General features: G+C 39.5%; 3 protein-coding genes and 2 non-coding genes across 6 annotated transcripts; 1 reads left to right on the plus strand and 4 right to left on the minus strand.

Annotated features, from left to right (window-relative positions):
- Positions 1–5,208: 5,208 nt before the first annotated feature.
- On the plus strand, positions 5,209–10,076 carry LOC137959487 (pentatricopeptide repeat-containing protein At3g07290, mitochondrial-like). The gene is made up of 2 exons (XM_068806851.1): positions 5,209–5,849; positions 9,797–10,076. Exons 1-2 carry the CDS (start codon positions 5,209–5,211, stop codon positions 10,074–10,076), a joined length of 921 nt encoding a protein of 306 aa, XP_068662952.1.
- A 23,434-nt stretch (positions 10,077–33,510) lies between these two features.
- On the minus strand, positions 33,511–87,607 carry LOC137959857 (preprotein translocase subunit SCY2, chloroplastic). 2 transcript variants are annotated; one of them, XM_068807256.1, is made up of 14 exons: positions 87,457–87,607; positions 85,371–85,856; positions 83,363–83,451; positions 65,674–65,753; positions 65,462–65,551; positions 39,696–39,787; positions 38,216–38,299; positions 37,990–38,131; positions 37,737–37,853; positions 37,195–37,324; positions 36,443–36,566; positions 36,222–36,328; positions 34,177–34,287; positions 33,511–33,995 (listed from the first exon to the last, which is right to left on the minus strand). In XM_068807256.1, exons 1-13 carry the CDS (start codon positions 87,524–87,526, stop codon positions 34,198–34,200), a joined length of 1,701 nt encoding a protein of 566 aa, XP_068663357.1. In that variant the 5' UTR covers positions 87,527–87,607; the 3' UTR covers positions 33,511–33,995; positions 34,177–34,197. The 2 variants fall into 2 exon arrangements, with proteins under 2 accessions (XP_068663357.1, XP_068663356.1); XM_068807255.1 differs by having other exon boundaries at positions 33,511–34,011.
- LOC137960700 (small nucleolar RNA R71) lies at positions 41,665–41,771 on the minus strand. The gene has a single exon (XR_011114250.1). It is a non-coding gene; the product is annotated as a small nucleolar RNA R71 (small nucleolar RNA).
- Positions 50,672–50,778, minus strand: LOC137960677 (small nucleolar RNA R71). Its single transcript, XR_011114228.1, has one exon. It is a non-coding gene; the product is annotated as a small nucleolar RNA R71 (small nucleolar RNA).
- A 134-nt stretch (positions 87,608–87,741) lies between the features above and the next one.
- Positions 87,742–89,137, minus strand: LOC137959488 (pentatricopeptide repeat-containing protein At1g62670, mitochondrial-like). The gene is made up of 3 exons (XM_068806852.1): positions 88,765–89,137; positions 88,340–88,662; positions 87,742–87,750 (listed from the first exon to the last, which is right to left on the minus strand). Exons 1-3 carry the CDS (start codon positions 89,135–89,137, stop codon positions 87,742–87,744), a joined length of 705 nt encoding a protein of 234 aa, XP_068662953.1.
- Between the last annotated feature and the right edge of the window lie 55,042 nt (positions 89,138–144,179).

Genomic DNA, 144,179 nt, shown 5'->3' on the forward strand with positions numbered 1-144,179 from the left:
AATACCAGCAAGAACCTGGAGAAGCATCAATAACGGGATGTAATAACAACAATACAAGATGAAATCAAATAATCTTCCGTTGTAGCTCAGATTATGTGAGCTGTTTGGGAAGATCACGAACCTTGGTTGTCTGGTTCACTATTTTCTCAGCGGACACCTGGAACCAGTAAGATCACACCATATCAACGATCAAACAGGATAGTACCAATGAGATATTTCCAGAAATAACAAAGATACCAATTGGAGTGCTAGTTGTTGATTCTAGAAATAAGATCTCAATCTCGGTTGAGTTTCTTCTGTCAGTGTGCAGGATAACAGTAGTACCAACGAAAAGAATTCCAGAAATGATGTAGATAACATCCAAAACAAAAGTATTTTATTGGATTGTTGGCTGATGAGTAACTTTCCAAAAAAATTGGATGACAGGTTTGTGGCTTTATCCTTCGGTAGATTGAATACGCCTTACTAGATTCTTCAGTAAACCAGCCAAGGAAGATACATGCCATGTTGGAATATTTGTTTGTATCGATCGGGCCAGTCCTTGTATAAGATCCGTGCGATTGCTTTCCTAACAGGTTCTTGTTTGTATCGATCGGGCCAATCCTTGTATAAGATCCGTGGGGTTGCTTTCCTAATAGGTTTGAGCCTTTTAGTGCAATGGTTTCAACAAGGTATCAGAGCAGATTGGTCCCGTGTTCGAGTCCCGCACCCACCGAATTTTGTCCCAGTTATTTCTGGTGAATTTTTCCCGGGTTTTTTCGGTGAGTTTGTCCACGGGTTTTCACCATGCGGGGGAGTGTTGGAATATTTGTATGTATCGATCGGGCCAGTCCTTGTATAAGATCCATGCGGTTGTTTTCCTAACAGGTTCGAGCCTTTTAGCGCAATGGTTTCAATATGCCACGCCAGACTACGGAAGATAGATCTGATCCCTCAGACGATGCCAAAAACCAGAGGAAGATAATTGAGAAGAAGACATTGCTGCTACAGACAGAGATGATACTGCTGCTGATCTTCAATCAGCAACGTGCCATAGATGCGTAATCTCTACTGAATATGGCTGCTTCTATAATAGATGTATGAGAGAAGAGATTACTGAACCAAGAGAGTTCTGACCCGAGCTTAATCTAGCTTGTAACATTTGACTTACAGCGAGCAGCAACAGGGATTAAAACGACAAGTTTCTAATCAACAAGTATGGAAAGTTTTTGTAAATGCATTTCTCAAAAAAAAATAATAGGGATAAAGAAAGAAACCAAAAATATGTAATAAGATTAGAAAGGGTAGCATTTAATGATTGAAGCAGCTAATAGAATAATCAAACTCGTCTTCTGATAAATCAAAGGAACTCAAATCGAAATCCTTAATCTGCTACTACCCATCGGTGGCAGCAAATACTTCTTAAAACAGAGAAGAGAACGAGCTCTAAGGCTTAAAATATCTTCTTCATATAAACGTCTGAATACACGCAGCTTCTTATTTCTTGATTCATGAAGGGACAGAGGATCCTTCAAGACATATGCAACAAAACCATGATCATCTGTAGATCGATCATCAACTGAGCAGAATCTGATTATGTTTTACAAACTCATTCACCGAGCAGCAGTAAACAAATAGAGAAGAGGATCCTTAGAATAAGACTCACGTCTTCATGATTCATAATCTGAGCAGGGAAAAATAATTTAAATCCTAAAAATCACATCTCTGATATCATGTTGATTTTCAGCAATGGATAGAAGAAAGAAGGAGAAGTAAAAGGAAAAAGAAAAGAGACGAAAGGGAGGGAGAGAGAGCACATTTATAAAAAAAAGGAGGAATAATTAGGGTAGTTGATATCACACCCTCCTCCATAAGATATATTTATAGATTCCAAAACTACCAATATTATAAGTATACCCTTCACCCTAATAAGAGTGAAGAAGAGACAAGAAACTTAAACTAATTACATTAGTGCCACCTTAATTACATCATATCTTCCAACAGCTATCATGTGGAAGGTATAAAAGACATCAAAGTGAAGATATGTAAGGAATTCAAAATAAAAGCCTTAGACTTCTGAAATATTTTTTGGGTATTGATGTCTTCCAGTCAAAACACGGGACTATCTTATCTCAGAGGAAGTATGTTCTTGATTTTTGGAAGATAGGGCCCAAGCCCACACCACCAAGGAAGGCCCACATATCCAAGTGTGTTGGAAGATGGGCCCAAACCCATAAGATCAAGGAAGACAAGAGATATAGAAGACACAGATCAAGGAGAAGGTCCATAGGCCCATAGATTAAGGAGAAGGCCCATAGGCCCACATGCAATGATGGCAGAATGGTGTTAGGTTCTTCCCGAGCCATGGACCTGGACCTCAGAGGGAGAATCCGACCTAGACATCTGAGGGAGAATCTGACTTGTTTAATTCTAATTTCTCAATACTTGCTTTCCCTTCACCTTGACGTCCCCTAAATAGGGTTGAGGACGGAATTACAAAGTATACCCATGGGTCAAGTGGTTCACGCCACATTACATCTAAACCAAACCAAACCAAACCAAATGAAATTATATTAAAAGTAAATTAACATAATTTAATTCCTATGCCTGTGGATAACTCGTGATACTATGGAGTCCATAACATCACCCCCCTCCTGGAGAAAGAGCTTGTCCTCAAACTCAAAGTAGGGGTAGAGGTGTGGAATGCAGCTAATGGCTCCCATGTCTTGTTACTGGGATCAACATCAGCCCATTGCACTAGGATCTCTCAATCACCCTGAATGCGGCAAGCCTGTAAGACTTGTGCTAGAGTAGAAAGTACACATCCCTCATATAGTTGGGGCAGAGGTGTGTGCAGCAAGGGAGAGTCACCTTGGAAGGCCTTCAATTGGGAGACATGAAACACATTGTGAATCCTGGCCTCTGGCGGAAGCTGCAAGCGGTAGGCAATTGTACCAATACGGTTCATAACCTGAAAGGGACCATAATACTTCGGAGAGAGCTTGTGGCATTTGGAGGCTGTCAGTGACAGCTGCCTGTAGTGTTGGAGACACAACCATACATAATCTCCTGGAGAAAAGAAGACTTCCCGGTGCTTCTTGTCATAATAAAACTTCATAGTGTGTTGTGCCTCTTGGAGATGAGTGTGCACCTCATTGAGCAAGGTGTCTCTTTCTGCTAATGCTTGGTCCAAAGTGGTGACCTTGGAGGCTCCCAGTTCATATGATAAAAGGCTGGGCGGATCTCTACCATATACTACCTTGAATGGGGTTGTTCCGAGTGCACTGTGGTCGGAGGTGTTGTAACAAAATTCAGCCCAAGCGAGCCACTTAACCCATCGTTTAGGTGAGTGTTATGGACTCATTAGGGGCTTATTTTCAATTTCTATTCATTAGGGGTTTATTTGTAATTTCTATTCATTAGGGTTTTATTTTTAATTTGTTGAACATTAGGAGTTTATTTGTAATTTGTAGAACTTATGGCCTTTGGCATGTTTTCCCTAACTCCCTATATAGGGACGTGAGATGAATGAAGAAAGTAAGTATTGAGAAAATTTGATTAAACAGGTCAGATTCTCCCTCAGAGGTCTAGGTCGGATTCTCCCTTTGAGGTCCAAGGTCGAGCCTCCTTCAAGGCTCAATCCCTTCCTCCCCACGCTGGAAGAATTCGTCCGGTGGTTGATCCGAAATGGGTTGTAACAGCTTGGTATCAGAGATGTATCTTCGTTGTTTTGTGGAGGATTTGCATCGACATTTGGTGGAACAACGTCCAGTTATGGAGATACAGCATCAGGCCATGGAGGAAATCAAGACGGACATGTACGCCATGAAGGACATGTTACAGCGGATCAAACGGCTACTGGATGAGGAAATGGGTCGTGGTCAGACCCCGCCAGGCAGTTCCACTCTTCTGGCCGAGCACCACCACCATTTCCCCCCCATCCCAACCCCACGACTTCTGCGCCATCAAACCCCGCCCCCACCTAGAGCTCCTCTGCGTCCAGCACAACATCCAACCCCACCACTTCTGTGCCATCAAACCCCGCCCCCACCTAGGGCTCCTCTGTGCCCAGCACAACCTCCACCACTTCTGCGCCATCATACCCCGCCCCCACCTAGGGCTCCTCTGCACCTAGCACAACCTCCACCACTTATGCGCCATCATGCCCCGCCCCCACCTAGGGCTCCTCTGCGCCCAACACAACCTTCATCGGCCAAAATGACCATTCGGGAGCTTTGGGTCACGAAAAAGCTCCCCCAAATTTTGACACCAGACGACGGCGACCCTAAATCATGCACACCGGAGGGGTTTTTCCCCACCCCCGTCTCTCGGGAAACCATAACTCTTCCTGCACAACGGACGCTTCCAGTCCAATGGATTGCAGACTCAGAAATGCTTCCCTAACTCCCGAAATCAAAAGGCGGGGACCCAGATTTTGAGAAATTAGAAGATATTTCTGCCCAAATCCCGTAGATACAGGCTGATTTGGGTTCAACGTCCCAAATCCCCTTCTCACGGATGGCAACACCTCTTCCCGCACAGCAGACAGAAGTATTCCCTTCTGCCTCAGTTATGGCGAATCAATTCGACCCTCCCTCCTCTGTCTCCGCCAATCTACCAGCACCGGCAGCCACAAGAGTCCACCGGAAAATGAGGAAGCGTCGTCAGAAACTTGTCCGGTGGGAGGTGACTTCCGACCATCACCTCCCACTCACAATTCCCCTCTCGATAGCACCGAGGGAACCCAATTTCCAAATCGAGTGGGCATGGCTCAGCAAAAATTTTCGGGGGGAATTGGATTCAGGCCAGCTATCAGTTCCCATCTCCTTCTCGGCAATCCAGTGGGGCAACCTCATCCACGCAATCGCGAGGCATTGTCAAACTGGCACCTTCGATTCGGCTTCTCTGGTTTTTGATAGAAGGGTCAAGGCAGGTACTCAGCCCAACTCTGTTACTTATTTGTGTTTGATTCATGGTCTTTGCAATGTTGGGACAATTGATGAAGCACTAAATATCATCAAGGAAATGGTGGAGAAGGGCCTTGGTCTAACGGCTTCTACCTATACACTTCCTCTCACATCTCTCTATGAGGCTGGTCGTCTCAAGGAAGCATGTGATTGCAAATTGGGAAATCTGAACAATGTAATGAGATTGCTGAATTTCATGCAAGAGAATGGATGTGCACTGGATGAGTGGACATTTACATAACTGATTTGTGGATTCTTCAAAATGGGTACGTTGCATGTGGCTTTAGATATGTTCAATAAAATGGCAGCATGTGGATTAAATCCAAATAAGGTCAGTTATACTGCCTTAATACATGGATGTCGCAAGAGGGAGGCGATAGGCCTAGCACTATCGTTATTGGACAAGATCAAGGAGATTAGTTGTAGACCTAATGTGCATACATATAATGTGATATTTAATGGATTTTGCACACAGAATAGGTTACCAGAAGCAGAAAAGCTCTGTAAAAAAATTGCAGCACAGGGGTTGTTCCCCACTGTTGTAACCTATACAACTTTGATTGACGGGTTGTGTAAGAGTGGGGCCACCAGTTTTGCATTTAAAGTGGTTGATGAGATGATGAAGCACAATTGCCTACCAAACCATCACACTTACAACACAGTCATCTATGGATTATGTCAAGAAGTCAACGCCATGGAGGCCGAGCTTCTATTTAAAGAAATGCAAAGGAAAGGGTTGATTCCAGAACGAGTGACTTCTACTTCAGTAATAGACGGACCCTATGGTGTTTTGCTGAATGGCTTGCAGAAGGATCAACACGTTCTTGAAGAAGACCACATTGATGGCTATCTTTCCATAGGAAAGGCGAGAGGTTCTACCACTGTTTCTGGTCTCTTAGACAGGTTGTTGGAGAATGGTTGTGGGCCATATTTATATGTTACGTTACTAGTGGGTTTTTGGAGAAAGGGGTCAAGGCATTTGTCTCATACCTGCACGCTTATAAAGAGCCTCATTGCACCTTCGTATTCAGATGGAAGGACTTGCTGGTCAGACAAAGTATACTGCAGAACAACTCGGAATTGGTACTGCCTTGCAACAACAGCAGTCGCAAGTGCAGCTCTAGAGTATGGACAAAACACAACATCCGGCGCATAGTTGCTGTCCGAGATGTCGCTGAAGCTCTTCTCCTTATCTATGCAAGATCAGATACATCTAGGAGATCCATATGTGGCCCCCATGCAATATGAACACATGATTTAGTTGACAAGTTACCGGGCATGTTTCACAGTATAAATATCCTCAAATTTTTGTCAAGGGTGACGATGATATTTGTCTGAGCTCTGAGTGGGTTATGAGTTCAGGAAAACAAAAATTGCTTCTCTACTAGGTTGCTCTATTTTTGTACGAATAGGCAATTCTACATTGAGCTTGAGGACAAGCTCGTTCACAAAACAACGAAGATACATCTCAATTGTCTTGTTGACGACCTTTTGTCTGACCATCTGTCTGCGGATGGTAGGCTGAAGAGAATGCTAACGTTGTGTCCTGCAGCTTGAATAGTTCTTTCCAGAATGTACTGGTAAAGATGGCATCCCTATCACTTGTAATGGAATTAGGCATCCCATGTAAGTGGACAATATTATCCATAAAGAGCTGAGCTACATGAGCTGCAGTGTAAGGATGCACCAGAGGTATGAAATGGCCATACTTTGAGAAATGATCTACCACTACAAAGATAACGGATTTGTCGGACGATGAGGGAAGTCCATCTATGAATTCCATGGAAATATCAGACCAAACCTGTGACGGCAACTGAAGTAGTTGGAGCAACCCCGCTGGACTTAATGATTCAACTTATTCCATTGACAAATCCGACAAGCCGCCACATAATCGGCTATACTGCGCTTCATACCCCTCCAATAAAATTCCCGACTTATCCGAAAATATGTCTTTTGTCGGCCCTCATGTGTATTGTCATGGAAGGAGGCTAAAATGTTGTGAATCAGAGGTGACGTGTGGTGTAGAAAGATCCTTTTTTTGAAGAGGACCAAATTATCCTAAACCATCCAATGGTTTGTCGTTGTTCCCTGTTGGATCTCATGATATAAAGCAATAATTTTTGAGTATTGTTGTGTCTCTTCCCGTATAGAATCCAACAAGAGAGCTCTGGGCTGACTTATGGCATGTAAGTGCTGCTCTGGAATGTCCCGGCGAGATAAAGCATCAGCCCCCACATTCAAACTTTCAGGTTTATACTCCACAGTAAAGTCAAACCCCATAAGTTTACTTAACCAATGTTGTTGCGGTGAGGTAGTGAGGCGTTGCTCAAGCAGATACTTGAGGCTGCAATGATCAGTGCAAATCAGAAATGGGCACCCCAGAGATAAGGCCGCCAATGTTGTATGGCTTTCGCTAATCCGATCAGTTCCCTCTCATAAGCTACTAACTTGTGGTGGTGCTGGCCAAGTTGGCAGCTAAAATAAGAAATCGGGTGTCCCTGTTGGTGTAACACTGCACCAATACCGCCTCCCGAAGCATCACATTCCACCACAAATGACTCATCAAAGTCCGGTAGCTGCAAAACTGGGGCGGATGATAAGGCCTCTTTCAACTGCTGAAAGGAATGAGCCACTGTCTTAGACCAGGCAAAGGCATTTTTCTTTAGTAGGTAGTTGAGCGGTGCTACAATTTGGCCATAGCTGCGAATAAATTTCCTGTAATACCCAGCGAGTCCCAAAAATCCCCTTAATGCTGTAATGGATGTGGGAAGAGGCCAATCTGTGACGGCCTATATCTTACTCTGGTCGACCTTCACCCCAACTACTGAAATAACGTGGCCCAAGTAGGCCACTTCTGAGATTCCCATAGAATATTTGGACTGATTTAAAACCAAATGATGTGAGCGGATAAGAGTAAATACCTGGTGAAGGTGCTGAAGATGCTCTTCCCAACTATTGCTATATACCAAAATATCATAAAAAAATACCAAAACATATTTCCTCAAGAGAGAGGAAAATACTTAATTCATGAGGGCCTGGAATGTGGAAGGCGCATTAGAGAGGCCAAATGGCATTACGAGGAACTCGAAATGCCCGTGGTCCGTGCGGAACGTTGTTTTCTCCACATCTGATGGATGAACTCGGATATGATGACAGCCAGATTTCAAATCGAGCTTGGTAAAAATAGTAGCACCATGTAACTCATCTAGCAACTCGTCCACCACTAGGATGGGAAATTTATCTTTAATGGTATGCGCATTGAGTTGCCTGTAATCCACACAAAACCTCCACGACTTATCATGCTTGCGGACCAGTAATACCGGTGAGGAAAAAGGAGACCTGCTGGGCTGAATAATCCCCTAGGCTAGCATCTTTTGGCATTGCCTTTCAATTTCATACTTCTATAAGTGGGGGTAACGATAAGGACGCACCACTACAGATTCAGTGCCCGTTTTCAAATGGATACGGTGATCACAATGCCTAATTGACAGTAGAGCAGTAGGTTCCTAAAAGATATCCTCAAAGTCTGTAAGTAATTGAGATAACTTACTGTTGTCCATGCTTTGGACCTGAACAACCTGAAGTGCGTAGAGGGCACTGGTGCTTGTGTGCCATGCAATGTAATCTGACGGTGGTCTTCTGTAAAGGACATGGTCAGAGCCTGAAAATCCCATAATATTGGCCCCAACAGTTGTAGCCATTTAATTCCCAGTACCAAATCAAAGCCGGACAGTGGAATCACAAGGAAATCTGTAATAAATGCATGTCACTCTATATCAAAGTGTGTGGCTGGAGAGATGCCCACACTGGTAATTTTAGCCCCATTGGCTACTGATACAGAAAGGTCAGTCTGTTGCTGGACTACTAACCCAAGTTGTTCTACCACTGGTTGACTGATGAAATTATGTGTACTGCTAGAGTCAACTAAAGCAAGTAACTTTAGATGATGTAACTGGGATTTAACCTGCATGGTACTAGAACTGCACAGACCAGTCATGAGATGAAGGGAAATCTCTAGACCCTCTTGGTCTGTTTCAACAATCTCCTCCTCTCCTCTAGTAGTATGTCTTCACCATCCTCTCACAGACATATACTGAATAATCTTTTGCATTGGTGACCTTGTACATACTGTTCATCATAGTTAAAAATAAAGCCCTTGGCCTTTCTCTGATCCATCTCCTGTCTGTTCAGTTTTTTGAAGTAAGGAGCAGGTGGAGTCTAGTTAGAGCTGTCTAGGCGTGGTGCTGCATTGGCTCCAGAACGTGGAGGTCCATAATAAGGGGTTGGCACAGTGGCACTGTGCCTTCCTGGCCAAGCTGGTTTTCTGACCAGTGAATCCTTTAGCACACGCTGCTTATGCTCAATTGACCTGGCTAAATTCATAGCGTGGTCCAAATATGTAGGACCATGTAATTCAACTTCCAGTCGTAGAGCTTCTGTCAACCCAGCAGTAAAAATATGAACATACTGTGTGTGATTGAAAAACTTATTAGCGCGGGCCAACCGTTCCTGGAAGGTATTTTGATATACCTCTAGTGATCCAGTATGCTTATAATTGATTAATTCGCCCAATGGATTGCTACTAGCTGGAGGACCAAACCTCATCATGCATGATTGTCTAAAAGTAGCCCAATCCTTAACCAATTGGTCATTTCGGAATTGGTGTTACCATAGAAGCACTTCATCGAGCATGTGGTAGGCAGCCAAATAAACTTTCTCATCCGTAGGTGTTTTTTGATGATAAAAGAATTGATCAGACTTGGTTAACCAAATCAAGGGGTCCTTAGACCCATCATATGTAGGAAAGTCTAGTTTTAAATAGTTGGGAACCGTATTTGGTCCCTGAGCAGTAGGCCCCCATATGGGGATTGTGATGACACATTGGTGGTGGTGGAGGAGGTGGTGGGTGGTATTGATGGTGGTCGGCCAATGGAGAGTAGGCTGCCGGCGGTTGTGCTCGAGTACCACTATCATCTTGTCGCCGAAGAAGAGCTTGGATGGCGGCATCCAGGGATTCAGCCTGAAGGTCTGTCCTCTGGCTTATCTTCCACTAATTGCCCCAAATCCTCAGGGAAAGAGGAATCCCCAAGGGTGGACCTGTCTGATACTAAGTTGTTAGGTTCTTCCTGAGCCATGGATTGAGTCACCGTTCTTTCCACTCTTCCTTCCATATTGGTTCTTGACGCTGGAAGAGGATTCTTGTTCCTTGAACGTGGAATGATGGAAATAGGAATGGAATAATTGAGCTTTGAAGGAAGCTTGACCTAGACCTCTGAGGGAGAATCCGACCTAGACCTCTGAGGGAGAATCTAACTTGTTTAATTCTAATTTCTCAATACTTGCTTTCCCTTCACCTTGACGTCCCCCTAAATAGGGTTGAGGACGGAATTACAAAGTAGACCCATGGATCAAGTGGTTCACGCCATGTTACATCTAAACCAAACCAAACCAAATGAAATTACAGTAAAAGTAAATTAACATAATTTAATTCCTATGCCCGTGGATAACTCGTGATGCTATGGAGTCCATAACAGATGGTAAATAAATGGTCGTCTCATAGAGATGGCATTGATGTAATTAGATTAAAGTTCCAGGGTTAAAACCCTAAACCCTAAGTTCAAGGGTATTATTAATACAATAGTTTCATTAATCTATAAATAGAGCTTTAGGGGGAGGGTTAGGACATCAAGTCCATAACCTCTTCTTGTTGTTGTTTTCTCCCAATGGGTCTCTCTCCCTTTTTCTCCAACTACATCCATGGAGTCCTGAAAATCAACATAGTATCAGAGCATTGATTTTCAGGATTCCCATCTATGGTTTTTAGAATCAAAGAAACCCATTATTTTTTTCTTTGCTCATATTGTTGTTAGTTTTTTTTTTGTCATATTATTGTTATTGTTTTTTTTCTCTGCTTCATTAAGTCTGGTTTTATCTGCCATCCTACTATTCGGTCTTCCCGCCGTTTCTTGCAGCCAACTAAATAACCCATACTGCTTCATGGTGTGAATATTCTAAATTTTCTATGTTAACAATGTTGTTGTTGTTGAGATTTCTTCCCTTACGAAGAAATATAATCTTACCTTCTCAGTACATATTCTGTAATCTCTGTAATTATGTGATTTTCATTAATCACTCAAAACTCTCTATGTATAGTTTGTAAAAAGGCTATTTAAGCCGACGATGTTAATGAGAAAATATGAAAGAAATTGAAGTCGTATTCTGTAGTTGGTATCAGAGCAGGAGGATCCTTCTCCTTCTCCTTCTCGTCGCCGAATAACAAAGCAAAATCTCTGTCCCGTAGTCTCTCCCATAGTCGAAGAAGAGAGTTGCAACACTGTCGCCAAAAAAAAAAAAAAGAGCAGGTCTGCTACGTGAATGAAGATGACATTGTTTGTGTTTCTCTTCGGCCATCGCTGTTACACCAAACCGCCGCAACCCGAACTCCCAAAATTCACCGATGAATAGCCGCCAAACCACCTTCCAGCGATCGGCACCAGCGTCATCGACGCAGAAGACGAAGAGTAGCACCAACGTCTCGAGCACGATTTATCTCCGTCGTTGCCCCCACTCCAGAGGACCGTTCGGACGACACCGATGACTGAAGTGGAGCCATCGCTCGACCTTTTAGTGTACCGCCAGTCTGAACATCACCGGCGAAGAAGAAGCCGCATCGTCAATGAAGAAGATGAAGGTACAAAAAAAAAATTGCTTCCATTAACTTAGGTCCCACATTTTATTTTTCTGGCGAGTCGCGACAACTTCTTGAACCGGACCAAAAAAAGATACCCAACCCGAGTCAACCTATTGGCAGACCGAACCAGACCAGTTCTTGGACCAGATCAGACCGGAATAAAATTATTCAGAAAACGAACTGGACCAGTTCTCTGCCCGGACCAAAATCAGAAATCCAAACCGGGTCAACCTAGCGAACAGAAAGCGGGCCAGACCAGTATTTTTTGGGTGATCATTACCGATCCACTGATCTTCTTGCATCATGTCGAAGGAATCAAAATCTGAGCGTATTTGTAGTCACTATGGTGAGACTGGGCATACAAAGTCAAGATGTTATGAACTTATTGGGTATCTAGAATGGTGGGATCCTACTAAAGCTCCTCGCAAACGGAACACTAAACCAAATAATCATGCTTCCGTTACAGTAGCAGAACACTCCACCTCTACTACATCGGGTAAGGTTCTTAATACTTCCACTCCTAGTAGAAATAGTAAATGGATAATTGATTTTGGTGCTACTGATCATATGACCTTTGACAATCAACATGTTGAAATTATGAAACCATCTGAACAACATATTGTATCTATAGTAAATGGTACTCCCTCTCACGTTATTGGAGAAGGTTCCATCACCCTCACTGAAAATATGAGTCTTGATTCTCTATTAGTTGTTCCAACCCTCAATCATAATTTATTATTAGTGGATCAAATAACTCACACTTTGCATTGTAATGTGATTTTTTGGCTTAACCATTGTGTGTTTAAGGATATTCGAACTCGGAAGCCAATTGGTTATGGTACTAGAAGGGGAAAACTCTATTACCTTGATCTGAAGCCAGAGAGTTCTCATCAATTAGCTCAAGCATTCTCCGTGAATAAATCTGCAGAAAATGAGATTTGGTTATGGCATAAAAGGTTGGGTCACTCATCTTTTGGTTATTTAAAGAAACTGTTTCCAAAACTATTTATTAGATTATCTGTTTCAGATTTTAAGTGTGAGGTATGTCAATTGGCTAAAAGCCATCGTGTTCCATTTCCCATAAGCATGAATAGGAGTCCAACACCCTTTATGATTATCCACACAGATGTATGGGGTCTAGAAAATATAGCCTCTTTGACTGACAAATAGTGGTTTGTTTCCTTTATTGATGATCACACCCGGATGACTTGGATTGGCTTAATGAGCTCACAAAGTGAAGTTAGTTCATTGTTTAAACAATTTCACAAAATGATAGTCACTCAGTACCATTCCACAATATAAACTCTCCGTAGTGACAATGGTGGAGAATTAGTTAATCAAGGTTTGAAAGAATATCTAGATGATCATGGTATTAGTCATCAAACTACTTGTCCATACACCCCTTAGCAAAATGGGGTTGCAAAGTGAAAGAACCGCCACCTTCTTGAGGTTCTTCGTGCTTCCTTGTTTGAAGCTCATATGTCGGCTAGTTATTGGGGTGAAGCCATCACAACTGTAGCTTATCTTATCAACCGAATACCCTCGAGTGCGTTACAATTCAAGACTCCCTTGAGTGTTCTTCATGAAACTATAAGTTCACCTGTTGTGCCGAATCTGCCACCTAGAGTTTTTGGGTGTGTAGCCTTTGTTCATCTCCATAAGCCATTGAGAAATAAATTGGAACCCCGAGCTCTCAGGTGTGTCTTTGTTGGTTATGCTCAACATTAGAAAGGTTATCGTTGTTATCATCCTCCCTCTTGCAAATTGTATGTCACTCTTGATGTGGTATTTCATGAAGATCACTTGTATTATTCTACTCCCGAATCTTCAATTCAGGGGGAGAACAAGATTGAATTGTAGACCCTTAATCATCATTTGGATATCTTGGATACTACAAGTGGTAAGTATTCATATTACAGTAGTGAACATCAAAATGATACAAATGAGCATGATTCACAGGATGGAGATAAACAAGACCAGATGGAAGGGATGCAACTAGAGTCTCAACCGACGTCTTCACAGGATGGAGACAGACAAGACCAGATGGAAGTGATGCAACTAGAGTCTCAGCCAGCATCTTCCCCCCTTCATAATGTACCAATGGATCAATTGCCTTCTGAGTCCAAGTCCATGTCTGAGCCTCAGGTAAGTTCCGAAACTCAACTAAGAGTGATACCTCATAAAACCATAAGAGGAAAACCTAGAGTCAATTATGAACCCCTTTTCACCTCTAAATCTCAGTATCCCATGCATAATTTTGTGTCTTATCATAGATTATCAAAGGCAAATGAAGTATTTGTGAATCAATTATCTGCTTGATCTATTCCTAATAGTGTACAGGAAGCCTTTAAAGATCCTAAGTGGAAAGAAGCTATGAATGAAGAAATGAGGTCCCTCCAAAAGAATTCAACATGGGAAGTGGTTGGCCTACCTGTAGGAAAGACACTAGTCTGATGTAAGTGGGTATTTACCATTAAATTATAAAGCCGATGGCACCATTGAAAGGTTCAAAGCAAGGCTTGTTTCCAAAAGATATATTCATACCTATGGGATTGATTATATGGAGACATTCACACCAGTGGCCAAAATCAATACTGTTCGGATTCTACTATCTCTGGCTATGAATCTTAACTGGCCCTTATATCAGTTTGATGTTTAAAATGCATTGTTGCACGGAGATCTCCAAGAAGAAGTATATATGGAATTACCTCCTGGATGTATTATGCAAAACAAAGGATGCAAAAATGTATGTAAATTGAGGAAATCCCTATATGGTTTGAAGTAGTCCCCGAAGGCGTGGTTTTGAAGGTTCACAAATTTTATGAAATATATCGGATACAAGCAAAGCAACTTAGATCATACTCTCTTCCTAAAATATAACAAGGAGGCCATCACAACTCTTATTGTGTATGTTGATGATATGATAGTAACTGGGAATGATCCAAAAAAAAAGAAAGCATTGCAAAGTCATCTTGCTAGAGAGTTTGAAATGAAAGATCTTGGCTACTTAAAATATTTTCTTGGTATTGAAGTATCAAGATCCAATGAGGTAATTTTTCTATCTCAACGAAAATATGCTTTGGATTTATTGAAGGAAACTGGTATGACAACATGTAGTCCAGTCAGTACTCCTATGGAAGAAAATTTGAAATTGGGAACACATTCAGATCAAGTCCCTGCTAACAAAACGTTATCAGAGACTAGTTGGGAGGTTAATGTATCTTGCACATACTAGACCAGATTTAGCTTATGTACTAAGCGTGATTAATCAGTTTATGCACTCTCCAAGTGAAGAACATATGAATGTCGTCAACCGTATCTTGCGCTATTTGAAATCATCTCTAGGAAAAGGAATTTTGTTTAAAAAAGGAGATGACTAGAAAATTGAAGGTTATACCAATGCTAATTGGGTTGGGTCAATAGAGGATCGACAATTTACATCTGGATATTTCACATTTGTAGGTAGAAATTTGATTACTTGAAGAAGTAAGAAATAAGAGGTTGTGTCTAGATCGTCAGCTGAAGCCGAATACCAGAGAATGGCCAAGGCAATATGTGAATTATTAGGGATAAAAAATCTCCTACAAGAACTACACATTGAGCAAACAAGTCCTATGAAATTATACTGTGATAGTAAGGCAGCGTGTGATAGTGCCTACAACCCAGTCCAACATGATAGAACTAAACACGTTGAAGTTGATAGATACTTTATTAAGGAAAAACTAGAAGTCCCTCATGTTGGGTCTCAAGATCAGCTTGCCGATGTGCTGACTAAGGCAGTGTCTTACCGAGCTTTTTACAATTATCTCGACAAGTTGGGCATGAGTGATATCTATGACCAACTTGAGGGGGACTGTTGAGATTTCTTACCTTACGAAGAAATATAATCTTACTTTCTCAGTACATATTATGTAATCTCTATAATTAAGTGATTTCCGTTAATCACTCAAAACTCTCCATGAATAGTTTGTAAAACAGCTATTTAAGCCAACAATGTGAATGAGAAAATATGAAAAAAATTGAAGTCGTATTCTTTAGTGTTGCAACTCCAATTGCTATGAATCCTATGACTTGTTCATTCTCAGTTGCAAGAAAATTTAAGTAGTCGCTGCTCCATTTTTGAATTCATGGTTTGGGCATGTTGTGGAGCCGTGAATTGATGTACTCATTTGAAATTTCTGGATCTGGTTCTGCACAATCAAGGTCACATCTATCCTTCGTTGGCGTGAATATTTTCTGTTGATCCAATGCTAACTATGCTCGCTGTTTGGTGCCGCTGCCGAAGAAGAAGAAGAAGATTGTTTGTTGCCATTGCCAAAGAAGAAGAAGACGACTGTAGAGAGCTGTTTGTGCGTTACTGTTCCTCTCTATTCGGTTGATGGGGAAGACGACCCACCATCGCTGGAGAAGACGACTCTGCTCCCGAGACTCCCAGAAAATCCCATTGTTGTTGTCCATCCCATCAACCGTAATATCGTTCCAGAAATCAACAATCACCATCAAGAATTATTTGCTGCTGCTTATTATCTTCCAGCCAGCACACTCTCTGCTGGAAATATCAATTTCGGAAAGTCCTTCGCTAATTCCTCTCCTTGCACCAGCTCCGTTGCAGTTGTTGGTCATTAATAGATGAATTGAAATTTTTTTGGAAAGCAACCAGAGGTACCTTCCGTCTTTCCTCTCAAAAAACATGCTGCTAATTTTTTGGTTTTGTTTCATCACCACTGGGTTGCCGTTTTGGGAGGACAAAGACACTAACTAGATTAATTTTTCCATTTCTATTTCTGGATAGTATCTTCGCTGCTGCTATCCATCGGGAGTCTCTGGTTTTCGCCGGAGAAGAAGGTGTTGCCAAATTTCATGTTTCCTAAGTTAGGAAACTAATTAAATCTGGGCCGGATTATTCTGCCGCAACCTGGATCATGTGAGTTTACCCAGCGAACCCACCAAGATTTTAATCTTCTACTTGAGCCGCACCAACCAGTATTCCGAGTTAACTTGGACCAACTCGGATAGAGTCAACCCGGTCCAGGTCAACTTAGTAACTCAACTTAGACATGGCTCACTTATTTTCTGCCTCAGTATACGTGTCCAAGTTTTATACATATTTCGGCGCAACTCGGTATTTTTTCTCTGGCTGAATTATTATTTTGAAGAATTGACAGATTATTCCTTGGTCAACATATTATTTGGTACAAATATTTGCATTAGATTATTTCATTGGTCAATTTTACAAGGATTATTTTGGTTCGTGTTATAGGGGCCCAAGCCCATTTCAGTAATTGTTATTGTGTCTCTTTTGATGAGACATTATTATTGAAGAAGAGGTGGTCTCATACCATCATTTATTTGTCCCCGTCAAAAATATCAAATGTCAATGGTTAGGATTCCATGACGGAGGAACTTAATACCCCCATAAAAATATCAAATGCCAATGGTTGGGATTTCATGACGGAGGAACTTAATACCCCCGTAAAAAATATCAAATGTCAATAGTTGGGATTCCATGACGGAGGAACTTAATACCCCGTCAAAAATATCAAATGTCAAACGTTGGGACACCATGATGGAGGAACTTATTATTACATCTATGTTACTCCCCCCCCCCACATTAATGTCATATTACTCTACCACTTGAGAGTCGTTGTCCTGTAAAAGGACATGGTGGTGGAGGTGGACATTTCAGAGTAATGGTGATAGATACATTACCTATCGAAGAGGGAGTGTGCCCTACATCCAGCATGAGTTAAGACTGGAGTATGGAGCAATGTCTTATCAGTTATGAGTGATTTACTCTCACTTATATTATGCCAGTTAGACCTCATGAACGAGAGCACCAGCGTGAGGTCCGTATTGGAAGATGAAGGCATATTGGAAGATGTACTATTTTATACAAAAACGATTTTATATGTTATTTGCAGCAAGTTGGGAGTTCATGTTGTTCTCTCACCCCCAACTTGAGGGGGAGTGTTGGAAGATAGGGCTCAAGCATACATGACCAAGGAAGGCTCACATATCCAAGTGTGTTGGAAGATGGGTCCAACCCCAAAAGACCAAGGAATACCCATGCATCCAAGAGATATAGAAGACGGGCTCAAGGCCCAAAGATCAAGGAGAAGGCCCATAGTGATGAGGACATCAAGCCTGCACGGAATACTCATGAACCAAGTCAAGTTCCAATTGGTCCAATGATGAGGGCACGAGCTAAAAGATTCAAAGAAATGCTGAATAACTTAATCCGGAGAGTTCTACAACAAGAAGAGAGTGTGGTTACTACGGAAGGGAAACGAAGGCTGGTTTCACTTATCAAAGTTGATCCGGAAGAAAGTCCAATTGCCATACACGTGCATTGAGGAAGCGCATGTGGTTAGAAGATCTTGTGGGACCCACGAGGATATAAACGAGTTGGAAATTCATCCTAGAAGGGCATGTGGTTAGAAGATCTCATGGAATCCACAAGGATATCCATGAATTGGCAATTAATCTTGGAAGATCACGTGGGAATATATTAAGTTTCTATTTACGCTAAGTTACCTTAATTTTTCCTTTAATTGAATTTAATTAGGGAAGGGATTTATTTACATGATTTTGACGTCCTCCATTATAAATAGAGGGCTTGTAAACGAAATGGGGACTTTTGATCATTATTGATATTGAGAGATTATTCTTCTTGAGTTCTTGAAGGAAGTTTTTGAACTTATCAGGGTTTTTCCTGTGGCGTTCAAAACGACTTATCAAACGGATTGTCCATCCCCGTTTGTAGAATCTTCACTATACCAAGGTTCTTGCTTTGCTAAGCAACGAGTCATGGTTTCCATCCAAACTTGAAAGGTCTTGGGGACGATTACCTGAGGTTTTGTGTTATGGACTCCATAGCATCTAGAGTAGCAGGTAGTCGTAGAGGATAATTTATGTAATTTTTTGAATGTTCTCTTAGGTGGCATTTATGTAGTTTCTTTTAGAACTTGGGTTTTTACGTTGGTTGTGTAAGGGGGCATTCCTATTATTTATAGGGGCGTCATTTGAATGGAAAGGGAAGCTTGGAGTCATAGGTAAATGAGATTGGGTTCTCTCTCTCGCAAGGCCTGAGATCGGATTCTCTCTCCCAACGAGGTCCAAGGTGCAAGCTTCCTTCAAAAGCTTGGTTATCCCTTACGGCCGTTCATCTCCCCCTTCTCCTCCTCCATTCTGAGCTCCTCTATTTTCATCACTTCCATCTAATCTTCTGAACTATTTTTGTCTTCGATTACCTTCCTCCACAACCTCTCTTACCCCACCAACAGACACATCTTCTTCCCTTCCCTGTCGAGTTCCAGCAGCCTGACGGTTCATCTCCTTGTTGGAACTCACCGTGACTTGTCACCTTCCATGCGAACTTCTCTGTCGCCATTGGGCGTTCCAAGCATCCTAAACACAGATCTTCACCATCTCTAAACCTAGAAGACCGAGAAGAGCGTAGGGTGACTCGATCCATGGCTAGAGATCTTAACATTTCATCACGGATTGACGTGGTTCGTATCAATTGGTATCAGAGCTTTGGTTTATCAGGTTTGTCTATCCTTTTGTTTTGTTATTCCTGTCTATTTTTTTTCGTCCTTGTCAAAGTTGCTCGTTTCTTTTGGTTTAGGTATTTCGGCCATTAAAAAATAATATATATATATATATATATTTGGCCATATTGTTATTCTCGACGTTCTTGATTTCTATCCTATTCTCGTCTTTCTTGATTTCTAGCCTTTCCTCGGTATTAGGTTTGAGTCCACTTTGTTTAAGAACCCTAGAAACGTGAATTTAGGGTTCTAATGTTTCAAAAAAAGAAAAAAAAGGTTTCCAAATTCTCCTTTGTCTTGTTCTTTGATAATCGTTTAATATCCTTTGTCTTGATACTCGTTTAATATACTGTGTTTCATTCCTTGATACACATTACTATGATATATCCGAAAAGAAAAGAAAAGAAAAGAAAAGAAAAGGAAGGAAGAAAAAGAAGCGGATCCGAAAAAAAAAAAATTGCTCTTAAAATTCTTTGTTCTAATCTTGTTTCTTATGTTCTACAACCCCTTTTTCCAAAACCCCATGCTTGAGTGTCAAAAATCATCACATTTCAGGCACAAAATTTGATTTGTTTGGTCTGTTCTCGTTTTGATTCACTGCTGGAATTCCTTATTCTTGTTTGATTAGTTTCAAAAGAACTTAAAGAAGAATACAAGTGGATTGGTGAGGGAGTGTGGTGAAGTTCCTTTTTCTTTGCATAATTTTTTGTGTGTGTGTCTAACCTTATTTGCAGAGCTCGAAATCATGTCGTACAATCAAGAGAAAAATACAAACGAAGAGAGTCCATCGCCCTTTGTTCCGAAGCTAAAAATGCAAGCATTATTGGGGGAGATGAGACAGATGATGAGGGAAGAGTTGGAAGAAATACATGGGAGGTTGGAAAGGGTAGAAGAGGGAACACAGAGGGTGTAGTCTCTACTTGTTCCAAACACCTCAATGAGGAACAGGCTGCATCGAAGGGAAATTGAAGATATGGGCGAATTTGAAGGTGACAATTTAGAAGAGTCTGATAGGATGTCAGTGGGCAGCCATAGCAGATATGGCCCGAATAGAGAAGCTCGGAACCAGGTAGACAACAACTTGGGAAATATCAAGCTGAAAATTCCTGCTTTTCAAGGAAAGAGTGATCCTGAAGCCTACCTCGAGTGGGAAAAAAAGATGGAATTTGTTTTTGATTGTCACAATTACTCCGACTTAAAAAAGTTAAAACTAGCTGCCATTGAATTTACAGATTATGCTATTTTATGGTGGGACCAGTTGTGCATCAATAGGAGACTAAATGGAGAACGTCCTATTGAAAATTGGGATGAAATGAAGAGGGTGATGAGACAACAGTTTGTACCCAATCATTACTACCGGGATCTATACCTCAAGCTGCAAGGTCTCTATCAAGGTAACCGAAGCGTTGATGAATATTATAAAGAGATGGAGATGGGAATGATTAGAGCTAATGTGGAGAAGGATCGAGAGGAGACAATGGCCAGATTTTTAAATGGGTTAAATCGGGAGATTGCTAACACAATTGAAATACACCATTATGTGGAATTGGAATATTTGGTGCATATGGCTATCAAAGTTGAGAGGCAACTCAAGAGGGGTGGTATACGGCCAAAAGCAGCTCCACAGAGTTCAAATACAACACCTTGGAGATCAAACTACCCAAAGAAGGAAGGCACTTCATCCACCTTCAAGGCCAAACCAGAGCCCAAAGCAGCCACCACTACCATGGCTTCTCAAAGTAAATCAGTCCCTCTTTCGACTCGTTCTAGTGAGATTAGATGTTTTAAATATCAAGGGAGAGGACACATAGCTAGTCAATGCCTGAATAAGCAAATTATGGTGATCCTTGAAAATGGTAAGATTGAGTCCGAAGACGAAGATGATCTAGTTGACATGCCACCATTTGAGGACGCTCCCATGATGAGGAGTTCGGGGTAGATCATGGTGAGATGCTTTCATTAGCCGCATGACGAGCCTTAAACTTGCAAGCTCAAGAAGAGAAAGAAGAAGTACAAAGTGAGAACATCTTTCACACTCGTTGTCATTTGAAAGACAAGGTATGTGGTGTTATTATCGATGACTGTAGTTGCACTAATGTTGTTAGTACTTCCATGGTTGAAAAGTTAGGGCTCATGACACTTAACCACCCTCATCCATACAAGTTGCAATGGTTGAATGATAGTGGTGAAATAAGGGTCATAAAGCAGGTCGTGGTACCATTTCGAATTGGTAAATATGAGGATGAATTATTGTGTGATGTGGTACCAATGCAAGTTGGACATCTACTCTTAGGAAGACCGTGGCAATTTGACCGACGTGTGCAGCATGACAGCTTTACCAAAAAGTACTCATTCACGCACAATCAGCGGACAATCACTCTAGTTCGGTTGACCCCAAAAAAAATCTATGATGATCAAGTGAGGTTGCAACAATCGAGTGATAAAAAAAATCGAGGGATCAAAATAATTTGAGAGAGCAAAAGAATGAGAGTACAAAAAAAAGTGAGGTTGTGCATAGTGAGAGTGAGAGAAAAATAGAGAGACAAGAAAATGACACAGACAAGAAAGAGACTAGGCCAAAGAGGGAAAAATAGAGAGAACAGAAAGAGACACGGCCAGAGAGGGGAAAATAGAGAGAAAAGAAAGAAAATTCAATGAAAAAATGAGTGAGGTGAAGCGAACGATGATTTCAAAATGACCGATGATTGTACTCATGTACAAGGAGGCTCTTTTAAACACTAACCAACTTGACGTTGCGCTGCCTAGTGTTGTTGTTTCTCTCTTGCAAGAGTTCGAGGAGTTGTTACCCGAGGAGGTGCCACATGGGTTACCACCTCTTCGAGGGATAGAACACCAAATTGATTTCATTCCCAGTGCATCCATTCCAAACCGACCAGCATATAGGAGCAACCCAGAGGAAACAAAAGGGCTTCAAAGGCAAGTTGAAGAATTGATGGAGAAAGGGCACGTGAGAGAAAGCATGAGTCCTTGTGCAGTGCCAGTGATTCTAGTGCCTAAAAGGATGGCAAATGGAGGATGTGTGTTATTTGTAGGGCCATCAACAACATAACGGTAAAATATCGACATCCTATCCCTCGTTTAGATGATATGTTAGATGAGCTGCATGGTTCTTGTGTGTTTTCAAAAATAGATCTTAAGAGTGGGTATCATCAAATATAAATGAATGAAGGAGATGAATGGAAGACAACATTTAAAACTAAATATGGATTGTATGAATGGCTAGTCATGTCGTTTGGATTAAGTAATGCACCTAGTACTTTCATGTGCTTAATGAATCATGTTTTGCGTGCTTTCATTGGTAAATTTGTTGTTGTTTATTTTGATCATATTATCATTTATAGCAAGAATATGCAAGATCATGTCTCACATTTGCATTCCGTTCTGGAGGTGCTTAGAAAGGAGAAGTTATGCGCTAACCTCAAAAAGTGTACTTTCTGCACCGATAAGATTGTTTTTCTAGGTTTCGTTGTGAGTGCTAAAAGTATTGAGGTTGATGAAGAGAAGATCAAAGCCATCCAAGAGTGGCTGACCCCCTCCAATGTAGGTAATGTTCAAAGTTTTCTTGGACTTGCTAGTTTTTACAGGAGATTCGTGAAAGATTTTAGCACCATTGTGGCACCACCTACCGAAGTTATCAAGAAGAATGTTGCGTTCAAATGGGGTGAAGAACAAGAGAAGGCGTTTCAGCTTTGTAAACATAAGCTTACTCACGCTCCTTTTACTTTTTTTACTTAATTTTTCTCTAACATTTGAAATTGAATGTGATGCTTCTGGTGTAGGAATAGGTGTTGTGCTGATACAGGAAGGAAGACCATTTGCGTACTTTAGCGAGAAGCTCAGCGAGGCTGCACTTAACTACCCCACTTATGACAAAGAGTTGTATGCCTTGATTCGCACATTAGAGACATGGCAGCACTATTTATGGCCAAAAGAGTTTGTGATTCGTACAGATCATGAATCTTTGAAACATTTGAAAGGTCAACACAAGCTAAACAAGAGACGTGCTCAAAGTGTTGAGGTCATTGAAACTTTTCCATTTGTCATTCGGTATAAGCAGGGTAAGGAAAATGTGGTTACGGATGCACTGTCACGTAGGTATACCTTAATCTCTACTCTTGATGCTAAATTTCTTGGTTTTGAGCACATTAAGGAACTTTATCAAGATGACCATGTTTTTTGGGGAAATTTATGGTGCTTGTGAAAAATCTGTAGAAGGTAAGTTCTATAGGCATGAAGGCTTCTTGTTTCGAGAGAATAAATTGTGTGTGCCTAATTGTTCAATGAGAGACTTGTTAGTTCAAGAATCCCCATAGTGGGGGTTTAATGCACTGTCACGTAGGTATACCTTTAATGCTAAGACTCTCGCTATTTTGCAGGAGCACTTCTATTGGCCACACATGAAATTGGATGTTGAGAGAATTTGTGGTAGATGTGTCAATTGTTGGCAAGCAAAATCGAGGGTTCAGCCAAATGCTCTTTACACCCCCCTATGTATTCCCATTTCTCCTTGGATTGATATTTCGATGGACTTTGTTTTGGGTTTACCTAGGAGTCGAAGTGGGAGGGACTCAATCTTTGTGGTTGTAGATCGGTTTTCTAAGATGGCACATTTTATTCCTTGTCATAAGATTGATGATGCTTCTCATGTTGCAGATTTGTTCTTTAGGGAGATTGTCAGGTTACATGGCATGCCTCGAACAATCGTGTCAGATCGGGTTGCTAAGTTCTTGAGTTACTTTTGGAAGACTTTATGAGAAAAACTAGGAACAAAACTTCTGTTTTCTACTACTTGTCACCCTCAAACCGATGGTCAAATAGAAGTAGTTAATAAGACTTTATCCACTTTGTTGAGGGTTGTCATTGGTAAGAACATTAAGACGTGGGAGGATTGTTTACCACATGTTGAGTTTGCTTATAATCGTACCATCCATTCTGCTACTCAGTGCTCACCGTTTGAAATTATTTATGGTTTTAATCCTTTAACTCCTTTAGATTTATCACCTTTACCTGTTTCGGTGCATGTGAACTTAGATAGCAACTCCATGAGAGGGTTCGGGTCAACATAGAGAGGAGGACCGAACAATACATCAATCAAGCTAACAAGGGACATCACAAGCTTGTTTTTTAGGCCTGTGATTGGCTGTGGTTACATATGAGGAAAGAAAGATTTCTAGCACAAAGACGTTCTAAGTTGTTACCCCGAGAAGACAGACCATTTTAAGTGCTAGAAATGATCAATGACAATGCTTATAGACTTGACTTACCTGGTGAGTACAATGCTAGTGCTACATTCAATGATACTAATTTAAGTCCTTTTGATGTAGGTGACGATTTGAGGACAAATCCTTCTCAAGAAGAGGGGAATGATGAGGACATCAAGCATGTATGGAATACTCATGAACCAACTCAAGTTCCAATTGGTCCAGTGACAAGGGCACGAGCTAAAATATTCAAAGAAATGCTGTGTAACTTAGTCCAAAGAGTTATACAACAAGAAGAGAGTGTGGTCACTACGGAAGGGAACAAAGTCTTGTTTCACTTATCAAAGTTGATCCGGAAGAAAGTCCAATAGCCATACACGTGCATTGAGGAAGCGCATGTGGTTAGAAGATCTCGTGGGACCCACGAGGATATCAACGAGTCGGCAATTCATCCTAGAAGGGCATGTGGTTAGAAGATCTCGTGGAATCCACAAGGATATCCACGAATTGGCAATTAATCTTGGAAGATCATGTGGGAATATATTAGGTGTCTATTTACGCTAAGTCACCTTAAGTTTTTCCTTTAATTGAATGTAATTAGGGAAGGGATTTATTTACATGATTTCAATGTCCTCCATTATTGTAAACGGTGTGGGGACTTTTGATCATTATTGATATTGAGAGATTATTCTTCTTGAGTTCTTGAAGGAACTTTTTGAACCTATCAGGGTTTTTCCTGTGGTGTTAAAAATGATTAATCAAACGGATTGTCCATCCACATTTGTGGCGTCTTCACTATACCAAGGTTCTTGCTTTGCTAAGCAACGGGTCGCAGTTTCCATCCAAACTTGAAAGGTCTTGGGGACAATTACCAGATTCGGTATTGGGTTTCGTCATGGGTTGACATGGTCCGTATCACATAGGCCTACATACAATGATGGCAAGATGGTAAATAAAGGGTCATCTCATAGAGATGGCATTGATGTAATTAGATTAAAGTTCCAGGGTTAAAACCCTAAACCCTATGTTCAGGGGTATTATTGTAATACATTAGTTTCATTAATCTAAATAGAGTTTCAGGGGGAGGGTTAGGACATCAAGTCCATAACCTCTTCTTCCTTCTGTTTTCTCCCAATGGGTCTCTCTCCCTTTTTATCCATGAGCTAAATCAACGGAATCCTGAAAATCAACATTGATCTACTAGAAGACACATGGATGATGGGATGTCGACAGACACATACACCTACGAATGCTAACACAAAGTTTTATGCAAGCTCTGGTGAAAATGTAGATGTGGGAAAATATCAGTGACTAGTGAGGAAACTTGTTTATCTTACAGTGACCAGATCAAATATAGCATATGTTATAAGTGCAGTTAGTAAGTACATGCTTAAACCACAAGGTATTCACTAGAAAGCTCTAGAGAGGATCCTCCGATATTTAAAATGAGCTCCATGCAAGGACTTCTATATAAATATCATGGTCACCTCAACATTGAAGGATTTGCAGATGTAGATTAGGTTGGATCACCTGATGATAGGAAGTCTACTTTTGGGCATTGCACTTTAGTTGGAGGGAACTTGGTTAGATGGAAGAGTAAAAAGCAGAGTATAGTTGCAAGATCTAGTACTAAAGCAAAATATAGGGCCATGGCCCATGCAGTCAATGAGCTTCTATAGATCCAGTCCCTCCTTACTGAATTAGTGTTCTTCAAAAAGATTCCTATGGAACTCTATTATGACAACCAGGCAGCCGTCCACATTACTTCATATCCAATCTTCCAAGAGAGAACAAAACATATTGAAGTAGATTGTTGTTTCGTACGAGAAAAATTTTAAGTTGGCATTATATCTCTCAAACATGTTTCATCTCAAGGACAAGTAGTAGATATACTCACAAAGTAGGTCACATGGAAGATACGAACCACTATATTGAGCAAGTTGGGTATTTATGAAAGATGTAACCTGAGTATAGTGTCAATGATGTAAAATATCTTTATTTCTTGTCCATTTTCTCCCTTCTTAAGGTAAAAGGGCATTGATGTAAATTTGAAAGATATAGTATATTATAAATACATGTTGAGGGGGAGGATTAGGAATCACTTAACCTAATCCTCCTTCCCTCCTCTCTCACTCTCTCATGGCCGGCCTGTCTTGTTTTCTCTTTATCCTTCTCCTTCCTCTCATGCATCTCTTCTTTCTATCTCTCTTGTTATTCTCTTCTCTCTTAATCTAGTTTGTTTACAAGAAACTACATGGGATCCTAAACCTAACACTTGTAATGTATGATCTATCATGCTTGAGATGATTGATCAATCCCCCTTTGATTGATCAATAACCATCATAACAGAGGATTTTTTAAGTCATCCATGCTTCATTTCTATCATTTGAAATCATTCCCAATCATAGTCCTAAAACCCTAAAAATCATCCTCACCCTCCCATAGCCAAAATTTGTGGTTCTTGGTGGGTTTCATGGTGGATTTTGTCCTCCAAATCACTGCAAACGCTACTACGAGCCCAAATGCCCTTCTCTACCATCTTTCAATGTGCATAAACTCCTACCTTGGGTTTATCCTTCCTCTATACAATTTTCCAACCTTCAATTGACCATGGTGTGAACCAAGCAGACAACATGACTTGAAATATGGAGTGTCCCTTCCAAACATCCCGATTGGAAGGATATTTTTGAACAAAGATCACAAGAAGCCAATACATAGAATTGTTTGTTGAGTGTGCGTGGTGATGCCTTCAACATTGGACTTGAGATTTTTTTGGAGGGAGTTCCCTCAATTTGACAAGATTTTTGATCCATATGAGCGCATTCTCAGCATGGAGGAGAATTTTTTTCGAAATTTGGCAGAAGTTTTATTCTCCACCCTCAAACTTGTGGAAGAAGAAGGAAAGGAGTTGGCATTCACCTCCTATGTCAAGAGGGTTGAGATCTCTATGACAGTGAGTGAGCTCAACTCTGTCCTTGGTACATCGACCGATGGGGCAAGCCTGAACATAAGTCGATGAACCTTGATGTTGTCATCCTCATAACATTCAAGATACAATTTACAAGCTCTATGGACAACAAGTTGGAAGCTAATATAACATTCACATTAAGGACTCTTTCCATTGAGGATGTGTGTTGAATCTAGGACCCCTTTACTGAAATCTCGAGCAAGTTGAGAGAGGGAGAAAGAAAAAGAAAGAGAGAGAGAGCTCTCGGGTAGAGAGGAGAGAAGAGAAGAAGAAAAAAGAAAAAGAGTTTAAGCTAGAGAGGAAGTATTCACAAGAGAGAAGTGGAGAACTACTTCATTTTCTTATTATTAATTCGAGTAAAAACACCTCTATTTATAGTAGAGGAAACTAGTAGAGTCTAAGTACAATTAAACTATCATTCTCCTAATTACATCCAAACTATAGCTCTTAATGGTAAGTCTATCGTAATAAAATAACTCAACATAATTAAAAGACTAACATAACTCAAATTAAAACTCTTCTATGAGAACGTGATCATATGATAAAGATGCCAACTCGTGGTTATCATTGTGGATCCAACTTGATCATCCAACTCTTGTGATAAGGATACCAACTTGTGGTTATCTTTGTGGGTCCCACTTGATCTTCAAATCTTCCAACTCATTCCAGCTCATGCTTCACATCTTCCAACTCATGCAAGCTCATGTGATGACTCATCATGTCCTCTCATGTTCTCATGGTGGGTCCCACCAGCTCGTGCAACCATGGTGGGTCCCACCAGCTCGTGCAACCATGGTGGGTCCCACATTGTAACACTCCCCCTCAAGCTGGGGGTGAGAAAACATTGTAAATGCCCAACTTGTTACAGATGGTGGACAAGATCTTATGAGTGACTAGTTTGGTGAGAATGTCTGCAACTTGGCTTTGTGAAAATATATGTTTGAGGGAGAATATGCTGGTTTGGAATTTTTCTCGTATGAAATGGCAATCTACTTCAATGTGCTTTGTTATCCCATGGAAGACCAGATTTGATGTGATATGTATTGCTGCTTGATTTTCACAAAATGGATCCATAGAAGCTTCTTTATAGAATCCCAATTCAGTGAGAAGGGATTTGGTCGATATAAGCTCACTAACTGTGTGTGTCATGGCTCTGTATTCTGCTTCTGCACTAGACCTTGCAACTACATTCTACTTCTTGCTTCTCCTTGTAACCAAGTTCCCTCCAACCATTTTACAATATCCCAAAGTAGATTTTCTATCATCCGGGGATCCAACCCAGTGAGCATCTAAGAATCCTTCTATGTTGAAGTAACCATGGTTCTTATAGAGAAGCCCTCTTCCTAGAGTTCCTTCCAAATATCGCAATATCCTTTCTAGTGTTTGCCAGTGACTGAGTTGTGGCTTGTGCATGTATTGACTCACCACACTTACTGCATATGATATATCCGGCCTAATTACACAAAGATAAATGAGTTTTTCCACAACTCTTTGATATTTTCCAATATCCACATCGTCTCCAGTACCTGTAGATAATTTTTTATTTTAGTCCATAGGGGTTTCTGCTGATCTACACCCCATCATTCTTGTCTCCTCTAGTAGATCAAGGACATACTTTCTTTGAGATAGTACAATCCCATGTCTGCACTTTAGTACTTCAATACCGAGAAAATATTTAAGTAGTCCAAGATCTTTTATCTTGAATTCTGTACATATCTTTTCCTTGGTTTCCTGAATGCCCTAGGGATCACTACCGGTTAAGACAATATCATCAACATATACTGCCAAAATCCCCTTCCCTTTAGGTATGTCTTTAATAAATACAGAGTGATCTACAGAACATCTGTGAAATCCTGCCCGTATGAGTGTTTGGCTAAATTTATCAAACCATGCACGAGGAGACTATTTCAGACCATAAAGAGATTTCTTCAATCTACATACTGACTCTCCCTCAACCACAAATCCAGGTGGTTGTTGCATATAAATTTCTTCCTTGATATCCCCATTAAGAAAAGCATTTTTTACATCAAGTTGATATACCTGCCAGGAAGAATTAGAAACCAGAGATAATAAAATACATATCGAGTTCATTTTGGCCACCGGAGAGAATGTTTCCTCGTAATCAATTCCATAACATTGTGTATAGCCTTTAGCAACGAGGTGAACCTAAAGGCAAGCAACAAACCCATCTGGATTGTGTTTCACAATAAACACCCACTTAAAACCGACAGGTTTCTTATCTGATGGAAGAGGAACAAGAGACCATGTCTGATTTTCATAGAGTGCCTACATTTCTTCGTCTAATGCCATCTTCCACCTTGGATGTTTGAGAGCCTCCTAATAGGACTATGGGACTGATATGGATGAGATAGATGAAATAAATTGACAACGTAAATGAGATAAACGATGGTGAGACACAAAATTGGATATGTGGTGAGAAGTAAAGGGCCTAGTGCAAGTTCTGGGTTCTTTTCGCAAGGCAATGGGATGAGTATCATATTATTGTCCAAAAACAACAGGAGAAGATGGACTTAACTCGGTGGGATCTGTAAACTCAACAAGCGTGGTGTCAGCCAATATGTCTGGGGGTTGTACAAATTTCGTAGTTTGGGGCACAACCGGTCGAGGATAAGCTGGTACTGAAGATAGACCTGGAGGAGCATTGTTAGAGTAATATAAAGAGTCTTCAAAAAAAGTTACATCCCTAGACACAAGTAACCTTTGGAGAGTGGCATTATAGCAAATATAACCCTTCTGTGTGTGAGAGTATCCTAAGAAGATACACTTGACAGATTTGGGATCAAGTTTACAGTGTTGTAGGGATGTAATATGAACAAAACATTGACAACCGAAGAATTTCAAGGGAGGTGAAAAAGGATCATCATCAGGCAACAATAAGGAGTATGGGGATTTATGACCGAGAACGAAAGAGGGTAGCCTATATATAAGAAAGCATGCAATAAGGATGGCATGTAACCAATAAAAGTATGGGACTTTCATGGTATACAATAAACCGTGAGCTACCTCAAGAAGATGACAGTTCTTCTGTTCTGCTACACCATTTTGTGGAGGGGTGTAGGCACACAATGTCTGATGGATAATGTCATTGTCTTGACAAAAGAAGTCAAGGTTTCTAGAAGTATATTCTTTGGCATTATCAAACTGAAGTACTTTTATTTTCTGACCAAACTGAGTGAGTACCATAGCATGAAAGGATTTACATATGGATGGTTTTTCAGAAAGTTCTTTAAAGAGAAATAACCATGTGGTACGAGTAAAATCATCAATAAATGTAATAAATTACTTGACTCACGAAGTATTTGAGACGCTCAAGGGTCCCTATACATCTGTATGAATTAAGGAAAAGCAGCAACACTTTTAAGTTCTGGATGAGGTGAGTATGTAGTCCTCTGGTGTTTGCTCAGTTGACAGACTTCACAATTTAACTCTGACCTTTCTTCAAGAGTGGGAAAAAGACTTAATTTTCCTATTTTTTCACTCTAGTCAAGATTTTACCAACTTGAGTATATTTCCTTTATTAAAATTTTCCTTTCTAGGATATCACATTGCATTAGTTTCCTTAAGAGAAGTCTTTCCCTAAATTAGTTTAGTTTCCTTTTTTACATATTCTGAAAATTTTTAATTAGAAAGTCTTGTTTCCTCATTACAAATTCCAAATATTAGTATCTTAAATATGCCTTGTTCCAAAATTTTCTTTTAAATATTTTCTTTCTAAATTGGTCAAGTTGTGCTAAAAAGTAATTGCTTTATATGAGAAGTCTATTTTTAGAATGTTTTCATTATTATTTTCTATCTCAAAACTTTCTTATTGGAGGGTTTTTTATGTTTCCTTGATCATCATGTTCATAGAGAATTATTCTTTGAGGTCATATTTGGTCAAACTTGTTTGTAGTTTTTACAATTCTACGATTATAGTCTCCTTCTAATTTTATTACTATGGTCTTTATTTTCTCTTCCTTTCATCCCCTCATAACCCTTTTACTTGGTTACCTTTCTCTTACCATCTCTTTTTTTACTCTCATTTACCCTTTTAGGCCAACCCCTTGTCAAGGTGCTTAGGCTGGTTCCTTTATATTTATATATATATATAAGGGTGTTTTTAAATTCATTGAAATTTTTTACTGGTAGTCCTTAGTAGTTTTTTATTGTTGTATTTTGAGTGATAGGCATTACCCTGTTTAGTGATTGTTTTCACTTGTTCAAAATCCTTTGAAATTGGTTTCTACTCTTAAATCACCTATATTTTTTACTTATTGAGATTTTGTGTTTGATTGAGTACTTAGCCTTAAGACACCTTGATGAAGGAGATAATTACTACAACTATTTTTTGTTTCAAATTGGGATAAGTGTCATTATCTCCCAGATTGAGGGGGAAAATAGAAGGAAAAGGAAAAGTATGAAGGATGATGTAGGTGACAGAATCTATCATGATGGTTTCTACAAGCCGAATCAAGTCAGTTTAAATTCATTACTCTATTGATTTGATGTGCATCCTCTTCTTATTTTCTTTACGTGTAAGAATTCAAATTGGAAGTTGAGTATTGTAGTGGTTATGGCTTCTTCCCAAATTCCACATTTGTCTAATCAAATTTTATGTGACTAGAATATCCAAGGGGGAGAACAATATGAAAACAAGATGAAGATTACAAGAACAAGATCAAGCAAGGAAATCAAATTTATTTTTCAAACTTCACAAGATTAGAATTTATTTTTAAGAATGCAAGTTTATTGACTAAGATTATTTGCAAAGTGGAGTTACACCAACTTCAGGGGGAGTGTTTTTAAGACAACACCCACATGTGTAGAAGTGGCATGGCTAGTAAATAAGGAGAACTTCTATAGAGAGGGCATAAAATTATAATTATGCAAACTAGTGTATGTCCTCTTATGTTTTTCTCCTTTTGAATTATGTAGCCCTAGAGCATTTTAGTCATTGTAAATACCTTTTCACAAATATAAATACAACCTCAAGGCATGGGTAAAGCATTCAAGCTTCTTCCTCTTGACTCAAATTCATTTTGTCTCAACCATTCATCTGAAATTAGTGATGGAAAGGAATGAGATACATCAAATTTTCATGATTAAACCACACCTAGCTGGTGTAATTGTGGTATCCATTACTGGGTGATGTTGCGCCTTCATTCTGCTACATTTTGGATGCATAATTAGAGCAGCAACATCTCTTATTGTGAATAGCTGCAATAATGAAAATAAGTGGTAGGGCCCTCTATTTTTATAACTGAAACTATTTGTTGATAATTTTTTTGCACATATCTGCAAACTAATGTATTTCTCTCTCTCATCTCTTTCTTTCCATCCATCTTCCTATGTATTTATGTATCTGTTTGTTTGTTATTTTTTCTGTCTGACTGCAACTCTATCTGTCTAAAATTGTGTGCATATATTGAGCTACTACCCTTTTGTAGGGATTGATATTAATTTTGCCTTCTTATGCTTGGAGAAGATTGAAGAGAATGGAAAATTTTCAGTTTCTTTCACTGTCAATAGAAAACTAGATTTTGGCAATCTCCTGGATGTCCAAGATGGTTTGTCTCCATGCTTCAGTTGATGGAAGGAATGGCATGAATAGCTTTAACTTAAAAGTGGATTCAAGTCTTAATGATCTTATATCAAATTCATACCCTCCAGATGTGCCGATTTCTATTACCAATTCAGCCAAAAAAAAAAACCTGCAGACAGTGGATTTGAATTGTCGCAGTCAGGATTGGACAATAATTTGATCAACAGTGGATTTATCAAATTCATACATAAATGAGATGAAATATTGCAAACTCCATGCATCATTTACTCTTTAATCCTTTTGCTAATAAAATCCTTACTATAAACATGTTTTCCAATCTTGAATGATGCTCGTTTAGTTATGTGATCCACAGAAACATTTAGCAGCTGTTGTTTCTTAATGTGTAGAATTGTAAATAGTTGTGTGAAACATTGCTAGGCAGTTGTTCTTTTCAATTTTCTATTGATAGATCTGATACTTTTTCTGTCTTTTGGTTCCTCATCAATGACACTAAGATGGAAAAGGTTTTAAATACTCTTAGATGTGTGTGTTTCTGGAACCATGTGGTATTGAATCAAGTTAAGAATGTAGTGGGTGGCTAATTATTCATCTTGAATAAAACAGAAAACCAGTTTAAAATTGCCCACCCCAAACATATAGGAAAAAATTGAAATATACTACAAAGCCGCCATTGAGAGTAATGTGCAATTTCCACATAGACCAGCTCAAACATGTTTGGTTTTCCGCTGCAAAAGACATTACAATGCATTGATCCCAGTCATTTGCAACCTAAAAACTGCTAACTAAGGCGCTATATCAACATGCTTCCTTTTATACACTTCAGGTACTGGATGTATCCACATTATCTGAGACCACTTTAAGTCTTTAAGTCTCCAATATGACCAACTCCAGCGGCCCAAGCATCATGCTGATCTCCATCATTCACTAGGAAGTTACACCACAAATAGTCCAACTACAACATGGACAAGGCTCTGTTGATATCCATGATGATGTCCATGATGGCTTCTGATTTTTTTTCAAACTCGGATAAAAATATCTTGTCAAACTGCCTCATCCTGAAACAGTGAAAGTCTACACAGGAATATTTATATCTGAATAAAAAATTGTAGGTAAAACAGGAATATTTATATCTGACCTTGCAATATAAATTAAATATCTTTAAATTTTGAGCAAGAATCTCAAGAACAATTACATCACAATAAGAAAAAGCAGGCAATGAGGTAAGTTCTCTGGTACCTAAATGCACATAGCCCAGACTTATACACCGTACTGTCTTAAGACTTTAGTCAAGGTTGGCATCACATTATATGCTTGATACGATCTTCTCAGTTCAACAATTGAGCCCACCTGCAACGTTAATACTCATGAACCTGTAGTGGATAAACTGCTTCACAAAGTAATCTAAGATCTTTTTCTATGGAATAATCCAAGAGCATATAGGAGGAATAGACATAATGCAGCTGGACAACAAGAACATCACAAACATTTCAGCTAATTGCAACAAAGCCTGGTATCTATTAGAAGTGACATGCTGCATGAAGGGAAAGTTAATAGAATCCTGCTCAAAAAGTATTCTATCAAGATTCTGAAGAAACATGCTATCAAGGGTGAAAACCAAGGCCTCTTGTGTATCTCCTTATTGTCTGGCTTGTGTTAGATAGCACATATAATACTAACATGGACCTTTCGTCCTTTCCAACCAAAAAGAGAACTTCCATGGAAAGTGTGGAGACGCTAAAACAAAATAGTAGTTTTTGTAGATCATCCTATTGTCCTTTCCAATCTCGAATAGTAGTGTTACTATTGTCCTTTCCAATCTCCTCTCCCAATTTCTTCCTCTACCTCCTCCCCTGTCCAATGTCTGATGAACAAAAAATAGAGGCCATTGAAAGGAACTTTCTATGGAGAGCTGCCTTGGACACTGCTATATCATTTGGTGAACTGGCAGGAGGTTTATTTGCTAAAGAAAGACAAGAGGGCTGGGAATCTGAAAGATTAAAACCATGATTGATGCTTTTCTGATGAAGTGGGTGTGGCGCTTTGGAGCTGCTCTTGCATGTTTGTGGCGTCAACTTGTATGAAAAATATCAGCTGCAGGAAACTCCCCTTCTACTCTCGGTCAAAGGAAACAGGCAGGCATCTACCATTTGAAAGGCAATTTGCCCCCACATTGGAAAGTTTTTTGCAGAATGTGAGACTGGGCATCAGATCTGGCTCTAGCTTTTTGGGAAGATACATGGATTTGTCAGCAAAGCCTTGCTACTGAATTTCAATGTTAGCCAATTGTATGATCCTTCTGATGGTGGGTGATGGAATTTAATTCTTAGACGGCCTTTATTGGACCATGAGATGGATCAAATGTAGTTTCCAATCAACAACATGTATAGGGTGTACGTAAGAGGATCAGGGGTTGACCACATAATTTGGACGGCTGCCACTTCTGGGGTATTCTCTGTATCCTCTAGCTATTATCTGCTCAGCAGCTCTTTGAATGACGATCTGCCTGCCCAACAATTGCTTGGAAGGTCACGGCTTCCCATCAGGTCAAGTTCTTCACCTGGTGCCTTTTAACGAGGAAAATTCTCACCTGTGAGCAACTGCAGAGAAGAGGTATGTCCATTAATAATTTGTTGCAATGGTGAGCCAGAAACTACGAATCACCTGCTCCTCTGCCCATTTGCTCGTGAAATCTGGTCCTCCTAGAAACACTTCGGATTATCTCCCTGCATCCCGAACTCCACATCTGATTTTATATATAGCTCCTTCCCCATTCCGCCAAGAGTGGGAAGTTTCTGTGGAGAATGACAAAGAGTGCAATCTCATGGGCCAAAAGGGACTGTTCATGTAGCAGGAGATTTGACCAAGTGCTCACTCAGATCGAGGACCTGTCCTCTGGCATGAGCATTACCTAGTCCCACATTCTGAGAGGCGCCAACTTTGTTGCAGATCAGCTTGCCAGTTTGGGGCACTAGCAATCCGGGCTTTTGATTGTCCTTTAATGATCTTTGTATTTTCTTTTTTCTGTTTGCTGCTAGCTGTGTGTTGTTCTCCTTTTTTTCTGGTTAATAAAATTTTGCCCATTTAAAAAAAAAAAATATTACTATTATCGTAGATGGAAACTTTCTTTGATGGAGGCAAATGTAGGCCATGGGCACATTATTTTAGTGAAAAGAAGTACCCTACAATCACCAAACTATGGTAAACATGATATGACTAATATCATAATTAAGTGCACAGACCAGGAGGCCACAAAAACTGCCAATAAGAGTGCAAAGACATACGATAATTAGGATTGATGTGAATCCAATTGAGAGCCCTTCATTGGCACGTCGCAAATAGTGATCAAGTATGGTAGATGATGTAGCCAAAATGCTTAATAATAACCCGCCTGCATTATTATACACAATCAAAGTGTGACATCACCGGTTATTCCAAATAAATGTTGCACAGATTAAAGGAAGTCAATATGTTCTTTAGTGAAATTCTTTAATAAAAAAAGTACCCCAGAAACGAGTTGAAGCCTGAATCTTTGTCAGGTACTCCACTGTTGTTCGCCCAGGCTTTATGTTTGGTATTCTGGCACCCATTTTGGTCATGTAATCAGCTATTTCCTTGGGTAAGTTGGCCTGCACAGAAGGCATCGTTGTTACAGAAATAACATATACCATTACCATTATGAAGTATCTGTTTTGAACGAAGTGTTGCTACAAGTACAGGTACTGAATTTTCATGTGGCCTTTTTCTACCAAAAACTTGCACATACCCCTCATTTGCAGTCAATCTATTCATCTTTGTTTATCAGTAAAATTATCCCAATAAAAAAATGTAAACTACACATCTGCCTGGCCTAGGTGTAATTTTCACTAAAAAAAAGAAGAATCCAGTACAAGCATCATCCGGTCAGAACCCTTCATATAATAGATGATGCAAAGTCCAGTAGATCAAAGGGTGTTCAAAATATTACTGCACTTATATGTCACACATGGTACGTGGGAGGCTATTTTCTGATATATCATGTTTTAGCAAGTCCATTTAGATGGGACTAATCATGAAACAACCTAATCTAGGTTAAACTTGTTATTTTTCATTGAATGAAGGGATAGAATTTATGTGAATGAAGACTAAAGTGTTGTTAAAAGCATGAAAGAGAGAATAACTTCAAAGGAGGTAGATTCTACACTAGTAAAAGGAGGAATATCTAACCGAAAAAAGGAACATGCTTTGCAATGGGTACAGAGTAAAGAAGACACTTACAATGTCAAAAATGTTGAACATAAAGACAAAAAATGCATATATGGAGTAGAAAACCCATGGCTGTGCACCAATGGAACTATCTGGGTTTAGTATCTCCCTCATGTGTTCCCAAAATGAAGAACCAAAAAGACTGCCAACAGAGATTCCATATTAGAATTTGAAAAAGTAAAAGCTATAAAAGGAAAAAGACCATTATATTGGGGTGTATTCTCACATTGTTGTGGATCAAAATGCATGTAGCAGTTAATGGAACTAAATGATAGGTCTCCAGTAGTAAATTCAATTGATTAATTAACAGATAGTGAGAGGAGAAAGGGGTACAGGGAGGGGGTTTGGATAAGATTGGACTACCCTTTTTTGTCTACCTCTCAAAATCTGGAGACTTAAAATGCGCCATCATCTCCCCACCTCCCCCCCCCTCCCCCCAAAATCAGCCCACACCCCAAGATCAAATAATCCCTCTGAATAGTAAATTCAAGTAAGCAGTGGTGCATCCTCATGTCAGCTCACCCAAAATGTCTGGTAAAGTAAACAGTTACAACCTTGCCATGATGCTAGGAAATGCCAAGAGATAGGTAGTGGTGAGTACAGGCTGCATTCCTGCTGGATTAATGTTGAAAGGTATATAAGGTTCCACCTCAGTAATTGGAGAATCAGATCTATCCCAAAAAAAGAAAAAAGAAGTGAGAGATTATAAACAATTACAGCATAATTAGATCTAATGAAGCATGTTTATGCAAGTCAAAGTCAAAAGACTTGTGCTAGAAGATGTCAACCACTCATTCCAGATCTGACCTTGCAGCAGAAGCAAGCTTAAATCCATAGTATTGCAGCTTGATCTTCCTGCAACCTTCAGTAACAAGCACTGTCCACATGGTAACTACAGTGAAAATGCCCAGTACTGCAGTCATAAATGGCCAAAAACTGACAGTACTTCCTGCAAGAAGGTGACATAGTGTTATAATCACTTACCACCAAATTTATGATAAGAAACTGTTGAAAGACAGACCTCATCACCTACCTGAGAGCTGAGAGAACATTTTGTACAGAGTATCTGTATAACCAGTCAGTATTCCAGCACATATAATGAGAGATGAACCTTGACCTGAAAAGGCATCACATATTAGAGAAAGTAACAGATTCCACACCTTTTAAAAGTAGCTAGAGAACATATCTATGAAACAGCTAGTTGGCAATGTCTCAGTCCAACTATTAAAGTCCTTATTACGCTAAAGATTACATTACTACTTTTCTTAGATTAGCAAAGTTGTATCACCATGATATTATTACCACTAAAACAAGGAAACTGCGCAGGTTGTATTGACAAAAATATTGAGTTATAAATAAAGGAAAAATCGAGAAATCGAGATCAACAATCCTCATCTCAAAATTGTCTTTCCACAACCTCCCTCTCCTCTTATACTCTTCTCCTTCTTATAAGTTTCTCACCAGCTTGCCTAGAGATATGGGACTTTAAGATTAACAGGTGTCTTTACCAGGAAAAAAGAAGAATTTATCATTAGTTGTAAAATTGCAAAAAATAGCCATCATTCAAAAATTGCAAAAAATGAAAATTAAAGATAGGCAAGTTAGACCATCCTGTCAAAAAAAATTAAAAAGCACATTTTTTTTAAACTTACACAAATCCACATTTTACTAGCACAACACTTGAAAATTCAATCCCCCTCAAGCCAACACCACAAGTATTTTTCTCTTGGGCACCACAAGAAGATGCTCCTCAAACTAGTTAACAACAAAAATAACAACTGCAGCACAGCAGAATGATTTTCAGGGACAGAGCACAAACCAGTCCTCCACCCAATGCTAGACTTAAAAGTGCTCTAGAATCATTTAATGCATCTAAATCGGTATCTAAGAGATCATTCACATTTTGCAATATGTAACAAATTGAATCAAGTTTTGCTTATCTTGTGCTGAAATATAATCAGCCAATACAAGGAAACATAAAAATAGGCACAAATATTAAGTAACCAATTAATTAGTTGACTAAGTGCATAGGCTGCCTACTGTCACCATAACATAATAAGCATTTTATTTTTATTTAAAGGCTGCACAAACGATCTCGGAGGTGAAAGTATCATTGATGCTCAGATTATATGGTTTCAAGGTTTGCAACCAGAAATGTGGTCCACAAACAATAACAGTATGATCCGTCCTGAAGAAAACTGGATTTTGATACAACCTAAACACGTTATAAAAGAGAGTTTCTCCGACAAAGTGCAAAGCTCTAAATTCATAAACTAAAGTTCCATTCAAACAGTCCATCATAATTAGACTAGAAGTGTGGCATTTCTTTTATATTCTCAGGAAAAAAAAATTGCTCCACTACTACAGAATATTAGAACATGAAAGATCTAAAGAGAGTGAATAAACTAGGACGAAACATTTTCATTAGAATATCTCTAATAGCATCCCAAGGAGAAAGATACTTTTTTTAATGAAAGGAGAAAGATACTTATTAAACAGTTTCCAAGTATTACCAAATCCAGCTTCTGATATTTTGTCACAAATCCATGTTATAGTCATAGCGCCCATCACCAAATAAAAACTAGTGACTGTAACATGCTTGAATCTGCAAATTAAAACATGAGAAAGTTTAAGACATTCCTGAATGAGTAAATTATAATCATGAAATTGTCTTATGGATAAGGTTTATTAAAAATGTGGAAACGTAGAGCAGAAGCATCAGCATCAACTTAAAAGCAGCTAGTTAATGCCTCACTTAACATATTTAAGGTTTGTATTTGTACTCTAGCTATGTATTTTAGCTTTCTTCAGCAATAACAGCATGAGGAAGTGATTTGAGGAAGAGAGGAGAGGGAGAAATGGAAAAAGAGAAGAGAAGGAAGCAGCCTTGGCTGCATTGCTCCTCTCTTTTATTAGGGATTTTAAGTGAATAATTACATAAATAACAAAAAATGCCCTTAGTTACAAAAACTTACAACCTAGAATACACTTCTTTTTTTAATGAAATTTGAAACATAAGAATATGAAACCATTATCTAGCTAGCAGACATAAACTAAGATAAAACATATGAGAAAAGACCAAAATAACCCTGAACTGGTATTTTAACTCCCCCTCAAGCTGGAAAGTAAATATCAAACAAACCCAACTTGTCACAGAAAGACATATGCTCACGTCTTCCCAAAAGCTTGGTAAACACATCTCCAAGTTATTCTGAAGATTTCACATATGGAGTTACCAACTTCTCTAGCATAACTGCATCTATGATAAAATGACAACCAAACTTTATATCTCTAGTTCTCTCTTGAAATACAAGATTGCTTGTAATGAAGATAGCAACTTAATCGTCACACTCCATTTTTATTTTTATTTTGAGAAAGTGAAGATTTCATTAAAACAAAAACAAAAACAAGATTAGGCGGGCCTCCTCCTTACAAGAGGAGCATGGAGGCAAGCCCCCTGCTTAGCACAACCGTCTGCAACAGAATTCGAAAAATGGGGAACATGATACCAAATACATGTAATAAAGTGGAGAATGTCCAAAATGGAATGGTAAACATCCCAGTGACGCCATGGCAGGGAAGAGAGAGAGGAGAGCCATCCGATGATCACGATGTGGAACAGCCCAGAGAAATGCTCACGAAAGGCCTGAAGCTCAGCAGTAGTGGAATCCGCTATGCGCATAGGACCAGAATAGGACAAAAGCTAGGTACTGGCCAAGTCATGGAAGGCCCCACCATAGCCAGCCAAACAAAGGTTGCCGAAGGAACTGCCTTCGAAATTCATCTTGATGTAGCCTGGACCAGGGGGTTATTTTTATTTTATTTTATTTTTATTTTTATTTTTTATTTTTTGCTTTCATAATTTTAGCTTGGTGATTTTGTATGGAATTATTTTTATTTCTTCTAGTTAGTTCATATTTTTAGTAGTGAGTTTGTTAGCTTAATTTGATAGTTCATTTTGTTTCTTTTTGTGTTTTTATGCACGGGCGCCGCTCCCTAGGTGGACCATTAGCTCCCTTTATTGAAGAGGTAGAACATATTTGTAGGAAAACACCCGAAGTCAAGTTAGGAGCTACCATGGCCAATCAGGGTGAACCATTACAGTTACCTGCAGCAGGTGACCGTACAACCCTGAGGGATTATTCTATCCCATCCCACTTCACCTCACCTTCTTGCATTATATTGCCACCCACTACTGCCGCCAGTTATGAGTTGAAACCGGGTGTGATCCAACTCCTCCCTACATTCTATGGGTTGGAGAAGGAGGACCCATATTACCACATCAAGGAATTCTTAGATATTTGTGCAACTTTCAAATTCCAGAATTTCTCAGATGACTCTATCCGGTTAAGACTTTTTCCATTTTCACTTAAGGATAAGGCCAAGTCTTGGCTTAATTCCTTGGAGGTGGGCAGCATTACTTCATGGGACACATTAGTCACAAAATTTTTATCCAAGTACTTTCCCATTCAGAGAACTACAGCCCTCAGGAGAGAAATCTCCAACTTTATGCAACAGAAGGGTGAACACTTTTATGAGGCTTGGGAGAAATGGAAGGATTTGATCTGTAGGTGTCCGCATCATGGGTTTGAGAAATGGCATTTAGTGCAATACTTTTATCAAGGTCTTACACCCCCAGGTTAGATCCATGGTAGATGCAACGAGTGGTGGGAGTTTGATGGGTAAGAGTGCTAGTGAGGCGTGGGACTTCTTTGAAACGTTGAGTGATCAATCTCAGCAATGGGGTTCGTCATTTAATGTTGATAGGAGATCCCACGAAGCCAAAAGAGGTCTCTACGAGGTTAGTGAAACACCTATGCTCATGGCCAAGATTGAGGGGTTGACTAGAAAAATTGATGCCCTTATGGTGTCTAAGAGTTCACCTGCTCCTAACCCATCTACTGTCTGTGCCATATGCTCTGGTTCATCTCATCCCACACAAATGTGTCCATCTAGTTCATCCTACCCAGAGCTCATTGAGGACTTGAATGCAGTCCAGAATTTTCATAGACCAAACCGGAATGATCCTTTTTCAGAAACATATAATCCGGGTTGGCCTAGGCACCCAAATTTCTCATGGTCCAAGGGCCCACAGGTTGGGGGTCCTCCAGGGTTTACTCAACCCCAAGCTCCGCGCCCACACTTCACTCAACAGCCATTGATTCCACAAAAACCTTCACTTGAGGATACATTTCAATTATTCATGTAGAATACACAGTCCTCCATTGCTAAACTTGAAATGCAAGTGAGTCAGTTGGCCAGCCACATGAGTGAACAAGCACAAAATAGACTCCCGAGTCAAACCATTCTTAACCCCAAAAGCACACATGAGAGTGGTTTGAATTCCAAACCCCACCATGAGCAAGCCAAAGCCATAACCACCCTTAGGAGTGGTCGTGAGTTGAACAATGGGGTAGGGACCACTAAGTCTAAGGAGTCAAAGGATGACAATGGGGACACATCATTGGGTGAAGAACCTCCAAGTTCTCCACCAACAGCCAAGCAGATCCCTAACCAAGTCCCACTAGCTCCTTATCCGCAGAGGTTATCGGGCCCACCTAGGAAAGGAGATAGCATGCATGAAACGTTGGAACTGTTTAGTAAGGTTCACATTAACATTCCACTTCTTGATGCTATTAGGCAAGTCCCTGCCTATGCCCGATTTTTGAAAGATCTTTGTACACAGAAGAGAAAACAACATGTTAACAAAAAAGTCTTTCTTACTGAGAATGTAAGCTCAATTCTGAAGCACAACACTCCTCCTAAAGTTAAAGATCTTGGATGTCCCACAATTTCATGTGTCATTGGTGAATATACCATCCAAAGAGCTCTTCTTGACTTAGGGGCAAGTGTGAATTTGCTTCCTTTCTTTGTGTACCAGCAATTAGGTTTGGGGGAATTGAAGCCTACTCCCATCACACTTCAACTAGCTGACCGTTCTGTCAAGATACCACGAGGAATAGTTGAAGATGTTTTGATAAAAGTGGACAAATTTTTGTTCCCGGTTGATTTCATTGTTCTTGATACAGAACCAGTAGTCAATGTGACCAACCAAATTCCTGTCATCTTAGGACGTCCCTTCTTAGCCACATCTAATGCTATCATTCATTGTAAAAGTGATGAGTTGGAGTTGTCTTTTGGAAATTTTAAGGTCTCATTGAATGTATTTAATGCCGGGCACCACCCACTTGAGTCTGATGATCTGAGTCCTGCATTTAAGATAGAAATTGTTATGCTTGATTACGAATCCACTCTTGAATCTTTTGAATCTTGCATAACATCTTTCGACATGGACTATTTTGATGAGGAAACATATTTCCGAGAGGTTGATTCTTTACTCAATTTTGTACCTCTGTTGGAGGAAGCTTATGAGGTTATCACAACTGATCATCCACAGGATCTTCCTCTTGACTTGGACAAACATCTTGAAACGTCCAACCTAGATCTTAAGCCACTTCCTCCCACGTTGAAGTATGCGTTCTTGGGGCCCATGAACTCATTACCAGTCATTATTTCCTCTGATTTGAGTACTGAACAAGAGGAACAATTGACTGAAGTTTTACAAGCACACAGAGAGGCATTGGGGTGGACTCTTGATGCCTTAAAAGGGATTAGCCCCTCCATATGCATGCATCGTATTCATTTGGAGGAGGGGACTAAAGCCTCACGTGAGATGCAACGTAGGTTAAATCCCCATATGCTGGAGGTTGTGAGAGAAGAAGTCATCAGGTTGCTTGTGACAGGAATCATTTACCCTATTTCCGATAGCACCTGGGTGAGTCCAATTCAAGTTGTCCCTAAGAAAGGGGGGATAACGATAATGAAAAATGAGAATAGTGAATTGATTCCCACAAGAACTACCACCAAGTGGCATCTGCATTGACTATAGAAAACTTAATTCCGCCACTAGGAAGGATCACTTCCCACTACCTTTCATTGATCAGGTACTAGAGCGATTGGCAGGCCACAATTTTTATTGCTTCTTAGATGGATAGTCCGGCTACAATCAAATTCCCATTGCTCTAGAAGACCAGGAAAAGACCACATTCACGTGTCCGTTTGGCACCTATGCTTACAGACGCATGCCTTTTGGTTTATGCAATGCGCCTGCCACTTTCCAACGGTGCATGATGAGTATTTTTTCTGACATGATTGGTGAATTTTTAGAGGTCTTTATGGATGACTTTTCTGTGTTTGGCTCTAGTTTTGATACATGTCTGCACAATCTTTCACTCGTATTGTCCCGTTGCATTAAGTCTAATTTAGTCTTGAATTGGGAGAAATGCCACTTCATGGTGAAAGAAGGAATCGTTTTAGGACATGTAGTGTTTGAGCGGGGTGTAGAAGTGGACAAAGCCAAGGTTGACCTAATTGCCAATCTGCCACCACCTACTTCTGTGAAGGGGGTGCATTCTTTCCTTGGCCATGCTGGGTTCTATAGGCGTTTCATTAAAGACTTTAGCAAAATTTCTCGTCCTTTGACGAATTTACTTGCTCAAGATGTTGCTTTTGCCTTTGATGATGCTTGTATTCATGCTTTTGAGACACTGAAGAAATGTTTGTCCACTGCACCCATTGTCCAACCCCCTATTTGGTCTTTGCCTTTTGAGTTGATGTGTGATGCCTTTGACTATGCATTGGGGGCTGTTTTGGGGCAAAAGACGGATAAAATGCCCTGTGTCATTCAATATGCTAGCCGCACTCTTCATGATGCTCAATTGAATTACACTACCACTGAGAAGGAGTTGCTAGCTGTTGTGTTTGCCTTGAACAAATTCAGATCATATATGTTAGGGTCAAAGGTTATAGTGTTCACTGATCATTCTGCTATGAAGTACTTATTATCCATCAAGGACACTAAACCTCGCTTGATTAGATGGATCTTGCAATTGCAAGAATTTGACCTTGAGATTCGAGATAAGAAGGGTTGTGAGAATGTTGTTGTTGATCATCTAGGATCTGTGTAGTACCTCAGGAAGGATTCCTTCCTTTAAATGATTCCTTCCCTGATGAACAACTTCTCCAAGTATCCCAGTTACCTTGGTTTGCTGACATAGTCAACTATCTTGTAACTCATAAGATTCCTGATTATTGGAGTAAACAAGATAGGTTGAAATTCTTTTCCCAAGTCAAACATTTTTTTTGGGATGACCCTTATTTGTTCAAGGTGTGTTCTGACCAAGTCATTAGGCGTTGTGTACATGAGCAAGACTTTGCCAACATTCTTGAATTTTGTCATTCCCACGCATGTGGTGGACATTTTGGTGCTAGAAAGACAGCGGCTAAAGTCTTGCAATGTGGTTTCTATTGGCCTTCATTATTTAGAGATGCCCATGAGTTTTGTCAAGTTTGTGATAAATGCCAACGAATTGGTTGTTTGTCTAGGAAGAACATGATGCCTCTTAACCCCATTCTTATTGTTGAATTGTTTAATGTGTGGGGTATTGACTTCGTGGGTCCTTTTCCTGTCTCGTTCGGCTATCAATACATTCTTGTTGCTGTTGAATATGTCTCTAAATGGATTGAAGCTATATCATGTAAGACAAACGATCACAAAGTGGTGGTAAAGTTTTTAAAAGAAAATATCTTTAATCGGTTTAGTACCCTGAGAGCGATCATCAGTGATGGGGGATCTCATTTTTGTAATAGAGCATTTGAGACCTTATTGAAGAAATATTCCATCACTCATCGGGTGTCCACTCTGTACCACCCGCAAACTTGTGGTCAAGTGGAAATCTCTAATAGGGAGATCAAACGGATTTTGGAGAAGTCGGTTCACTTTGATAGGAAAGATTGGTCCACTCGATTGGACGATGCCTTATGGGCCTATCAAACCGCTTATAAGACTCCGATTGGGATGTCTCCATTTCGCCTAGTGTTCGGCAAAGCATGTCATCTACCTGTTGAGCTTGAGCATTGAGCTTATTGGGCCATTAAGGCTTTAAATTTTGATTTAACTCAAGCGGGTGAGGAGAGAAAGTTGCAATTGAATGAGTTGGAGGAGATACGTCATGATGCTTATGAGAATGCCAAACTGTATAAAGAGCGAACAAAGCTTTTACATGATAAATCTATTTTTCGCAAATCTTTTACTGTTGGGCAGAATGTTTTACTTTATAACTCACGATTGCATTTGTTTCCAGGGAAGCTAAGATCCAGGTGGTCCGGTCCATTTGAAGTTACACAGGTGTTTCCTCATGGCGCTATTCAGATCCGCAATCACGGAGACGGGTCGAGCTTCAAAGTTAACGGTCAGAGGCTCAAACCGTATCTTGAGAATGTCCCACACCAGAGGAGGTGATGGTGATTTTCTTGGAGGAACCTGTCATTTCATCTTGAATGCGTCAGAGTCTTGCTTACGACTATAAACTTAGCACATTGTGGGCAATCCCCACATTTCTATCCCTTTGTACATTACAGTTTTATTTTTATTTTATTTTATTTTTTAATTTTTTTATTATTATTTTTTTTTGTTTATTCATACTCTCTTGCCAGCTGAGAGCATAAATGGTTCCGGTAGTCGATGACCAGACTTTTGGTCCCTAGTTTGAGAGGTCTGTACTCAAACAATCGTTCTGGGATTGACCAGTTCGATCTTGAAGTTTTGAATGAAAACCTTATGGTGAGTAACTTAAGGACTTGTGTTCAGCGCGTGATTCCTGCTGCCTTCAATGGCCAGTCACACGGAGATTTCTCCAAAGTGTGATGTGGGATAGCGGTTTCATCTACGGATGATTACCTACGGGTACGGCTGATACGAGTAAACCTTCTTCGAGAGAGACTATGTATCATTTCTGGGGGCCTTTATTGACTTTTTGGTATTATTGTTGATGACCAAACACCTATGGTCCCACCTATGGATTTAGGAGCCCTGAGGGACTTTTTTTTTTTTTTTTTTTTTTTTTTGTAGTCGTTATAGTGGTTTTTTACTTTTCCCCATTGAGGACTATGTCAGGTTTAGGTTTGGGGGGGGGGGGGGGGGGGGGGGGGGGGGGGGGACGACTCTTTTATGTCTTAACAATAATTTTCTTTTGATTTTTGTTCGTGGTTTTCAAATTACTCCTCTTAGTATGTGGTTAACATTAGTAGAGTTAAAATAAGTTGATCAAATGTGTTTCAAAAATTTTCGTAAAACTGTGTAGAATATGCCTATTAGAAATCTGATATCATTTGTTGTGATCCATCAGAATTCAGTGGGATAACTTACTATTGCATTAGACTTGGAACTTAGTTGCAAAAGAGAACATGTAAATCTAGTGTTGATCTATGTTAGTCTGAATAGTTTTGTATGCCTATTTGAACTCATTCCTTTTTATACCTCAGTGAAATTCCTTATTGTAATGTATGAATGCAAATGGAAATGCTCTTGCTTGCAAAAGACAGATAACTTCAGAAACAACCTGGGCAAACCCAGGGACATGCACCGGAATAGTCGGTTACTTAAAAATAAGTGCATGTGCAGTGAAGAAGAATACAAAATGGTGGTAATACCAAAAGTATTCAGTGAAACAAAAATTACGCTGGTAATAGCAAAAGTGCGCTGGTAATAGCGTAAAATGGTTTTAAATCTGGAAGCAATGAGTTTCCTTAACTTTGATGATGAATTGTAATTTGAAAGAAGTTGCAAGTCAAGATTGAAATTGGTATATTTCTTTTGTGAGATTGTCAGACAACAAGCTTACTCTACTATTTTCTCTTAATTGTGATGTGACCAGGATTTTATTGTTATTTGTTGCCTCTTTGTTCTGTTGAAGTAATAGCTTATGGGTCACATTGGTTCAGGTGGAGTAACAATGTGTATTTGGATTGATAATAGGCTATATTTTACACAGGTTTTCAAATTTCGCAAGATCTCATATGATTTTCAAATATTTTACGATACTAAGTGTTAGTCATATGCTAATAAGGAGTAAATTTTCTTCAGTTTTTCTTTTTATATTATTGATTTAGATGAATTTTGTGGGTAAATTCCATGCAAACCCTCACGAGACATAACTCGTCCACTACTGCAGAGTAGGGGTTTAATGGCTTGTTGCATGCGCTAAATGCAATCGTGCTCCCTACGAAAGTGGCATTTTGTTTTCCTAGGCTTCATTTTGGTTCGATTGTTGTTTTGCTAGGGACTAGCAAAGATTTAGGTTTGGGGGTGTGATAGATGTCATATTCTGACATGAGAACTAGGTTAATTATAATAGAATAACCTTTATAATTGTGTTATAGGTGGTTATTTATTTGTTTTCAAATGAAATGAGCATTTATTGAATTTGGCATTAATCACTGTCGATATTGCATATTTTTCTCTCCTGAATTATATTTTATTGTTTTTAAGGTTTATTTCTTCCTGAAATGCTTTTTATAGATTTAATTATGGAATTTCAGGAGAATTTTGGTGGAGAAGGAGATATTTACCAAAATGCCCTTAGTGAAATGGAGATGATTTTTAGGTCAAATCGTTTTAAAATAAATAAGATGGTATTAAAGGAAACGAGAGAGCGTCGAACGGGAGGAGGAGGAACGAGCGTGAAGAGAAAACAGAGCATCGACCAAAACAAAGCACGACCGTCGACCGAAGAAGGGGAAGACCCGAGAGGAGTTTTCCTCCGTCGGTCGCCGCGCCACCGTCGTCCACCGCCGTCCAGCAACCGAGAAAAAACCCGAGGAGAGCTCGAGAGAGTCTCCATCGAGGTGAGTTCGACAGTTTCTGCTCGCCAGAACAGAGCACCGGAAACAGGGGAGACCCGAGAGGAGTTTCCCACCGTCGCTCGCCGGGCCACTGTCTTTTGCCGCGCCACCGTCATCCACCGCCGTCCAGCAACCGAGAACAAACCCGAGGAGAGCTCGAGAGAGTCTCCGTCGAGGTGAGTTCGACAGTCGTCGCTCGCCAGACCGAGAAGTGATCCGAGAGGGCTTCTCCGGTGCCACTTCCGCTTTCCGACCATCCTCCAGCGTCGGTTACGTATTTCCGACCATTCCCAGAGCGACTCCGACTCCGACCGAGACTCGAGAGAGCCGGTTAGAGAACTTCATCTCTGTTTCGTTCTTCGCCGGACGTTACTTCCGTCCGTCAGCTTCCAACCTTCGTCGCCGGCGTCGTCTCTACCTCCGGCCACTCACTCTTGCCAACCCGAAGCCATTGATTTCGGGAAATTGCAGCACCCGTGAGAACGAGTTGCTGCCCGAGCGAGAGGAAGGAGAAGGGGAGTAATTCGTCATTTTTGAATTTCATTTTTTATATAGTTTGAACTTAGGTTTTGAATGTTTATTGAATCTGATTTGATAATTAATGTTTATTGAATATTTGTTTTCCGGATATTTGATTAAATTAGCTAATTAGGGTAGGATTATAATTGAGGTTGGATTTTGGTATTTTAATCCGATTTTTGTCTTTCACTCTATGCGCCCGAGAGGGGCTAGACGCAAGGATTGAGAAATCGGATCCGTGGTTACATGGCGCTCGAGAGAGGCATGAATCACCGTAAAATCCAGAGTTGACGTTTCCTATTGTGTAAGTAGTTAACTAGATGATTGCTTGATAATTTAGGATATAATTAGTGTTTAGTTCATATTAATTCATCATATTTGCTTAGGCTAGTTGACTGAAGAATACACAAAATTCAGTCCTCCCTGTGGATATGACCCTCGCTTCCCGCTAAATTACATGAACGATTCGTACGCTTGCGAGGTATTAAAGCCGATGTAATTAAATTCTACATCAAGTTTTTGGCGCCGTTGCCGGGGAGGCACGTATTAAGTGTATTTTTTGGTTCTCCATGGTCTTAGGTTAGATTTATTTTTATTTTATTTTATTTTATTTTATTTTTATTTTTATTTATTTTATTTTTATTTTTATTTTTTAATTTTTGCTTTCATAATTTTAGCTTGGTGATTTTGTATGGAATTATTTTTATTTCTTCTAGTTAGTTCATATTTTTAGTAGTGAGTTTGTTAGCTTAATTTGATAGTTCATTTTGTTTCTTTTCATGTTTTTATGCACGGGCGCCGCTCCCTAGGTGGACCATTAGCTCCCTTTGTTGAAGAGGTAGAACATATTTGTAGGAAAACACCGGAAGTCAAGTTAGGACCTACCATGGCCAATCAGGGTGAACCATTACAGTTACCTGCAGCAGGTGACCGTACAGCCCTGAGGGATTATTCTATCCCATCCCACTTCACCTCACCTTCTTGCATTATATTGCCACCCACTACTGCCGCCAGTTATGAGTTGAAATCGGGTGTGATCCAACTCCTCCCTACATTCTATGGGTTGGAGAAGGACCTATATTACCACATCAAGGAATTCTTAGATATTTGTGCAACTTTCAAATTTCAGAATTTCTCATATGACTCTATCCGGTTAAGACTTCTTCCATTTTCACTTAAAGATAAGGCCAAGTCTTGGCTTAATTCCTTGGAGGTGGGCAACATTACTTCATGGGACACATTAGTCACAAAAGTTTTATCCAAGTGCTTTCCCATTCAGAGAACTACAGGCCTCAGGAGAGAAATCTCCAACTTTATGCAGCAGGAGGGTGAACACTTTTATGAGGCTTGGGAGAAATGGAAGGATTTGATTTGTAGGTGTCCGCATCATGGGTTTGAGAAATGGCATTTAGTGCAATACTTTTATCAAGGTCTTACACCCCAGGTTAGATCCATGGTAGATGCAACGAGTGGTGGGAGTTTGATGGGAAAGAGTGCTAGTGAGGCGTGGGACTTCTTTGAAACGTTGAGTGATCAATCTCAGCAATGGGGTTCGTCATTTAATGTTGATAGGAGATCCCACGAAGCCAAAAGAGGGGGCCTCTACGAGGTTAGTGAAACACCTATGCTCATGGCCAAGATTGAGGGGTTGACTAGAAAAATTGATGCCCTTATGGTGTCCAAGAGTTCACCTGCTCCTAACCCATCTACTGTCTGTGCCATATGCTCTGGTTCATCTCATCCCACACAAATGTGTCCATCTAGTTCATCCTACCCAGAGCTCATTGAGGACTTGAATGCAGTCCAGAATTTTCATAGACCAAACCGGAACGATCCTTTTTCAAAAACATATAATCCGGGTTGGGCTAGGCACCCAAATTTCTCATGATCCAAGGGCCCACAGGTTGGGGGTCCTCCAGGGTTTACTCAACCCCAAGCTCCGCGCTCACACTTCACTCAACAGCCATTGATTCCACAAAAACCTTCACTTGAGGACGTCCGTCGAAGAACGAAACAGAGATGAAGTTCTCTAACCGGCTCTCTCGAGTCTCGGTCGGAGTCGGAGTCGGTCCGGGAATGGTCGGAAATATGTAACCGACGCCGGAGGATGGTCGGAAAGCGGAAGTGGCACTGGAGAAGCCCTCTCGGATCACTTCTCGGTCTGGCGAGCGACGACTGTCGAACTCACCTCGACGGAGACTCTCTCAAGCTCTCCTCGGGTTTGTTCTCGGTTGCTGGACGGCGGTGGACGGCGGTGGACGACGGTGGCGCGGCGAAAGACAGTGGCCCGGCGAGCGACGGTGGGAAACTCCTCTCGGGTCTCCCCTGTTTCCGGTGCTCTGTTCTGGCGAGCAGAAACTGTCGAACTCAGCTCGACGGAGACTCTCTCGAGCTCTCCTCGGGTTTGTTCTCGGTTGCTGGATGGCGGTGGACGACGGTGGCGCGGCAAACGACGGTGACGCGGCGACCGACGGAGGGAAACTCCTCTCGGGTCTTCCCCTTCTTCGGTCGACAGTCGTGCTCTGTTTTGGTCGATGCTCTGTTTTCTCTTCACGCTAATTCCTCCTCCCGTTCGACGCTCTCTCGTTTCCTTTAATACCATCTTATTTATTTTAAAACGATTTGACCTAAAAATCACCTCCATTTCACTAAGGGCATTTTGGTAAATATCTCCTTCTCCACCAAAATTCTCCTGAAATTCCATAATTAAATCTATAAAAAGCATTTCAGGAAGAAATAAACCTTAAAAACAATGAAATATAATTAAGGAGAAAAAAATATACAATATCGACGGTGATTAATGCCAAATTCAATAAATGCTCATTTCATTTGAAAACAAATAAATAACCACCTATAACACAATTATAAAGGTTATTCTATTATAATTAACCTAGTTCTCATGTCAGAATATGGCATCTATCAGTCACCATTCCTGCATTTTTGGAGGCATCGACAGAACTCCCAACTGGACAATGGTGCTCCAATTATCCCTGAGCGAGAGCCCAGAGAGTGCAGAGAACTCCTTCCTGGAGTGGAGCCAAGAAAAGATGCAACTTGTAATAGAGGAGATAACCCAGCCATGAGGGAGATGCTTGGCGTTAAAACGCCTGTTGTTGTGCTCAATCCAGATGCTCCAAGGGATGAAAGGAACACAAGCAGAGATGATCAGCCTTCCCAATTTAGGGAGGGGGATCCCAAGGAGCAGCCACCCAATCGCTAGAATGTCCTCTGGCAGGCAAAGCTGAATATGGAACCGGCTAAGGATGCTCATCCAAATAGACCAAGAATAAGCGCAGGTAGCACACAGGTGCCAAGAGGTCTCCTCCTCCAAGCCACATGGGGGCAAGAGGTGCAAATAGTGAGATTGCCACAGCGATGAAGGTTGACAGCAGTGAGTATTCTGTTGAGCCCGACACTCCAAAGGAAGAATTTGATCTTCAGGGGAGCGGAGAGATGCCAAATAAATTCAACCTCATGCTTGGGGGTAACTGAAGTCCAACCCTTGATGAGGGTGTAGCCAAACAAGATTTGAGTAGAATAAAGTCTCCCAGCTTTGGATAGAAAACAACCCTCCTCCAAGTAGCCAACCGGCGATCCAATCTCTCAATAATCAGGCTCCATAAGTCCTTGCTGATGCAAGATGTAAAGAGAGGGAGACCGATGTATGTGGTGGGGAGGGTAGATATAGAACAGCCCAAGAAATCCGCCGTGGATGGGAGTTTGTTTGTGTTGATGTTAAACTCCACCAGAGATATTTTTTGCCAATTGACTTTCTGCCCCAATACAATCTCAAAAAGCTCCAATAAAGCCTTATCTTCACAATATAGTCCAAGGATCTGACCCTGAACAGTAAGGTATCATCCGCATATTGGAGAAGGGGAATGTCAAAAGCCTTACAACTACTAATCGGCCCAAGCCAACCAACCTCTCTAGCCCAATAAGTCATGGTTGATTCAGCCACAATATTGAATAGAAGAGGGGAAAGCGGATCCCCTTGCCGAATACCCCTAGAGCCCTTAAAAAACCACAAGCAGTTCCATTGAGGAGGGAGAAAGAGGCCGATGAGACACATGATCTAATCCAACCCCTCCAATGGTCACCGAAGCCCATTTGACCAAAAGGTCATCTAAGAGATCCCAGTTGACCCTGTCAAATGCCTTCTCAAGATCAAGCATTAAGGCAAACCGAGGGCAACTAAAACAGGAGAAATGGTCAAGGAGCTTGTGAGCCGCCATGGAAGAGTCAAGGATGTTCCTCCCCTTTAGGAAAGCACCTTGACCATTGTGGATGACAAAGGGAAGAAGGGACTTCAATCGCTGTGCGAGGAGCCGAGCAATAATTTTTTAAAAGCTGGAGATGAGGCTTATGGACCGAAAATCTCGCTATGAACCAGACTGTTCTGATTGTTCGCTCTAGAAGAGAGGAGGGAAGTGGGGCTGAATGGGATTTCCAGTTTCGAAAAGGAACGAAGGATGACGAGGTTGAGGAGGCTTGCAGGCTCATTTCCACTCTCCAAAGTGGAGGCTGCACAACAACTTCGAAGACAAGATCATTTGGCCCTACAAGGACAATGTCAAGTTTTCAGCCTCCTCTACCTATTCGACGATTTAGGGTGGGCAAGTTGGCCTTGCATGTTGCTACTGTTAGCTGGAAACTCTCAAGCCCCCCTTAAAATTCGTTTGAGTGTGCTCCTTGGCAAAATTCTCATTATGGATAATCTCAAGAGAAGAGGTAATGTTGTTCAGAATTGTCTTCGCAAACTTTTATGGGATTGTAGAGGAATAAGTGGATCATATTCTTCTCCACAGCCCATTTACATGGCGTATTTGGGCTCATTTTCTCAACAAAATTGAGCTCTAGATGAAATCATTTGCAGAATTACTGGTTTCATTGCTACTCTGTTGGGCATCCGTAGAAAATTTGAGTTTTCTAGCCTCCTCTCTTTGTGTAATTGGTGCCTCCTTTCCCAGATGTCTACATCCAGACCTGTAACCATATGCTTGAATGGTATCCCCTACCTCTCGGGGTCATCAAGCTAAATTTTGATGGACGTGCCTTGAGATGTCCTGGTCTTGCAGGAATTTGTGGAGTGTTTAGAAACCATGAGGGGGTTATCCTTGCTTCCTATCTGGCCCCATTTAACGTGCTAATTCAACTACTACTAAACTAATGGCACTTAAGCAGGGTCTCCTCCTCTTCATTGAGAAATTTTATGGACAGCTCTGGGTTGAGCATGACTCCAAAATAGTGATTGAATGGTTCTCAACTCCCTCCGACCCCCCATGGAGGCATGACTTTGAAATCTTTGATCTCTCCACTTGTATCAATATTTCTTGCTTTCATGTTCCTCACTCAGCCTACTCTGTGGCTGACATATGCTAGGCATGGTGTTGCTCTTCAATCCCTCGTTCTTTCGGCTCCCACTTGCATATGTTGTAATCTGTTTTGTTTGCTTGGTTTTTGCCTTTAATGAAATCTCACTTCTCTCAAAAACAAATTAGTTGGGAAGAGGCCTCCTACCTGTGACTAGTCATTTGGGATAAACCAACCCAACTTTAACAAAGTTTATTTAATACAGCAGATTCACCTTATGTAAAACTCAAAAGCTCTACATTGAGGCATTTTATGCAAGTACACTTCAAAATTTTCAACAAAATAGGAATGACATGAATCCACCTGATTGAAGGGATGAGATGAGGAGCGAGTGCGAGCGGAGCGAGTGCGAGCGGAGCGAGTGCGAGATACGGATGATGCGGATCGAATGCAGAGCGAGGTGAATCGACAAAGAGTCGAGTCCGTGGAGCTGTGTAATGAGAACGTTACGTTGCCAAATGAGAAACGGAACAACGAAAAATGAGGCGAAACACGAAAAGAAGAGCAGAGATGTGATGCGGAGTGACACAATTGAGTCGCTGCAGCAACAAGAGAGGAAAAGTCACACAGAAGTGGAGACAGCCGAATCAGAAAAATCAGCCGACGAAACTAAATGGCAAACAGTAGTGAGCCGTACGTCAAGGCGACGAATCAGAGTGGAAAATCCGGAAGAACTCCACTTCAGGAACGGTTTTGGATCTATTTCCTTCCTGAGGAAGAAAGACCGAAATGGTATCTCTGCAAATCACCTCCCAAGCAGGGGCAAAGAAATCGTTTATATCAATCCCGATTGATGTCTTCGAAGCTTTCTGATTCATACTAGAAAAAGTATGGGAAGGGACGGTTGGAAGAAGCTCTAGACGATCGCTCTTCACCAAGGAGCTCGAGTTCCAGATCCATATCCAATTTCACGGAGGGAAACTGGAATGTTCGATCACCCAGAGAAGAGCGAACAAAATCATGGGGATGATCTTCATTCAACGCAACCCAAGGAGCTTGGGATGGAAGCAACTTCAATACGTCCTACAACGCTTTCACCCAAAACCATCCAATCTGCCGTCAAAACCCGATCACCCACAAGACAAATCCAAAAATTCTAATAGCTACCGAAGAGGAGAGCACTAAAATAACCCCCCCTCCCCCCCTCTCTTGCCTCCCAAAAAATCCACACCTCCTTCTGACCCCCAAAATCTTTACCTCCAAGAAAACGCAAACTCAAAAGAAAACATCGAATATCTCCTACCCATTCATCCAAAACCATCTCCCCATGAAAATATTTTCGCTTTGACCCTCCCCAAACAAACATTGATGGAAGGTATGAAGAAACTCCTAGCAACCTCTTTTGCTACAATAAACAATAGAGAACAAATACAACTCAGCAGAGTTAATCAAAGCCTGGCTCGACAGCAATGACTACCTTCGATGCCCAGTGAAGGTCGCCCACATACACAACAACTTCTAACAACTGGCCTTCGGATCTATCGAAGACAGGGAAGCATTTCTCAAAGGAAACAATGTGAAAAACTCCCCAATATTAGATGCGCGAGCATGGGAATCTGAGCTTCACTGGACAGGGCAGAAGGTTACTGCACGCAGCGTCCCGACTGAACTCTGATGTAGACACACCTTGGTGAGTTTGGCCGGCATTTTTGGAGACCTCGTCTGGGCAGAAGATGATCCGCAGGAAATCCTCTGGGAAAATTTCTACATCAAACCAAAATTCCCGGTAAATGGATCTAAATTCATAGAAATTTCTTCTGGTACACTCTCTGCCTGGGTCATACTGGAATTTGGTGAAATCTGCTGTCTTCCTTCCTCCATAGCCGAAACCTCGTGAGTTTTGGAATCGCGATTGACGCAGTCTTAAATCAGGTCCATCCCAAGTTATGGTCCGAGCCAGCCACCCCAACTCAAATACAGGCCGACTCGGGAATCGCCAACAGAACCTTCTTGAATGGAGTTTTGAATTTCAAAACTCCTGACACCCGCCCTGTCCTCTCCTCACTGCCAAATACCAATCCCGAGAACCACTCAACCCACGCCACCTCCTTATCTCCTCGCAGCCCCTGGAAAAATCTAGAAAAAATCTATTATACCTTTCCCCATGCATCCATCTCTTCACTGACAGCCACTAGTCCCGAGAGCCTCCCAACTCACGCTACCTCTTTCATCCCCCCTCACAAACCCCGAAAAACCCTACATAAACCCTCTAACACATCTTCCTCTCTCAATGCCTCCAACCCTTCACTAAGTATCAATCCCGAGAACCATCCAGCTCAAAACCCCCGAAAAACCACTCTGTCCCCCATATTATCTGAAAGACTCAGGCATCCCAATACCTCCAATCACACCCCAATCTTGGAGCTGCAAACCCATCTGACACAACTACCCACACTTCCCGAAAACACCCAATCTCAAAAATCTACCTCCCCTTCCCCTCCCTTCGTCGTCACCGGCCAAATTTCAAATCCCCTTGTCTTGGAAATCTATCCGCAATCTATCCAACGCGTCCATATCATTCCTTTCAGGATACTGACACAGACTACCCCGCCCCCATTTGTACAACCTCCCTCTGGCAGCCCAACTCCCCACAAAGAAATGATACCTCTCTCCCCCCCTTAGCAATCCATCTCTACTCTGATCACTCTAGCCTTCTGGAACACCCAAATGATGACCATGCTTCTCGAAATGCCCCGCACTCATTACCCCCATTTAAAAGGAACCCCTCCTCCACCATTAATCCATCTTCTCCAGACCTCAATCCTATCTCCACCGCCCTCTCTCTTATACCTCTGGCTTCAATGGACCCTAACTTTGGCCAACCCACAGAAAACTCCATCACCCCCTTCCCCATCACATACTCCTGACGCAAGGCCAAACTCAAAAAACCTATCTCTACCCCTAAATCACCTCCTACTATTACAAAAACTTACTCCCAGAAAAAATCCCTCAATAAAAACCAAGAACCCGATCCAGAATCCTTCAACCTAAATCAGGACCTGGCCTCCTCCCCATCCCCCCCACGGTCAGAATACATGAAAGATTTCCCCCACCTCACCGGAAAGGAACAATGTGAAAACTTGCGACAGTGGATTATTGAAGGCTCGGCTGGCAGGGTCTCTCCACATCGGCTCGAGAAGATGCTGGAGCTATGCTGGGACTTCTCCCAATATTACAATGGCATCTTTTGTGATACAAGAGAGGAGTTTTACAAAAAGTCTTGGCTATGATCGTTTTCTCCTAGAACGTCGGAGGAATCAACTTGCCCTCCAAGCGAGACACTATCAAGGCAATTCTTTTTGAATGTAAACCAGATATTGTGATATTCACGGAAACTAAGCTGCAACTTTTTTATGTATCTTTAGCTTGTAATTTGTGGTTTAACCCTGATCCTGAATGGGCAGTGCTTGATGCAATTGGGCCTCTGTGGTATCCTCATCATCTGGAACCCGAATTCGGTTGAGGCCATATCTACAGAAATTGGTAGATTTTCTTTATGCATTCGCTTCCTCGACAGATCCCATGGCTCTATATGGGCCCTGGCTGGCATATATGGGCCTTCGGGCAATGTAGACCGCTCATTTTGGGACGAAATTCTCACCAAAGTCCAACAATGGAGCGTTCCTTTGCTATTGGCCGAAGACTTTAATGCCACTCTTCTCTATTCCGATAAAAGCCCCCCGTCTAAAAGATTCACATCCACCATGAGAGCTTTTTCAGACTTGATTAGCTATCTAGAGCTTCTTGAAATCCCCTTAGCGGGGAAAAAGTATACTTGGACCAATGGTCAAACTCCTCCTGTCCTCTCCAAATTAGACCGCTTTTTGGTCAATAATGATTGGTTAATCCTCTTCCCCCATACTACAGGCAAAGTCCTCAATAAAATAGGTTCTGGCCATTGGCCCATCCTTCTAAACACCCACCCTCCAAAACGGGGTTCCTCCCCGTTCAGATTCGAAAACTCTTGGCTCCTGGAGAAGTCTTTTCGTCCTTCCTTGCAGAAATGGTGGGAAAATCTTCCTCATCACTCAAATCCTGGGTGGGCTCTCCACGTTAAACTCAGAGCTCTCAAATCTGTCCTCAAAACTTGGGCTCATGAACTCAAAGATGTTGTTATGTCCAAAAAAGCCTTTGTCCGTCTCAGAATCTCTGATCTGGATCTCTTGGAAGAGCAAAGGCCTCTGTCCCCTTCTAAAATATCGGACAGAAATAGCCAGAATCATGATCTCTCTGCAATTCTCTCAAGTGAAACCACCCATTGGAAGCAACGGGCCAGATTTCGATGGCTGGCTAAAGGGGATGGAAACTCTAAATTTTTTCATGCTATTGCCTCTGGTCGAAAGAGAACTAACCGTATCTCCACTCTTCTGATAAATGGAGTGGAGTGTACGGATAGTATCTCCATTGCTAATGACTTTGTTAAGTTTTTTTCAGGTCCGTACACAAAGGAAAATTTCAACCGGCCTGTCCTAGACCAGATTGACTACCGTAGAATCTCTACCTCTGAGGCAATACATCTCGAAAGGCTTTTCTCCCCTGAAGAAATCAAGGCTGCAGTTCTTGGCATGCCAAAAGATAGGGGGCCCGGCCCAGATGGTTACAATGGAGACTTCTTCTGGCAATCTTAGGACGTGATCAGAGAGGATGTACATAATTTTGTAAACAACTTTCATCAAGTCGGTCTCACATATAAATCTGTTGGTGCCTCCTTCATTGCCCTTATCCCCAAAAAATTCTCCTCTGTTTCAACCAAAGATTATAGACCCATAAGCCTCATCTCAAACTCTTACAAAATCATTGCCCGTCTCTTAGCCAAGCGCTTCAAATCAGTCCTTCCTAAAATCATCAATCCTTGCCAAAGCGGTTTTATTGCTGGTAGAAACATCCTGGACTCATCAATGGCCGCCCATGAAATTCTCCATTCTTTTAAAAAATCGAAAAAGCCTAGAGTAGTTATTAAGATTGATTTTGAAAAAGCCTTTGATAGAGTCAACTGGAAGTTAGTAGACCACATCCTTGACAAAATGGGTTTCTCCACTCATTGGAAATTTTGGATGAGAAGTTGTATATCAAATGCATCCTACTCTGTTCTAGTTAATGGTAAGCCGTGTGGTTACTTTAAGGGCTCTAGGGGAATCAGACAGGGTGACCCTCTTTCACCCTTTCTGTTCACCCTCATTGGAGAACATTTGGCTGCAATGGTTCGTCTAGCAAAAATATCTGGCTGGCTTAAACCCATCTCTGTTGATCCTACCCTAGATGTCAATCTCCTCCAATATGCGGATGATACTATCCTCTTATGTGATGATTCCCTTCCCCAAATTCATAACCTGAGCGCCCTTCTGAGTTTGTTCGAACTCTCTTCAGGGCAAAAAAGTAGTTGGGAAAAATCTTCTATCTTTGGATACAACATTGACCCTGGGTTACTTAGTTCGATGGCAAACTATTTGGGCTGCAACATAGAACAGTTTATTGGATCGTATTTGGGACTACCTTTGACCCCCCCACCCTCTAAAGCTTCCTGGCACCCTGTCATTCAACGCCTAGAGGGGAGACTTACCACTTGGCGTGGGAGATTTTTATCTAAGGCAGGTAAGTTAGTTCTAATCAAATCATGCCTACACGGAATCCCCACTTATTTTCTATCTATGTTCCCCTGTCCTGCATCCATCAGAAACAGAATTGACACTCTTAAAAGGCGCTTCCTTTAGGGAGGCCCAAATGGCGAAAAGAAGTATCATTTAATCAAATGGGAGGAAGTATGTAAACCAAAATTGTTGGGTGGTTTGGGAATCCAGAACATCAAAGACACTAACTCGACTCTACTACTTAAATGGATATGGAAATTTAATATGCACCCGAATTTGATTTGGAGAGGCTTTGTAGTAGAAAAGGCTAATATTCAATCTGGTTGGTGGACTGAAGGGGGGAGGCTCTACTACCTCTCGCCTGTTTGGAAGAAAATTGTTCGACTTCTCCCAAAATTCAAAGAAGCTACTAAATGTTATATTGGTAAAGGAAGATCAACCAAATTCTGGATCGACTGGTGGACTGGACAATCTCCTCTTCGCGCCAGTTTTCCAGAAATCTACAGCCTTGCCGGCAACTCGGAAGCTCTCATTTCTGAACTTCAGTCAGATAATGGGGATTGGAATTTAGGCCTCAGAAGACATCTCTCTGACCCAAAAGCTCTCCATGCGTCGGATCTCCTCAATCTCCTCCCAACTAGGAAACCGAATAACTCAGGTGACACTCTCATCTGGTCCCCATGTCTGAAAGGTTCCTTCTCCACATCCTCCGCTTATAAATTTCTCAACCATCCATCCCCAAATCTTCCAAAGCACCATGTTGCCTATGTTTGGGACCTCATTGGCCCTCCTTGAGCCAAGTTCTTCATATGGTTTGCTTGTAAAAACAAAATCCTTACATCAGACTCCTTAATTCGTAGGGGTACCTCTATCATAGATCCTCTTCGTCCTTTCTGCAGAATCACCCCAGAAACTGCAACCCATGTTCTCCTCACTTGCCGATTCGCCTACCAAGTCTAGTCGTCCCTCCTAAACAAAATTGGTCTCCAATACTGCTCGCCTGGGAACCTCACCGAAGCCATCCTGTCACTTATTAGCTCAAACCTCCCAAAGCTAGGAAAAATGCTTATCTCTTGCTGCGTGGGACATACTATTTGGGCTATTTGGAAAGAGAGAAATAAGAGGAAATTCAATCTCAAAACCTCCTCTGTTGAAGCTATGACTGAGCAAATCTCTAATCAAGTTTCGGTTTGGTTATTAAATAAAAAAGAATTCAGCAATCTGGGTGGATCAAACTTCAGAAGTAACTGGAAATCTATTGCTGGCCTATCTCTTCCCCCTCGCCCTCCAACTATGGCACTTTGGACCCCCTCCTCCCTCTGGATTTTTGAAGCTCAATTTTGATGGAAGTGCCCTTGGCTACCCAGGCCCAGCTGGGTTTGGTGGTGTCATCCAAGATGAAAAAGGCAATCTCCTCTTCTCCTATGCCGGCCCCCTTGGCATCTCAGATTCTACTTCAGCAAAGCTTTCGAGTCTCCTACATGGGCTCCAAGTCTTCTCTAGCAACCTCTTTGGCCCCCTTTGTATTGAAGGAGACTCTACAGTGGTTATCAACTGGTGTGCCAACCACGGCCATCCCCCATGGTGTCACTGGGATATATTCAATGACATATGTAATTTATTTTCCCCTTTAAATTGTAAGTGGAGCCATATTCCCCGATCTGCCAACCACTTGGCAGATACCCAAGCTAAAGCGGGTATTTCTCTCCAACATTTTGTTGTGGAGTCATACCCCCGGTATTAAGTTTGTATTCTTCTCTCGGTTTTTAATATATTCACCTATTCATAAAAAAAAAAAAATAGGAATGACACTCTCAGAATTTCAATGAGGACATCTTAAAGTTAGGGTGGCACCAAGCCAAGCTAGTTGATGAGCGGCTCAGGCTCACTTGAGTTGATTTGTTTCTAGCTCAAGCCAAACTTAAAACTCTGACCCAAGCTCAATAGCCAGCTCGAATATCAGTGAGCTAGGCTCCAAGCTTGCAAGCCCACTCGAGAAATCCATTAGACAGCAATAGATAATAAATGCCTTAGAGATTGGATTACAATCCAATTTTCAGTTCATTACATTTACCAATGTGCATTGTATTCTTGCCCTTTTACAATAAATGCTGTCAGAGAATATGTGCAGGCTGCAACAACTTTTTTTTACTGTTCTTTCCATCTTCTATTTTGTCTATTCCATTTTCCCTTTTACAACATCAGGTAAGTTTTGACTTCCCACTCTTCCTCATCTTCATTTGGTTTTCTTCCTCAGTTCTTCTTCATCTCTTCTCTTCGTACTAGAGGAGGGCCATCATCAAGCTGCCGCCCTCCCAGTGCAGGGAGGGGAGTGTCACACCTCCTCCCCCTTTCCTCTGTCATGTGGCACCTTCCAACAGAGAGGAGAGGGGGAGGGTCACACCGTAAAAATCCACCAGCACCATCGATATCAACATGAGCTAGGGTTTCTGCCGGGGAGAGGACAATGACGAGCTCCTCCATTGAAAATAGGCAATGGCAGCACTAGGAGGGGGAGAGGGTTTGACCCTCTGTTGCCCCTCCCCATCTCTCAACCGAGCCAAGATCAAACCGAGTTCGAGCCATAGAAATTTTATTTGAGTTGAGCTTGAGCACATGTAAAGGCTTGAGGTCAAGCTTGAGCCTCATGGTTACTATTCGAGCCGAGCCTGAACCTAACAGGGTTTCAGCTCCGCTTAAGTTGTTGCCACCCCTAGGGAGGATTCCTCACAAGATGACTTATTGAAGTTTGGGGACCTCTTCCAAATTAATAATTGTAGGATCTCTCCAAGCACAATGAAATGTGAGACTACTCTCCCATGACAACTCACATTCTCAGCCTACTAGCTGGAGGCATGGGGCATAAATACACTCATAGAATGGACTTTTTACCTACCAACAGGACAGATTGATATGGTTAAAAATGTAAATAAGGATACAGTAGCCAGTGCAATTACTAAGAGTGGGAGAAACTGTTATCTTGTGGCTAAGGCTGTGGACCGAGGATCAGCATTAAGCCCATCAACTAGGGCCACATTCAAAAAACTGTCCGTGGTGTTTGTTAACTTCTAGCTGACAGTTATTCACAAATCTGAGGAGACATTTACAAAAATCAATATAGTCCACTAGTTCTTCCCTAGCTCTCTTTTTTTTCTTTTTTTGAAATAGTGCCAAGTTGTATTAAAAGGCTCAAAAGAGCAAGATTACAAGGAGGGGCAAGGAGGGGGAACCATCCCAAACAATGAGAGATTGCTGGGAGGTTCCAAATTTAGCTAGCCTATAAGCCACGGAATTGGCTGACCTAACAATATGATTCCAAGTACAAGAAATGGAAGATATAATATCTGCAATAGATGAAGTAATTGGCCAATACCGCCACGGGGGAAAGGCTGGATTAGAGTACCAACTTATGACCACTTTAGAGTCTCCCTCAATCAATAACTTCTCTTGTAGTCTGTCTTTGAAAATCTTCAACCCAAGATGAAGAGCATTCACCTCCGTAGTGGTAGAATTTACAATACCCACAGGCCCAGCATAGGAGAAGATAGTCTCTCCATTATGATTCCTGAACAAACACCCCCCCCCCCCCCCCCCCTAGCCGGTCTTGGGCATCCCTAAGCACTACCGTCGAAGTACAGCTTAATGCAATTAATAGGGGGAGGCTCCCAATCAGTCGTGATCGAAGTCCTCTGGGGGCCCGCCATGTGAGCCAAAAGACACCAATTCCATCGAAGGGAGACACAGACTCGAGGAGCAAATTCCTTCCTAGTGTGGAGCCAGCTGGAAACCATACCGACGACACAAGAGACCGTACTATCTAGATTGATGAACTTGGAATTGAATCTCCGATTATTTCTCTCGAACCAGAGACACCAAGGGATGTGAGCTAGGCAAACAGAGAGCAGAATCTTGCCAATTCTAGGGAGGCAAGTCTCAAGAACCAAATGTATAGTGCCAAATAAAAACTGATGGAGGCCCACCTGAATGCTGATTTTCTAGCACACTGCCATTCAAACTCTCCACGGAAGCCACAATGCAGAAGAATATGCTATACTGACTCCTCACAAATGCCACATAGGGGGTAGGTAGCATCCGGGGCGGTGAAGCCTCTCTTGTGTGAGTGTCAGCTCTCTTTCATCCAAAGAAATAAATAATATGTCAAAGGATAGCACCCAGGGAAAACTAACAGTGTGAGTACCACTGTTTTCTTGTGACTAAGACTTTACAGTAACTATCACCTTTAAGCCCCTTGAACATTGAGCCATATTTAAGAAAATGTTTTTGTTTTACAAAGATGTATTTATATAAACAAGAGAAATTACAGAAGAGGGAGCAGATCCCAGACAACCAGCGATTGTAGGGTAGCTCCTTGCTTGGCAAGCACATCAGCTGCCGAATTTGCAGATCTCGGAATGTGAGATCAAATACAAGATAAAACTGAGAAATTTCAAGAATCACTCGAAAAATGTCCCAATGGCGCCACGGGGGAGGGGATGCACACTCGCACCATCCAATGACCACCTTCGAGTCCCCTTCAATATGAAGGGGACCATTGCACTTATTCAAGAAAATGTCCTTGGGGTATTTTAACTTCTTGTCATTAGTTAACCACATTTTTTTGAATGTTGATTACCCAGTAAGACTTGAACTTGAGATTAATTCTTGAAACTCCCTCATATGACCTCACACTTGAAAATCATAGTCCACTAGTTTTTTTCTAGCACTTTTTCTTCAAAAGAGACAGTTTTACATAGATGTTAATCACTTGCTTCAGAATTGAGAATCACAAGGTATGAAGCATCTTTTGACTAAACCACTTGCTTCATAGGAAATTTAAAAAATGAAGGAAATTATTTTCCTTTTCTCCATAATTTCCTTATGATTTACATTTCTAGATCATGTAATCTATGATCAAAGAATAAAAGACCTTGCTTCTTGATCCTTGACCACTATGGTACCAAATACTTCACAACATACCCTAAAATAGTGGTGTAATATTTGGAATAAAGGATGACGAATTTCACTGTCCATATATCAAATTTTCCTTGGAAAGTTACCTTTCCATCAACAATCTAGAAGAAATCTAACCATTAAACCAAAGCAGAATTTTCATTTACCTGTAACTAGCTGCATATATTGAATATGGAAGTGAGTAACAAGAAATTATCACTGCTTCTAGTACTGCAAAACCAAGTGAGATCCACCATCTGGAACAGCCAAACATTTTTAACCGCCAATACTAATGCACATGACTGGCAAAGACAGGCTATGGTACAAAATAAAGCACAAAAAACTTTTGTCACTTCTCAGGCGGAATAAAGGCACATACATATAGCGTTTAATCTTCTCATGGCCATCTAAGCCTTCTTTCCGCAGCTTCACCAAGGATGGAACAATATGACACAGCACCTGTGCACAAGATTGAAGTCCCTTTAACCCCTCATTCAGCATCTCAAGGCCAGTCAAGAGTTATACAGCACCATGCAACTTAAGACAGCAAATAAAACTTTCAAGGGGCTCTGAACTCGAAAAGCAGAATTAATTTCTTCTGAAGCGGAAAAATTAAAAAGGGACTATAACAGTTTAGTGATATTACAACACAGAAAGTTAAGTCTCATCTTGCATAATAGTCCCTGCTTTTACATTAGTAATTCCTGCAACAGATTGCCTGATGAAGGAGGCAAATGGGTCAGTTTACATTTTTCTTCTTTTAAAGTTTCTTGTTCATATTTTTCATCAAAAGGGTGCTATGCTTTTCCCTATGAAGCAAGATCACCGCCAATAGAACGATTGTTCAGATATCAGACTTGTATCCTCAATAGATACTAATGTAGATTACAAGAAACGCAAGCGCTTTGCAACCCTAATCATCTGATATTAAACAATAACAGAACAACTAACTTTAACTTTTTCACTTTGATTAAAAAACTTCTCACAAAGTATACGCATCAAACTTATAAGTGAGATGTAGACAATTAAAACACATAAAAAATGCTCATTCTTTAACATTCAAAGGATCACAAAACCATCAATCAAACATGAATAAACGGTGTTGAATACTTTCTGACTAATTGTCAAGACCACATCAAATATCCCAAAAAGGAAAAACTTTGCTTATTTAATATATTTGGGATTGGTTAATGAGGATTGAAAGTCCTTCTAGACTTAGTTTGCTGAGTGGGATAAAGTCCCACATGGAGAATTGGGGAGAAAATTTAGTGGGTTATAAGGTTGAGAAATAGGTTTCCCAAATAGTTAGTCATTTTGGGATAGAACCGGGTTCAACCCAACAGTGGTACCAAAACAGGTTTTGTGTATGGGTTGAGGCCAGTTTGTGCTCTCCAAGTTATTTGTGTGTTGTATGTTAGAAATTAAACGCCCTAATTCCAAACTAACGAGAGCAATAATAATAAACACAGAAGAAGTGAAAAAACAAGCACGAAAAAGTACAACAAAATTTATACAGGTTTGCCTCAAGGTGAGACTACGTCCTGTCTTCCGCCATTGCAGTAATCCATTATGAAGATGAAATACTTCACAAGAGAAACTGCACACTTATAGGAGTTTCTCTCTAACCTCTCGAGCTGCAACTCGAGATGTTCCTCGGTATCAGATGATAAAACCCTAATAGCGGCGCCCCTCAATTATAAAGAGAAGATTAGGGCAACAGTATTAGGGCGTTAATTAGGCTCCACAACTTAACAATCTCTCACTTGGAGACTAATCCATCATCAATATCTCCTCTACAGTGACAACAGCTTCTCAATTTTCAGAGAAAAGTCCAACTGAAGTTGAACACAACTTCAGTTTCTTGATCATAATAGTCTTTGTCAACTTATCTACCGGATTCTGACTTCCTTGAATCTTCTCAAGAGCTAAGACTCCATCCTCCAGAGCCGATCTGATGAAGTGATAATGCACCTATATGTGCTTTATTCTAGCATGATCAACAGGATTCTTTGCTAAATGGATAGCACTCTGACTGTCACAATACAACACATTCTTCCCATGCTTGAATCCTAATTCATCCCAGAAAGACTGCAACCATATGATCTCTTTGTTGGCTTCGGTCATGGCAACATATTCTGCCTCAATATTGGAAAAAGCAACTATCTTCTGCAACATAGAGACCCAACTAACTGTTGTACCACCCAACATGTATACATATCCAGTGGTACTCTTCCTGCCATCAATGTCTCCAGCCATGTCAGCATCTACATAACCCTATAATCCCAAGTCTGACTTTCTGAAACATAAGGTTGAGTCTGCAGTGCCTCTCAAATACCTGAGAATCCACTTCACTGCTTCCCAATGATGTTTACCCGAATTACTCATATATCTGCTCACAACTCCCACTGCATGAGCTATGTCTAGTCTAGTCCACACCATGGCATACATGAGACTGCCAATAACAGAAGCATAAGGCACATTGGCCATGTTGGCTCGCTCCTACTCTGTAGAAAGTGACTGCTCCTTCGCCTAAAATGACTAGCCAAAGGAGTACTCACTGGTTTTGCACCATTCATGTTAAATCTACTCAACACCTTCACACATTCTTCTTGTGACAGTTTCAAGACATCAGTATCTCTAGTAATCCTCATCACAAGGATTTGTTTTGCACCACCCAAATCCTTCATTGCAAACTTCTTCGACAACTCCCTTTTCAAGTTATTTATTTCCTGTTTGCAAGCACCTACTATCAACATGTCATCAACATATAGCAAGAGAATGATGTAGGAGTCGTCAAGCTTCTTCACATAACAACAATAATCTGCCTGGCACCTCAAGAAACCATTACAACTCATAAAAGTGTCAAACTTCTTATACCACTATCTTGGAGCTTGTTTAAGACCTTACAAGCTCTTTTGCAGTTTGCACACCATTTTCTCTTTTCCTTGTGCTTTGAAACCCTGTGGCTGCATCATATGAATTTCTTCCTCCAAATCACCATGAAGAAAGGTTGTCTTTACATCCAACTGCTCTAAGTGCAAGTCTTCATTTGCCATTAGTTCAAGCACTGTTCTAATAGTAGTCAATTTCACTACTGGAGAAAACCTCAGTGTAGTCAACGCCCTTTTTTTGTTGAAAGCCCTTTACCACTAGTCTTGCCTTATACCACTTGTTGCCATCATGTTCGTCTTTTATTCGGTACACCCATTTATTTTGCAAGGCCTTCTTTCCTTTTGGTAGATCGGTCAACTGCCATGTCTGATTGGATAACAATGAATCAATCTCATCCTGCATGGCCAACTCCCACTTGGTTGATTCATCAACTTGCACAACTTCCTCATAACTCTCTAGTTCACCTTTATTAGTCAACAAAATATAATTAAGTGCAGGGGAGTAACTCTGTGGTGATCTGCTAGTTCTGGCAGATCTTCTGAGTTCAGTCACACGAATGTTCTGATTTAGTTCACCTGGTCTTTCTGAGCAATATTCTCCAAGTCAATAGCTGGAAAATCTCTCAACTGAATCACTTCAGAATTCTTGCTTCATCGCTTGTGCTCTCAGACTCTGTTCTCAACCTGTCTTTATACAGGGCACCTTCATTGAAGATCACGCCCTTGCTCCTGATAACCTTACGACTTTGGTCATCCCATAAGCGATAACCAAACTCGGTACCACCATAGCCAATAAAGAAACATAATTTAGATTTGGCATCAAGTTTACTTTTAGCAGTAGAATCAATATGAATATAAGAAACACAACCAAACACTTTCCAGAAACAAAGGTTTACCTCTTTGCCGCTCCAGACCTCTTCTAGTATTTTGCAATCCAACAGTGTTGAGGGACCTCTGTTGACCAAATAGGCAGCAGTGCTAATAGCCTCAAACCAGAACATCTTTGGTAATCCCGCATATAATCTCATGCTCCTAGCACGCTCATTCAAAGTTCTGTTCATCCTGTCAGCCACACCATTCTGTTGAGGTTCTCCAAGAATGGTCTTCTTCATCTTGATACCATTATCGGCACAGTACCGCTTGAAATCATCATCTACGTATTCTCCCCCATTATCTGACTACAAGCACTTCACTTTCAAATCTATCTCATTCTCAACCATTGTTCTCCATCTCTTGAAGGTATCAAAGACATCAGATTTCTTTTTCAGAAAATAAACCCATACCTTTTTGCTTGCATCATCAATAAATATCACATAGTAGTAAGAACCACTAAGGGAAGTAACAATTGAAGGCCCCCACACATCTGTGTGAACTAACTCCAATTTTGTTATCTTTTGCTCCTTTCCAGCCTTAGAACAGCTAACCCTTTTCTGCTTGCCAAAAATACAGCCTTCACACAAGCTATTATTTACAGTTTTCAACCCTGGTAGTTTCCCTTTGGACTGAAGCACTTTCATTCCTTTCTCACTCATGTGACCGAGCCTATAATGCCACAAGTCAAAATCAGTAACAGCATCAACAACTGCAACCGCGTCTCTGCAACTGGAAGTGATGTAAAGAGTTCCAGTTTTAACTCCTCGTGCAACAACCATGGATCCCTTTGTGACTTTTCAAGCAGCACCATTAAAAGTCATAGTATGACCTTCATCATCAAGTTGCCCTACTGAGATCAGATTACGCATCAATTTTGGTACATGTCTCACCTTGTGAATTTTCCACACTATCCCGTTTGACATCCTCAAACTAACACTACCAATACCGACAATATCCAAAGGTTCTCCATCAGCAAGATACACCTTCCCATTATCTCCAGCAACATCATTCTCCATGATCTCACGATGTGCAGTGGTTTGAAAAGAAGCTCCTGAATCTAACACCCAAGAGTCAATAGGGCTATCAACCGACAAGAGTAAAACATCTTGTACTTCTTCAGTCATCACATTTGCAATATCATTTTTCTTTTCATCCTTCTTCGGTGCTCTATAATTCTTCTTTATGTGACCAGACTTACCACAATTCCAGCATTCCACATTCCTTCCAAATTTGGACTTGCTTCTACCATTCCTTGACTTCCCTCTACCATTGCCCTTGTTGGAATTCCTCTCAAAGTTCCTGCCCCTAGTATCGACACTTACGGCAGAATTAGATGTCGATGATTCTCCGGAGTCCTTTCTACGAACTTCCTCCGCGAGAATGGTATCCCGAACATCATTAAATATCAACTTCCCGTTGCCTACAGGGTTGCTAATTGCAACCCTCATAGGCTCCCAACAATTTGGCAGAGACGCCAAAAGAATTAAAGCACGAACCTCATCATCAATTTTAATTTGAACGAATGTCAATCGATTAACAATCGTGCTAAACTCATTCGAATGCGATGGAACTAATGTATTTTCTGTCATCTTTAAATTGAAGAGTTTTTTCATGAGATATACCTTATTATTTGGAGAAGGCTTCTCATACATGTCGGATAGAATCTTCATCATCCCCGTTGTGGTTTTCTCCGACACCATGTTGTGAGCAACATTCTTCGATAATGTTAACCGGACTACTCCCAACACTTGTCTATTGAGGAAATTCCACTCATCATCTTTCATACCTTCTAGTTTCATATCCAGAAGTGGTGCGTGCAGCTTTTTACTGTACAGAGAATCTTCGATTTGCATCCTCTAGAACTCAAAATCCATACCATCAAACTTGTTGATCCCTAGTGCCGATCCTTCTCTGCTAGCCATTGCTCTCAATCATGAACCAAAACTCCGATACCACTTGTTAGGAATTAAACGCCCTAATTCCAAACTAACAAGAGAGCAATAATAATAAACGCGGAAGAAGGGAAAAAACAAGCACGAAAAAGCACAACAAGATTTATACAGGTTCGCCTCAAGGTGAGACTACGTCCTGTTTTCTGCCGCTGCAGTAATCCAATATGAAGATGAAATACTTTACAAGAGAAATTGTACACTTACAGGTGTTTCTCTCTAACCTCTCGAGTTGCAATTCGAGATGCTCTTCGGTATAAGATGATAAAACCCTAATAGCGGCGCCCCTCAATTATAAAGAGAAAATTAGGGCAATGTAACCGCATTAGGGCATTAATTAGTATCCACAACTTAACATTGTAGGCTCCATGAGGTAGGAGTCTGTGTTCTCGGCTCTATGAGATGGGAGTCTGTGTTGTTTGCTCCATTGGGGGTTTGTGCCCATGTCTCTGAAGAGGAGTCTTGAGTGGAAAAAAGTCCCACATTGAGAAAAGGGAAGAAACATTAGTTGGTTATAAGGTTGAGCAATACGCCTCCTCAATGGCTAGTCATTTTAGGATAGAATTGGACTCATCCCAACAGTGCGCACCTCCAAAGATAAAACTCTTCATGTGGAGCGCTTGCCAGAGTAAAATTCTCACGAGTGATGTGCTCAGTAGAAGGGGCCACCCAGCTATCAACCCCCTTTGTCCTCTCTACAGCACTAAAGCAGAAATTGCCAGTCATATTCTTCTACATTGCTCCTTTTCATGGTATGTGTGGACCTCTGTTCTAGGCAAGATGGGGCTGCAATTTTGTATATCAACTGATCTGATCTCTTCAGCAAGTCGTTCGTTGGCCTTCCCCTTCCTGGTCTCGAAAAAGTGATGATATCCGCATGTGCCAGTTTCATAACGTGGAGGCTCTGTAATGAACGCAACCGAAGGTGGTTCGATGCTAAAAGTGAATCTGAAGTAAGAGTAACAGACAAGGTGTCGGGGCAAATATCCTCTTGGCTTCTAATTAAGAAGGTTTTTTCCTCCTTCAAAGAAACCTCTATCCGTGAAAACTGGAGTATTTTGGCAAGGATGCACTTTGGAATCAAGGGTCCAACAATGCAGGAGTGGACCTCCCCAGAAGCTAGATACCTCAAGTTGAATTTTGATGGCTCTTCTCTAGGCAATCCGGGGATTGCTGGTTTTGGGGGAGTTATTTTGGATCCATCTGGCAATCAATGTTCCTCTTATGTCGGCCCGTTAGAATTTCTGATTCTACGTCTGTTGAGCTTTATGACCTACTCAATGAGCTTCGCATTTTCAGAGACAACTGTAGTGGTCCCATTCACATTGAAGGAGACTCGAAGGTGGTCATTGGATGGTGTGAGCGTGCTTCCCCTCCACCGTGGCGCCATTGGGACATATTTCGGGAGATTTTAGATATTACCTCACTTCACTCTTGTTTTTGGTCTCACATTCCAAGATCTGCAAATTCGGCTACAGATGTGCTTGCCAAATAGGGAGCGTCCCTACAATCTCTTGTTTTAAGGGATCTGCTCCCTATTCCTTTGTAATTTTTCTTGTTAATATATATAAATACATCTTTATCAAAAAAAAAAAAAAAATACTCACAGGTCCCAAGATCGAAACTTAGCTCTGATACCATGTAAAAAGGAATAAAATAAGAGAAGAAAGAAGAGAGAAAGAGAAATGAGAGAGAAGGATAGAGACAAGAGTGAGTTGAAAGGCAGTCAATAAAGTTGAGGTTGGCCCCCTCTTCCCTTTTATTTCATTTAAGTCAGTTGATGTCTAATTACAAACATACCCTTGGAGACTCAAACCTCTAAAACTTACCAACCACATCCAAATAACATAAAATCTGAGTTACAGACTTCACACATCTAACTATACTTGCTGACACTATTACAGACTTATACAAAGAATGTAAACTGACCAAAATATCCCAACTTGATATTTAACTAAGTCCATAAACTGTATGATGGACATATAAAGCTATGAACTTCCTTTGATACCATGATAAGTTTGAGCCCAATACCATCCTAAAATGACTAGTCAAACTAAGAGATCAATTCCCAACTAATAACCATAGAATTTTACTTAACACTTGTCTATGTAGAATTTTACTTCACACTTGTCTATGTAGAAACAAGAGATAACTGTCTCAGAGCAACAAGAGTGAGAGCGAGAGGAGGAGAGAATAGGGAGATGGTGATCGCGGGATCCTCCAAGAGAGAAACTGAACTAGAGTGAGAGGGAAACTAGAAGCGCAGAGAAGAGTGCTGGCTAGCATTGCAAGAGAGACCAGAAGCCTGACCAACGGAGTTCGATCATCTCCCCTGATGTTCACGCAAGTATATCGCAAATGAACGTGAGTCACAATGACCTCACTCAGCTGATCAAGGATCCAACATCGCTGGGTAAGGGGGCCCTCAGTCTAGGTACCTCAATGCCACTACAGCAGTAGTGGAAGACGAAGACTGGCAACTCATTTGGAGCAAAGCTGAGAAGCAGATCCAGCACGATGATCTGTCGAAGTGTCAACACCAAAGCCACTCCTTCAACTATAATATCACTAGTGTCTCTATCAGAAAGCTTCAAGATCGCTTGGGTCGGTGACTCGGGTCTCTATCACCAATAGTGATACACGATCCTTCATTAAATCCCTAATGCTGCTTGCGCTTTCTTCCTCAAGCAATTTGATCAGGCCACAAAAGACCGATATTCTAAAAATAGAACTTGGGAGTTCTAGACTAGACAACTCGTCTTCTACTTCTCAATTTTTAAATACAAACAAACCTGGGAATGCAAGATCACCCAATACCAGCAAGGGTCTACATCCCTGAATCAACATCCTCTGGCTATGGCTGGAACACTTTCATGGATTGCCTTCAAAGCCATTCTTCTCCGGACACCTCATAAACACACCAGACCAATGACAACATACCAGCCTTCCCTGCTTTGAAGCCCACCCCCACCCCCTCCAAAGCAAAACACACTCCTTCTGCAGTCTCCGACCACTTCCAAGATCAATGACCTTGAACTCGCCAAAAAACCTGCCAACCACTTCACCATATCCTTACCCTCCGAAATCTTAATCATGGATGAGAGCAGCTTACGTCCGCCCTGATCATCACTACCACCTGCAAATTAGTTGATAGCCACCCCTTTGCCAATTGGTTTACCAATCAACTTAGCTCCAATACTCTCACATGCCCTCATACTTGGGGCACCATGACTGCCTAATCTGTTTCACCTCAATTACTGATTCACTAGCTGCTACAACCCTCACACCTAACCTTGAGTCAAATATCCAAAGTATCAGGGAGTGGACTCCAGACTTAGCAAACCTTTCATCCGGTCAATGGATTTGCATTCGGGGGCTTCCGACTGACACGGTCAGGCAATTGTCGCCAAGCAAGATGATCAAGTCTCTTCAGCAAGGTGATCAAGCAAGATGAGACAACATCTAGTATGGCAAGAATGGACTACGCCAGAGTTCACATTGTGCCCAATCAACATTGGCTTGGGCACAAACTTCTCAAAGTTATCGTGGGTGACTTCTTCTGGATCTGAATCACCTTCGAAGATTTCAACTCTAGATGGAGTCCAGCAAATGACCTTGATCCTTCGGAACGAAGACAGCAAGAACAGCAGAACACCATGGCTTAGCCAACCAGGTGCCAAGTCCACTCTGATTAACACGACTTTGAATCGAAAAATCAGTAACTCGTCCACCTCTTTCCCTACTTGCCATTCATATTCGAATTCAAACCAGCACCACTCAAACCGCACCCCTGCCACCACCTACTCTTTTGACCATGCTGAGAGCCACCTATCTGACCAGCTAGAAAAGACCCCCCATTCCACTTCCGCAAACTGCCACGTAGCCTACAACTCCCCCATCCAGCCTAACTGCTACCATTGACCTTCCGAACCCCCAATCCAATGTAGTGTTAGATCTTCACAACACTTCTATCTCCCCAGACGGTCAACCAAACAAAAGTTGGTGCTCACCTAACCCAGATTCCAAGCCCCAATCGCCAGCTTGCACACGAACCAAAAACTGTCACTCACCCATCAACATATCGAGACCCCCCCCCCCCCCCCCCCCCCCCGGGCTGTTAACGTCTCTTTGAACACCTAGCAACTCCACCATACCCCTGCAAACGCTACTACTCCTACCTTTACCAACACTTGCCAAACACCCACCAATAGTCCTCTACCCCATGTTATGGACTCAATAGCACACCGAGTCACTCAGAGGAGGAGACAATGACTCGTCAAGTCACTTCTACTTTCATTATTTATGTTGCTTTTAGTTTCAATTTTCATTGATGATGTAATAAGGCCGGTCTTTTGGGTAGTATTGGCTAGGTGCATAACATTTGGTATCAGAGTTAGCGTTATGTCGCGAGTTCGAATCCCGGAGGGGGCGACCAGAGTGTGCTTCCCGCACCAATGGGCCACCGCTATATGCGGAAGGGGCGACCTGAGTGTGTTCCCGCACCATGGAACGTCGCTAGAGTAGGCCATCGCAAGTGGGCCGTCATGGACATCGGCTCTCGCGAGCGTGGTTGTGATGTTATGGTCCTAGGTTATGTACCTTTGTCTTCCGCTCCTAACAGGCCAGTCTTTTGGGTAGTATTGGCTAGGTGCTTAACAGGGAGCTCCACCTCCAGCCGTAACGATTCAGTAAGGCCTGCTATAAATAGCGCCACTTGTTGGTCCCCACGTACCATACTGCGTGCTCTGGCTAATTTTTCCTGGAACTGCTGTTGATATTGCTCCACTAAGCCAGTTTGGCGTAACAAAACCAAATGCCCCAAAGGGTTGCTGTAAGCAGGAGGACGAAAACGGAGAGAGCATAAATTCTTAAACACATCCCAATCGATCACCTCTCTATCAACCTCAACTTGCTGAAACCAGAGTTGTGCTTCCCCAGTAAGCGGAAGACAGCCAACTAGACTTTATCATAAGCTGCAATTCTTCTATGGGTAAGTGACCCCCCTGGCCAGAGAAACTCGTGCGCTCAGTAAACTCATCTCCCCCTTTGTTATGCGAATGGTCCCCTCCTCTTTGCTCTGGAATTGTGTTCCCTCTAGTAGTTATACCAGTCTCCATGCTATCCATTTTTCCATTCAATGTCTCCATACCGAGCTCAAGTCTAGAGAACCTCTCATTGAATCCTTGTTGGCCTTCTCTGTCGTGTTACCCTGCTCTGATACCAACTTGTTATGCACCTAGCCAATACTACCCAAAAGACCGGCCTTATTACATCATCAATGAAAATTGAAACTAAAAGCAACATAAATAATGAAAGTAAAAGTAAGTGACTCAGTGAGTCATTGTCTCCTCCTCTGAGTGACTCGGTGTGCTATTGAGTCCATAACACCCACTTCTTGCAACATACAAAAGAAAAGGAAAAGGTCTTCCAAGAAGGTTTCTCCACGTGGAATCCAACAACCCCAACCAATTCCCAATGGACGCCACTACTGGCCAGGTTCTTTTCTCACCGCTTGGTGATAGGTCTCGCAAACTTGTGGACAAGCTTCAGTCTACAAAACATAAGTATGACGAAGAAACTCGGTGTCAAAAGATGGAGTTCGCTGAGATTATGGGAGTAGTTTATAAAGGCTAATTACCTGGAGACCCAGAAGACCGAGGAGTCTCAAAACTCAAGTCCAAAAGGAAATGACCATATCCTCATGGAACATACATGGAGTTGGCTCCCAAAGCCATAATTAGAAACCTCTTCACCTCCAACAGATCCGCCATTGTCATCCTCCAAGAGACCAAGGCTCAATCTATGAATGACACGACTGCCTATGATCTTTGGAGTTGTGCCTCCCTTATTTGGACAGCTCTAAATGTGGTTGGCCACTCGGGGGACATCCTCATCTTTGGGATTCCAACCTAGTTGATGTCCTTGACATTGAACATAGATCCTTCATGATCGCCCTCAAGCTCTATGGCCCTACAAGATACCAAGAGCACCAAGCTATTTGAGACGAGCTTCTACTCTTCACCCAACACTGAAGCCACCCTTGGCTATTTGTGGGCAACTTCAACGCAATTCGCTTTTGCAATGAGAAATCCCCTCCTACTTCCCACATCCTCCTCGATGCGTGGCTTTACTAATTTTATTGGAAATTGCGAGCTTGACGAAATTTGCACCTCAGGCAGATCATTCACATAGTCTAAAGAACTGCCACAACCTCTCCAAGCTCGATCACTTCCTCGTTAATGGTGATTGGTTGAGATTGAATGAGAGCGCCACCAGCCGTGTCCTTAACCGTGCTGGTTCAAATCACTGAACCTATGCAGCTAGATACCAAAGGGGGCAGATGGGGAGACATGCCTTTCCTTTTCGAGAATTCATGGATCCTAGAAAAGGAATTTGACTGCCTTCTCTTCGATTGGTGGTCCAGTATCTCCATCTCCGATGCCATTGGATGGAAACTCCCCCAAAAACTCAAGGCCCTCTTTTTCAATTAAAAAAAAAAAAACGCAAAGCCCTGAAAGGCAAGCTTAGGGTTTTTTCTTCAACCTACCGTGCTGCTACTACTGATAAGAAAACTTCGCTCCTATCTCAAATTTCTTGCCTTGACGAAATTGATGAGCAACGTGTTAGGAATTAGACACCCTAATTCCAAACTAATGAGAGCAATAATAATAATCGCGGAAGAAGAAAAGAGCAAACACGAGAACAAACAACAAGATTTATTCAAGTTCGCCTCAAGGTGAGATTACGTCCTGTCTTCCGCACTACTGCAGTAATCCACTATGAAGATGAAATAGTTTACAATAGAAATCGCATACTTACGGTGTTTTTTTTCTAACCTCTCTCAGCCGCCAACTTATGATGCTCCTCGGATGATTGAATAAAACCCCAATAGCGGTGCCCTCCCCTCCCAAATATAAAGAGCAAACTAGGGCAATCGCTTTTACAAGAGTGATATTCCCAAACTACCCTTAATGAAACAGCAGTTAATATATCGTGGACCGGGTGGGGGTTCCGCCCCCCTTCCAACCCACACGGAGACCTTACCGCGAAGGTCAATCCGCGTACTAACTCAGCGTAGGGCGTTGATTAGGCTCCACAAATTAACACACCGACCCCTCTTCCCCAATGAGCTCTCTCTCCACACCTCTCTTCTCAACAAATTTCAAACTTTCTCCCATTGTGAGGGCATACAATGGAAGCAACGAAACCATTTTAGATGGTTGGCTTAAAAAGTGACGGAAACACCAATTTTTTTCACGTTGTTGCCTCAGCTAGGAGGACTAACTGAATTACTTCATTATGCATCAACAATGAAGTAACCTCGGATAGAGCCTCTATTACTAACACTTCGGCCTATTCCCACATCAAGAAAGTTGTCCTCAATCAGCTAGAGCACAAGGCAAATCTCACCTGGAGACTTTCAGCGCCTAACAAAGTAAAATTCTCCATTTGCACAGCCATCAGAGAGCAAATCCTCACTATAGACAATCTTCACAGGAAAGGCTTCTCCGCCCCGGATACTACCTGCCCCCTGTGGCATTTGTGAGGAGTTAGTCCAGCATGTTCTTCTGCATTGTGGCTTTTTGTGGAGAGTTTGGATGCCAGTGTTCCAGAAAATTGGCATTCAGGTGGGCCTCCATCAAGATCTATTTGGCACTTTTCAGATGGTGCTTGGGACTCACCTTCCTAAAATTGGCAAGCTTATGTTCTCTGCTTGCCTAGCTCACATGGCTTGGTGTCTCTGGCTCGAGAGAAATAATCGAAGATTCAATTCCAAGTTCAGCAATCTAGATAGTAGGGTCTCTTGCATCATCGGTATGGTTTCCAGTTGGTTCCACACCAGGAAGGAATTTGCTCCTCAAGCCGGTGTCTCCTTTCAATGGAATTGGTGTCTTTTGGCTCACATGGCAGGCCCCCAGAGGACTTCGATCATGACTGAGTGGGAGTCTCCCTCCATTAATTGCATTAAGCTAAACTTCGATGGTAGTGCTTAGGGATGCCCAAGACCGACTAGTGGAGAGACTATCGTCTCCTATGTTGGGCCTGTGGGTATTGTAGATTCTACCACTGCGGAGGTGAATGCTCTTCATCTTGGGTTGAAGATTTTCAAAGACAGACTACAAGGGAAGCTATTGATTGAGGGAGACTCTAAAGTGGTCATAAGTTGGTGCTCTAATCCAGCCTCTCCCCCATGGCGGCATTGGCCAATGACTTCACCTATTGCAGATATTGTATCTTCCATTTCTCGTACTTGGAATCATATTCCTAGGTTAGCCAATTATGTGGCTGATAGGCTAGTTAAATTTGGAACCTCCCAGCAATCTCTCATTGTTTAGGATGGTTCCCCCTCCTTGTAATCTTGCTCTTTTGAGCCTTTTAATATAACTCAGCACTATTTCAAAAAAAATCAATAATAAATATAAACAAGTTAAGGACTTTTTTTTTTGAAAATGATATATATACTAACAAGTTAAGGACACACAAGACATTAATAGAAATCTTGTCTTTACTTTTTTCTTTTTGAAGACAAAGAAATGTAATAACATATAAAATCAAATCGAAAGCCGTGTGCAAGATTTAAGTGGCTTACTAATGGAGATGCCAATACTAAATTCTTTCACGCAGTCGCCTCAGTGCAAAGAAGAGCCAACAGCATCACCACGCTCAGCGTCAATGGTGAGATTACCTCGGATCGATCCCTTCTTTTAGACTCACTGGTGAATTTTTTTGCAAATCTATATTCTGATTGCCAGCCAGTCTGCCCTTTCTTTGAAAGGGTTCAATTCCAGGCTATCCGTTCGGCTGCTACTAGTCTCATCGAGCTCCCTTTCTCCAGTAGGGAAATTGAAAAAGCAACCCTGGGTCTTCCTCTGGATCGCGCTCTGAGCCTGGACGGTTTCAATGGGGAATTCTATCGCCGATGTTGACCCCTCATCAGAGATGATATTGCCTGCATGGTTCGCTCATTTTATCAGCATGGCATCAAATTTAGGAGCATCGGAGCTTCGTTTATTGCCCTCATCCCTAAAAAAGACGGGGCATAACTTCCTTCCGACTTCTGGCCTATCAATCTCACCACCAATGCCTACAAGGTGATTATGCGCCTCCTTGCCAATCGCCTCAAGGCAGTTATCCCTATCGCCATTCATCATGGCCAGAGTGCTTTTATCAAGGGAAAGAACATATTAGATTCAGCTATGGCATGTCACGAGCTCATCCACCATTTTAAGGCTTTAAAGCTCTCCAGATTTATCCTCAAGCTTGATTTCGAGAAAGCCTTCGACAAAGTTAATTGGAAGCTTCTGGATAACCTCCTGGGGAAGATGGGATTCGGGGAAACATGGCGCTTCTGGATTCAAAGTTGCATTCTTTTCAACGGCACAGTATGTGGCTATGTCAAGGGATCCAGAGGTATCAGACAAGGAGACCTATTTTCCCCCTTGTTTTTCAATGTGGTAGTAGAATATCTATCCTCCTTGATTTATTCGGCCAAGAACTTGGGATGGCTCCTCCCCACGACGGGTTGGGCAGCCTTTGATGTGCCGATCCTTCAGTTTGCAGATGATACCATCTGTTTTGGGGTTGGCACTATGGATCAGATCAGGAAGTTGCGTGTTGTTTTGGGACTATTTGAATTAGCTTCTGGTCAGGACATCAATTGGAAGAAAATCACTCTCCTTGGCTATCACATCAACTCATCTGTGCTTTAGGGTATGGCAGACTATTTGGGGTGCTCATTGGAGAATTTTCCAGTTACTTATCTGGGGCTCCCACTTTTTGACTTTTGGCCTTCGACGACGCTATGGTCCCCCTTTATTGAGAAATTTGAGAAGACACTAGCTACTTGGAGGAGCAAGTTTTTATCTACTGCGGGGAGACTCAAGTCTTGTTTGGCAGGACTACCAAACTATCTGCAATCTTTCATGCACTATCCGGCCTCCGTTTGCTATAGGATTGACGCCATCCATCGGTGTTTTCTTTGAAGAGGTTTTGAGGACACCTTCAGATATCATTTGGTGAGTTGGAAGGATATTTGCATGCCCCGGAATCGGTGTGGTTTAGGCATCCGGCCTACGAAGGAGATGAATAATGCCTTTATGCTCAAATGGATTTGGAACTTCAACGTCAAGCATAACAACCTATGGAGAGATATGGTCAGGTTCTACCTTCAGTTTTCGGGTGCCTGGTGAAGGGGGGGTGGCGTCACGCGCCTCTTATCTCTGATCTAGAAATCAATTCAAATGTTCCTCCCAATATTCAGAGATGCAACTTTTTTTCACACATGCAATGGTAGAACCCTCATTTTTTGGTCGGATGAATGGTGCGGCCCCCTCCCTCTCTCAAAGGACTTCCCGAGGCTTTCTAGGGTGGTGAAGAACCTCTCTTGCTCAGTGGCCAATTCTTGGAGAGACCGTTCATGGAGTCTCACGTTTCGCCGGGGATTAAATGATGAGAAAATTTTGGATTTTTGCTCTCCTCTCCAGACTCAACAGCATTACTATTCGTGAGCATACAATTGATAAACTGACATGGAAGCCCAATATTAATGGCCGATTCACAGTTGCATCCACCTACTCTCATATTAGAAAGCAAGATTATAGCATGCATGAGCACAAGGCAAACTTGACATGGAAGCTCTTAACGCCAAGTAGAATCAAATTTTTCGTGTGGATGGCCATCAAGGAACAGATCCTCACCTCTGACCATCTCCACAATAGAGGCTACACAGTCCTCGATTGTACGTGTCCCCTTTGTGTTTTGTGCAATGAAACAGTCCAGCATGTTTCCTTACATTGTGATTTCTCTTAGCAAGTTTGGATGAAGATTTTTCAAAAAATTGGGCTCCAATTGGGGCTGCATCAGGACCTCTTTGGCACCTATGAGAAGATTATGGGGATCCACCTTCCTAGGTTAGGCAAGTTAATTCTCTTGGCATGCATCGCACATGTCCCTTGGTTCCTATGGCTAGAGCGAAACAACCGGAGATTCAATTCCAAGGCTAGCACCCCGGAAAATATAGCTTCTCATGCAATGGGCCTTATCTCGAGCTAGTTACATACCAGAAAGGAGTTTGCCTCTCTACCGAGTGTCTCCCTTCAGGAAAATTGGGATTTGATCGGGCATATGGCAGGCCCCTGCAAGACTCCAGTTATGGCCACCTGGGATCCTCCCCCTTGCGATTGCATCAAACTCAATTTTGATGGCAGTGTTTTAGGTTGTCCTCAGCCGACTGGAGCAGGTGGTGTTTTCAAAGATAGTAGTGGAGACCCTATTCTATCCTATGCTGGGCCGGTGGGCATTGTTGATTCAAATACTGCTGAAGTGAGTGCTATTTTATTCGGACTCCGAATTTTCAAAGAGTGTCTCCAAGGCAAGCTGCTTATTGAAGGAGACTCAAAGACTGTCATCAATTGGTGTTCAAAAGATAGCTCCCCCCCTTGGCGTCATTGGCCTATCACTAATTGTATTGCTGACATTGTGTCATCCATTCATTGTAGTTGGAACCTAGTTCCTAAATCAACCAATTCTTTGGCTGATAAATTGGCAAAATTCGGAACCTCCTAGCAATCTCACATTGTTTGGGAAGGTTTCCCCCTTGGAATCTGCTCGTTTGAGCTTTCTCTTAATAAAATTCAGCATTATTTCAAAAAAAAATATAAAATCAAATAATAAGTTAGGAGGGAGACTCAATGTCTGAATATTTTGTAACCAAATGAAGGAAAGAATAGAACTGATCCATTACTATAATGTGTTTTACAATGACAACCTCAGGGAAATCACTTTGGATAAATCTCTATCTAGTCACACATGACACAGGTTATGAAGGCATCATCCCACCCGGGATCCACTCCAATGCTCAGGGGCTTCCTTCAATGTGGCACTTACAATGAAGTTTGTTTGAAACCCCAGCCACCCAAATATACACAAGAAGAAAACCAAAACCAATAAGCATAACCAAACAGCAGTAAGGTGCTAAATATAGGAAATAACATATTTACAAATGTAAAGGGCATTATTGTCTTCATTTCTTTGCATTTTATTTTATTTTGAAATGTTTTCTTTGCATTTTATGAATGGAGTATTTGTCACTTCTGTCAAGATATGTTTACAAAAAGTGAGGGGGTCAAACAGTCACTGGGCAATAGTTCTCATTCTTTCATGTTTTTTGTTCTACCACTTCTTTCTTTCTTCTTCTCTTTGCTTGTATACTGATAAGTCTTTTTTTCATCAATGACCTTATCAAATGCACATCAATCTTACCCCAGATTTAGATGATATTTGGAAGCACCATGAAACATCATATCCTGTCTAACATATTCACATTGCAAGTAAAGTGAGAAAGTAAATAGGATACCTGCATGAGAATAGATGCTGCTATTTGAGGACTGATTCCAAGCTGAAAAAACGACAGCTTAAGGTCTGCTGACAAATCACCAAGCTCATCTGTTAAATGAAGAAAAACAAGGAGCTTAACTTAACATGAATTACCTCTCATTTGCACAAGACGACAACGAACAAAAAGTTGATCTCCACATTCATTAGAACTTAAGATTTCCCAAACACAAGAGCTGTACTTCGATAAGTCTTGTGAAGAACATACCTTGATATCTGCTATGTTTTAAACCATGTATATATGGACTATTTTTCACTAGAAAATACATTCCTGATCCTGAAAGGAAAAAGACCTTGAAGAGAAGGAAAAACACTCCAACTTCGACCACAACTTCCATCCATTTTATAGCCTTCCTTCCTCTACCATTTATTAACACATCAACCAACATCAAAAACCCCTCTCCACCAGATGCTGAATCAGTTGTATTAGGTGCACTGTATGAGTAGCCTAGACTTCTAGAATCAATAAGCTGATACTAAATTATTCGTAGAGATGTCTATTAGAGCAAGATTGCTTCATTTAGTCAAGCTCCATGGAAGGGTTTGCACTAGAACTCTACAATATATGTCCATGCAGATGATAGAATCCCTTAAGTTTCCAAATTAGGAAACCACAAGACATTAATTGGACATTGATCTATTAGCAGAGATGCTTGAGCAAAAAAAAGCACTCAATGCCAACTCAGTCAAACATACAAGACCACAAAACTCAGAAGTATACAAAATAAAAAAATTTACATGACTGCCGCTCTCTTTGTAATTTGGTGACACAGCAAATCTTCGAGAAATCGAGGGTTTTCTTGCTAAAACCCTAAAGGGTACAATAGAGAATAGAAAAGTCAAGATGGCTGCAGAGGTTCTTCTTTGTAAGCTAAAGCATGTCCAAAAGACCAAAATATCCTAATTTTAAAAGCTTAGGAAGGTTAAAAATGTCCTAAACCTTTAATTATAAAGACAAAAGAAAACAAGAAAAAAAAAAGACATACTAAACAATATGGGCTTTGGCTTCATTTCTGCTTCTTCTTCTTGAGCTTGGATCTGTCAAGTTGATCCAAGTAAGCTTTAGCTTGCTTCTCTACACCATTACAGTCTAAAATGACTGGTGAGGTTCATCAGTTATTCATAGTGCAACAATGTTATGTACTGGTGAGGTTCATCGGTTATTCATAGTGTAACAATGTTATGTTTGTGCCATATTACCTCTGGTACTATTTCTTAAGGAGAAAAGAACCATGCTAGCAATACCTTAAATATAATATGTTCGAAAGTTAATGACTGAATACTTCCACATTTAGTTTTTGTTTTTGGCATTTTAGCTGTTTTTTTATCGTGACATACATATTTCTTCTCCAGCTCCTTTCTCATGTTATTCCAAATTGAAGTCTATCTCAAATTTCTCTTAATTAACAAACAAATGTGATAGTTTTTTAGACATCATTGTTTCCTCTCCTTGAGGCACCACAAACAAATGCTCATGAATCTGAAAACACAAGGCCAGATTGGTCTTTAAAGATAATACAGCATGCCTGAGTCCATAGCAGATGGGAATGTTTGAAATTGAAGACCATTAGAAGAAGCTTTTGGGGCATTAAATGAGAGAAAGGGCTATAAATGTCCCCACAGTAAGAAGAGTGTGCAGTAGTCATGGAGAAGTATGAGAAAAAACTAGGTATTATAATACTTTTTTTTTTGAAAAAGAGGTATTATAATACTTGTAACTACAATATCGCCAAAATTTTACATTATTTAGAAATCGACAACTAATGACTGCCGCAATAGGGCATCCCGGAAGCCACTGAACTGCTACTTGTGGGCACATACAATAAAATGAATTTCCCCGCTGGCCACATAGCCTCTGGATACCACTTCATGAACCATTTCAAGCACGGTTGACATCACATCTAAAGAACGAAAGAATCTCCATACGGTTATGAAGTTAATTGTGAAATTGATGAAGGCAAGGGACTTACCAACAGATCCAGACACAAAGCTCAGATAGTCTTCTGGTATCAACCTCCTATCAAAACCCGGTAATGGGATAAAATAACCAATCCGACTAACCACAATCAACAAAGCTGTCACAAATAACCTCCGCCTTATTTCACTTTTGAATAAAGATTCGGCAGCATTATTGACAAGAGACCCCAGTCGAACAAAAGTTAAAAACCTATTTTTGAACCTCTTGGCCTTGGTTTGTGATGGTCTAGAAACACTTTCCTGCAGAATATCACTCTGATTTCTCCCATCATCTTGTAAAGGCTGAGATTCATAGTGATAGTTAGTTTGCAGTTGTTCAGTACAACATATAGGAAAGCCCCCACCCAAGTATGATGGAGAGTGCTGTTTTGATGGTTCAGCTGGCCTTCCAACAAAGAATGTTATATGCTTCAAGGGTTGAAAGTCAGTCCCAGCACCCAATGAGTGGCTTAAAAAGACATTTCTTTCACGTAGTCTACCTGCATAGACAAAATATGGAGAAATCTCCGAATCAGAGAGCACATCATCAAAGGACTCTGGTTGTAGCACAAAACAGAAAGACAGGTTTAACCATTGAAAAGTCATAACAATTCTTTGAGGTATAGAACTTGCGGAACATCAAAGCACATTTATAAGAGAACAACTCAAGGTTTCAAATAGAAGACATATTTTAAATAGTTAATGAAGCAAAGACACAAGATTTACAAACGCTAGTTGAATTCTTCTGTAATAAACAGATAAAAGGATGTGCAAAAAACAATAAGAATATTACAAAATTCCTTTCTAAAATCTTCTTTGTTATTCCTTCACAGATACTGTATGTTGCAATGAAATTATTCCATTTAAGCAAAAGAAAAGAAAGGATCTAGAAAAGTTAAAACAATTTTTTTTTCTCTGCAATGACAGTTGTATTGAAGCAAAGAACGGGAGAAACACTCATTTACAGTATTTGCATTTCAGAACCAGAATTATGCTCTAGCATGTTCTGAGGGCTTGATGTGAGGTTTGAAATATTTATACAAAACTTGTATGCTCTTCACGTTCACATTTTTCTCTCAAAGTTTCAACTTCAAGTTTCAGATAATACTTGAGAAGAATTCTTCATTCTTCTTCGAGTTATTATATTACATTGCTCTTAGGTTGTACTATGACATTTACCTCTGTAATGAAAGGATTTCCACATAAAATTGGTCTGCTTGATTTTTCTTTTATGGTCACATTCATGCATTCGCTAGACATTGAAATTTAGAATTTCCATTGGTTTGGAATGCATCATTGAATAGCTGAAGATCATTTTTTTTCTATTCCCACATAGATTGAAAACATTAATTTTTGCCATCATTTTGTAGGACCCCTAGCCTCTGGAAAAAAAAATAGATCTCTACAATGGCCAGACTATGGTTTGCCTTGTTTCATGTACTCTATCAGAATGGCAGTATAAAACCCCTAAGAAGAGAAATTTGTAGCTTGCAACCCCAATAATGTGTTATTTTCTCCTGCAATCCTGCTACTAATTCAGTGCCTTTCTTGGTTCATGGTTCAATATTATGGTGTCCTAGGTGTAAAGGAACCACAGTAATCCATCCCGAATGGTTAAACTCAACTGCAGCGACGATACTGTAGGGGAGCTCCTGCAGAAAAATAGCTCGAGGCCAGGATGATAGAAAACTTAAGAAAACCAGTATATTATGCATATTTTACACTCCATACTCACATTACACCTTTAGCTTTTTCCACTAAATTTGAATTTATTCAGATTGATGGAATTATATTTTCTTCTGCTTCTAAGAGACGAGAGTCTCGCTGCTCAGGAGTTTCAAAACAAGCCAATAGACAAGACGTCATCGCGCTCGGAGCAAAATAATTAAAAAGAACAAAAAGTATGTAACGTGAATAGAACTTTATAGAAGCTCACAACCACAATCCATTCGCTCATGGAACCAAGTTAAAGCTTCTCAAAAATCGAGGGTTAAGGCATTGTAAATGAACCAAACACAGGGGAGGAGGAAGAGAGTTAAGACAGAGGGCTTTTTAGTTGCCGCCAATGCATGGAAAGGGGAACAAGAGTGAAAAAGTTACCTCCGCTTTTAGGATATCTACAGTGATGAAGATTAAGACGGAGACATCCAGCAGGTAAGAGAGCACCCATGCTGAAATTTCCAAGGCTACCTCCTGCTCCTGCTTTGCCGCCAACAAAAATGAGGCGAGCTCGTCATCATCCACAACGTTCTTTTCTGTGAGCGGGATGAGTGTGTTGCTCTAACCAGGGAGCCAGTAGACCAGTCTATATACGCTGTAGTATTCGACCTTTTATACAGTAGTCATTTTAAATTCCAAAATACAACTCTCTGCTTTGGTCCTCCACTAGCATCTCTACAAAATACTCAATCACCGTCTTATCACTACAAGTCATATTAAAGTATTGTATACATAAATTTGAAACTCTAGAAAATACTTTCTTTACAAAAGATGGACTCTATAAAGGGGGTACAACTCACAACCACCTTATTCATGGCTCCATGGGGTTAGTCAACATGAATCAAGAGATGAAGTTCATCTTTATTACTTAGGTCAGTCAAAGAAGCCGCTAGTGGTGCACCAGCACGGAAGGTTGTCAACAAACATAAAATTTGAAGTTCATCTTCATTTTCATTTCATTCATCTACACGAACTTCATCTTCGAAATGGGTATTAGTGTGGACGAGTTTATGTGCACTGGAAAACAGTTTCCAGTGTTAGTGCCCCCAAATGAGAAAAATATGAAAAATAAGAGAATTAGTAACTTTTAATAGTATACTTAATTAAAATATAATACTTAAATATTAAATTAGGTAAAACAAACATTATTACTATACGAATAACTAATTTAATATATAATTACAAAATTCCAAGAGAAATTACTGCATACATCTCTCTCTATCATCTTGTTGAGAAAAACACAAGCCTCAAAAAATTTACCCACCTTATAATAACCTTCAATCAGTGCATTGTATGGAGAAGCCTCAGAGACTGAGTTCACATCCAAGAATGTTTCAGCATCAGCAAACTTGCCTAACTGACAATACCCATTCACTACATCTACATACATCTGGATCCCAGGATTTAGACCTAAAAGCTTAATTGCTTCATCCAATTGATGAATTTCACAACAAGCCCCAACCAAAGTATAAACCGCCAAATTTGGCAATAGACAAGCACCTCTCATCACTCTGTACAACCTCGTTCCTTCATCTAATTTATTAGCTTTACGAAGCAAAGGTATTACACTATTATATAAATCACAATCTGTGTGAGTACCCAACTCAGACATATGATATAAAACCTAAAGTGCTTCAATAATTCAGTTTCTTGAAAGAAGTTCAACTATAATTATCTTAAAAGACCAACTATTAGGATTAAGATGTTTTTGCTGCATCCTTCGGAATTGCTCCAATGCTATGTCCATCTGACCACTTTCACACAGAACTTCCATCAGATAATTCAAAATTTCAACATTTGGAACAGTACCAACTTTCACCATTTCTTTGTAAACGAAGATAACTCTTTCCAGATCCTTCTTTACAACAAAAGCACCTAATAGAAGATTACAAGTAGATATCTGGGGAAAGCATTTAGCCGAATTCATTATGTCAAACAATTTTAAAGCTTCATCCACTCTCTGGCTCCGACAAAAAGATTCAACCAAGAAACCAAACCTAAAAGCTAACTCCTCTTTATTCTGCCTCTTTATTTTCGTCATCTCGTTCAGAAGCATCTCCATTTTCTGAACTCTACCAGCGATGCCCAATTTTAAAATCATTCGACAATACGTCACATCAGTCTGACGAAATTGTTTTTGTGTAGAAGCTCATCTGAAGATCTTTAGAGTAGAGCTCAAACCATGTGTGAAATCCAGAACAAAGACTAATCTATCCGAGTGCAGTCTTTCCCTCAAAAAACGAATAGCATCATCAAATTGGGCAAAGTTTGTTGGTTTTTCTCAACAGCATCCGACGGAATCTGAATGGTTGCCATAGTAGAAATCGAATAAGAACGTGAACTCAAATAAATAAAGACGGAAAATTTCTTCAAGTTGCGCCAAGGTCGAAGCCTTGATGCCATTGGTAATATACTCTGAACAACATTTGTGGGCTAAATTTGATTACAATTGCAAATAAAACCCAAAACTGAGGGGGGTAGGAGATCGAGTTCAATAGAAGAGAGGGAGCAGAGACCTCGGGGGCATAGGGAGACTAGAGAGGGGGTGCGGGAGAGAGGGCGAAAAAAATGAAAATGAGAAGAGACCGAGAGAGGGGAAAAAAATGTCAAGGGTTCGAACCCCTGCCTTTAATTCATTTGGATGATTGACAATTTTGGGCGGAAACCAGGTTCCATAAATTATAACGTGGAGATGATGTTCAACTTCATCTTAGTCATCAAAATGACTTAAAGTCTGGCGTTCCACTAACGACGTCAGGAGATGAACTGAATAATGGTACAGAAGTTCATCTCCTGTGTCAAGTTGACTAACCCCCTCAGAGGGGGTTAGTCAACTTGAAGCCGAAGATGAAGATCTGTCGCATTACATCGTTCATCAGTTTACATCGTTAGTGAAGCGCCAGACTTCATGTCATCTGGATGTTGGGGATGAAGCGGAACATCATCTCCATGTTATAAAAAATGGAAAGTGGTTTTCGACCCTTTTTGCGAATCATCCGGATGAAGGAAATGCGGGGGTTCGAACCCTCGACGTTTATTTTTTTCCCTCTCTCTCCTCGCACCCCCTCTCTCGCTCTCTTCTCATATTCATTTTTTTCCCTCTGTCCCGCACCCCCTCTCTCGTCTCCCTACGCCCCCGACGTCTCTGCTCCCTTTCTTCTCTCGAACTCTCCTCTCCACCCTCCATCTCTACTCCCTCTCTTCTCCGGCCTCCATCTCTCGGTCTTCTCTTGGACTGGCCCTCTCTCCCGCACCCCCTCTCTCGTCTCCGTGCCTCCCTCTCTTCTCTCAGATTCACTCTCCATTTTTCTCTCTCGCTTCTCCCTCTCTTATCCCTCTCGGCCTCCCTTTCTTCTCTCTCTTCTCTCGGACTCGCTCTCTGGTTTTCTCTCTTGCTTCTCCCTCTCTCTTATCCCTCTTGGCTTCCCTTTATTCTCTCTCTTCTCCCTCTCTTCTCTCTTTCTGCCTCCCACTCCCTTCTCTCTCTCACTATTCTCTTTTCCCCCAAAATACCTTCCGATTTCATTCGATTTCCCCATTTCGATTTCTATTTTCTTCAATTTTGACATTTGGGCATCGATTGCTTAATTTCTACTTCAATTAGGCATCGATTTCCCCATTTGGCAAAGAGCTTCTGACGCTATTGGCGCCATTGGTAAAGAAGACGACGACCGCTTTTCTCCGTGATCTCCTGCCGAGTTGTCGTTCGAAGAAGACAACCCTGCGTTGTTCGAAGACGACGACATCTTGCGAAAAAAACTTTTCTGCCCGAGCCGCCTCAACCTAGTCTGAGTTAGCTCGGAATACTGCTTAGGCGAGGGGGAGAAGAAGAAGTTGATCTCCCGAACTGTTCGGCGCCGAGAAGAGGAAGACGAAGCATTGTTCATCGATTTTTCCTAAGTTAGGAAAAATGTAATTGAGCACCGAGTTTAATTAACTCATTTTTATAATTAATAAAATCAATGGTTTTAAATTTAATGGAAAAATATTTTTAATTAATAATATGTAAAAATATATAGTGTTAAAGTTAGTATTTGATAGATTTTTCCTGTTTAATTATGACTTTTTTATGTTAAAGAACACCATATATTATTAATAAATTAATAACTTAAATGTATTATATTCGTTTATGTTATTTTTACATTATTTATTTATTTATTATGATTAATCATGTGCACAGTTAATTGACTCACGTAATTACTGTATTAATGTACAATAAACAGTAATCTTTAACTAATATAATATATAATTAAATTAATTAGAACATTAATATATTTTAGTTATACATTAAATTAGTTATTCATGTAGTAATAATATTTATTTTACCTAATTTAATGTTTAAGTATTATATTTTAATTAAGTATACTTTACAAGTTACTAATTCTTTTATTTTCTGTGTTTTCCTCATTTGGGGGCACTAAAGTGGACATGAACTTGTCCACACTAACACCCATTTCGAAGATGAAGATCATATAGAAGCATGAGATGAAGATAAAAGTAAACTTCAAATTTTGGTTTTGTTGACTAACCCCCTGAATGAAATTGGTAATCGGATGAAGTTGCAGAATCAGGAATCTATAGGGGGTTAGTGCACATGACTTAGGACATGATCTTCAAGCGCATTATGCAGTTCATGTCCTGATGTCGTCAGGGGGCGCCAAAATTCATGTCATGTACATGAATATACATGAACCAAGAGTTCATGTCTCAAGAGTAATGGGCGGAAAGTGCTTTCCGCCCGATTTTGAGAATCATCCACTTGACTCTCTCGCGCGGGCTCTCTCTGGCTCGACCATCTCTGTTTTTTTTTCATTACGATCGTTTCATTCCCGCACATAGCCACTCTCGTTCCCGCAGCCCTCTGTCGCCTCCGTGAAGCCCGAGCTCTCTGCTCGCTCTCTCGTCTCCGTCGTCTCTCTCTGGTCTCCCTCTCTGCTACCTCCGTCTCTCGCTGGGAGCGTCCTTCCGGCATCCTTGTCCATCTCGAACTCGTTCTCCCTCTGAACCTCTCGCTCGTTTCTCCCTCTCTCTTATCCCTCTCAGCCTCCCTCTCTTCTCTCTGTCTCTTCTCCCTCTCCCTTGCGGCATCTCACTCCCTTCTCCCTCTCTCTCATATCTTTTCCCCCAAAAATCCCTCTGATTTCCTGCGATTTCCCCTAATTCAGTTTTGGTTTTCTTCGATTTTGACATTGGGCTTCGATTTCTAAATTTCCACTTCGATTCAGCATCGATTTTCCCAGTTCGGCTTTGATTTCAGTCGTCGGCTTCGGTTTTCCCCAAATTTCAGAAGGTATGACTAAACCCTAATTTTTTTCTGATTAAATGAGTATTGTATTTGATTTAATTTTAGTTCCGGTGTCTAATTTGGGGTTATTTGTGCATAATTGTGGGATTTAGTGTTACGGATTAGGGTCTAAAATTTTTATTAGGGTTAGGGTTTAGTGTTTTTAGGGTTTGGTGCTTTGTATTTAGGGGTTAAGTTTTTAGGGTTAAGGATTTATGGTATTGTTAGGGTTTAGGTTATGGAATTAGGGTTTAGGTTTTTTTTTTCAATTTTTTTCAGCTAAGGTTTAATGGGTGATAGGGTTTAGGGTTTAGGGCTTGGGGCTTTTAGGGTTGTTAAGATCTAGGGTTTTTTGTTTAACTTCTGGAATTAGGGTTTGGGGTATAGGGTTTAGGAGGTTTTGGAGTTATGGGGTCTAGGGTTAGGGTTTAGGAGGTATGGGGTCTAGGGTTAGGGTTTAGGAGGTTTTGGAGGTATGGGGTTAGGGTTTTGGAGGTTTTGGAGCTATGGGGTCTAGGGTTAGGGTTTAGGAGGTTTTGGAGCTATGGGGTCTAGGGTTAGGGTATAGGAGCTTTTGAAGCTATGAGGTCTAGGGTTAGGGTTTCGGGTCTAGGGTTTTTAAGGTTCTCAATTACGGTTTACGGTGTTTAGTCTAATTCAAACAAGGTTGAGTCGCCTACACGGGCGTCCATTAGCCAACGAAACCCGACCCCCATCACTGACGAGATACAGTTCGTAGTGACTGTGAAGTCATATGGGGCTCTACCAGGGGTGTTCGGTGTATTTGGACTTGATGTGTGTGTGTGTTTGCATTGTTTTGCATCTCCAATGGAAATAGTTGATTAGTTTTGGATTGTTTTAGAATGTTGTTTAAAAATTTTGAAGTGCTATGGAATGTTTTTGCCATGTGGTGAGGAGATTCAGGTGTTATAAATATCCACCACATGGTATTTTCTTATTTGTGGTTTTTGTTTCGTGACGGGTAATGGTAGTCTGATAAAGTTTTTTCCATGAGGACAATCTCGGATTTAGATTGAAAATGGCTGCAAGAAAACAACCAAGTGGTCGACCATATGACTTTTGGAGCTTTGAAGAAGACAACAAAATGCTCGATCTTTTAGTCGAGAAGGTATATATGGGGAACAAGTTGCCCAATAGTGTTTGGAAGCACGAGGTATATACAGAATGTGTCAGTAAGTTCAATGAAGACGATGTCAATAAAAAAACTATTGAGCAGCTTAAGAATCGAACAAGATCATGGAAGAAAACATACCAAACGGTAACGAGCTGTCTCAACACTAGTGGGTTCGGTTGGGATGCAACCACACAACGAGTTACTGCATGTCATTCTGTATGGCAAGACTACATTAATGTCACTAAATCATGATATTTTGTAAAACAGTTTGTATTGTTTCGCATTACTAAGAATGATGTTTTATTCTTGTAGGAGCATAAAGAGGCTGAGAAGTATAGACAACAAGGTTGCCCCCTTTACGACAAATTGGCTATTGTAGTCGGAAACACAATAGCCGTAGGGAATGGTAGTACAACTCTAGATCTGTGTGATGAAATTATCCATGATGAGTCGGCTCCTATCCCGATGGATGAGCTCGACAATGTTGACATAGTTATGGGAACTCCACTGCAATTCAATAGTGGAAATGATTTGATAGCGGATCAATCTTGTGGAACTAAAGGGCCATCTTCACGTCGTCATAGAAAGAGAAGCGAATTGCCCACTAAAGACAATAGACAATTAATTGATGTAGTTGGCCAGATCGCTGATGCTATGAAATGTGTTATGGAGTATAAGGAACGCGATGTCGAAGAACCTTGGGTCAATGCCCTCATGGAAATTTCGGACCTGTCAGAGGCACTGAAGTATGACGCTCCTGAATGGATAAATACGCCAAGTAAGAAGACCCTACTTTTAAAAATGACAGTGGCGGAGCGGGTTAAGTGGCTTAATTATTGTGCAAACAAGTAATTGTAATGCGTTTTAAGTACAATATCTTTTTTGAGAAGATTGTTATGTATTAAAGACGATGTTTGAATTATAACATTGCTAGACTTATCAGTATGGTTAAAGTTTCTATTTTATATGTTTGTTGTCTTAATATATTATGTGGATAATATGGTGGATGAGTATTGATGTGAATATGATTATTGAGTTTGGATGAATAGGTTATGATTAAAGATTAGCTATTATTTTTGTTTATGACTATTTAGAAGTTTAAATTTACAGATTCTCATGGATATTATGACAGAAGAAGATATGGATGTAATTATGATTGGATTGGCATGTAGGATTGTTGTCATAGTAAAATACTATCTATGCCCTAGCAACAGAGGTGTACCACGTTCTTATGGGATGAATGGTCCGTTGTATTTGCAAAAGGCCTTAGAGAAATCTCTTGTTAAATTTCGAAAAGTTTACAGGATGAATCAAATTGTATTTCACAAATTGGCAACAATACTTAATACCAGAGGGTTTTTATCAACGACAAAGACCATCTCAGTGGAAGAACAACTTGCCTATTTCCTCCTAACTGTTGGTCAACAACAAGCCTATAGTGTCACAGCAGAGATGTTTGATAGATCGAATTGGTCCATCAGTAAATATTTCAACAAGGTGTTGGATGCTATCCTCAAACTTCACTCTGATTATGTCAAACAGCCTTCAGAACGCACACACTCGAGGATTTTAAACAATTCAATGTTTTATCCATACTTCAAGGTAACATCACTTGCCCTCTATTTAGATTACTATACAAATTTAGTCAATACTAATGGCCCCGCTTATATAATTAGGATTGTATTGGGGCTATTGATGGAACACATATCAAAGCAAACATCCCGCTTGAAGAACAACCAAGGTTCTGGAACAGAAAGGGTTATCTCTCACAAAATGTAATGGTAGCATGTACATTCGACATGTAATTCACTTATGTACTAGCTGGATGGGAGGGATCAGCAGCTGATTCTCGTGTACTGAAGGATGCATTGACTCACCGAAATAGACTATTTGTACCTGAAGGTAAATAATATATTTTATGCAGTAATATTTTATCTATTTTATCTTTAATTATTTAATGTAGAAAATATTTGGTATTGTAGGTAAATATTATCTAGTCGATGCTGGTTATGCAAATGTACGAGGATTTTTGGCTCCATATCCAGGAACTCGATATCATTTGCAAGAATTTGGAGATAATATTCCTAAGAATGAAAAAGAATTATTCAATCGAAGACACTCGTCTTTGCGGAATACTATTGAGAGAACTTTTGGTGCTTTAAAAGCTCGATTTCAAATATTGAAAGGCACTCCTCCATTTTCTTTTAAGGTGCAGACAAAAATTGTCATTGCTTGTTGCATATTGCACAATTATATACGTACAGAGGATTACAATGATATATTTGATTTGGAAGATGATGATTCAGATGATGAGTTTGGTGGAGGAGGTGATGGGGTTCAATTACTTGCAACGGACGATACAGACAGCGATGATAGCGATGGTCTTGTGGAAGAGGATACCCAAGTAACAAGCTTTCGGAGGCAGCGTGCATTAGAATCCACAAGAGCCGCACAATTTCGAGATGACATAGCGACTTGTATGTGGAATGATAACTGATGAGTGTATCTTTTATTGTATTTGAACATGTGTTGTTCTTATGTACTAAACTTGTAATTTGATGATTTTAATGCTAATCACAAACTGCTTATTACAATAAAACTCTATTACATTAGTAATAAAGTTGTATATTTATTTATATATTATATTTATTAAATTTTATTACTATATTAAACTAGATATTTAAGTCTGATAAATAAAATATAATTACAATATGTATTTGATCAATTGATTAATTTTAATTTTTTGAAAATATATTATCAATTAATACTACGCATATTTCGTTTTTAATAAAATAATTCTTTATTTACTCATTATATTTATTTTTTATTTATTGTATTATATTAGTGATTTAATAGTGGTAATATTATGTACAAATATATAGTGTATTAAAGTTATGATTAAATCAATTTTTCCTCTTAAAACATTCATTTTTAGGCTATATTATAATTAATCATGTGCGTATTTCATTCCTTCAGATAATTACTGTATTAATGCACAATAACATATCTAATTCAATTAATAAATATATTAATATATTTTAATTATACATTAAATAAGTTACTCGTGTAGTAATAATGATGGTTTTACCCAATTTGGGGTTCGAGGATTATGTTGTAATTATAAGTGTACTGTACATGTTTAGGGATTCTCTTGTTTTTTATCTTTTACTAATTAGTGGGCACTATTCACTGGAAACTGTTTTCCTGTACATGAAGGCGTCAACACTAACACAAATTCTTACCTGATCTTCATGTACATGACATGACTTGATCTTCAAGAATCCACTTTGGGGCACTAACCCCCCCCCCCCCCCCCCCCCCCCCATAGTATTTTCTTAGTCAACCACTTGAAGCTGTCATGACAAGTCTCTTACTCCCGAAATTTTTTTTTCTTTCTCTCCCACTCTCTTCTCCCTCGCGGCTTCTTCGTCTTCGTCTTCGCGCTCTCACACTCCCTTCTCCCTCTCGGCCTCCCTCTCCCTTTCCCCTCTCGCTTCTCCCTCTCCCTTCTGCCTTATCTAAGTTGATCGCTCGGGGGAACGAATACTAGGAAAGATGCATTAATTTTGGGATATGGGTTCTTACTTTTTTGCCTCTTTCTCCTTCTGTTCGTTGTTTCCTTTGTTGTTTTTTGGCGCTTTTCTTTTCCTCGGATCTTGATTTCCTGAACCATGGACTCATGGTTGGTCTAGCAAGCAATTTTCTTCTTGCTTTTTTTCTTATGGTTTTTCAGTTTCTTTCTCGGTTCATTTGCCTGACATTTCTAGGTCACTGGTCTCTCATTTGATTACGTTTTCTTTTCTTCTTAATTTTTTGGGTTGGTATTACAGATCAAGAGAGGTTTTTTGTGAAACAGAGAGAACCGAAAAACAATAACAGAGAATCAAAGAATGATTTTTCGATGATGTATTCTTCTCCATTTAGGAGGCAATTTATAATACATTACATACTGATTTTAGGATCAATTTAGATCCTAAAATCAAGGAATAGATTACAAGATCAAGGAAACAATCCGTTTCCTACAATCACGTTAATCAATTTACAACCAGCTCATTACAGGCTTGCAAACACTCCCCCTCAAGTTGGTGCATAGATATTGGTCATGCCCAACTTGTCAATTATACCATGAAATGCCTTCCCTAATACGGTCTTTGTGAGCATATCAGCCAGCTGACTCTCAGATTGAATGAAGGGGAATTGAATGATTTTTGCATCGAGGTTCTCCTTGATGAATGACGATCAACTTCAACATGTTTAGTGTGATCATGTTGAACCGGATTCTATGAAATGGCGATGGATGCCTTGTTATCACAGTGGAGATTCATCGGTTTGGAGTATTCAATCCCTAAATCCCTCAGTATATTCTTTATCCATAACAACTCGCATACACCATGAGTCATGCCTCGAAATTCAACTTCAGCACTTGATCGTGATACTACCTTCTGTTTTTTGCTTTTCCAAGTGACCAGATTCCCTTCCACAAAACTAAAGTAACCCGACGTGGATCTTCTGGTTGTCTGATCACCTGCCCAATCAAAATTTGTATATCCTTCAATACTAGAGATACCATTTTTTTGAAAATAATAAACCTTTTCCTGGAGCATTCTTTAAGTATCTCAAGATCCAATAGACTGCTTCCATATGTTCTTCACTTGGTGCATGATTGAACTGACTCACAATGCTTACTACATATGCTACATCGGGCCTTGTGTGTGATAGGTAGATTAATCTTCCAACTAATAGCTGATAACGTCCTTTGTCTGCTGGGATTTGATATGGATTCTGAGTTTATGATGTATTTCCATGGGCGTCTGTCTCTATTGGTTTACAGTCAAGCATTCCGGTTTCGGCTAGAAGATCCAACACATATTTTCGCTGTGAAAGGAAGACTCCATGTTTCGATCTTGCAACTTCAATTCCAAAAAAATATTTAAGTTGTCTGAGATCCTTCATTTCAAATTTAGTGGCTAAATACTCCTATAAAACTTGAATTTCACCTGGGTCATCTCCTGTCACGACCATAACATCAACATATACAATTAAAGTTGTTACCTTTCCTTCTTTGTGTTTTACAAACAAAGTATGATCTGAGTTACTTTGTTTATAACCAAACTCCTTCATTGTAGTCGAGAATCTCCCAAACCATGCTCTAGGTGACTGTTTCAGCCCATACAATGACTTCTTCAATTTACAGACTTCACCTTGAGACAAAGAAGAACTTTTTACGCCGGGTGGTAGTACCATGTAGGCTTCTTCTTCTAAGTCTCCATTGAGGAAGGCATTTGTAACATCAAATTGTTGCAGAGGCCAGTCTTGATTTGCTACTATAGATATAAGAATACGAATTGTATTGATCTTAGCTACTGGTGCAAAAGTATCTTGATAGTCTATCTCATACCTTTGCGTATATCCCTTTGCAACTAGCCGAGCTTTATATCTGTCAATACTTCCATCCGGTTTGAGTTTCAATGTGAACACCCATCGACATCCAATTGTTTTTACTCCTTTAGGTTGGGGAACAAGTTCCCAAATGACATTTTTTCGTAGAGCCTCCATCTCTTCGTTCATCGCTTTTTTCCATTTTGGATCAGCTAATGCATCCTGCACATTACTAGGAATAGAAACCCTGGATAATTGATCAACAGTAAATGCATATGATTTAGTCAACCTATGGGAGGACACATAGTTATTGATTGAGTATTTGGACTTGGCTTCAAGATCAGGTTCATACTATTTTTTTGGAACTCCCCTATTCAATCTTTGTGGATATCTAGGGGTTATGTTTTCTGTAGGAAGACATGTTTCATTAGACTCATCAAACACAAGATTTGTATTTACCTGAGGAGGAACATTCCGGGTTGATTCTTCAGTTGTTGGTGCAGACGGGGGCAACTCTAGGGGTTCTTCAGGTGAAATTACTGGATCACAGTCTTGTTGCACATCATGACACTTTAAAAATTCATTCACCGCTTCTAATTCAATAAACTCAGCACCTCCGTTAGTTTCATGTGGAACATTCTCTTCATTTGTACTCTCCCCCTGAAGAGATATCCAAGAAACTCCCCCTGAATAATAAGGTATTGATTCATGGAAGACGACATCTAGAGTCACATGGAGCTTGTTCGTGTGCGGATCATAACACTGATATCCTTTTTGAAATTCAGAGTAGCCAACAAATACACATCGCTTGGCACATGATTCAAGTTTATTTCGCAAGATCTTTGGGATATGAAAATAAGCGGTACACCCAAAAATTCAGGGTTCAAGATTCGGAAGATGGGGAATTGAAATCAGGGATTGCAGCTTGCGTAGAGGAGTTTGAAAATCAAGTACTCTAGAAGGTGTTCGATTGATGAGGTAGGCAGCAGATGTGATAGCTTCGCCCCAATAAAATCAAGGCATGTTCATGCCAAAGAGAGAGGCATGCACTACTTCCAAAAGTTGTCGATTCTTTCTTTCTGCCAATCTATTCTATTGGGGAGTATAGGTGCAAGAAGTTTGATGACGAATTCCATGAGTGGTCAAAAATTTTTCGAGAGAAGCATTAACAAATTCAGTACTATTGCCAGATTGCAAAACAAGAATCTATTTTTGGTATTGAGTATGTATCATTGTATGGAATTTCTGAAATGCTCGACACACATCACTCTTTTGTATAAGCAGAGATACCCAAGTCATTCTAGTGCATTCATCAATAAATGTCACAAAGTAACAAGTTCTAGAAATAGAGGGAACTTTGGCTGGACCCCAAACATCATGAATAACCTCAAAAGGTTCGAAACTTTTTTTCAAACTTGGTAAATAAGCAATACGGTGGCTCTTAGCCAATTCACATGTGTCACAATGAAAATGCACATCAGTCAAACCTGAAAAAATTTGAGGTCACAATTTCTTAAGATAATCAAAGGAAAGGTGGCCTAATCGTCGGTGCCATAACCATACAGTTGTTTGAGCATTATCTTCACTGCTAGCTTGATTTGTCTAACTAATTTTTGATCCCCCGTTCTCTATCAACTCCAAATAGTAGGGTTTGCCCCGTCTAACACCATAACCAAGAATCTTCCGGGTTAGAATGTCCTCATAGACACAAAATGAGGGCCAAAAAGTTACAGTACGAGCAAGAGTGGAATTAATTTGGCTAACAGACAAAAGGTTATATTCAAGAGAGGGAACCACAAGGATAGTATCTAATGTCAGATTATTGGATAATATAACAGATCCTTCCCCAGTAATAGGAGAGGTACTACCATTGGCTGTTGAAATAACAGATTGTGGAGAAGGTAGGATAGACTGTAACTGACTGGGATCCCTTGTCATGTGATCGGATGCACCTATATAAATAATCCAAGGTCTATTCTTAGAATGTACAAAAAATACTAATGCATTATTGAGAATACATGGATGGGCAACATTTGCAGTAGGTAGCTCCTGATTATCTTCCATGGATGTCACCATAGCTTTCCCAGTAATCTTTTTAAGGGGTCTTTTCGAGAAATCCCACCACTCCGGATAGCCAATAATCTCATAACACCGGTGTTGTGAATGTCCTTTTTCTCCGCAGTGAATACATACACGATTGTTACCTTTGCCAGAGGATTGAGGGTTCCAACTGCTTGATGATCCTTGTCGGTTTTGGTTGACCAACATCGCCGAGTTCTCTGAGCCTGGACGATAGTTCCCCATTGTTTGTCTCTATTGATATTTGCGTCTGACATATGCATATGTACTCTCCAAATCAAGTTTGGGGTCTTTTTGCAAAATTTCTCCATGAACTTGATCAAACTCGGAGTCAAGTCCACTGAGAAAAATATGAACCCAAAGCTGAGCCATTGCAGAATGCAACTGGATTAGCCCTTCGACTGTTCCTTCTTGAGATATAGTTGTATGATCAATCTCCTAGAAAATAGCAACCAATTCATTGTAGTACGTGGATAACGGTCTACCATTTTGTTTGGTAGAAAAAGATCTCTGGTTCAACTCAAATATACAAGTTTCATCTGATCCATCATAGAACATTTTTTATACTGCTTCCATATCTCCTTGGCAGTGGAGAGGCGAATAAATCGCTGCATGAACAATGGACTCATGGAGTCAATAAACCAACTTTTGACTCTTTGATTTTCAGTAATCCATGCTCCAAGATTGGCATCGCCAGATGCTGTTTTTTTTTTGCCGGTGAGGTATCCAGCTTTGTTGCGTGCGCCAATTCGCATCTCCATGAGTTGGGACCATAATGAATAATTGATCTCATCGAGGATAATTTCAGTTGAAAATGCAGAATTGTCTTGGTGGACTATAATCTGTGGTGATGGGATAAGTTCGGTGGATGCGCCTGTAGAGGTGGCCATCAATCTGAAAGTTTTGGTCCGGTCTTGTCTAATCCGGTCCTGTTCGGTTCAGTTTGGTCCGGTTCGATCTGGTCCGATTTGGTAAGATTTGGTCTGGTTCAATTATGGTCCGGTCCAGTGCTGGTCCGATTCGGTTTGGTTATAGTCCGATGCTGGTCCGGTCCGATTCAGGTTTAGTCTGGTTCGACTCAATTCGATTGACCCGCCGGTCCTGGTCGGTTCGATCGGCAAAAAAATAAAGGAATAGTAGTTCCTAAGTTTTAAAAAAAATACCTGTCTTCTTCGGCAGCGGCAACGGAGCGTCGACTTCCTTCAGTAACGACGATGGTTGGCAGTGACAACGGGGTGGTGGTGCCGTCGTCGGCGTTTTTTTGCAATCGTTAGCGCTCGTTAGCGATCGTTGACACTCGTTGGTGACATGATTTCGGCTACAGGACCGTCGTCGCAGACCTCTATTTTTTTGGCAATTCAGCTTCCCTCGGCGATAGTGGTGATCGGCGGCAATAACGGGTAGGTGGAACGGTCGTCGGCGGTCGTCTTCGATCTTCAGTGATTTTCGGAGACGTTCTTTTGGCTTCGGGACAGCCGGAATACGAAGTTGCAGAAAAAAATAGAGTTCTGCAACTCCGACGATTTTTTCTTTTTTCGGCTTCCTCCTTCGGCGATTATGGGAGCACTTAGCTCCGACTTTCGGCGACGGAAAAGGGAGGACAATTCTCCTGCTCTAATACCATGTGAAACAAAGAGAACCAAAAAACAATAATAGAGATTCAAAGAATGATTTTCCGACAATGTATTCTTCTCCATTTAGGAGGCAATTTATAATACTGATTTTAGGATCAATTTAGATCCTAAAATCAAGGAATAGATTACAAGATCAAGGAAACAATCTGTTTCCTACAATCACGTTAATCAATTTGCAACCAGCTCATTACAGGCTTGCAAACAGTTTTGCTTCTATTCAGTGTATGCCTTTTTTGCCATGCTTTTTTGCTTTGGTCAGCTCTATTGTGTTTGCTTCATTCACTTGGTTTTCCTTTTCTGGGAGTTTGATGCTGATTGATTTGTTTGGGGTCTTTGCATGTATGGGACAGAGTGGTATAGAGATGGAATTCTGATTTTTCAAAAATGTGAAAAAGATTGTTCTTTTCTCTCACATTCCCTCATTTTCTTTCATTTGTCTGGATTTTCGTATTTGGATGTGTTGTGACCCCAATGGTGTGTGAGTCTTGGGGCATAGCAGTTTCAGGGCCTTATTGTTGGCAAGAGACCGACATTGAAGAAAGGAGCCGATGAAGCAACTCCGAGCAATTGGATTGAATGCCGCAAATGCTTATAATAAGAAGTTGTCGATCTCTTCGCAAAGAAGAAGCTGGGACCCCATATTGCTGATTGTTATGAGAGAAATTACTGGGACTATTGGTTTGATTAAGTATCCCAAATCCCATCTGAGCTCTCTCCATCAAAGTAATTCGTTCTCTGCTTTACATCATATTTTTAATTTTGGGTACTAACATCGGAAACTGTTTTCTATTACGTTTGAACTCGTCTATACTAACACCCAACTTCAACTTGAACTTGAATTAAATCATTCACTTAAATTTAAAGTTAAAATTGAAGTTGAACTTCAAGTAATTGTAAATGTTGACTAACCCATGTTGTTCATTAGTTGACTATCTTTGGCCTCTTAATCATTATTGGTAGGGGAGGGAGGATCTTAAACACAATATATAAACAAAGAACAATCAATCATAAATTCAAATGCCAAGTCTAGTGGTCTAATTAAGCATCGCTGCTAGATTTACTTTAAAGGTTTATATTTGTATAAGGAATTTAAAAAAAATATTATTGAAATAAAGTAGTATATAACTCAAATCCAACATGTATTTTACTTGGATTCGTTGTTGTCAGATTTAAAACATAGTTCACCTTATGTAAAGGGGTCATAAATCCACAAAAGACCCATCACAAATTAATTAGGAGAGGACATACTCATAGGGGTCCCACCTTACTCAGAGTATAACCAGTTTTTACATGAATGGGTTTCTAGGGGGGGGGGGGGGGGGGGGGGGGGGGGGGGGGGGTTGTTAGTCGGCTTAAAGATGAAGATGAAGATTAGTTGCATTACTCAGTTCAGGAGATGAACTCGTTAGTGGAGCGCCAGACTTCATGTCATCTGGATGCTGGAGATGAAGCGGAACATCATCTCCACGTTATAAAAAATGGAATCTGGTTTCCAATCATTTTTACCAATCATCCGGATGAAGGAAACGCTAGGGTTCGAACCCTCGATGTTTCTCCCCCCACCACCCCCCCCCACCCCCCCCCCCCCCCCTCTCTCGCTCTCTTCTCATTTTCAGTTTTTTCTCCCTCTCTCATCTCCCTGCGCCTCTGACGTTTGTGCTCCCTCTCTTCTCTCGGACTCGCTCTCCGGCCTCCGTCTCTTGGTCTTTTCCTCTTTTTTTTGTTCACCCTCTCTCCCGCACCCCCTCTCTCGTCTCCGTGCCTCCCTCTCTTCTCTTGGACTCGCTCTCTGGTCTCCCTCTCTCGCTTCTCCCTCTTGGCCTCCCTTTCTTCTCTCCCTTCTCCCTCTCTTCTCCCTTTCAGCCTTCCACTCCCTTCTCTCTCTCGCTATTCTCTTTTCCCCCAAAATACCTTCCGATTTCATTCGATTTCCCCCATTTCAATTTTGATTTTCTTTGATTTTGACATTTGGGCATCGATTTCTTAATTTCTACTTCGATTAGGCATCGATTTCCCCATTCAACTTTGATTTCACCCTTCAGGTTCGATTTTTCCCAAATTTCAGAAGGTATGACTATAAACCCTAATTTGTTTCCATTAAATTAGTGTTTTATTTGATTTGATTTTAGTTTCAATGCCTAATTTGGGCTTAATTTTGGGATTTAGGGTTACGGTTTAGGGTCTAAATTCTTGATTTTGGTTAGGGTTTGGTTCTCGGTATTTAAGGGACCTGGAATTAGGGTTTACGGTTTATGGTTAAGGATTTATGGTATTTGTAGGGATTAGGGTTTTTAAGGTTTAGGAGGTTTAGGGTTTTCAAGGTTTTGGGGGTTTTGTGTTTTTAAGGTCTAGGTTTTTTTGGGTTTAGGGTCTAGAATTAGGGTGTAGGGTTTAGGGTATTAAGTTCTGGAATTAGTAGTTAGGGTTTAGAGTTTAGTAGGTGATAGGGCTTAGGGTTTAGGGACTTTAGGGTTTGATGGTTTAGGGTTTAGGTTTTATTAGGGGTTTTTTAGTCCATTTCAAACAAGCCTGAGTCGCCTACACGGGCGTCCATTAGCCAACGAAACCTGACCCCCATCATTGACGAGGTACAGTTAGAGTGACTGCGAAGTCATATGGAGATCTACTAGGGGTGTTCGGTGAATTTGGACTTGATGTGTGTGTTTTTGCATTGTTTAGTGCATATGCAATAGTGAAAATAGTTTGTTTAATTTTGAAATATTTTAGAATGTTGTTGAGAATTTTTGAAGTGCTATGGAATGTTTTTTCCATGTGGTGAGGAGATTCGGGTGTTATACATAACCTCCACATGGTATTCTATTTTTTATGGTTTGTGTTTCTGTGACGGCTAAAGATTGTCCGATAAAGTTTTTTCCATGAGGACCATCTCGGATTTAGATTATACATGGTTATAAGAAGACAAGCAATTGCTCGACCATATGACATTTGGACCTTTAAAGATTATAGAAAATGCTTAATCTCTTGGTCTAGCTGGTCAATATAGGGAACAAGTTGCCTAATGGGGTTTGGAAACATGAGGTATATATGGACTGTGTTAATAAGTTCAATGAAGACGCAGTCAATAAAAAAATTGTTGAACAGCTGAATAATCGAACAAGATCATGGAAGAAAACATACCAAATGGTAACGAGCTGTATTAACACTAATGGGTTCGGTTGGGATGCAACCACACAATGAGTTACTACATGTAATTCTGTATGGCTTGACTACATAAAGGTCAGTAAGTCATGATGTACTATAAAATATTTTTTATGTTTTTCACGTTAGTATAAATCTATTCCAAGATGTCTAAAGGATGTTTTATTCTTGTAGAAGCATAGAGATGCTGAGAAGTATAGACGTGAAGGCTGCCCCTTGTACGACAAATTAGTTGTGGTGGTGGGAAACATAATGGCCATGGGGTTAGGAGGTGTAACCTTTTTAGAGCAGGGCGATGAACTCATCCGTGAGTCAGAACATGTCCCGATGGATGAGCCCGAGGATATTGATATAGTTAGGGATACTCCATCGCCATTATTTAGCGGGAATGAATCAACAACTAATCAATCTCAACGAAGTAATCGGTCATCTTCAAGTCATCGTAGAAAGAGAAGCGAAGTGTCCGATGATGACACTAGTAAATTCATTGATGCAATGGATCGAATGGCTCAGACGTTTAAGGATGTCATGAATCCTAAAGAGGTAGATTGGGTCAAAGCCCTCAGGGAAATCCCAGACCTGTTTGCAGACTTGAATTTTCATGCTCCTTTATGGTTGGATACGTCAAGTAAGGAGTATTTTACGCAGATGACAATGGAAGAGCGGGTCAAGTGGCTTAAATATTGTGCAACAAGCTAATTGTAATACGTTTTAAATACACTATCTTCTTTTGGAATATTGTTATGTATTAGGTATGATGTTTGAGTTATGACGTTGCAAGAATTATTAGTATGGTTAATATTTTTATTTTATATGTTGTTGTGTTAATATATTGCATCGATGAATATGGTGGATGAGTATGGATGTGGATAATTAAATGGATATGGTTGCTTAGGGATGTGATTGAAGGTAGGATGTGGGAATGTGGATGAATATGGTTGTGTATAGGTGTGATTGCAAATAGGTTATGATTGAAGATTGATGTTTAATTGTGTTTATCACTTTTAGATTGAATTTGTAGATTTCCATGGACATTATGACAGACAAAGAAAAGATTGCAACTATGTTTGCATTCACAACTTTGTTTATCGCCATGGGAAGATATTATCTCTACCATTCCAACAAACGTGTACCACATTCTTGTGGGATGAATGGTCTATTGTATTTGCAAAATGCACTAGACAAATCACCAGTTAAATTTCGAAAAGTTTACAGGATGAATCAAATGGTATTTCACAAATTGGCAGAGATACTTACTAGTAGAGGGGTTTATCAGCCACAAAGACCATCTCAGTTGGTGAACAATTTGCATATTTCCTCCTAACTGTTGGTCAACAACAATCTTATAGTGTCACAACAGAGATGTTTGATAGATCAAACTGGACTATAAGTACGTATTTCTACAAGGTGTTGGATGCAATCCTCAAACTTCACTCTGATTACATCAAACGGCCTTCAAAACGTACACACTCAAAGATTTTAACCAGTTCAACTTTTTATCCGTACTTTAAGGTAACATCACTTCCTCTAACTAAACAATTTTAGATTAATATACAAAGTTAGACAATATTAATTGAAAATGTATAATTAGGATTGTATTGGAGCTATTGATGGAACTCATATCAAAGCGAACATTCCACTTGAAGATCAACCAAGGTTCTAGAATAGAAAAGGCTATCTCTCACAAAATGTGATGGCAGCATGTTCATTTGACATGCAATTCACATATGTACTTGTTGGATCAGAGGGATTAGCAGCTGATTCCCGTGTACTGAATGACGCATTGATTCGCCGAGATAAAATCTTTGTACCTGGAGGTAAGTAATATATTTTTATTCAGTCATTTTTTTATCTATTTTATGTGGAATATAATTTCTATTATAGGAAAATATTATCTAGTCGATGTTGATTATGCAAATTTTCTGGGATTTTTGGCTCCATATCGCGGAACTCGGTATCATCTGCAAGAATTTGGAGATAATATTCCTAGAAATGAAAAAGAATTATTCAACCAAAGACACTCATCTTTGCGGAATATTATTGAGCAAACTTTTGGTGCTTTAAAAACTCGATTTCAAATGTTGAAAGGCGCTCATCCATTTTCTTTTAAGATCCAGACAAAAATTGTAGTTGCTTGTTGCATATTGCACAATTATATACGTGGAGAGGATTATGATGATATATTTGAAGATGAAGATGATGATTCGGGTGGCTAGCTCGGTGGAGGAGGTGATGCGGTCCAATTAGGTGCAATGGATGATACAGACAGCGATGATTGCGATGGTCTTGAGGATGAGGGTAACCAACTAACAAGCTTTCGGAGGCAGCGTGCATTAGAATCCACAAGAGCTGCACAATTTCGAGATGCCATATCGACTTCCATGTGGAACAATAAATGATGGTTGTATCTTATTACTTTTGAACAAGTGTCGTTCATATGTACTAAACTTGTAACTTGATGATTTTAATATTAAAGGCACAAACTCGTTATTTGAATAATCTTTCTTTTAGGTTATTAATAAGTTGTATATGTGTTTATTTAATATTTTTTTAAAATTTTATTACTATATTAAACTTCATATTTAAGTCTCTGGTAAATAAAATATAGTTAAAGTATGTATTTGATTAATTAATTATTTTTTATTTTGTCAAAATATATTATTAATTAATACCATGTAAAAAATCCATCTTATGTTATTAATATAACACTTTTTTATTTATTAATCATATTTATATTTTGTTTAATCTATTTTATTAGTGATTTAATAGTGGTAATTAAAATATTTTTAACTCTAGCACTTGGTTTAATTAACTCATTTTTATAATTAATAAAATCAATGGTTTTAAATTTAATGGAAAAATATTTTTAATTAATAATATGTAAAAATATATAGTGTGTTAAAGTTAGTATTTGATAGATTTTTCCTGTTTAATCATGACTTTTTTATGTTAAAGAACACCATATATTATCAATAAATTAATAACTAAATATATTATATTCGTTTATGTTATTTTTAACATTATTTATTTATTTTTTATGATTAATCATGTGCACAGTTAATTGACTCACGTAATTACTGTATTAATGTACAATAAATAGTAATCATTAACTAATATAATATATAAGTAAATTAATTAGTATATTAATATATTTTAGTTATACATTAAATTAGTTATTAGTGTAGTAATAATGTTTATTTGACCTAATTTAATGTTTAAGTATTATATTTTAATTAAGTATACTTTACAAGTTACTAATTCTCTGATTTTTTGCGTTTTTCTCATTTGGGGGCACTGACATTGGAAATTGTTTTCCATTGGACATGAACTCGTCCATACTAATACCCATTTTGAAGATGAAGTTCATGTAGATGCATGATGAAGAAGATGAAGATGAAGATGAAGATGAACTTCAAATTTTATGTTTGTTGAGTAACCCGCCCTAGTCAACATGAATCAGGAGATGATCTTTATCCTGATTACTTAGTTCATCTAATGAAGTCGTTAGTGGTGCATTAGCGTCGGGTTCATGTTGATGAGTATAACCTTTGGCAACCAGTCAAGCCTTTTGTCAGGCAATTGACCCATCAGGATTATGTTTGACAGTATAAACCCACTTGCAACCAATGGGTTTTTTATTTGTTGGAAGAGGAACCAGTGACCATGTTTGATTGTCATTAAGTGCCTTCATTTCTTCATCCATAGCTGCCTTCTACCATGGATGTTGTAGAGCCTCCTGATAGGACTGTGGAACATATATGGAGGAAATAGAAGAAAGAAACTGACAACATAAAGGTGAGAGGTGATGATGAGACACAAAATTTGAAATGGGATGAGAAGTAGAAGGTCTAGTGCATGATCTAGGTTCTTTCCTTATAGCAATAGGACGAGTATCAAATTGAGGGCCAAAAATAATTGGTGATGAAGGACTTACCTCTGTTGGATCTGTTAACTCAGCCGGTGTGATGTCAACCACTTGTTCTTGGGGTTGAATAATCTCTGTATCACGGGGCACAACTGGTTGAGGGGAACCTGGTACTAAGGACAGACTAGGAGGAGCACTATCAAAATAAAATGAGGAGTCTTCAAAAAATGTTACATCCCTGGACACAAATAAACGTTGAAGAGTGGGACTATAACAAACATAACCCTTTTGTGTGCGAGAGTATCCCAAGAAGATACACTTGATATATTTAGAATCAAGTTTGCTGTGTCTAGGAAATGAATTATGAACAAAACATTGACATCCGAAGACTTTCAAAGACAGTGAAAATGGATCATCATTTGGTAATAATCTAGAGTACAGAGATTTATTACCAAGAACGGAAGATGGTAGACGATTGATAAGAAAGCAAGCCGTAAGGACTGCATGAGGCCAATAAAAGTATGGAACTTTCATGACATAAAATAAACCTCATGCTACGTCAAGAATATAACGATTTTTCCATTCGGCTACACCATTTTGTTGAGGAGTGTAGACGCATGATGTTTGATGGATAATGCCATTTTCTTGACAAAAAGAGTCAAGGTCTTTGGAAACATATTCTTTGGCATTATCAGACCGGAGAATTTTTATTTTTTGACCAAATTGTGTGAGTACCATAGCATGAAATGACTTAAAAATAAATGGTATCTCAGAAAACTCCTTAAATATAAACAACCAAGTTGTGTGAGTAAAATCATCAATAAATGTAATAAAATATTTTACTTAAGAAATGTTGGAGACAGTCAATTGCCCCCCAAACATCAGTATGAATTAAAGAAAATGGCGCAACACTTTTGACTTCTGGACGAGGAGAGTATGTCTCATTTTCAGTAGTGAAATCCATATTCATTTTTGGCACGTCCAAGTAGTAAAGCCCCCCTTGTTCATGGCCTCCACCAATCACCTGCTTTGTTATAAGATCCTAAAATACACATGAAGTGGGTGAGAAGGTAACAGAGCAATTAAAATATTTTGTCAACTGACTAACAGATAATAGATTCAAAGGGAAAGTAGGAACGAAAAGAATATCAGTGAGCGAAAGTGATGGTGGGACAAAAATGGATCCTTTCCCTTGGACTTTGGTTTGAGAACCATCAGCTATGGTAACAAACTTGTGAGAAAGACTCGGAGATAGAGAATGTAATAAATTTTTGTTACCTGTAAGATGCTCAGAGGCTCCTGAGTCAATTATCCAAGATGAAGATAAGGTAGATAGCATACCTGAAGCAGTAGTGGCAGAAGTAGTTGTGAAGGAACTAGGAGAAGAACCCAACATAGTCTTCATTTTATGAAATAGCTCATACTCTTCATCAATAAAAATTTTATATGCTGCTGATTTTGTGGGTTCTTCTTCTTTTGTATCACTTACAAAGGTTTGATTAGACTTTGTAACTTCTAACTGTCCATTGGCTTTATAACATATTTCTTTATAATGACCATATTGTCCACAGTAACCGCATGCCTTGGAATCCTTGTAATAACATTGATCTATAGTGTGGCCAAATTTCTTACAATGAGTACATTCTTTCCCATCTGCTCTATCAGCACCAGTCCTTCCACCTCTTCCTCTGCCTCCTCTATAACTTCTGCCTCGGCCTCGGCCGCGGTTAGATGATGATCCTCTATGATCGGAATACATAGCGGATGATACTTCAGTAGTGGAGGAATAAGTGTCTGGAATACGAAGTAGTGTTGCACATACACTATTAAACTTGGGTATAGCAGAAACACTTAGAAGTTGACTCTTGGCAATCTCAAGATGGGGTTTAATATTTGCAAGGCAAATAGCAGTAATTAAGACTTCCTTTTGCTTGCCTTGGATAGAAATATCTGTGGTTGAAGGCTGAGCTAACTTCCACTCTTGAAGAAAGCCTCTAAAGCAGGCCAAGTACTCATGGATATTTTCTCCTTGTTTGGAGAATGTCATATGGTCTATGTTGAGTATCCGGGCAAGAGTACAGTTTAGCACATGTCAAACAAATTTTTTTAGCAGTGTCAAGATGAATGACATTGTTGGAGACATGTTCTTCCATACTGTTGATTAACAACTAATCACCAAGGTATCATTTTTCAACCATTTGTTATAAAAAATATCATCTTCATCGATAGGTGGTCCTCGAATGGTGAGGTGACCAAGTAGGTCTTTTGTTATAAGGAACCTCCGAACCGATGTAGACCAAATCATAAAATTTGATACCCATGTAAGGGTATGATGGTAATTCTCAGTATATCACTTTTGATATTCATATTCTTTTCAGCCATGATAGGCCCTTCTTCAAAAAAATTCTAACAATAACACCAAGTAGTATTCTTCAAACAACTCGATGTATGGGAAAATTTAGCATTGATGCTAAATTATTATTCTGACATTTTTTTCTCTAATGCCACTCATAAGAGACTCATAACATTCTTCTATATCAGGGGACTCTTGTTCCCATGAAAAAACATATCTGATCATGGATTGGTCTCGGTTAATAGAATTTCCAAACCGACAAACCTGTTTTGATAGCTTCTTCTAGATGGAGAGGCATGCATATCCACAATATAATAAGATGAAAGCATTCACATACTCATCTTTAAATCATCTTCTAAATTTGGAGCAAGTAACATGAAGAAAAAAAAATTTAAGCACTTCTTTGAGTGGTGTTGATCATCACTTCTTTAGAGCATTCCTTTTGACCAGCGATCCTAAATTTAATGCTCTGATACCTTGTTGAATTTAGGATCCCTTTTCCAATATTCCGAGTAAGAGAAATAAGAACAAAAAAGAAGAAAAGGGAAGAAGAGCTCCCTAGTAGAGGGAAGAAAAAAGAAAAGAGAAAAAGAGGTGTGCACCAAGCAAAGAGAGAGAGAGATTAACTCAAGAAGGAGATGTGTAACTTGATTAATTCCAAATTACAACACCTCTATTTATTGTAGGGGAAGAGATAGAGTCCTTATACAATTAGCCTTTCAATCTCCTAATTACATTCCAACTCTAACTCTCTAAGATAAGTCTATCAACACAATCTACTAGAAGAATAATATGAGTTGAACTAGAACTCTTTCTTCAATCACGTGAATATAAGGGAGGAGGCCAGCTCATAGCCTTATCCTTGTGGGTCCCATATGATCTTCCAGCTTATATTGATAAGGTTGCCAGGTCGTGGTATATCTGTGTGTCGCACTTGATCTTCAAGACTTCTAACTTATTTCAGCTTGTGTTTCTTAACTCCTTAACTCGTGCTAGCTTGGGTGAGGACACTTCTTGGTGTCCCACTTGGGTGAGGACTCTTCTTGGTGTCCCACGTCCTCATGGTTGGTCCCACCAGCTCGTGCACCAAGTGGGTCCCACATTGTAACAAGTGTAACTTGAAAGTGTGCTACTAACGATGCTATTAATGTGCGTTAGACATATTCATTCTAGCAAAAAAATATTTTGTCCATGGAAAAAGCTCAAAACAAGTTAATGATCAATCATGTTGCCAAGTCAAAACCCAAAGAAAATGTTATTGCAATTTTTTTTTATTTTTTTGTGAAGAAGAACTTACAGGAAAAGGAAGTTTGATGACTTGAAAACCTAGAGTCAAAAGTCAATTAAAAAATCTCAATAACTCTAGCTATGCACATAGATAGGTAACCAAATTCTGATTCTTAAGCACAAGTATTCATAGGAGCAATATGGCATGCTTTATTTTTCAAAACCATACTCAAAATCATCATATACATGTTATAAAAAGTTTATAAGATTAGGACATAACTTTTCACCAAATATAAACTTCACTTGAAACTTAAATCTCATGATTTTGTAACATTCCAGTATTTGAATTTAAGAAAAAAAATTTAGGACATGCAATTCTTTCTAAAAACATATTTTTGTGATGTATATAAACATTTCAAAAACTTTAAATCCCTTGAAAGTGACCTAAATCATGATTAGAACTTAATAGAATACACTTGAAAATATCTTTATCGATCAACCCACATAAATCATGATGGATCAACTAGTCAGACCAGTGTTTAAAGCATGATCAATCAACTATAGTATCTTAATTGATCAACCCCTTGAGCATGATTTATCATTTGGCTAAAAATTTAGCCATTAGGTTTCGATTGGTCAATCATACCTTTCTATTGAAAGATCAACACTTTGTCCAACTTTTAGAAAATTGTCAAATAACGACTATCTTGACTAGAAAATTTATATATAAGGTCATAAATTTGTAGAGGAGAATGACTTGAGCTTATAGTGCATAGCAAACCTCTGGGAAAATACTATATGCTTCAATTTCCAAATTTACCCTTTGTATGAGAAAAGCCCAAAGTTTTCCCATTTTTTAATTCTATGCAAATTTCCCTGTGTTCCTAGTTCCATCATGCTCCATATATTTCATTTTATGTATTTAAATATTTGGAAGCTTGGATCACACTAGGAGAAATGTTTTCCTCTCCAAAAGAAAGGTGTATGTTTGATTTTTCTCTTTTCTATTCTCAATTTCTTTGTTAGAGGTTCTCTTGTACCCTGAAAGCTTGAACTATTAGCATTCTAGAGCCTTGAATCTAAAAAAGGAGTGTTTACTAGAGCTAGAATATAGTTCATATTAAATATCTTGTGGAGAAATTTGGGGTAGTGTAATTAGGTATTACACTTGGATTAAGGAGAGTTGGTATCTCTTTGAATTTTCACTACTAGAGCAAGATGGTGAAATTTTTGTCCAACAATGGCTATTGGGTTGTGATTACCTCTAAGGGAAAATTAATAACAAAAATCTTTGTCTCCTTGTGGTTGTCTACATGTGCCTTTTATTTTTGAAATCAAATTGTTTTTAATTGTATCAAAAGTGCTTAAATTTTTATTTTGTATGTCAATTCATCCCTCTTGAGATGCCACATTGGGCCAATAATTGGTATCAGAGCCGGTCTTAACTATTTGAAATCCAAATGTTGACTTGATTTCATCAATTTATTTACATGACATCTCCATGAGAAATTTTGTTATGAGAGTGTCATGATCCCTCTTCCACACTTATGTTTGATAGTTCACAACAACAATGATGGAAAAGTATAATGAGAATTTTCTTACAATCCATTGGATTTGAATAATGTGGAGAAATTACTAATGGACCTTTCAACCCTCTATTAGATTCGAGGATTTCATGTCTAAAAGAAGCTAGAGTAAGGGAGAAAAAGAAGAAAAGAAGAGGAGAAGTGAAGAAGAGAAGACTCAGTTAACAAGGAGAAAGGTCACCTCCCCGTTACTTCTTATTGATAGATGAGGGTTAGAAAGCCTAGCATATAAGAGAGAAAAAAGAATTTAAACTACTTCATTATTTCAAGTTGTGCCACTCATTTATAAAATATTCCACTAATGCTTCTTCAACACTCTGCCTCAAGCTAGAGCAAACACATTAAATATTCCTAGCTTTGAGCAAGTTTTAGAGAGATGTCCTATTGCAATAGGAATTGTAAAAATATGACATCGCCTTAAAACTTTTCTCGAACAAAATGACAATCTATCTCAATGTGGTTTTTTCTTTCATGGAATATTGGTTGGTTGCGATGTGAATTGTTGCCTGATTGTGTCAATGGATTTTGCATGGAACTGATTATTTTGAACCCAAGTTTTGTCATTAATGACTTAAGACATAATAACTCCACTACATGTGCCATGGTCCTGTATTATGCCTCAACACTTAATCTCACCACAACACTTTGCTTCTTGCTTGTCTAAGTAACTAGATTTCCTCCTATAGTTGTATAGTAACCAAAAGTTGATTTTCTATCATCAAGAGAACCAACCCAATTTGTATATGCGCAACCTTTGATATCAATATGCCCATGCAATTTATACAACCATCCTTGTCTTGCATTTTTCTTTAAATACTGGAGAATCCTCTCTTATGCCATCCAATGAATCTATTGAGGTTGATACATAAATTCACTGATGACACTTATAGAATATTTTGTCGTGTAACCATGAAATAGATATGTTTTCCATCCAACCTTAGAAATCTACCAACATCAACATTAGCACATGATTCAACGCATAGCTTAACATTGGGTTCCATAGGTGTATCAGCTAATTTACTCCCAATCATTCCAGTTTCTTTTAATAGATCAAGAACATACTTCCTTTGAGACAAAATTATGCCGCAACTGGATTGAAGAATGTTGGAAGATTGGAGGACTGCCATTTATACAAAAAGATCTAATACATCATTTGCAGCAAGCTGGGAGTTCTTGATATTCTCTCAACCCCAACTTGAGGGGGAGTGTTGGAAGATAGGGCTCAAGCCCACACGACCAAGGAAGACCCACATATCTAAGAGTATTATAAGATGGTCCAAATGACCAAAGAAGGCCAGAAGGCCCACTAGATGGGCCCAAGCCCATAAGAAGAAGGACCCACAATGATTAACATGAGTTGACATCCTTATCACATTAGTTAGAAGATCAAGAAGGACTCAAGAAAGTATCTTTATCTAATGTTCACATCCTAGAAGAGTTTTAGTTTGAGTTAGGTTTGTCTTTTATCTATATTGAGTTATTTAATTATGCTAGGACTTATCGTTAAGTGTTAGAGTTTGGGTGTAATTGGGACAAAGGTAGTTTTATTGTCATTGGACTCTACTACCTTCCTCTATTATAAATAGAGGTTCATGTACTCTGACTATTATAAGTCAATGAAGTATTTCTCTTTTCCATAAATTCAACATGGTATCAGAGCGGGTTCTATGAGTTGACTTGGTTAACCCACAGAGATAATGAGATCCTTTTCTCTAAACCCTAAACCCTAAGTCTAGGTTCGTAGTTTTTTTTTCTATCCCTACACTTGTAGATTGCTTTGCATTTTTTACATCTATATGGAGTTTTTCATATTTCAAGTTATATATTGACGGAAATATATATGAGTCTACTTTCCAAATAAAAATTATTTGTTCCAATCTAAGTTATCTACAGAGAGATATCATAATTTGAATGAACGAAGGTCAGATTGAAAAAAGGTTCGAGTAGCAACAACAATCTTCAGATTCTGAGGTATTTTTTGCTATCAAGTACTAGACTTTATATGGAGAAATATATATCAAAAGAAAAATCTATAAGTATATTCTTTTACCTATTCAACCAATTTTTTATCTTAGTTATCTAAAAAGAGAAATCAATATTTGAAGCAGCAAAGGTCAGATTGAAAAAGAGGTTCGAGCGGCAGCAGAAAGCTTCAAATTTCGAGGTATTTTATGCTATCAAGAAAGAGACTTTATATGGATAATTATATATCAAAAGAAACATATGTTAGTATAGTTTCTTAAGTATTCAACCAATTCTAGGTATGATTTTTTTGTAAGGAGATATTGATCTTGGACGAGTCCATGGTCATGCTGGAAAAAAGGAGAAACAATACTTTGTTCGACCAGGTGATAGAGACCGAAATCTATCAGATTATTTATCTTCTGATAATTATATTTTATGAAGAGAATTTATACTTGGATGAAATTTATTTAAGTATAGTTTCATAAGGATAAAATTTCATGTCAATCTGATCTATATTTAAATAAATATTTTCATTGGTAGAATCAAAGGCCATGCTGGTATTCTGTTGTATTGAAAAATCTGAATTTACGCCCATTGTTTCGCATCACTTTTTGAGTTGATATATCAGAAAAATATCTCACTTATCCCTGGTTTGAGGGCTTATTTATACATCTCTATTATTTTGGCTTATTTCTACATCTATGATATTTGGTTCAAGCTGGGATCATTGCCATTACCTCTGAGCTTGAGGGGGAGAAGTAGAAGAAGTACAAGAAAGAGATATTTTATTCCATATGTTGTGGATGAGTTTATGTGACCAAAATATTCAAGAAAAGGGCAGCACAAAAGATGAAGCTTCTGCATCTAAGGAAAAATATTTATATCAGATTATGATTATTTCAGGGTCCTTCTAGAAGGTTTATTATTTTGGTTCATGTTATATGTGTTGGAAGATGGTCGTGTTATATTCAGCTGCAACTATTATGTCTCTTTGGGGACATTATTAATGAAGAAAATGTGGCCACATATCATCATTTATTTTACCTCGTAAAAAAATATCACGATTGGGAAACCATGACGGAGGATACCCTGTAAAAAAATATCACGGTTGGGAAACCTTGATGGGCCTTGTCAAAAAATATCACGGTTGGGAAACCATAATGGACCCTGTAAAAAATGATCACGGTTGGAAAACCATGACGAAGGAACTTATTATAGCATCTATGTTATACCCCCCCTAAATTGGCCAGCTGGGTCTCAAGGAAGAGAGCACCAGCGTGAGGGGGAGTGTTGGAAGATTGGAGGACTGCCATTTTTTACAAAAAGACCCTATACATCATTTGCAGCAAGTTGGGAGTTCTTGATGTTCTCTCAATCCCAGCTTGAGGGGGAGTGTTGGAAGATAGGGCTCAAGCCCACACGACCAAGGAAGGCCCATATATCTAAGAGTATTATAAGATGGTCCAAATGACCAAAGAAGGCCCACAAGATGGGCCCAAGCCCATAAGAAGTAGGACCCACAATGATTTCCATGAGCTGACATCCTTATCACATCAGTTGGAAGATCAAGAAGGACTCAAGAAAGTATCTTTATCTAATGGTCAAGTCCTAGAAGATTTTTAGTTTGAGTTCGGTTTGTCTTTTATCTATATTGAGTTATTTAATTATGCTAAGACTTATCTTTAAGTGTTAGAGTTTGGGTGTAACTGGGACAGAGGTAGTTTTATAGTAATTGGATTCTACTACCTTCCTCTATTATAAATTGAGGTTCATGTACTCTGATTATAACAAATCAATGAAGTATTTCTCTTTTCCATAAATTCAACAAAGAACTTATGTACTAGGAGATATTTGAGTAGTCCTAGGCATTTGGTTTTGAACTCGTTGCTGAAATCTTTCTTTACTTGTAGAAACCCCACTAGTGTCACTTCTGTGATAATAATATCATTAACAATCATAGGCATCAAAATCGTGCTTATTGTAGTTGTTTTTGTAAGGACCGAGTGATCACTTTCACATCTCTTGAATCCAAGGTGGATTAAAACCGTAGTAAATTTGTCGAGCCAGGCAGATGGAGATTGTCTCAACCCATAAATAGCGTTATTTAGAAGGCATACTTTCACCCCCTCAACCACCTAACTTGGTGGTTGAATCATATAAACCTCCTCCAATAAATCACCATCTAGGAAAGCATTTTTAACATCTACCTAATAGATATATAAATTGGTTGCTAGAGAATTATGAACCCTACTAAATTCAACTTGGCCACTATAGAGAAGGTTTTATCATAGTCTATACTGTAAGATTGTGTACATCTTTTACCAACTAGCCTTGCTTTTTATAGAACCATTGTACCACTAAGGTTACATTTCAGTGTAAATACCCATGTGTAACCGATTGGCCTCGTAGAGGGGGGAAGAGAGGACAAGTTCCAAGTATGATTTTTATGTAGTGCTTGCATTTATTCATCCATAATAGCTTTCCACCTTGGATATTTTTGGGCCTCTTCATAAGTGGAAGGTTTGATAGATTATGCTGTAGCTAAGAAGGAAGCACAACTCGAAGGCAACTGATAAGTGCATAAAAAATGTGCAATAAGGTGAGAAGTACTTGAAGGAGATTCTTTGCAAAAAGCAATAGGTCATGTTATAAGGAGGTGCATACACAACAGGAGAAGGAAGAGGAGAGTGTACATTAGAAACATCTTGAGACTCCACAAGTGAATGATCGACAACGGGAGAGAGAGAAGTCTTGGGTGCTCATTTATGTGGTAGTTCTCTTATGGAAGATTGTGATCCAATGAGACGATTGATCTAGGCATCCCTACAGAAGATGGAAGGGAAACTAATTGAAAAATATAGCTAATATTCAAGGAATGGTACATCAACCAAAATAAAGGTTTTCCTCATGGTAGCGGAGTAACATACATACCCTTTCTTTTTTTTGGAATAACCCAAAAAGATACACTTTTTTGGCACTAGGGCTAACCTTATTTTGGTGAGGACCCAAAGTATGCACAAATGATACACATCCAAATCGACGAAGAGTTAAATGAAAAGGTGATGCATCAATAAACAATTTTGAGAATGGTGCATTATCATGTAACACATTGGAAGGCATACGGTTAATAAAAAAACAAGCTATACGTACAACATAATGCCATTAATATTGTGGGACGTTCATGTATAACATGAGTGTTTAGGCAACTTCAATAAGGTGCCTATTCTTCCTTTCTAAAACACCATTCCATTGATGTATGTAGGCACATGATGATTGATGAATAATGCCCATTTGTTGACAAAGAGTTTGAAACTGAGAAGAAAATATTCTTTAGCATTATAAGACCTAAAAAACTAAATTTTCTTTTGAAACTGTGCTTCAACCTTATCAGAAAAGGAATTAAAGATAGAAAACACTTCAGATCTATCTTTCATCAAATATAACCAAGTAACTCTACTATAATCATCCACAAATATCACACTTAGCAAGGTTTCCAAACATTAGAATGAAGTAAATTAAAAGAACTAGAAGACACATTCTTTTGGCTGGGTTGAAAGACAGATCTGTGATGTTTCCCAAGATCACAAATGTCATAGGTAATTTAGAACGGATGAACTGAAGGAACTAATATTTTAAACTCAACAATAATGGGCGACCCAACCGGTTATGCCATTGTATTGTTTCTTTGTTTGTTGTTTCTAAAATTGTCAGAACTAAATAATATAGAAAGTAGATATCTCCTTTCTTATGGCTGCCACAAATCATCTATCTTGTCTCTATGTCCTAAAAAACTCAATGAGAATGAAAGAAAGTGACAAAACAATTTATTTTTCTTGTTAGTTGTCTAATGAACATATGACTTAATGGAAACTAAAGATAAAAAAAAAAACATTAGTAAGTGAGAGAGAAGGGGATAAAGTAGAAGTATCGGTACTCCAAACCTTTGTTTGGGACCCATAAACAATGAATGCAAATCAATCCATAGTACAGTAAGACAAAGAGGATTAGTATCCAACTTTAGTATTAAGATGTTCAAAGGCTCCATAATCAATGATCGAAGGTGAAGAACATTGACATGAAAAAGAGAATGTACCATAATAGCAATGGTAGCGTACATGTGTTTGAAGGAGCATCCATGAATGTTTAAGTTTTTGTATAAAACCATAATCCTCCTCTATAAGGATCATCTTCCCTTTAGGGGGATCTAATGACACTTAATTGGTGATTCCTGTTGTAGAGGTGGAGACTTGATTAGCTTTAAAAATAATATGGTTTACCGTATAAATTTCAACACTTGTCTACCATGTGGTTATTTAAACCACGAAAGTGCACTTTTTGTTATGATCAAAATTTATGGAATTAGAAGTTGAATCACCTCCAACTCTTCCTATACATTTATCATATGAACATTGTTAAGTTTCTATTTGTTTGGACTAAAAGGTGGATCCCTTGACTAGAATCCTAAGCATACAAACACACACACATTATTAAAAGAGGGTCTAGTAGAAGACTTGAATACCTAAAATTTAATAACATCCAAATAAGGCTGTAAATTTGCAAGACATATGGCAGAGACAAAATCTTCTCTTTATTTCTCTTGAGTTGCTATGTTAGTTGAATATGACTGATCAACTTTCTTGTAGAAGCCCTCTGAATCTAGTAAAGTATTCTTGAAGGTTATCTCTATGCTTTGTCTTACACATCTCTTTAAATATATCATAAACCTTTTGGAAGCTTTCAAGAGTGGAATACAATCTAGAACAAGTTTCCCATATCTCTTGGGCTGTATCCTAGTGAATAAAGTTGTTAGCAACCAATTCATCCATGCTATTTACAAACCAACTTATGACTTAAGTGTCATTCTTCATCCACTTTTGATATGAAGTGTCCAACAAGATCTCTTGTAATTATGAATTTTTTTACTGATTTCGACTATGATGGAAGGCAAATGGCAGTCGCTAAGGCTTCCTTTTGCTTGTCTTGTACAGAGACATCGGTGGAGGTAGGCAGAGCTAGATTTTTGAAGAAGGCCTCTAAAACGAGCCAAATGTTCATGGATAATTTTTCCTTGTTTAGTGTTGAACATTCTTTGGAGAATATCACATGACATGTATCAGTTATCGGAGCTAGAGTACAACTTAGCACATGTCTCCCAAATTTGTTTGATGGTGTTAAGATGAATAACATTGTTGGAGACAGGTTCTTCCATGTTTTTAATGAGCCAACTAATTACCAAAGTGCCATTTTTAACCACTTAGCATGAGCAACATCTTCTTCATCAATGGGTGGCCCAAGTTTGGTGAGGTGACCAAGTAGGTCCCTTGTGATAAGAAACCATTGAACTGATGTGGATTAGCTCAAGAAATTTGATATCCCTTGCAAGGGTATGGTAGTAATCTTGAGAATATCATTCTTGTTGCCCATGTATTCTTCTGCCATAACAGGTAATTCAAGGGTAATAATGTACTCAAATTTGAAGTAGCCTAAGTAAGTGGCTTCGAGATTCAAGTAGAGGAGAACCCAAACTTATCAAGTCTTTAGGCAAGAGGGAACCCTCTTAGTCTAGTCAACTTTCTGGCCAAAATATTTCTATAATCAATTCTCTAGTCTTCCTTGTAGAGAATATAAAAATCAATCAATAAGCATGAGATCAAGTAAGGTAAGGTAGCAATTCCGAATTAGATATTTCCAAGATCATTCCAAAAATATATTGACTCCAGCTTAGGATAAACCAGTCTAGATTCCATTCCTCATGAATTAGGCAAGATATGATTAATCAAAAACCAAACAAAATCAGGCCTAATCAAGAAGATATTGTGACCTATTCAAAAATAACATTCTTTCTTCAAATGGATTGGTGTCAACTAGACTTTCAAAGGACCACTTCCTTTCTTTTTTTGGTGATTGATTCATTTTATTTAAAACACAATATTCTGTTCTTGATTTTCCAAGAACAATCAGCCAACTCATGGCTCTAAAACAATTCTCCAAAAAATCACAAAACCGAGTAGAGTTCTTCAAACAATTCGTTTACTGGAGAAGCTTAGCATAGAAGCTAAGTAATTAGATTTCTGAAATTCAATGGATAAAAAAACCACTCATAATAGGCTCAAGAACATTTTTATTTATCATTAAAATCTTTTTCCCACAAAATTTTAACTTTTTATGCAGAAAATCTCAACATAAACTGATTTTTAGCCAAGAACTTGCAAACCAACAAAACTGCCTTGGTAAAATTCTTCTAATCCGAGGTGCATAAATCTCAATAATTTCATAAGATGAAGACAAATATAAGATCATCTCTGAACCATCTTCTAAAGATCCAAAAACCAAGAGCATTAAGTAATAATAACATAGATCAAAAACTTATCTCACAAGCTTCAATCTTGCTTCACAAAGAGCCCTCTTTGAATAGCTTTGATCATAACTTCTTTGAGCATTCTTTTGACGTGGGGATCCTAAATTTGATGCTCCAATATCATGTTGAATGTAGGATCCCATAATTGAAACCCGAGCAAGATGAGAGAGGGAGAAGAAAAAGAGCAAAGAGAGAGAGAGAGAGAGAGAGAGAGAGAGAGCTCGGGTAGAGAGGAGAGAAGAGAAAAGAAAGAAAAAAAGAATTTAGGCCAGAGAGATTCTTCCACAAGTTGAGAAGTGGAGAGATTGATTGAAGCCTTCAACCAAGACCCCTATTTATACTATTTCCATTACATATTTAGGGAAACTTTAGAGATAAGTTAGGATCCCTAATATCCCTAATTACATCAATCATGATTATCCAAATCTACATAAATCAAGGGAAGATAAATCAATTACACTAATCAAGGAAGACTACCAAATCTTCCAACTCATGTGATAAGGATTCCAGCTTGTGTGATGACTCATCATGCCACCTCATGCGGTGACTCATCATGCCAGCTCGTGTGGTCATGGTGGGTCCCACCTTGTAACAACCACCTTATTCGAGGGTCTAATCATGGGGTCCTAAATTCAATATATGTAAATGGGTGTTCAAAGTTAAACACAATTCAGATGGTACAATGGCGAGACTTAAAGCTAGGCTTGTGCCTAAAGGGTACACACTCAATGCTATGAAATTGAGATGAGGAGACATTCTCCCATGTGGCTAAACTAAATTCGGTATAGGTTCTTTATCACTTGTCACCAACTCTGAATGGTCCTTATCTAAACTTGATGTAAAAATATTTTTCTTACTAGTGATATTAAAGAGGAGATCTATATAGATCAGCCACCTGGATTGTGGTTGAGGGGAGTCGATGTCAAAATTAAAAGAATCTTTGTATGGAATAAAATTTTCACTACAAGCTTGGTTTGAGAAGTTCATCTGAGTGATGGTTTCATTCGTATTCACAACATGTATGGTGGATCATTCAGTGTTTGTCAAGCATACAAAGAAAGGAGTAGTTCTCTTGGTCATGAATGTTGTTGACATTATTATTACAAGAAGTGATTTAGAAAGTATTAGTTTGGTGAAAAAAAATCTATGGAAGGAACTTAAGATGTAATAATTGGAACTCCTCAAATATTTTTTTGGAATTGAAGTATTACAATCTAGTCATGGTATTGTTTTGTCATAGAGAAACTATGTACTTGACCTGCCTAGGGAGAGAGGGATGATGGGGTGCCATCATTGTATTGTTTTGTCATAGAGAAACTATGTACTTGACCTGCCTAGGGAGAGAGGGATGATGGGGTGCCATCCTACTGACACTCCTATAAAAACTAGTATAATGTGATCGTTCTGGAGAATATGTAGACATTGGAAAGTACTAATTACTAGTATGGAAATTGATGTATCTCATTGTAACTAGACTTGGTATCTCTTTTGTAGTTAGTCTTGTTAGCCAGTACATGCATGAGCCTTAGAGCTCTCACTGGCTAGCTCTAGAATGGATTCTCTGAACTTAGAGAAGGCTCCTTGACATGGGCTCTTGTACAAATTCCATGGTCATATTAATGTTGAAAGATTTGCAGATGTTGATTGGGCAAGCTCTCCAAATGACAAGAAATCTACCTCTGGCTATTGTACTTTAGTTGGATGGAACCTAGTAACATGGAAGAGCAAGAAATAAAATAAAATTACAACATCCAGTGTCGAGGCTTACTACAAGGCCATGGTACATGCACTAAGTGATTAAATCACTCCTCACAGAAAAAGCATTAAGAAAAGATACCATGATGAAACTCCATTGCGATAACCATACAACCATCCATATTGTCTCCAATATGATCTTTCATGAACATAAAAAAACATATTGAGGTTGACTGCCACTTTGTCTGGGAAAAACTGCAAGCTAGTGTTATAAGTTTTGAGTATGTTTCACCTCATGGTCAAGCTACTAACATATTCACAAAGCCTATTCCTTCAAAGATAATGACCACTACATGCTCCAAGGAGGGTGTGTATGATGTTTTTGCACCTACCTCTTGAGGGGGTAGTCTTAGAAGATAGGAATTGGCACAACTTTAATTTATTTACATTTTTAGTTCTTATTTCCAGCCCTCTAACTATAAGGGAATTTATGTAGTGTTTTATGTATACATCAATATTTAAAGGATTAGGGTAAGGATTGGGTAAACAAACTTTTAACCCTAACCTAATCCTCGACTATACTTCTCCTCAAGCCTCTCTCTTCCTTCTTCTCTCTCTTATTATGAGAGTCTTTCAATTCAGATCTCTTTCTCCTTTTTTCCTCACCTCCTTACTGAAGGGGTTCTCGAATCATTAACATGGAATCATATGATTTAACAAATTGGTTGAGTAATGCTGGGAGCTGCGTGGTAAACCCATACTCATGACTTAGATTGTGGGTATGTCCAGAATAAAGAAGCCAAGCCCTTACAACCCCTTACCACTAACAAATTCCAAATTTTTTACAAAGAAAGATTAGGAAGTTCTTAAAAAACTCAAGAGTATGTTGGCTTCATCTTCTAGTACCTCTCCTACCACTATTGCCACTACTGCTTGTACTGATATTGGTATGTCTTTTTGTCTTTCATGCTCCAACCCTTCTTGAATTATTGATCAGATGCCTTGAAACATCTTACTAGGAAATGAAACAATTTATCTTCTTTGTCCCTATGTCCTACTAACCAATTTGTGTCTATTATTGATGGCTCACAAACCACAGGTCAAGGGATTGCTTCTTTCTCTCCTTCTCCAAATTTACCGTTATTGGATGTCTTATTTGTGCCTCAATTTCCATCAAGTGTCATGTCTATTAGTCAAATTACTATGAAATTAATTTTTTCTCACTTTGCACCCTTCTTACTATGTTTTTGGTAGAAGATAAGTAGAAGAGTAGCATACTTGTAGTTTATCTTTTGATTCAGTCTTTATTTCCAACCCTCAAGTTAAAAGAGTATTTATATAATGTTTCAATTTTAAGTGATTTGCATGAATCAAAATGCGGATGATTAGGGCTTCACTTTGAAATCCTAATCCATTCTCACCCTACACACTCATGCCTCTTCTCTCCTCTACTTCGAGCCCTCTTCTCTTCTCCTTCATCTCTCTCTCTCTTCTCTTCTCACTTCTTTCTTACTCAAAGGCTTCTGAACATTGTGAAGATGAAATTCTAAGATTTAACATGGTATTAGAGCAGACGTCTTAGGATTCCAAGTTATTTTTTCTACTTGATTTACGTAGAATGCTACATGAATCAAGATAATATTGGGCTGTTGAGGTCGATCAAACTGATAAGTAATCTAATCCGATCTTGTGCTATAGTCTATACTTAAAGGCTATCACATATAATGGATGTGTGTGATACGTCAGTTGGAACCATTCTTCATGATTTTTTTCATTAGAATCAAGTGTGATTCATTAACCCAGACATGCACTTGATATATGCTTTAAGACTCTTTCATAACTACCTTGCACTACCAAGAGTTGTAGGGTTTTCTACTTGACCCAGTTGCTTGGAATGAGGGTAGATGAGCATCGGAAATTAAACTATTTCATGACCTTGAGATGGATTCTTGAGATTTAAATGTATTTTTTTTTAATTTCGTGGCTTGAAGGATGAATACGAGCAGCAAGAGTCATCATGTATTGAAATCTTCTATGAACTGCTATTAAACACCAATGGTCGGTGATCTGAATCCTGAGGAAAAGTCTCAAGGAGTTTCCAAATACTCTTGTTTAGGACTTGGTGGTTGAAAAACTTCTAAACATCCAAGCTTCTGTGAGTCATTCTAACTTCGTCCTTGGGTTAAACTGGTCAAAAACTATCTTGAGTCCTTTCCAAACAAGATCAAACTCTATTAGCCGAGAGTCTCTAAACTTCACTTGTCTGCACACTTTTGACCTTGCTCTTGGGTTCAGGCTACTCGAGACTGAATATCTAAATCTTCCTGAATAAGGACAACATCTCAAATACTGAAATTAGGCTTCTAAAAAAACTTCCCTTGAGCAAAAAATTTTAAGCTTCAAGTCCTATTGTCCTTTTGAGTGTTCTTGAATAAAAGCATAGCCACTCGTTACTTAAACATTTGATATTACACACACATCTTTGATTGGTGGTTTTTCATAGTTAATTGTCTTGAGGAAGCTTGTTGGATATTTTTTTTATTTGTGGATATTTCTTGTTGTAAATTTCTCACAAGATTAACCTATGGCTGAAGAGAATTTTTTGAAACATGTTTAGTAATATTGAGTTGCTCAAGGTGACCTCTATCCCTCTTAAAGGATTATAAAATTACTAGAGTTGGTCCCAATTAGTTAAGCATATTCTTATTACATGAGATTTGTCTGATCATCTGGTTAAGTCACCTCCTATTGTTGATGAAGAAGATATTTTATATAAAATATGGCTTAAAGAAGACACCTTTTCATTAGGTAGCAGATTAATAGTATGAAAGAGAGTGTACAAAATAATGTGGTCCACCTTGAAATAACAAAACTTTTCTAGGACACTGGTGAAAAACTTTATTCCAATGTTGATAGTCTGCAGAAGTTGTAGGATATTTTTCTGACAATGTACAATACCTACAAGGGGAGAATTTGCATGATTATTTTGCTATATTTAGAGGACTTATGCAATAAGAAAGCTTGCTCAGCTATACTCCACTAACATTGTAGTTTAAGAGAATGAAAGGGAAACACATATAGCTCCCCTTCTATTTTGCAAATCTGGAGCCATATCTTGATGTGACTAAAACTCAAATTCTTAGGTCTGCTGCAATGCCCTCATTTGATGACATATGTGCTACAATGCTCTGTGCCCCTGATGCATCATCAACCACACCAAAAAATACATCATCAACCATGCACTCCTAGAGTGGGGAGGAAATGCAAACAATAAAGGTCAAGGAAGAAATAATAGAGGCGGTAGAGGAAGATATGGAAAAATTAGTCAAGGTTCCTAGAAAAATAAGAGTAGAATTGGATGTACTTATTGTGGAGGACTCAATCATCTAGTTAAGACATGTTGGAGGATACATGGAAAACCATAAGGTTACGCTAATCAAGCTTTCACCACTAATGCAACTAAGACTGAAGGGAATGTTGAGTCTTCAAAAGGCAAGCAAGTAACGATGAGGACATTGAATTACTTCATAAACTTATGGTTATGTTCCAACCTACCTCCAACACAACATCTACCTCCTATTACAACCACGTCACATGTATGTTTTATGTCACTTCACCCTCTCCATCTCCTGGGATCATTGACTCTAGGGTTTCCAATCAATTGAGTGATAATGTTAGTCTCTTGAATTATCTATCTCCTTGCTTGAAAGAAAAGTTTATATTAGCAAATGGATTTCAAACCAAGGTACATGGAATGGGATCTCCTTCACCTACACCCTTGTTTTTGTTCCTCAATTCCATTGAGTTTACTATCTAATTAGTCAGATAACAAAAAAAATTAATTGTTCCATTATTTTTTATGTTATTCAAAGTATTTTTAGGATTTGCTGACCAAACATGTGATTCATGGAGGCTATGAGCAAGGAGGTCTTTACTTCAGTAAATCCCTCCAGTTATGATTCACCTCATGCAAGTCTATTTATGATTTACAATGTGAATTGTGTCACCTGAGTAAACATCATAAACGTTCTTATTCTCCTTAGTCTAAAATTAAAGGTGTTACTCATTTTGTTTTAGTTCATACTATTGTATAGGGACCAATGAATGTTTCAAATATTTCTTAGTCTAAATATTTTATCATTTTTGTTGATGACTATAGAAGAGTGGGATAGTTATTTATATGAAAGATAGGTATGAAGTCTTACCTATATTTAAATCCTTTTGTGCTATAGTCTCTACTTAATTCAATTCTGAATTGAAAGTTCTTCAGTCTAATAATGCCAAGGAATATATGTCCAAATGATTTTCCGAATTGTTGTAGTGAACGTGGTATTATTCATCAAACATCATGTATTTACATGTCACAATAAAATTTAGTGGTCAAATGAAAAAGTAGACATCTACGTGGGGTTGCTTGGGCATTTTACAATGTATGCATGTACCACATTTCTATTGGTCACATGTTGTCCTCACTGCATGTTTTCTTATTTATATATTGCCTTCATCAATTCTTCACCACATGTCATCATACTCTATGTTGTTCCCTAATGAAGATCTTTTTTCTCTTCCTCTCAAAGTTTTTGTATGTATTTGTTTTGTTCATGACCCATCTCATACAAACAAGCTAGATCCTTGAGCTATTAAATGTATTTTTCTTCGAATACTTCCATACCCAAAAAAGATATGTATGTTACAATCCTTCTTTAAAAAACTTATTTGTGTCAGTAGATGAGACTTTTCTTGAGGAATAATCTTATTATACATCAGGTGGTGCACCACTTGGGTTCTCTCCTTCCAAAATTGTTCCCAAACATATTGTGCAATTGGAAGGTCCATTCAGTTCAAGCATGGGCAACAATGATTCACATCCTCCTACTCAATTGGCTGAACACCCTCTTGTGGATTCTACAGATTTTCTTGAGGTATGTTTTCCTTCCCATTCTCTTATTGTGTTTGGACTTCCTTATGACACCCATCTTATTTCTATTTAAAAAGAACCCTGGTCTTGCACTCTGGCATCTCCATCTCTCCCAGTGTCTAATTTTTTATTCACTCATCGTTTATGTTCTAGTCATTGCACTTTTCTTACTTCTCTTTCTTCTATTTCTCTTCCTAGGGCTTGTCAAGTGGCCCCTCAGCATCCAGGATGAAGAACAACAATGGAAGAAGAAACAATAACTCTCTATGAAAACCAAACATGGTAGCTGGTGCCTCTGCCACCACTTAAAAAAGAGTTGGTTGGAAGTAGGAGCTCACATGAAGATACATGTTGGAGAGATAAGATGCCGATAGTGAATTTTTCTCATATGAAGTGGCAATCTATTTTTATATGCTTTGTTCTCTCATGGAAGACTGGATTTGATGTGATGTGAACTGTAGTCTAATTATCGCAATATAGATTCATAGGTGCTTCTTTGTTAAAATCCACTTCAGTTAGGAGAGATCTGATCCATAGGAGTTCACTAATTGTGTGTGTCATGGCTCTGTACTCTGCTTCTGCACTAGACCTTGCAACTGCATTTTGTTTCTTGCTCCTCCATGTAACCAAGTTTCCTCCAACCATTGTACAATATCTCAAAGTAGATTTTCTGTCATCCAGGGATCCGGTCCAGTCTGCATCTAAGAATCCTTCGATGTTGAAGTGTCCATGATTTTTATAGAGGAGTCCTCTTCCTGGTGCTCCTTTCAAATATCGTAATATCTGTTCTAGTGCTTTCCAAGGACTGAATTGTGGTTTGTGCATATATTGACTTACCACACTAACTACATATGAAATGTCTGGCCTTGTTACGTAAAAATAAATAAATCTTCCCACCAATCTTTGATATTTTCTGATAATTGACTTCTTCTCCAGTACCTGCACATAATTTTGTATTCGAGTCCATAGGAGTTTCTTCTAGTCTACATCCTAGCATTCCCGTCTCCTCCAGTAGGTCAAGGACATACTTCCTTTGAGATAATATAATTCCATGTCTGGATTGTAGTACTTTAATACCCAAAAAATATTTGAGCAGTCTGAGATCCTTTGTCTTGAATTCAGTAAATATCCTTTCTTTTGTCTTTTGGATGCCCTCAGGATCACTGCCAGTTATAATATTTTCATCAACATATACGGCTAGAATTACCTTGCCCTTCGGTGTGTCTTTAATAAAGACAGAGTGATCTCCAGAGCATTTGTGAAATCCGGCCCGTATGAGTGCTAGGCTAAAATTTTCAAACCATGCAAGTGGCGACTGTTTGAGACCATAAACAAATTTTTGTTGTCATCATACGGACTCCCCTTCAACCACACACCCAAGTGGTTGCTGCATATAAATGTCCTCCTTTATATCCCCATTCAGAAAAGCACTTTTGACATCAAGTTGATAGACCAGCCAGGAAGAGTTAACTGCTAGAGATAATAACAAACGTATCGAGTTTAAATTAACCACTGGAGAGAAGGTTTCTTCATAATCAATGCCATAACATTGTGTATAGCCTTTAGAAACAACGCAAGCTTTCAACTGAGCCACAGACCCATCTAGATTGTGTTTCACCATAAATACCCATTTGCAACCAACGGGTTTCTTATTTGAAGAAAGTGGGACAAGAGCACATGTCTGATTTTCATAAAGGACCTGCATTTCTTCATCCATAGCCACCTTCCACCCTGGATGTTTGAGAGCCTCCTAATGGGACTGTGGTATAGGTACAGAGGAAATAGCTGATAGAAATTGACAACCAACAAGGGATAGACGATGATGAGACACAAGGTTTGTTATGGGATGAGAGGTCGAAGGCATGGTGCATGATCTGGGTTCATTCCTAACAGCCAAAAATAATCGGAGAACTGATAACTCAGTAGGTGTGGTGTCAGCCAGTGTTTCTAGGGGCTGAGTAGTTTTTGCAGCACGGGGCACAACCGATCAAGGAGAACCCGGTACTAAAGATAAATCTGGAGGAACATTATCATAATAATATGGAGAGTCTTTCAAAAAAATGTGACATCCCTAGATACAAGTAAACTCTAAAGAGAGGGATTATAACAAACATAACCTTTTTGTGTGCGAGAGTATCCTAAGAAGATACACTTCAAAAATTTGGGATCAAGTTTACTGTGCTTTGGGGAGGAAATATGGACAAAACATTGATAGTCAAAGACTGTCAAGGGCAATGAAAAATGATCATCATCTGGTAATAATAGAGAGTAGGGAGTTGTTTACCAAGAACGGAAGAGGGTAACCAGTTTATAAGAAAACATGCAGTAATACCTGCATGCGGCCAATAAGAGTATGGAATTTGCATGGCATATAGTAACCTGCGAGCTACCTCAAGAATATGAAAGTTCTTCCGTTAGGCTACACCATTTTGTTGAGGGGTGTAGGCACATGAAGTCTGATGAATAATGCAGTTTTCCTAAAAAAATGAGTCAAGATCTTTGGATTCAAGATCTTTGGATGTTTATTCTTTGATATTATCCGACCGAAGGACTTTAATTTTTTGCCCAAATTGAGTGAGTATCATTGCATGAAAATATTTAACTATCAATGGTATTTCTAAATGATCTTTAAACAAAAATAACCAAGTGGTACGAGTGAAGTCATCAATGAATGTAATAAAATATTTCACTTGAGAAATGTTGGAGACACTCAAGGGTCCCAATATATCAGTATGAATTAACGAAAAAGGAGAGACACTTTTAATTTCTGGAGTATGTAGACCTTTGATGTTTACTCATTTGACATGCTTCACAATGAAGGTCCAACCATGCTTTAGGAAAAATAAGATGAAGAGATTGGGCAAATGAATGTCCCAACCGGTTGTGCCATACCTGGTTTCAATGTCACAGGTGAATGTAGTATTTATTTGTGGCACATCAAAGTAGTAGAGCCCCCCTTGTTCATGGCCTCCACCAATCACCCACTTCATTGTAAGATTCTGAAACACACATGACGTAGGTGAGAAAGTGATAGAGCAATTAAATTTTTTGGTGAACTGACTACACAATAAAAGATTCAAAGGGAAAGTAGGAATGAAAAGGATATCAGTGAGCAGAAGTGATGGTGTAACAAAAGTGGATCCTTTCCCTTGAACTTTAGATTGTGAACCATTAGCAGTGGTAACAAATTTATGTGAAAGACGTGGAGAAACTGAGTATAGTATATTTTTGTTACCTATAAGATGCTCGGAGGCTTCTGAGTCAATTATCCAGGATGAAGAGGAAACAGAAAACATACCTGAAGCGGTGGTGGCAGCGGTGGGTGAAGAACTACTTGGGGAGGACCCCATCATGGTCTTCATTTTATAGAATAGTTCATTGTCTTCATCTGTAAAAGTATGATTTGGAGTTGTTGTGCTAGACTGCTCTACCTTTGTATCACTTACTAAGGCCTGATTAGTCTTATTCTCATTAGCTTTATAACATCTTTCACGAGAGTGGCCCAATCTACCACATATAGAGCATTCTTTCAGGTGAAAGCATGTGTCTCTAGTATGGCCATATCCCTTACAATGGGTGCATTTCTTCCCATTTGTTTGATAAAAGCCAGTTGTTAAGCACCTAGCCAATACTACACAAAAGACCGGTCTGGTAGGTAGCGAAAAGCCAAGTACTTAACGCAGGACCATAACATTACACCCACCTTCATGAGCCTACGTCCACGACGACCAACTCTAGTGGCACTAGCCCAACCCACCTTTTGTGACCCTACTAGTAATTTTAATCTAGCCTCTAGCGACACTGGCCCGACCCACCTTTTTTTGTGACCCTACAAGTAATTTTAATCCAGCCTCTAGCGACACTAACCCGACCCACCTTTTTTTGTGACCCTACAAGTAATTTTAATCCAGCCTCTAGCGACACTAACCCGACCCACCTTTTGTGACCCTACCAGTAATTTTAATCCAGCTTCTAGGTCGTCCCCTCGACTAAGTTTGCTTATGCTGGGATTCGAACTCGCGACGTGGGCGCCCGCTCTGATACCAATTGTTAAGCACCTAGTCAATACTACCCAAAAGACCGGCCTAGTAGGTAGCGGAAAGCTAAGTACTTAACCTAGGACCATAACACCAGTCCTTCCACCTTTTCCTCTTCCTCCTTTATAAAATCTGCCTCGGCCTTGGCCTTGGTCAGATGGTGTTCCCCTATGTCCAGAGTACCTAGCGGATGGTATCAGTAGTAGTGGGAGAAGCGTCTAGAATACGAAGAAGTGTAGCACATACATCATCAAAATGGGGAACCACGGAAGAGATAATAAGGTGAGTCTTAGCAACTTCAAGATGTGGTTTAATGTTAGCAAGACATATGGCAGTAATCAAGGCCTCTTTTTGTTTATGTTGGACAAAGATATATGTAGAGGTTGGCTGGGCAAGTTTCCATTCTTGAAGAAAGCCTCGAAAGAGAGCCAAATATTCATGTATATTGTCTCCTGTTTTTGTGGTAAGCATCTGTTGTAAAATATCATATGGCCCTTGTAAGTTGTCGGAGTTGAATACAACTTGGCGCATATCTCCAAAATTTGTTTAGCCATCTCCAGATGAAAGACATTATTGGAGACATGTTCCTCCATACTACTGATAATCCAACTAATAACCAATGTATCCTCCTTTAACAATTTGGTATATAATACATCATCTTCATCAGAGATGACCAATTAGGTCTTTTGTGATAAGAAACCTATGAACCGATTTGGAGCAGTTCATAAAATTTGATACCTCCCATAAGGGCACAGTGGTGATTCTGAGTATGTCACTCTTGTGACTCATATTATCTTCAGCCATTGTAGGCAAATCAAGTAAAATATTTTTCAAATCAAGTAATCAAAATATGACCACGTGGAAGGCTTTAACCAACTTGGTTAATGGAGATGCTTAGCATAAATTCTAAGTAAGTAATTTTAATGGAAAATGACTCATAGAAGGCTCTAAATCATCCTTCTTTATCTTGGAATCTTGTTCCCACAGATTTATAAAAAAAGAAAACAATATGCAATGGTCTTGGTCAAAGTATTGTGCAAACCGACAAAAACTGCCTTGATAATCTCTTCTAATCAAAGATAATCCAAGATGCATATATTCTCATAATTTCATAAGATGAAAACATGCATAAGGATACCTCTAAACAACCTCTTAATACCGAAAACCGGTAGCATAAAATTAATAATATCATAAATAAATACTTATATGAGCAGCTTTTAATCATATATTCATAGAGCATAATGGGGATCCTAAATTTGTAGCTATGATACCATGTTGAATTTAGGACCCCATGAATAATACCTCAATCAATGGGAGAGAGAAAGAAAAAAATGAAAAATAAGAGCTCTCGGGTATAGAGAGAAGAGAAGGAAAATAAAGGAGAGTAGAGAGAGAGAGCACTTCACACGAGAGAGAACAAAAAAAATAAGAAACTTGCTTAATATTTCTGAGTTACAATCACCTCTATTTATAGTTGAGGAGGTGATAGAGTCCATGTATAACTAACCTTAGAACTCCTAATTACATTCCAACTAGAACTCTGTAAGATAAGCCTATTATGGTAAGATTACATTATCTATTTAAGACACTAATTTAACTCAACTACAAACACTTTCTTTAAGGACGTGAATCAAGCTAGAGAGCCAGCTCTTGGTCTTATATTGTGATTCCCACATGATCTTCCCGCTCATGTAGATGGAGATACCAGCTCGTGGTATCTTTGTGGGTCCCACTTGATCTTCAATCTTCTATTTAATTCCATCACATGTTCCTTATCTCTTAGCAAGATCCACTTTGTACGACGACTCTTGTTGACACCTCTCAAGCTCATGGTGGGTCTCACCAGCTTGTAAGGCCATGGTGGCTCCCACATTGTATCACAGATGAATGTCCCACCCGATTGTGCCATAGACTTGTCTTAGTTTCATTGGTTGAAACGGTATTTATTTTAGGCACGTCCAGATAGTAGAGTCCCCCCTTGTTCACGGTCTCCACCAATCACCTGTTTCGTTATAAGACCCTAAAATACACAAGAAGTGGGTGAGAAGGTAATGGAGCAATTAAAATATTTTGTTAGCTAAGTATCAGATAAAAGATTCAAGGGAAAAGTAGGAACAAAAAGAATATATGTGAGCGGAAGTGATGGTGTAACAGAGGTGGATCCTTTCCTGAGAATTTTAGTTTGAGAGTCGTTAGCTATGGTAACAAATTTATTCGAGAGACAAGGAGAAACCAAGTGGAGTAGATTTTTGTTACCTATGAGATATTTAGAGGCCCCTGAGTCAATTATCTAGAATGAAGAAGAGGCAGAGAGCATACCTGAAGCAGTGGTGGCTGCAACAGTTGAGGAGGAACTTGGAGGAGAGACCATCAGTGTTTTAATTTTTTGTATAACTCATACTCATCATCGGTAAGGGTTTTCTTTTTTGTAGATGCGGTAGACTGGTCCTCCTTTGTATCACTTACTAAAGCTTGATTAGCCTTCATCCAATCCGATTTGCCATGGATTCCATAACATGTTTCTATCGTGTGGCTATATTTCCCACAATGAATGCATTCCCTATAATAGCACATATCTATGGTCTGGCCATATCTCCCACACTGAGTGCATTCCTTTCCATCTGTTCTAACAAAACCATCCCTTCCACTTCTTCCTCGTCCTCCTCTATAATTTCTTCCACGACCTCGGCCGTGGTTGATTGATGGTCCCCTATGCCCGAAGTACATAGTGGATGACACTTCAATAATAGAAGAAGAAGAAGAGTCTGGAATACGGAGTAATGTGACACATACATCATCAATAGTGGGAATAACAGAGGCACTAAGGAGTTGACTTTTATCAACTTTGAGATATGGCTTAATGTTTGCAAGGCAAATGGCAGTGACTAAGGCTTCTTTCTGCTTGTCTTGGAAAGAGACATCCATGGAAGTAGGCTGAGCTATCCTCCATTCTTGAAGAAGGCCTCTAAAATGAGCCAAATATTTATGGATATTTTCTCCTTGTCTAGTATTAAACATTCTTTGGAGAATATCATATGGCATGTGTAAGTTGTCGGAGCTAGAGTTCAACTTAGCACATGTCTCCCAAATTTGTTTAGCGGTATCAAGATGAATAATATTATTGGAGGTGGGTTTTTCCATGCTGTTGATGAGCCAAATAATAACCAAAGTATCATTTTTAACTAATATCAACATAGCATAAGAAATATCTTCTTCATCAATTTGTTGCCCAAGTTTGGTGAGGCCACCAATTAGATTCTTGGTTATAAGGAACCGGTGAACCGATGTGGACCAGCTCATGAAATTTGATACCCCTCGCAAGAGTATAGTAGTAATCTTGAGAATATCACTCTTTTTACCCATGTTTTATTTAGCCATAATAGGCAATTCAATATAAAAAAACTCTCCAAAATAATAATCTCAAAACCGAGTAGAGTTCTTCAACCAACTCAGTTAATGGAGAGGGTATGGTGGTAATTCTGAGCATAACGTATTGATATAAAATTTTCACATTATGAAACTGTACTTAAATACCTTTCATCTAAGTATAATTTCTCTTCATAAAATATCCTTCTATTGAGATATATAATGTGATAGATTTCGGCCTTTGTAATTTGGCCGAACTTTCCCTTTTTTCTATCATGACCATTGACTCTTCCAAGATCAATATTTCTATGTAAAGAGCTCAGATCAAGAATTGGTTTAATAGGTAATAAAATAGACTTAAAAATATTTCTTTTGATATATAATTCTCCATATAAAGTCTCGTTCTTCATAGCATAAAATATCTTGGAAGTTGAATTTTTCTACTGGTGCTCGAACCTATTTTGAAATCTGATATTTACTGCTTCAAATATCGATTTCTCTTTCTAGATAACTCTGATCCAAAAAAATCATTTTTCCTTGGAATGTAGACTCGAATATATTTCCACCAATATATAATATGCAATATGAAAAACTCAATACAGAGGTGAAAATGCAAAGCAAACTACGGGTATAGGGATTGAAAAGAGAAAAAAAAAGATAAATACGAACCCTAATTGCTAGAGATAATAGATCAAAAAAGGGATCACATTATCCCTGTGGGTTGACCACGTCAACTCACATGACCTGCTCTAATACCATGTTGAATTTATGGAAAAGAGAAGTACTTCATTGACTTATAATAATTAGAGTACTTGATTAGAGGAAGGTAGTAGAGTCCAATTACAATAAAACTACCTGTTACGGTCCCGGATCAAACACAAGGATTCTTTGGGAGGATCTAGGTCTGCCACGGGTTACGGGTATTTCAAGCATTACCGCAGGGATAATAGGAAGACATGGAGAAGACGAAAACGAAAGATCAAGCCTAAGGGAAGCTTGAAAACCCTAGAGCTCGTTAAGGAGAACTTTAAGCCTCTCTACGCTAGATTTAACCTAATTCTTAATACTTCAATGCTTCCTTTTCTCATTAATCTTACCCCTTAAATAGGGTTCACCCTGTTAGGGTTTAATAAAATATTACAGAAATATCCCTATGAATAAAATATTCCAAAAATATCCCTATTAATAAATAATTCCAACAATACCCCTATAGCCTAAAACTGAAATAAAATAAAGTAAATTAAATAAAGCAACTAAAATAATAATGTTATTGCATGCATAACATTACACCCCCTTGGAAGAAGAGCTTGTCCTCAAGCTCAGAAGTAGTGTCGGTATGCCGACGTCTCCACCGGTGCCGAAGTAGCATATGCGATAGATATGACCCACCTTCAGGACGCCAAATTATCATTATTATTATTTTTTTTTTACCGGATCTGAGTTAACCTGGGTTAACTCGGTTCAGGAACCCGGTCTGGCGCACAACCCCTCTTCTGGATGCGATTTTATTTTTATTTTTTGGCCCGGTCCGAGTGAACCTGGGTTGACTCGGTTCAGGAACCCGGTCCGGCGCACGACTCAGCTTCGTGCGCTGATGAAATTTTCCTAACTTAGGAAATTTTGAATTGAACATCTTCTTCCTCCTTCCAAGAAAATTTCGTCGACGATTCTTCAAAAATCGAAATCCGGCATTATCCTCCTGCCGATCCCGAGCATAGCGGCCGTCGGTAAGTGCCGAGACCTTGTTGACAACTGCTCCTTCCCTCAGGCTGCCAACGAAGGCGGGCGACGGTCTTCTTCTGTCCACACGGCTCCGAACATGGCAGAAAGTTCGTTGTCCAACAGCATATAGGGGATCCAGAAATTTAAATCCCACAGCTGCAATTCGCAGATCCACATCCGCACAGGTATTGTGCTCATCCATAGAAACACAAAGCCCCACAAAAAAAAAAATTCCGACACACTGTCCCCCCCCCCCCCCCCCCCCCCCCCCCCCAATTTGGAACAATGGTTTGCTCTGCTCTGTCGAGAGGTGGATTGAGTGTGAGAGGTGGTAGCCGGAAGTCGAATCCCACCGGAGTTGTGTATGACGGTGCCGACGGAGTCGCCTTCGTGCCCGGTGGTGAAGAGCAGCCGTTTTGGGCGTCGCCGCCTGGTAATTTTTTGAGACTGAGGGCTCTCGGAAACACACCACTGTTGGAAGAATCGCCGGAAGACACCGGGCTGGCCGTGGGGAGGGGTTTTGGGAGGTGGAACCCCCACCCTTGATTACTGACGGGAGCGAGGCATAATACCCTTCCGATATCCTAAAAATTGAGGTCCCTTCGGGAGATTGTGGAAATGTGGTGGCCAAAATCGGCTGTGATTTCGTAGGTGCGATTTCGAAAATGTTCCCTTTTTGTTAACAAAACAGCGTCTGCCTCTTCTATATGGATGTTTTCCGGTAACGATGACAAATTTTTTGATTTTTCCGGCCCCTGGCCTATTGCCCCGTTCGAGATAGCTTCTGGTACTTCATGTTGGTCGGAGATTTGAGGTCATGTGACCTATTTTGCTATAGCAACGAGTTCCTCCCTTGCATAACGTTCAATGGAAGCATCTAACCGTGCTCGTATTTCTTTCAATTCCTTACCTATAGCCATCCATCTTTCTTGAGATATAGAATAACCCATTGTGTTCCTGCTCTGATACCAGTTGTTACGGTCCCGGATCTGACACAAGGATTCTTTGGGAGGAGCTGGGGTCTGCCACGGGTTACGGGTATTCCAAGCATTACCGCAGGGATAATAGGAAGACATGGAGAAGACGAAAACAAAAGATCAAGCCTAAGGGAAGCTTGAAAATCCTAGAGCTCGTTGAGGAGAACTCTAAGCCTCTCTATGCTAGATTTAACCTAATTCTTAATACTTCAATGCTTCCTTTTCTAATTACTCTTACCCCTTAAATAGGGTTCACCTCGTTAGGGTTTAATAAAATATTACAGAAATATCCCTATGGATAAAATATTCCAAAAATATCCCTATTAATAAATAATTCCAAAAATACCCCTATAGCCTAAAACTGAAATAAAATAAAATAAATTAAATAAAGCAACTAAAATAATAATGTTATTGCGTGCATAACACTACCTTTGTCCCAACTACACCAAAAATCTAACACTTAAAGATAAGTCCTAGCATACTTAAATAACTTGATATAAAAAGAAGACGAACATAACTCAAACTAGAATTCTTCCATGAGGTCGTGACCATAAGATAAAGTTACTAGCTTGTGGCTATCTTTGTGAACCTTTCTCAATCTTCCAACCAGTTTGTGGTTATCTTTGTGAGTCCTTCTTAATCTTCCAACTTATGTGATAAGGATGCCAGCTCATGGTGATCATGGTGGGTCCTACTTCTTATGTGCTTGGGCCCATCTTACAATACTCTTAGATATAAGGGCTTTCCTTGGTAGTGTGGCCCATCTTACAATACTCTGAGATATGTGGGCCTTCCTTGGTTGTGTGGCCCATCTTACCATACTCTTAGATATATCGCTCTTCCAACAACTACTCACTTTTTAAGGTACCTCAAACACAAATCACCTCTTGGGTGACAAAAGACTTGAATCAAGTTAGATTTTGGGCACACTCCTATAATTTTTAGGTAGTGGGTCTAGGCATTGCTCTGAAGTGAAAAAAACACAAGATGATAAAACTAAAGAAATACTAGAGGAAAACAACTTTAACAAGAAGGAGGCGAATATGAAACACTCATGATTCCAAATGAATTTAGAATATGGATTTTTTTTAAAAAAAATAGGTGAGACTAACAATAGAACTTAACAAATTTGACCAAGTATAACTTCTTTTGGGGGGAGGGGGGTGACCACAATTTTTGGAGTTGATGATGCATAAGATATACAACCAGTAACGAAAACACAAAACTTGAAAGCAACATCGAACTAGATATTGCACACCTTATCATGGAGTGATTAAGTCTAACCAAAACTCTTTGATTAAAAGAGAAATTTGTCTAAAACTCAGATTTTAGGAGAAAAGGAAACTCATAGAGAGATAATAGGAGAGAAAATAGGGAAAATAGAGGAATTTTTGGTAGAACTGAGCTTCGATAATTTTGATATCGATAATCTAAAAAAATCTAGATCAGAATCACAAACAGTTTGTTGCTCAAGAAACTAAACTCAAAGAGCTTTAAATTGATACCTAATTTGACTTAAAAGCTTCATTATTGAATCTTTTATGACCTTTTGATTTTCTTCATTCTGTTGTTTAACCCATGTAGACTCCAATGTGAATATCTCTTTAAGTATAGATCAAATTGACATAAAATTTTCTCCTTCTGAAACTAGAATTTGATATATTTCTTAAAAATATAAATTTTATTCATAAAATATACTTATTTTGAGAGAAAAAATCTGATAGATTTTGGACTCTTTAATCTGTCCGAACAGAGGACTCTTTCTTCTTCGGCCAGCATGACCATTGATTCTTTTAGGATCGATATCTCTCTTTAGAAAACTCATTATGAGAATTAGTAAGATAGGTAAGAAAATAGACTTAAATATATATATTTTTAAGTATAAATATCAATATAAAATCTCATTCTTGATGATATAAAATGGCTCAAAGAATGAAACTTTCTGCTACTGCCCGAACCTTTCTTACAGTCTGACCTTTGCTGCTTCAAATATTTATTTCTCATTGTAGAAAACACCAATTGCCAAATTTTTTTTTTTTTTTGGAAAGAATACTCAAATATATTTTCATCAATATATAAATTTTAATATAAAAAGTTCAGTATGGAGGTGAGAAGGCCAAAAAAGTGGGTACATGGACATGAAAGAAAGAAAAAAGATGGCATATGAACCTAAACTACGAGAGATAACAGATCAGAAAAGGATCACATTATCTTTGTAGGTTGACTAAGTCAATTCACAGAACCCACTCTGAGACCATGTTGAGTTTCTAGAAAAGAGAAATACTTCACTAACTTGTTGTAATTTGAGTAGAGGAAACAAATAGAATCCAATTAAAATTAAAGTACCCTTATCCCAATTATACCCAAAGTTAAATACTAAAAGATAAGTCCTAGAAAAATTGAACAAGTAAACATAAATAAAAGACTAATATAACTGTGAGACCTCCTCTTGTTCTTATAAAATTCCACCATATTAATTCTAGCTTTGTGAGACTTCTTACTGTGACAGTCATGTAAGATTCTTCCATATCTACTCTTTAACAATATCGATCACTTAAGGATCTTTGCATAATACTTAATGTCAATAGGGAGGACGTGGGTCTCACTTGGTAAAGTACAATAAGATCATTTTGTGGGCTCGCATTAAATAAAATATTTACTAACACATGAGTGATAATATAACATTATAAGGGTATTTTGTCGATAGTCAAAGGTAGCCAATGGAATCTTATAGTAGTGGTAGGCATGTATTTTTGGTAAAACAGTAGGAATTGGGGGTATTATTATTAATTGGGGACAAATGGGTATGATCAAATTGGCCTAATGAAAAAATTAATATATCCCTTCCTTTACGTGAAATTACTATTTGTGTAGTAGTATTTTATTTGTAGTTGTAAGGATCAAATACTTTGTGAACAAACTGAAGTCTCAAAAGTTTACATGGTAAGGTTACAGTTGAGGATTTTTGCACTCTCTCGTAGTAATTTCCTTATGGAAGTCAATGTCTTTAGGGGGGGGAGGTGGGGGGTTTGTGTTAGTCAACTTGAAGATGAAGATGAATATCAGCCGCATTACTCAGTTCAGGAGATGAAGTCATTAGTGGAGCGCCAGACTTCATGTCATCTGGATGTTGGAGATGAAGCGGATATCATCTCCATGTTATAAAAAATGGAATCTGGTTTTCGATCGTTTTTGCCAATCATCCGAATGAACGAAACGTTGGAGTTCAAACCCTCGACATTTTTTCCCCCCCTCTCTCGCTCTCTTCTCTCGGACTCGCTCTCCGACCTCCGTCTCTCGGTCTTCTCCTCTTCATTTTGTTCGCCCTCTCTCCCACACCTCCTCTCTCATCTCCATGCCTCCCTCTCTTCTCTTGGAGTTGCTCTCTGGTCTCCCTCTCTCTTATCCCTCTCGGCCTCCCTTTATTCTCTCTCTCTCTTCTCCCTTTCAGCCTCCCACTCCCTTCTCTCTCTCGCTATTCTCTTTTCCCAAAAAATACCTTCCGATTTCGTTCGATTTCCCCCATTTTGATTTTGATTTTCTTCAATTTTGACATTTGGGCATCAATTGCATAATTTCTACTTCGATTAGGCATCGATTTCCCCATTCGGCTTCGATTTCACCCTTTAGCTTCGATTTTCCCCAAATTTCAGCAGGTATTACTCAACCCTATTTTTTCCATTAAATTAGTGTTTTATTTTACTTAATTTTAGTTTCAGTGCCTAATTTGGGGTTATTTGTGCATAATTGTGGGATTTAGGGTTACGGTTTAGGGTCTAAATTCTTGATTCAGGTTAGGGTTTATTTTTAGGGTTTGGTGCTCGGTATTTAAGGGTCCTGGAATTAGGGTTTAGGGTTTATGGTTAAGGATTTATGGTATTGTTAGGTATTAGGCTTTTTAAGGTTTAGGGGGTTTAGGGTTTGTAAGGTTTTGGGGGTTTTGTGTTTTTAAGGTCTAGGGTTTTTTGGGTTTAGGGTCTGGAATTAGGGTGTAGGGTTTAGGGTTTAGGGTTTTAAGTTCTGTAATTAGTGTTTAGGGTTTAGAGTTTAGGAGGTGATAGGGTTTAGGGTTTTATGGTTTTGGGTTAAGGGTTTATTAGGGTTTTTTAGTCCAGTTCAACCAAGGCTGAGTCGCCTACACGGGTGTCCATTAGCCAACGAATCCCGACCCCGATCACTGACGAGGTACAGTTCTTAGTGACTGCGAAGTCATATGGGGCTCTACCAGGAGTGTTTGCTGAATTTGGACTTGATGTGTATGTTTTTGCATTGTTTACTGCATCTGCAGTAGTGAAAATAGTTTGATTAATTTTGAAATATTTTAGAATATTGTTGAAATTATTTTATAATGGTGAATCTAGTTGA

The sequence above is a fragment of the Aristolochia californica genome, unplaced genomic scaffold (genome assembly GCF_029961685.1).
Source record: "Aristolochia californica isolate CCGP_79_NKW_82.1479 unplaced genomic scaffold, dmAriCali1.0.hap1 SCAF_3, whole genome shotgun sequence".
In the NCBI taxonomy this organism is placed as follows: Eukaryota; Viridiplantae; Streptophyta; class Magnoliopsida; order Piperales; family Aristolochiaceae; genus Aristolochia; species Aristolochia californica.

Bases quoted from the DNA above. Each gene is read 5' to 3' on its own strand.
- LOC137959487 (XM_068806851.1), top strand. From the start codon at position 5,209: ATGGGTACGTTGCATGTGGCTTTAGATATGTTCAATAAAATGGCAGCA. The intron at 5,850-9,796 runs GTTGTTGGAGAA...GTCCCTGAGCAG, and splicing joins GTTTCTGGTCTCTTAGACAG to TAGGCCCCCATATGGGGATT.
- LOC137959857 (XM_068807256.1), bottom strand. From the start codon at position 87,526: ATGGGTGCTCTCTTACCTGCTGGATGTCTCCGTCTTAATCTTCATCAC. The intron at 38,300-39,695 runs GTAATACTTGGA...ATGCCTTTTCAG, and splicing joins AATATCAGAAGCTGGATTTG to GTCAAGGTTCATCTCTCATT. The intron at 36,329-36,442 runs GTACTTTTTTTA...ATAATAATGCAG, and splicing joins GGCTTCAACTCGTTTCTGGG to GCGGGTTATTATTAAGCATT.
- LOC137959488 (XM_068806852.1), bottom strand. From the start codon at position 89,137: ATGGAGATGCTTCTGAACGAGATGACGAAAATAAAGAGGCAGAATAAA. The intron at 88,663-88,764 runs GTTGGTCTTTTA...GTACTCACACAG, and splicing joins AAAACATCTTAATCCTAATA to ATTGTGATTTATATAATAGT.